Raw genomic sequence first — 136,033 nt, forward strand, 5'->3', positions numbered from 1 at the left:
ATAAGTTCATTTCTGCCATATTTTAGACTCTACATATAAGTGATTATCATATTTGTCTTTCTTACTTTGTTCAGTATGATAATTTATGGGTCCATTCATGTTGCTACAAATGGCATTATTTCATTCTTTTTATGGCTGAGTAGTATTCCACTCTATATATGTACCACATCTTCTGTATCCATTCCTCTGTTTAACTTTTTAAGAAACTGTCAAGCTGTCTTCCAAAGTGGGGGTAGCAATTTCCACCCTTATCTGTGTCTGAGAGTTCCAGTTGGTCCCCATCCTCACCAGCACTTAAATAGCAGCATCCCCTTTTACAAAGCCATTTTGATAGGAGTATAATAAATGTGATCTCATTGTGGCTTTAATTCACATTCCAAGATGTCTAATGATATTGAACATCTTTTCATGTGCTTCTTGGATGTTCATATATCTTTGTTGAATTGTCTGTTCAAATCTTTGGCCCATTCTTTAAATTGGATTGTCTTCTTCTTACTGAGTTAGTGTTGAATAGTGTTTAATTAACACAGATCAGAACCAGGTCATCCTCTATTCTAATCTTCTCCTGACCACCTCCCAGAGAATTTGGAGTAAAATCTAAACCCCAAGGCCTGGTCTTCTACAGTCTGGCTCCTCCTCTTGTCTGATTAGCTCTTAGCTCAGTCCTTTCTTCCACACAGGCTGCTTGGCTGCTCTTTGAACCAGCCACTCACTTATTACCAGGAATCATCTTACTCAGGGTTCTCTGGACACCTTTAGTGTTCACCCACCCACCCTGCCCCCTCAAACAAACCTGGGGTTTCCCTGCCTCTTGGGTTTCTAGCACTGGTGTGGAATGAAGAAATAAATGACTCAATGACTCTTACCTAGCTGGGAAGGTCTGGAAGTCTCCTTTGAGACAGTGACAATGTGGTTATGATCACAGAAGAATAAAGAGGAGTTAATCAGGTAACATATCTCTTCCTTGTTATATGATTCCAGGCAGAGGGGTCAGCATTTACAAAGATCTCTTTGCAAGAAGCAGCATGAAGGAGATAATCAGCTCTACAGGTAGGAGAGACAGAGGAAAGGGTAGCAAGGGGCTGTTTTTACTCTATACCAAGACCCTAAGCAAGATGGGAAGCATTCAAGGTCTTTGCAGGTGAGGAGAATGGAAGCAACTGTGATGGATGACTTAAGCATCCCTCTGTCTGCCAAGAGAGGAAGCAGAGAGGCCCCCTAAAGGCAACCTCACAGGACTTCCCTGGTGGTCCAGTGGTTGAGACTGCTTTCCAGTGCAAGGGGTGCGGGTTTAATCCCTGGGTGTGGAACTAAGATCCCGCATGCCAAAAAAGTCAAAAAGAAAAAGACACCCTCACAACAGTCCAGGAAGGAGAGAGGAGTTGTCTGAAGTCTAGTGGAGGCTGTGGTGGTTAAGACGTGGACGTAGATAGAAGAAAGCTTAAGGAGGTGAAGACGGGCGGGTCACTGGCTCTTAGGGGTAGGACAATTGGCACTGCCCATTGCAGAGGCTCAGGCGTATTAAAAATGTCTTGGGCGGGATCTTGGTCACACTGAACTCCATGGAGACATGTGTGTGTGCTGTGGCGGGGGGTGGGGGGCGCTGCCGAATCCAGGGCTGGGGCAGCCAAAGAAGAAACTCCAGGAGGCTGGGCAGGCCAAAGAGGGGTGGGGTGGCCAGCGGAGAGAGAGAGGGAGTGGGGCAGGGAGCTGACCGCGGGGGTCAAAGCCACAGGAAGACAAGAGAGTTATCTCGCTCTTTGAAGGCCTAAGTTCCTGGGTCCCCAGCACGCATGGGCAGAAGTTAGACGGAAGACAACGAAAGCCAACAATCTTCTGGGCAAGGAGGGGTGGTTTGAGAACTCCGACGGAGTGTTGGGTGGCGGCAATAAGGTCTCCGGCCGCCAGGACAGGGGTGAGGGGAGAAGGCGGGGGTCTGAGGAAGCCCCGGGCCAGCGCGGGCTGCAGGAATGCGGGCAGCCGAGGTTCGAGGGGTAGGAGGGGCGGAGGAGGAGGAAGGCGGGCGGAAGAGGGGAGAGAGGAGAGGAGGGGGCAGGAGTCAGGGAGGAGGGCTGCAGGCGAGGAGGCGAGAAAAGCACAGCAAGGGAGGAGGGGCGGGGCGGGGCGGGGCGGGGCGGGGCGGGGGTGGGGGCGGAGCGGCAGGGATGCGCCCCCGCGCCCTGCGAGTCTAGCCCGGCTCTCCTTCCGCACAGTCGGGGTTTCCGCTTCCCTCCCGGGCACAGGGTGAGAGGGAGCGAGGCCGAGCCTCAGCATCGGCCGCCGCCGCCGCCATGTGGCCCCCAGACCCGGAGCCCGACCCGGACCCCGAGCCCGCCGGCCGGACCCAGCCCAGCGCGGCCCTTCCCGGGCTCCGTGCCCTCCTGCCGGCGCGCGCCTTCCTCTGCTCGCTCAAAGGCCGCCTCCTGCTGGCGGAGACGGTGAGTGCGGCGCCCACGGCCGGCTCCAGGCGGAGCCCAGCCCCCAGCGGCCGCCCCCGCCTGCAGCCCCCGGGCGTGGGGCTGGGGCGCCGCTGTCTGCACGCCTGGCGCCTCGCCCGCCGGCCTCGCTCGCAGCCCCGCAGAGTTGGGCTGAGTTGGGCAAACTTCCTCCGTTTGGGATGGGCTCGTTGAAGCTGAACCGCGCACGGGTCGCAGGCGATGCGGGGGCCTCAGGGGAGCCCGGGGAGGGGGCTCACAGACGCAGTGGCCGGACCCCGGGGAGCGCAGCCCGGCGCTGTGTGACCTCCGGGCCCTCCGCCCTCTCTGGACCCCTGGGACGGGCTGCGTTCCCGCATCTTCAGGCCTCCCTCACGGGCACCCCGCTCCGCAAAACCTCCCGCCACGCCCCTGCCGGACCCGGGAGGCATCGGCCCTTTGCGACCCGGGGTGGGCCCACGGCTCCTTGGCTCGCTTCCTCGGGCGCAGGGAGGACCGACCCGGCCTCGAGCTGCTGGGCGTAAACCAGAGTGGAGTCCCGCCAGCCGTGGGGAGGGCGCGACCCCCCGGGATTGAGTGAGGCCCGGCCCACAAGGTTGGGGGGCGCGCAGGAGCCTACCCCCACCCAGACTGCGGAGGGGCGGCTGGGGGTGATGACTTCATCCCCCTCTTCCCCGCCCTCGCTGGGATCCAGCCCCAGCCGTCCCACCCCCTCTGAGCTCCTTCCTTCCCGCACCCCCACCCACGCCCATCAGCCCTTTGTCTTCGGGACACTGAAAATCCCTCGCACTGTCGGCCTGTGGGGTTGGGGGTTGGAGCTGGGCCTCCGTGGAGGGGAGGGAAGGGAGGGAAGACGCCTAGTGGGGAGGCGGGATGAGACAGAAGCACTTGTTACTTGAATCTCCAGCAATTTGATAACCCTTGTCATTATTCCCACTTTGCAGACGGGAAAGCTGAGGCCCCAGCGTCTAGGGGATTTGACCCGGATCAGTTGCAGGTCAGGTGACAGCATGGTTGAGAACAGCAGGGATCAGAGGGAGGACTCTGTCCCCACCTCTCTTTTGGGCTCCCAGGGGGCAGATTGCAGGCGTCGGTCCTATCACCTCCTCCTGCCTCTGGGGTCAGCTCAGAGGTCACAAGGCCAGCACCTGTCCAACTCCCCACATGAGGCACCCGGATCCCGGACTCAGCTCACACTGCTCGGAGTCACCTCCTGGTTGGCCACTTTGCAGACTGATAGGAGCCACATTTGTGGAGAGAAGCCTTGAGTCCAAGGCCCACTGAGGGGACCCCAAACACACCCAACTCAAGCCCTCCTCATGGGTGGAGGAGGGGTGGGCAGAGCATAGAGGAGGCCCTTGGCAAAACTGGGCACCAAGATCCTAGGTCCAGGTGGATGAAGAGGGGAGGAAGGGTGGATGAGGGATGGGCACTGAAGAGGCAAGGGGAGCCAGTTGAGATCACTCCTGCGTCCTCAGGTCACCTCTGGCTGCCCCCAGGCCCAAGCAAGTGGGAGGCTGACATGGGCAGGAAGAGGGAGGAAGTTGCCACCAGGGATCCGGGGAATGAGGAACAGAATCAAAAGGGGGATCCCCAGGATCAGGCTCTGCGGGTAGGGGAAAGGAAAATGAGGGCCACAGATAACAGCCTTTGGCACAGGAAGTAGAGGATAGGGTTGGGCCAGAGTCCCATGGCCTTGTCTTCTTGGGAGGCTCCAGCAGCCTCTCAGCACATCTCTGTGCCTTAGTTTCCCATCTGTTCAAGCTGGGCTCAGCTACCTCCGTTGTCATGTTCAGAGCAGACACCTGTGCTCTGCAGCTCATTCGTCTGAAGTCACCATGGTGCGCCCTGTGGGGCATCTGGGTGTCATCCCTCCCGAGCCTGGGTGGGTGCACTGGGAAGGGCAGATGGGGTTGATGGGCTGTTCACAGGCCAGGGTCTGACGAGGTTTGTGAGAGCTCCTCACCACCACCCATGCACCCAGTGATGTTCACAGCCCACTTTGCAGATGAGAAGAGTGAGGTTAAGAGAGATGAAGTGGCTTGCTCAGTGTCATACAGCTAATAAAAGGGCATCAGCATTTGAACTCTGGTCTGGCTGACTCCACATGTGTTCTTAAGCAATCCTGCTCCATGGTTGCTGGCCCTTTTCCGTTCTGGTTTCGGTCACTCTGGCTGGGTTTGAGCACGTCCATAGCTGAGTAGCTCAGAGCGGGGCTGGGGGGCTCGGGAGGGATGACACCCAGATGCCCCACGGGGCGCACCATGGTGACTTCAGACGAATGAGCTGCAGAGCACAGGTGTCTGCTCTGAACATGACAACGGAGGTAGCTGAGCCCAGCTTGAACAGATGGGAAACTAAGGCACAGAGATGTGCTGAGAGGCTGCTGGAGCCTCCCAAGAAGACAAGGCCACGGGACTCTGGCACCTATGCAGAACTAACCGGGCGTTGGCATCCTCCCACATCAGTTGCCAAGTTGCAGAAAACATTTCATTCTCAATCAGTTCCTCATGACACCTTGCGCCTCCTTTCACAAAGGCTGGACCAGTGACGCAGCAGGGCATGCAGCGGCAGTGTCACCACGCCCTCTCCCTCTGGATGTTTTTCCCTTATTATGAAAATTTGAAAATATACAGCAAAAACATATGCCCACCAATTATACAGTTGCCTTACTTGCTACTTACTTTCTCTCAAATCTCTTGGCAACCTGGCTGACTCTTTGTGACCCCGTGACTATATATAGTCCATGGCATTCTCTAGGCCAGAATACTGGAGTGGGTAGCCGTTACCTTCTCCAGGGGATCTTCCCAAAGTAGAGATCAAATCCAGATCTCCCACATTGCAGGCAAATTCTTTACCAGCTGAACCACAAGGGAAGCCCAAGAATACTCTAATGGGTAGCCTATCCATCCCTTCTCCAGCAGATCCTCCTGACCCAGGAATCGAACTGGGGTCTCCTGCATTTCAGGTGGATTCTTTACCAACTGAGCTATCAGGGAAGCCCCTCTCACATATCTCTCTGTCCATCAATTCATTTTCTTAACTTTTTTATAATTTATTTTTGGTTGCACTGGGTGGGCTTTCTCTAGTTGTGGCAAGCAGAGGCTACTCTTCATTGCGGTGCATGGGCTTCTTATTGTAGTTTTGCTTGTTGCTGGAGCACAGGCTCTTGGTGTATGAGCACACACAGGCTCAGTTGCTCCTTGACATGTGGAGTGTTCCTGGACCAGGGATCGAACCAGTGTCCCCTGCATTGGCAGGCAGATTCTTATCCACTGTACCACCAGGGGAGTCCAATCCGTTTTATTTTTGGTGCATCCAAAGTAAATTGCAGACATTGGTACATTTCAACTCTTGAATACTTCAGCAGGCATATTATTTACTAAAGTGCCAGATTTGTGTCCTGTTTTTCATGTAAATTCTTCATTCATTGAAAAGCACAGATCTTGGGTTTGGGGTGTAATTTTCTGAAACTGGCTCTTGCTTAGTTGACTGCCTTTGAGAGGGCGTAGGTTTGATTCTCCCTTGTGGAGCACCATCTGGGTTGGATGGATTCTGCCAGAGAGCCTCAGGGGTGGGTGGTGGGGAGGTAGCCTTCTGGGGGACTGGATGCTGTGAGAGGCTGGGGCTTCCTCATTGGGTCCTGGCAGGGAGCTAGCCTGAGCCTGGGTGCAGGGCCATGCCCAGAGGCACTGGGGGCAGCACCGTGTGAGTTCTAATCCTGCGACTGGAGAACTGGGTAGGTCACTCCATGCTGGAGCCACCTCTCTTCCTGCCTGCAGGGTGGGGCTGTGCACAGGCCCTGACCTCTCCCTCCCTCACCTCCCAGGGTCTCTCGTTCATCATCTTCGTCTGCTATGTGGCGTCCTCAGCATCTGCCTTCCTCACGGCGCCCCTGCTGGAGTTCCTGCTGGCCCTCTGCTTCCTCTTTGCTGATGCCATGCAGCTGAATGACAAGTGGCAGGGCCTGTGCTGGCCCATGATGGTGAGGGCTGGGGCCCCAGGAGGAAGAGGTTGGCTGGCCCTCACCCTCCCTTCAAGTCACTGGAGGCTGTTTGCAGCTAGTTGGAACCTGGTGGGAAGGCCTGGCCTCGGGTGATCCAGGCCTCACTCTGCAGCAGCCAGGGGACCCAGAGCAGGTTGCCCACCTCCTGGGCCTCCAGGGTCCCTCTGTGAGGCTGTGAACCCAGATGGCATTCTCACCCTTGGCCATCAGGTGGCGCTGGTGCTCCCAGCTGGGCCTTTTGGAATGAGCCTCAGCCGCAGGAATTCTAGCCATTTCCATATAGGGCAGGGCGGGTTAACTGAGGACTTGAAGGGCTCTCCCAGATCTCAGCCATCTGGCAACTCATTTTATCACCTGGGAAGGCCCAGAAACCCACCCTGGACTTTGCTGTGTGAAATGAGTCAGAAGGGACAGCAAAGGTACACTTGAAACACTTGAACCCTGGTCTCCAGCTTTCTGCCCTGTCCCCATTTTAGGGATCAGTAGGTGCAAACCGTGGTACATAAATGGATCTGCCACAAGCATGTGGCAAAGCAAGACCAGTGACCAGATCTCGCTGTTGGAGAGCCAGAGGGAGCCGGTGACAAGGTTTCCACCAGATGGGCCTGGCCACAGGGTGGGCTGCAGCCTGGTCCGTACCCTGTTGTCCACCTGTCAGAGAATGGCAGGCAGGAGGCACCTGGACAGGGCAGGAGTAGAGATTGGAGGAGGACCAGGGCGTGCAGGTGGGGCCTGGAAGGGGGAGTGCGTGGAGGCTGGTCTGGAGGCCCCGCCTATGTCCCGGATCTGACAGTGGGATTCCGGCCCTGTCCTTGGCACACACTGCCCTTCTGAGCCCCTCTCCCCTGCCTCAGCTCCCTGTGGGCACCTTCCCATGCTGTGTGCCCCACACCAGGGCGCTCACAGCCATGTGACTGCACCCCTGTCTCCCCAGGACTTCCTCCGCTGTGTCACAGCAGCCCTCATCTACTTTGCCATCTCCATCACAGCCGTGGCCAAATACCCAGATGGGGCTTCCAAAGCAGCCGGGGTGAGTTGCTCCCCAACCTCTGGGAAGGAGGGGTGCCCCACTCACGTTCACCTCACTCCTAAGTGGGTACCCCTCCTAGCTCCTTGGGCACAGTCTGCTTCTGCTGAGGTACCTTGGCCTTTCATCGTGGATCTCAGCAACGCCACAGTCCTCTGGTTGAAGACTGACTCTGCCCAGAATTTGGAAAGGCTGTTGGCCAAACCAAATGAACAGCTCGATTGCCTATCTGTCATTAATGGGAGAGGGTCTGTGCCTGCCATTCTGAGCTGCTTATCCAAGCAAATGAAGACAAGCTATGGGGACGGGTCGGCAGCTGCCCTGGGTGGCCTTCCCGTTCTCAGGCTCCCTGTTCCTGCTGACATGTGCCATCCGCCCTGCCCCTGTCTCCACAGGTGTTTGGCTTCTTTGCCACCATCGTGTTTGCCATTGACTTCTACCTGATCTTTAACGATGTAGCCAAATTCCTCAAACAAGAGGACTCCGCACAGGAGACCACAGCTGACAAGGCAGAAGGTGGGTGGCCACCTGTGGGCTCCACCAGAGAACCGGGCCCGTCACCTGGGATGGTCACTGCGGGGACCCTGCCCTCCCTTGCGGGCTCTTGGCTGGTTTAAGGCTGGAGTAAGAGCATTTCCTCTCTCCCCACGGGCAGGAAGTGTGTTCACAGCCTGGTTCTAGTATCTCTTCGTGTGGCACTGATGATAAAACTGCTCCCCTCCGGGGAACACACGGTTCTCTGGGGCTTCAGCCTTTCCAGGAAGGGCACGCTTAGGGCATGCCTGGCACCTCCTCGCCTCACGAGACCACTCCTGGGCGCTGTCCACTGGGCTGCAGAGCAGCCACTGGTCCCAGAGTAGCCTCCCGTCTCCAGTCGTGCCTGCCCCCCAGCTTAAAGACCAGCAAGCCAAGCTCTTATCCACAGTCCCAGGCAAATACAGGGCAGCTCGGGCTTGTTTTATCCAAGGATGGATATTTTTTATATCCAGGGAAAAGTGCCACAGACTTTCTGGCCTCCTCCAGCCATCCTTCAGCTCAGAATGGCTGTTGTGCCATTACCTGACTGAAAAAGAAAGGAAAAGCCTGCAAGCTGGATGGCTGGTTTTTCCATCCATGACAGCAGCCATATCAACATGTCACATCCTTGGGGTGCATATGTGCAGCACAGGGGGGCCCTTGAGGGACATGCCCAGAGGGACCAAGCCAATTTGGAGCTTGTGATCTCTCAGAGCTTCCTCAGCCAAAGCCTGGGGCTTTCCTGCCCAGGGAGGCCATCAGAGGAGACAGAGGTCCCTGCCCAGAGGGGCGGGACCTGGAGGGGCAGTGGAGGCTCCAACACAGAAATGCAGGGAAGCCCAGGAGCTGACCTGGGTTGGAGGGCCCAAGCTGTTTACCTGCCTGTCCCTCTCCAAACCCCCAAGCAGGCTTTAAATGGACAGACAGATGTCAGCTCCCTGCAAGTGAGTAAATCAGATGTTTGGCTCAGCACAACTCCTCCCCCCAAATCCGGTGTCCCCGATCCCTCCCAGGCCTTCTGTCAGCATCTGTTGACCCAAACACCTGCTGAGGCTGCCGTGTGCTGGGCCCTAGGGGTGTGCAGATGGGCAGGCTAACTACCTGCCCTCAGGGAGTTGAGGGGGCAGGAATCAGGCCCAGAGACAGTGGTGGTGTACACGCACGGCATCAACAGGGAGCGGGAGGAACCCGAGTTGACGTCAACTACAACAGCAAAACGAGGGCTCACAGAGGTGGAGATGAAGCAGCTGAGGGAGGGCCCATCCTACAGGCCAGCTCGGAGGCTGTGGAGGCGACCCTAGAGCTGGGTTTTGATAGATTTGTAGGAGTGTGCAGGCAAAATAAACGGGGCAGGGGGAGTGAGGACAACAGATTGTAAAGAGCAGGCGCCCCCGTCCAGGTGAGGTGTTTCTGGAACAGGTGGCCATGCCCTGTGAGGATCAGCAGTGACCCAGGGCTGGATAGAGACAAGGGGGGCTTTTGCGGGGCTTCTTTACACTGAGGGCCTGCTGTCCCCAGGCAGGTGACATTGAAACTCCTGGGGCAGGGGAGACTGAAATGGCTAAAAACAAGCTCCCTGCTTTTCCAGTATGTTTTAGTTTCTCAGACTACAGCCAGCCCCACTGCAGGCTGGGGGGCGGGGCAGATAGACAAGCCTGCCACCTGCAGGGAGAACAGCCAGGCAGATTTGGGAGGGCCTGGGGCCCCAGAGGAAGGGGCATCTGGGTTCCCCGCTTCCCCTCTGCTGCAGCCGAGAGGGTATCAGGCACTCGTAGTCCCCGCACCAAGCGGACACCACCATCAGCTGTTGTGGCCTGAGCCCGGGGCTGACAGCGCCTCCCCGGAGTCGGCTCTCAGGTACCACTGGCCCCAGAGCTCTTGCCAAGCGTCCTCTCTGCTTTCCTTTCAGAAGAGGATTCCGACTCTGACTCCGACTGAAGACCTGCCCTGCCTTGGCACCTGAGCCACGCAGGCCTCCGCTCCCGCACTTGACCAGGCCGGCCAGAGTGTGGCCAGGGAAGCCTGTGGGGAGGGAGGCTGTGATTTCTCGGGCAGCAGTGGGAGCTGCTGACAGAGCAGGCCTCCTTACAGCCCCAAGCAACATTCCTGAGCCCCCGCATACACAATGGCAGCCCTTGGCTTAGCACTGTCCAGCCTCTCTGCTGTGACGGCATTGTGAATATTCCGCCCCTTCTCATTTCTGCCCCAGGACCTTAAGCCCTTTAACCTCTCTGCCAAAAATAAGCACGGGGACAGAGCAGATGGAGCCTTGTTACCCCATCACGGGGGGCCCTTCATGCCTTGGCGAGTGTCGGGGAAAGAAGCAAGATAAAGACTGCCACAGGGCCAAGCCCTGGGCCCCGGTGGTTTCCTTCTGTGGCTGGGGCCCCTGCTCATGCCAGGCACTTTGTCAATAATGATCCTTCCAAAAATTCTTTTGTTCAAGGAGCACCAGTTCCCTCTTCATTCTTGAAGCAGGGAGAAAACTAGCCTTTACCCTGTGACCTAGGAGAGAGTAGGTCCCATTGCCCACCTCACACTTTTGGAGAGCAGGACCATGACTTCAGGTGACCTGCCTATTCTGGGTGTACGACTGTTTCAAAGCAAAGCTCGTAGACTAGCTTACCAGGTCCAAAAGATTGAGGGCTCCAAGTAACAAGTGGCAGCGACAGCGTGCGGGGCAGCTGGGCAGGCCCAGCCCAACCCTCTCTTTCCTGGGGCCGTCCGCAGGTGAGCGGCTCCCAGGCCCTCAGGACAATACTTCTGGACACCTGACCCACATGAGGGGTGAGACGTGCCTTCTGTGTTCACCTAAGGACCTTATGCTGTGCATATATCTTCAATAGGATTTTGTTACTTTATGTTTTTGTTTTTTTTTTTTAACACAAAAGCAGCTTTTTCAATGGCATTTCCTGTGACCCAAGAGACCTTGTGAATGAGCCAGAGTTCTGGACCCATGATTTGGGCATTTGTAGTCTTTTCTTCTTCTCTTGCATGTGAATCTCCTATCCTGAAAAAAGCCATCATGGATTAAACCAGACTGACTTCCTGCTTGGAGTGTGTGTGTTTGATAAAAACCTTACACACCAGAGCAACGCTGTCAGGTGAGAGGCATCAGCACGGAGTGGTCCCACGCCCCACGTGGATCCTGCATCTGCAGGTTACAGCAGCGATGCCCGTGCACTTGCTCCCCGCCAGGCATCTTCGTGTGGGCTCTTTACTCCTCACATGATCCTCTTGTAGTCAGGAATCTGACGGAAGGTTCGGTGACTTGCTCAGGTCTCCACGAGAGGCCTGGGGGTCTCAGCTTCTCACATCAAGCTAACAATCCCGCAGTGAGTCAGTGTCTTGGCCCAGGTGATGGGAAAGATCAAGGCACTCTGCCCCAGCTTTTCGCACAGTATGTAACGTGTTCTAAAAACACGTATGAAAGTAGAACCTGCAAGAGCCGATGGGCTGCTGGGAGTGGCTCCACCTTGCCAACCCTGGCCAAGCCACCGGTCAACAGCAATACCGAAGTGTCCTCACCCCCACTATGGCTGTTTGGCCCCCAGCTCACAAGCCTGTTTTAGGATCCGGGCCACAGCCTTTAAGGGGTGGGAGCAAGGCAGAGTGAAGAAAGAGATGATAACTGTTTTTACACGTCCGTTTATTAAACAAGAACTCCTTCATGACAATTCAATATTTATTAGCGATTAGTGTTGAGAAAATTATTTCCCTCTACATACAAAAATACAGATTTGAACACTATGAAAACAATCAGGACAAGTACCGTGAAAAAATTGGTCCTTCAAAAGAAATAAAGGGGGAAAACTGAGGGCAGTGTGAGGCTTTGTAGGCTGTCAGGAATAAACAGGAGCGAAGGCTCTGGGGCCCCCAAACCACTCTGAATGGATGGTCACATCTGGGCTGGTGGGAGCTGAGTGGTGCCCACACCAGCCTCAGAAGCCAGGACGGGAGCTCAGACTGCCCAATAGCATAACAAGTTCGCTGAACACACATCACCCCAGCTCGCCCCACAGCTGCAACTACACTGTTAAAGGAAGTAGACTTTTAAGAAGCAAGTGTAGTAGTTATTAAATTAACATTGCCCCTCCCCCAAGCGCCACTGGGCCAAGTACCAGAGTAGTCACATGGGAATTATCAGCCATCTTACTCGTCTTCCTTTGTTAGAAAATAACTGCCTGACCCTTCAAAGTGGAAAAAAAATTTTTTTTTTAATGTTTCAATAAATCCATGCCTTCATTTTAAATGGACTCAGCTAGTTTCCTCAAGATTTCTCTTGACCAGACATAACTCAGTCCTGCAGGGGCGGGAAAGTGAAAGGTCATCTGTGTCTTCACCAAGCTCATCACAGCACAGAATCTAGTATGTTTGGGCCGGAAACCAGAAAGGGCCGTCCAACCTATCCAGGGCATCCATGAACCAGAGATCCGAGTGGAAGATGAACCTGAGACCAGCAGAGTCCCCACTCCCACTCCTGCCGCAGGACGTCTTACACGGGCAGAGGCAAGCTGGTGGCCACAGAGGAGGATGGCCTGAGCGAATCTGGAAGACAGGCAGCAACCGGGAAAGGGCTTGTCACCGTTTCAGACCCAAAGAAGGGAACTCAGAGCACCGAGAATGTTCTGTTCTTATGGAACCACTTTCCTCTTACCATCTGAGGTGAGCAGTGGCTGTTCAGAAGTAGCAAGTGGGTAAAAAAAATGCCAAATACAGTTATACTGATTAATAACTATTTCACAGAAATATACTCTTACTCTCAGACTGTTTAGGTAAGCGGAAACAAGGTGTTGGGGAGAAAGCAGCAGAGAAGAGACAAGGGAAAGCTGAGGGGTTGGATTTCTTTTTTTCTTTTTAAAAATACATAGTGAAGTTTTAAAGGGAAAACGACCAAACCTCAAAACTAGCATTGCTGAAAGCAATATTAAAAGGACACAATCTAAAATCATGCTACAAAAATAGTGTTATCTTGTTGAACCAAATGTGCATCTTTTTCAATTCCATGATTGACGGGAGTGTTTATGTGACTGACACGGAAGGCACCAAGGTGAAGTGATTATTATTTGTCTTAGAATATCCAAAGACACAACTACCTACTTTGGGAAAAGGAAAAAGTATAGTCATACTTGTAATAAATAGCTAACTGTCTTTGCCATGGGTTCCTAAACCCTTACAAATTTCAACATATACAAATAGTTTCGCCCCCTAGCGTTCTCTTATTGCTTAGGAGAAGCACTGGTTTTATCCCCGTACGTCAGTTTCATCATGAGGCAGGGTTTGAAAACTCATTTTTAAACAGGTTACGGAGTGACAGAGCTGGGAGCAGGTGAGGCCTTGGGCCTGGGCCAGTACTGGGGGGATGAGGGCGGTGCACAGGCGTCCCACCCTTGAGCTCCCCCAGGAGACCAGTCAGTTTTCCCTCCAAGCCCGGAGTAGCTGCCTTCCTCACATCTGCAGAGAGGAGAGCAAAGTCCTGAAACTTGGGAAATCAATTCTGGAAAAGGCAGGAAAGCAAAATGGGCCGCAGAGGGAAGCAGCCAGACGCAGCCCTGCCTGCCTGGGCATGAGGCCCCCATGCTGTCCTCGCTTCCTGACCATTCCTTCGGGTGGCTGTCTTGATACAAGGGGCGCTTCCAACCGGGTTTCAGCAGCATCCTCCCAAGATGACTCAAATTGGATAGTTTCAGATTATTACTGAATCCCGTACAAACCCTCCTCAAATCAGTTGTGTCACGCGTTCTCTCTTCTGAGGCGCAGTGGTGAAAAGAAGCTTCGGGCCTCACCCTAATCCTGCCAGCAAAGCTGATTAAGGTCATTTGAGACAAGGTCCTACTCTAAATCAAAGTTCTGATGTAGCTCACTAGAGTCCAGGTTATTAACCCCTTCTTGAAGGCTCTCGGCCCTGTGTAGAATGCATTCCAAAGGAGACACGACACACCAGGGTGTCCAGATAGCAAGTCACCCAGACTGAAGTCTTGGAATAAAAACTAGACAACAAATTAACCCTGTGAAAAAGACACATGATTCAAGGATCCATAAATGAAACTTTAGGCAAATTGCCACTGATTTAGACTCAGCGGGCTGGCGGGTAATTTTTTTTAATGTTTATAGAATAATAAAAACAAGAAAGGAAAAAATAAATCCCTAAGGCTGAGAAATTACATCCAAATGAAATGAGAATATAATCTAAACCAAAGAAGGGAGTTTCAAGCCTATAAGTATATAAATGCCATTTACTGGTATGAAGAAAAGCTAAACAAACATTAAACTTTGAGAAAAAAAATTCTTCTAGATCTAACAGATATTGAGGGCAGAAATGGTTTCTAAATAAAAGAAATGTAAAGAGCCACAAAGATTTCCAATTACCTTCTCAACCAGACAGTTACGATTTCAGCTATATCTGCTGAGGGGAGAAGAAATGAAGATTTTACAAAGAGCCAGGAAGGTTTACACGGCTGGAGGCAGGCGGTGTCGGGTCTGCGTCCTCTCTGAGGGGCCCCCAGATCAGAATCTGAGTCACCTGTCCACACCTGTGAGTTCCCAAACTCACACAAAGAGCCCAGCAGCGCCCAGGCACACTGGTCCCCACATTCGGCTCCCACTCTCAAGTGGGTTCTGGAATACAAGACTTTGCTTTTCCAAAGAGGACAGGAGGTAGTTAACCAAGCACAGCCGGGGTGGGTAACCATGCCCAGTGCTCTCGACAGGCCCTCAGCAGATGGTCTGGGCCTGCTCCCCACTCCTCTCACCTCCCAGACCCGCCCCCGCTCCCTCATCAGCTGTCACTGAGCTGGTCCTGGGAGTGGGTGCTAATGAAGAGAGCCCCTGGGTTCTGCACACTTCACCAGGAGCTAGAAACGTGTCTGGAGACCTCACTCGCTAATGGCAGTCACTAGAGCAGGAAGCCATTTTTTACGTGGTTGGGACAGTCAATTTAGAAGCAGCCCTCAGCTGAGTTGTTTTCGCCTTTTGCTATCTGCTTAGTGTCATGTTTTCCTGTAAAACACATGTGCAGAAAATGACTATCAGGCCTTGGCACAAAGACTTCATGGCTGCTTTGTCTGGAACATGGGTGGCACACCGGGACCCACTTACATTGCCACTGCCTCCCAGAATCCCTAAAGTGGCCACGTGTTGTCTCCACACTCTGTCAGGGCAGATTCTAAGAACAGCCCACTGAAAATCCTGCAGAGCCCGAGATTAGGGACTTGGTCCACCTCTTAAACACATGGAGAAGTGAGGGGTTCCTTCCCAAACAGCACAGGTGAGTCTATGAGAAAAGGTGAGCTTGGGCCACACACACATGACATATGGAGGGGGTATTAAGGGTCATTTGCTGCAAGCAGGAATTCACATACATGTGCAGACCAGAGTTAGTGCTTTATCTCCTCAGAGACCGCCTGTGGCTCAACCCAAGACTGAGTCACTCAGAAAGCCTCAAAGAAAGGCGAATGAAACTGCAAACTTTAAAAGACTAGGAATGTTTTCAACTGAGTCACAAAGCTCTCTCAAGAAGCCTCTGACATGGGGTGGGGTCAGACGCACTCCATGGCTGCCCACAGGAAGGAGCCTTTAGCCAAGGGACAGTGATGGTGCCCAAAGGGTAGGGGGTAACATCCACCTCCCAGAGCCGAGCCCCAGAACCAGACTGGGTCCCCGCTTCCCTGCGGCCAGCCTGGGCTCCGTCCACGTTGGCACTTTGGTTCAAGCTGCCAAGGAAGACATGGATATTGGGACTGGGCAGGCGTCAACATTCTTGCCTTTCTGTGGGCAAAGGTTGTCTCTCTTGAATGACTTGCTGCAGAGTGAGAATCTGTTTCCTTTACTTCAAATAGAACTTCTGCTGTGAGGTTTTAATCTGTAACTGCCTGTGCCTTCCCCGGCTTTATATAGAGCTGACGAGTATCTTTAGGCTCTCGTGACCGGAATCTCTCTGTATGAAAGGGGTAAGGCACCCCACCCCCCTGCCATGTCTTCGGCAACGTGAAGGGAGGGTAAAGGAGAATCAGAGAAAAGAAAAAATACCACATCAACTGGATCGATGCCAGGATAAACTTTCTCTGAAGACGTCAGTGTTTGCATCCATCTAAAACCACCAGAGGTTCCACCAAATGCTTGAGGGTTTCAACCATCCAGTATCCAGGAACAAATTCAAACGTATACAAGTTGGGCATCAACTGTGAATGCCAATATCATCCCACCAGAAAATTTAAAAACACTAAGGTTGCCTCAGTCTTAAAAATTCCCCAAACCAAACTGACACTGGTCCATATTACAACTATTAAATGCAAAAATAAGCTTATTTCAATTTGCAAAAAAAAAAAAGCCCTTTTAAGCCTCCCCAAATCTAGATTGTCTTGTTCGTACACAGAAACAACATAAAGAAAATGCGAGTGTCTTTCCATTCACACTAGACAACCATATTCCTTCCTTCCTTCCTTCTCACCATGTGACAAGACTTATGACTCTACAGTCCACCAGTCAGCATATCTGGTCACTTTCGGCTATACTGGGAGCTAATTAAATATAAAGAAATATATTTACAAAAACCATGGGAGAGCCTCATGGCACAAAGGACATTAAATAGTTACAGGGACATAAATAATTCCAAGATTCTAACACTAAGATGTAAATTAATTCCTAAGTGGCCTATGGCACAAGGTGTCATCACCTTTTATCATGTCAGCGTGTACAACTTCAGTGGGCTTCAGAACCGTTCCTTGCAGCTGACAGCACATCCTCAGGATACCAACAGACTCCTTTCAGCCAGATGATAACCGGTTTTATTGAAGTGACTTGGAAAAACTTGGGCAACAACCCTCGCCTGAAGAGTCTTCTTTTTTCCAATCTCACTTCAAAGGCAGCTTTTTATTGAGGCCCAGTAACATGAATCCCAGAAGGAGATTTCTGATAAAGTTCAGGGTGGTCCTTCCAAGTGGGCCCCATTTGATGCAAGGCTGAGTCTTTGTAACCCTGTTTTTAAATGGAATTCTCAGAGGGCAATAAGCCCCATTTTGACAAAGCATATACACTCTACAAATGCAAAATAAATATATAAAATGAACAGATAAAATCCAGATGTCATAATCTCCTCAAAAGTCACTAGACATAATAGGTACGAGGTTTGTGAAGCCTGGTTTGTACTGCCTCACAACATCCATGGGAAGAGGGCTCAGTCAGACCGCCGTGACCAGGCCTGGCTGCCCTAGGTGGGGACAGTGGGAGGTCAGTTACCCCCAGACAAGCTGGGTCTCTGACCAGACCAGGGGCTTGAACAGGTGGCCTGGGTCACGGCCCCAGAAAGGAACTTCAGCAGAACTTGAGTTGTATAGGATGTTCGGTTCAGGGAGCCCTAACCCCGACCCTTCAGAGATGGCCAGTACCATTTCCTGCGGGGTCCCCAGCCAAGCAGTGCTACCTGACGAAGCCACCCGTGCAGGAAATTGCACACCGCTCTGCTCTGCAGAAGGCAATGCCAGCCTGTGCAGGGCTGGACATTTCTCACACAGGCTCTGCTCCCCGAGACCCCCTCTCTCATGACACTGCCCGCTGCTGAAGCTGTAAGCACTCACTAGCACAAGATCTGGGACTCTCCTCATTAATGCAAAATCTTCCCACCAGCAGTGAGCATTCTTTTCCTTGGTGAGGGTGAAACACAAAATATTGGAGCTAGAGTGAGGTTTGTAAACATTAAGGACAGTTCAAAGAGTGAAAACCCGACATGTAAAAACAAATTTTCCGTAAGAGAAACAATTAGTCTCCAACAGAAAAAAACAAAAAACTACAGCATCGCAGGGGCCTGTGTAACTTAGTTACCACAATAATCTTCACTTTACCGAGAATTCATACAAAACCTTACGGAACTAGAATGTTCCCCAACAGCCTCCAAGATCGACGTTCATAGTTATGACCCTGAGGTACAGGGTCGTCACCCTCCGAAACATCAGTGAAAGGGGGTGTCATGGTGCAGATTCAAGTAGTTTTCAAATCCTAGACGGAGCCACTCAGAATTCACTCTAGAACTCTTCTCAGGCGTTTGAAAATCAGCACATACCCTCGAGACAGAGGCGTGTCCCCACCTGTGGTCCGTGAGGCCAGCAAATGGGCAAGGGTCTGGACTGGTGGGACAGACTGTGTTTCTCCTGTGGCTTTTATCTGGGAAGGTAAGATGACAGAAAATCTGCAGTCCAGCCTCGGCGTATTCAGGGAAGGTAGGAAACTGGAAAACAAGATGGTCCTCGTATTCTTGGAGGAGCCTCTGGGATTCAGGAAGATGATTCCAGGGACGTCTCAGCAGGGTAGGAAACAGATGGTGACCTCCTGATGCGCAGCAGTGCCCTGGAGCCCAGCCAAGAGGGTGCCAGCCTCCCCCAGAGCCAGCAAAGCACCCAGTGGGCACACCTGCCGCCGAGACCCTTGGTGTCACAGCTGGCTGTCCATGCTCGTGCTGGGGTCCCGGTGCCCCCAGGCATGGAAAACAATGGGGAGAGGGGCATCCTGGCAGCGAGACTAAAGCGCATTCAGGGCCTCTATGGGGGTTGCCCAGAAAGCACTGCTGACCCATCACTCCAACCATAAAGTTTCACTCCTTGATACTTGTTTTTTCCCCTCCAACAGCCCCCATTTAATCCAGAGTCCTGACTCATCACGAATACATATGAGGGGGTGGCTCAGAGTCAGCCGCGAAGCCTGTGCTCAGGAACAGTGAAGTGGACACGGCGGCCGGCGAGGACAGTGGCTCCCATGGCCACCAAGCCAGAGGATGGGGGAGGCAGGCCCCTCCCACCGCCTCTGTGTGAAAGGCTGGGCACGGGGTCCCCCACCTCCTGCACCCACCATCAGGGCTGCCATGAAAACCCTTGCCCAGAATGAACTGTTACCAAGGAGGACAAAATTCAACTTAGTCACATGATAATCTGATGTGATGAGGGAAAGAAAAACTTGATTGAAAGTACGGGCAGGAGGACCAGAGGGGAGAAGACTCAGCGCGCCCTCACGTGTCCAGGCGCTGGATCTCAGGCCGACTGTCCACATCTCTGGACTCAGTACGGGCGCGGATGTAGTCATTGGCGCTCTGCTGCCGGAGGCTGACCCTCCACTTCTGCACGGCCAGGAATGTGTTCACCGCATAGGCCGCTGTTGCCAAGAAGCCGAATATCTACAAGACACAAGCCGGGTTAGTCCGCAGGGCCCCTGGGCACTTACAGTGAGCGAGGTGCATTAGCCTCTCCTGGCTATAACCCCAACACCCAGACCCCACTACATGTCCAGCTGTCAGACCCTAGCCAAGTTCATAGTCATGTGACCCACAAAAAGGCAGCCTCAGGACTCTTTCGAAGTATTCTGGATCTACAAGGAAAAAGAGATCACAGAAGGGCCTCTCTTACAGACCTTCATGACACTGGTCCCTGGGAGAAATACCATGTAGACAAAACACCATATAGATGAAAAATCAGGGTCTCAAGTGTGACCCCAAATCAAGCCACAAGGCCCAGCATTCCATATCTTAGCCCCCAGCCCCACTGCCTCTCATGTGGGCAGCTCTGGTGGGCAGCTTGAGAGTGAGAAGTGGTGGTGTTTTAATGATTAGCTAACGACCGATGAACCTATTGAGTGATACCTTGGAGAGCTCATAGTTTAGTATTCTCAATAAACCTTAAATCCTCTCAGTTATAAAAGTGCTGCATATTCTTTGTAAATACCGAACAATAAAGAAACGCAGAGCACAGAGAGAGACAGTCTTACCTTACCTGGTCCCATCCTCTGCCCCCACCCCCCACTGTGCTGACTGCCATGTGGTGTCCAGACTGCATCTTCTTCATGAACACCCCACACTGGCAGGCAAGGCCCTTAAAAGCAATAGCCCTTTCAGACATCCAGGGCTCCGCTGGGCAGAGACTGAAGCAGAGGTGCTCAAGACAGAGTGTGCATCTGAGAGCTAGTTAAAACACACTGCCAAGTTGGCAGCTCTGGGGAAGGCTGAGAACGCCATCTCCAACAAACTCCGGGATGATGCTGCCGTTCCAGGGACCACACTTTAAGAACCACAGCACTGAAGGGACCGGGGCCTCCGCTGGCCCAGTGACTTCATTAGCAAAGGAGAAGCTGAAGGAGAAGCAATAGGACACAAGCCCAGGGGACAGAGCAGCAAGGCACAGAAAGTGTATGAACCAGCCTTGTTTTGACCTTTTGAGTTCACTTACCACGGCAGCAATTTCTGCTCCGGTTTTGTGATTTAAAGCAGCCAGTACGATTGAAGCAATAAAGAAAAAGAAAGTGCTGAGTCCAGTGTTGACCAAATCCTAAAGAATAAGATAAAGTCACTTGAAAAGGATCATTGCAGGTTTTATCTGAAAAAACCACTGAAGAACTTTTGACATAAAAAGCACAATCCCCAGCCTCTCTGATGGCTCCTTGTTTTTGTTTCGGTGGCCCAGGGGTATTGATCACACAGATGAAGGCAAAGCGGATGCTATTAATCCTATTTAATTAAATAGTTAATCATGTTGCTTGATAAACCACCACAGAAAAATCCACATTTTAACCAAACACATCATGTTACCATTTCTTTCTTTCTTCTTTTTTGACCTTGCCTGAAGGCATGTGGGATCATTTTCCCTGACAAGGTATTGAACCCAGGCCCCCTGCAGAGGAAGCTCAGAGCCTTAACCACCGGACCACCAAGGAAGTCACCATGTTAAATGACCATTTCTTAATGACCTATTATAGAAACGAAACCGCTAACCCACAAGGACACACATTATAATTACCAGGTAGAGTTCTAGTGTCTTCTTTTCAAAACACGTTCAAATCCTCTTATGGACAAGAATAGACTTAAACTAGTGAGACCCCTTCATGCATTTGTGACATATAAAGAATGAGAACACTCTTTATGGAGAACACACTTGGCCAGGCCGCGCACACTTCTCTTCCTCGTGCATGGTCTTTCAAGTCTCCATGATGCTAAAGCCTAGAGGATTTTCCCCTAAGCTCCTTGCAAAGCAAATCAGGTTACAAATACAACGCTTCAAAGATTTAGCTCCTGTCTTACTTGTCTAGGGGAATACAGCACAGTGATTCATATAAACACCCAGACGAGGGTCCTAACCACTCACAACTGTGGACGGGTCCCTTTGCCTCTCGTGTCATATGTGGGCACAGCCCCCCACCCCTCCGGAGTGGTTTCAAGGACTGGGTGGAACAGCGTACATGAAAAGCCACGCATGTGCCTAGCCCACACGTAGGGTTCCCTGCGCGTTTATTGTTACTGCTGGTATTTCCACTTGTGCATTAGGCCCCCACAGCCTGGGTCATACCAAAGCACCTCTATGCTCTCTACAGGGAAAGAGAAACCAGGCAAAACCCTACACTGCTTAGGTGCCAGCTCGACTGTATCATCAACACCAGGTGGGTCCTGCCGGCTGGCCTGGCTCTGGGGGCCATCTCCTCCTTAAACATGGCAACATTCACCTCCTAACAGCTGAGCCCTGCAGCAGCTCCTGCCTCACTCCTGGCCAGCGCCTCCGCCCCTGCTCATGGACAGCAGCAAAGTACAACTACAAACTCTACCCAAAGAGGTCTACCAGCAGGGCAGCTTTCAGTGGTGACCAGCGTGAAGCCAGGACAAATGTTTCACAAAGTTAAACCTGGACGTGTTCAGTTACACCCAACTCTGGGTAAGGAGCTGCAGGAATAAAGACAACTATAGTTTCTAAACCAAAGGCTACTCAGAAATAGGAGGAAATATTTTATGATAAAATGCTGAGATTTGAAGAGGTTCATGTGTCTACAGCTATACCACCCTGAACATGCCCAGTCTCCTCTGAAGACGTGCATGTTATTTGTCTATGAATTCCACATTTGGAAATCCTCTTAAATAGCATACTTTTAAAATCATCTTAAATAGCATACTAGTTGCAAAAAGGCCTAAGCATAAGGATGTTCATCATGTTATTTAAAATAGCAAAAAACTGAAGATAAAATACTTAAGAATCAAAGACTTGTTAAGTAAAATGGTATTTCCAATTGGAACAGTATGCAGTCATTAAAACTAATGATACAGTTATATTTAACATGGAAGACACTCAAGATAGTTCAAATGGGAAAGCTTGACTTTAATGGTTCCATTTTTTGGCGTTCACATATCACAACATACATCTACCTGTGAAAGACCAGTCTAGGGAATTCTAGAGTATTACACCCCTGTATTAAGTGGTTACCCCTGCACAGCTGCTATCACATATGATTTTAATAACAGCTTTATTGAGATATAATTCACCACAATTTAATTTTAGAACATTTTTAGCACTTCCAAAACAAACCTCATACTCATTAGCAGTTAATTCTTCATCCCTTCCCTTAATCCTAGACAACTACCAATTAGTTTTCTGTCTTTAAGGATTTGCCTATCCTGGACATTTCATATAAATAAGAAACTTCTTTAAAAGAAAAAAGTCCAGGGACTTCCCTGGTGGTCCAGTGGTTAACAAGCCATCTCCCAATGCAGGGGATTTGGGTTCAATCCTTGGTGTAGGAACTAACATCCCATATGCTGTGGGGCAACTAAGCTCCATGCACCACAACTGCTGAGCCTGTACCACAACTAGAGAAAGTCCTCACACTGCCACAAAGACTCAGTGCAACCAAAAATTAAAAAAAAAAAAAAAAAAAATCCAACTTTCAGCTGCTCCTGAAAAGTTGTTCTTGAAAGTCCCGTGAAGTAACACAACTGGCTGGGACTCAGTAGGAGAGCAACCTCTGGGTCTCACGGACCGCCGGCCCCTCTCCTCACTTGCCCATTTCCATCACGTACCCAGCCCCACAGGGCCCTGAGTCCCAGAGAGTGGGCCACCCTACAATGCGCCCCACCCCTCCATACTCTGCCCAGCAAGCGCCTATTCATCCCTTGAGGCTCAACTGGAATCTGGCATTTCCTCTGAACTTCCCCAATTGACCTGCTCCAGGCCCCCTCCCCTGAGGAATCCACTGTGTTCTCCCAGACCTCACACAAAACTGCATCCCACACAGCACATAGAAGAGCAGCTAGCATCTACCCTGTGCTTGCTTTCAGTTCCCAAAGCCTGGCCCCAGACAGGTGTTCACCACCACTGCTTAATAACCATAGGGCTCTGTGACTGGCTGAAGTCAGATCTACACAGGAATGAGAGAGGAGGTTTACAGCCATTCAGCCCATACTGTGCCTTGACGGCCCCAGTACCATGAGATTGACCATAGTGCTGATGACAGAGTGATAGAGACAGAGGAAAGGGACAGGGTAGGTCATTAAACAGCTGATCCCACTAAGGGATTGTAAGTAAAAAAAAATATGGGAGACCCCTGTAAGTTATGGAAAGGTGACATTTCAAAGTAAAGACCCTCATTGTACTGAGACCTGAAATAACATTTCCACAGTGCCATGACCATCTTGGCTTAATTAGGTAGGGACAAAAAAACTCCCTCACTCAACCTGGAGGAGGAGCTGATGATGGAGGCATGACATCTACTAAAAAAAAAAAAAAAAAAATGAGGAAAAAGAAGTGGTCTTTTTCCCCTCTCCTTTTTCTTTGATTATAAAACTGTAGCCCTCTCACTCAGCTGCTTATAAGCCTCACAAGCATCCTGTTCTAATAAATCACTTCTTATCTATCACTTTGGACATAAAGGACGGGAACTCCTCTGTGGAATGGTTTAGTCACTAAGTTGTGTCCAACTCCTGCGATCCCATGGACTGTAGCCCACCAGTCTCCTCTGTCCATGGGATTCTCCAGCCAATAATACTGGAGTGGGTTGCCATTTCCTTCTCCAGGGGATCTTCTCAACCCAGGGATCGAACCCACGTCTCCTGCACTGCAGGCAGATTCTTTACCTTCTGAGCTACCAGTGAACCCCCTTTGGAGCCCCATGAATTATGGTTTCAGGGGCAGCTACCATCTATAGAGAGCCTACTGTGCCAACCATACAACTCCCAGTGTCTCACTGAGTCCTAACCTAATTAGGATCCAAGACACCTCTAATAAAGGGCCTTGAGGAAGTTGAGTTCTAGAAAAGATGAGTTTGCCATAATGAAAAATATATATTTGGTCTTTGTCCCAGATTCCTCAACATTTCCTGAGTGCCCTCAGTTGCCCTTTAACCTGTGCGGTCTGCATGAACTCCAGGAGTTAGTGTCAGAACTAAACTGAATTGCTGAATACCCAAGAGAACCCCCATGGACAGAGGAGCCTGGTGGGCTACTGTCCATGGGGTCGAAAGAGTCAGACACAACTGAGCGACTAAGCACAGCACAGTTGGTCTTACAGAATCACTCAGTGTGGAAAAACTACACAGATTTGGTGTAGGGGGGAAAAAAAACAACTATATATTTGGTGTCAAAAGTGGTGTCCGAAAACACCACACAATGAGTCACAGCAAAGCCTCAGGACTCTGCAGGTGGCTCCTCTGGGTGACTCCAGACTGCTCTCAACTCACCACAGCACCCAGCCTGGGTTCTCAGGTCAGGAAACACCTGTCCTGACCTGAGGACAGCAGAGGCCACAAAGGCCATCGAAGAAGGAACACAAAGAGGAAGAAGAAAAAGAGACCGTGGTATCATCAGAGGCAAGAGGAGAGAGTAGGCCACGAGAGAGACTGAGGGCGTACTCCAGGGCTGAAACCATTGCTGGGGGCGGCGGGACTGGGAAGTAAGCAGAGGATCCAGGAGCACAGTGATCCCCCAGTGATCCCGACCAGAGGATTTTCAAGGACGGAGCGTCGGGGGAGTGGATGGTGGAGGGAAAAAGTAGTCCCCATGTTTGGAAGAGACACGTGGGAGGCTTGTAGGGTGTTGACACTGTCCGAACTCTTGACCCAGGGGTCTGGCTATGTAGTCTTTATCATTCTTCACTAAACTGTACTTTGACTTCTACAGATTTCTCTGAATATGCTGTATTTGACAATAAAAGCTGAGAAAAGAGAGATCAGGAAGTAGGAAAGTAGAGCAGACATGTGCAGACCTCCCTCCTCTACAAAGTTTGACTGAGCTTCCAGGGCTGGAGGGCTCTGACTGCCAGCTAAGGGGAGTGGGAGACCCTGGTGGTCAGTGGTAGGAAAAGGATGAAAGGATGGAGGGACAGGGTGGGAGAGGAGGCCAGGGGCACCACCTAGTCATCTGCCCTAGCCAACACCATCCTAAAGAAAAGAGGGATGTTAACTTTCCAGCAAAAAAGATACATTTTGATACAACCCCAAACACGTGGTCACCAACCAGTGGAAAGACTCACCATTAAAATAGAAAAACTAAGTATTTAAGAAAGCTTGCCAAATAGGTATTTCTGGAGATAAAGGCCTGAACGAATTAATTAGAACCTGAAGTCTTTTTTGTTGTTATGGTGATCTGGGGTCAGGGGTCCTTTTAAAATTAACTGTTTATTTTTTTATTTATTATTTTGGCCACACCACACAGCTTATGGGATCTTAGTTCCTCAACCAGGGATTGAATCCGGGCCCACAGCAGTGAAAGTGCAGAGTCCTACCCAGTGGACTGCCAAGGAATTCCTGGCGATTCTTTCTTAAAAAAAAAAAAAATGGAAGTATGATTGATTTACAATATTAGTTTCAGGTGTACAGCAGAGTGATTCAGTATTTTTGCAGATTCTACTCCCTTAGAAGTTACTGTCGGAGAAGGCAATGGCACCCCACTCCACTACTCTTGCCTGGAAAATCCCATGGACAGAGGAGCCTGGTAGGCTGCAGTCCATGGGGTCGCTAAGAGTCGGACACGACTGAGTGACTTCACTTGCACTTTTCACTTTCATGCATTGGAGAAGGAAATGGCAACCCACTCCAGTGTTCTTGCCTGGAGAATCCCAGGGACGGGGGAGCCTGGTGGGCTGCCGTCTATGGGGTCGCACAGAGTTAGACACAACTGAAGCGACTTAGCAGTAGCAGCAGCAGAAGTTATTGTAGGAAAATGGCTATAACTGCCTATATTATACAATACAGTGAGGTATGAAGTCTTCTAACAAATTTATGGCTGTCAAATAAGTAGGTAAGACAGAATTCAGGGTGTGAAGTCAAAGCTGGTGAAGTCTACAGGGGAATGACGTGGCTGACAGACACCAATGGCCTCTGACTCACAGTAAAGTTACTATTTCTCATACTGGCAGCAGCGCCCACGGGTTTGGAGCCTTTGTACACACTTGTCTCATTTCATTCTTAAAACAACCCTGCAAGAAAAACGCTATCATCTCCACTTGGGGGCTCTAAGTGACTTGCCCAGAGTCATATACAGCTCTTAAGAGCCACCTTGGACTTGAATACAGATAGGGTGGCCTGACTCAAAGCCCCTGGGTCTTAACCATCTTAGTAGCTGCTTCTTTGTCAAACAGGATCTCTGGCGTGGTTTTATTCACAGCCCAGCCCAGCGCCTCCCTCAAAGGTATTTATTTTGGCCTTAGACACTCTAGCGGAGTGTCTAAGAAGGCAATGGCAACCTACTCCGGTACTCTTGCCTGGAAAATGCCATGGGCAGAGGAACCTGGTAGGCTGCAGTCCATGGGGTCGCTAAGAGTCGGACACGACTGAGTGACTTCACTTTCACTTTTCACTTGCACGCATTGGAGAAGGAAATGGCAACCCACTCCAGTGTTCCTTGCCTGGAGAATCCCAGGGACGGGGGAGCCTGGTGGGCTGCTGTCTATGGGGTAGCACAGAGTCAGACATGACTGAAGCGACTTAGCAGCAGCAGCAGCAGTAGACACTCTAGGGGTCTGGGTTTCCAATGTACCTTGCCCCATGACGATGACCTTGCCCCCACGGAGCCTGCATGCTGTTTGGGGGAGGTCTGCGAGGTACTCTTGCACTGCCTGTTCATTACAGTCAATTTAGATCACAACACTGGAAGCATTTTCTTTAACATAGACTTTATCTTAAAAAGAGCTGAGACACTAAAACCTGTCACCACAAACTGTGATGAAATGCCTCCAGTAAATCTTGAGGTTTTAGAGCTTATTTCTTCCTTTTCAATGTCAGGATGAAACCAACTTTTCAATGGACAACTTTTCTAGCCCAGTTCTCCTTTTATTTTTCTTCCTAAAAGGGTCTGAACGACGCAGACGGCACTCTGTCAGGAAGAAGGTCACCTCTTGGCTCCCCACTGGAACACCATGGGAGTGGCCCGACCAGGCAAGGTGGCCAGCCAGGCTGCCGCCTCCTGGTTCCAGCGCTCCAGGCCACGCTCTCCAGTGCTGCGCGCACCAGCGCTGGCCAGCAGCAGAGGAGCCCATGTGAGCGCAAGCGGGCTCAGAGCCCCTCCCCCGAAACCCAAGGCCCTGATAGGGCCTGCCCGTGTCTCCCGAACTGGCTCTCTTTGAGTTCCTGCACGTGCTTATTTGCAAAGAAATATCAAGAAAACAAAGTGTTGTTAAGTTCACTCTTCCGCTTGGCAAAGCAGGGACAAGTAACACAAGTCCAGGAAAGGGGGCCTGGGAGTGACCAGCCTTGAGCTTCCCGTGCGGATCAGAGAGTAAGGCTGTCAGAGTTAAGAGCCCCAAACCATGGAAAGCAAAGGACACATTTCCTTAAGACTCGCTGATCAACCCAGCAAACCCTCTGGGACCGCCCAGCTGCTTTGAATTTAATAGTAATAATATTCCTAGGTTTCACAAGTTAATGGCAATTTCATTCATATTTTCAGCTCTTCCTGAATCAGTACTTTTGCAAATGGCTTTCAGGTCCAGTGTGAAAATATGCAAATGTATTCATTCCATGCTCTCTTTCCCATTTTCTATAAGTATTAACATTACCAATCATCTCAAAGGATCCCCAAATTGAAATGACATCTTTAAAGAAGTCAGAATAATCATTATGTTTCTGTCATTAGTGAAGGTCCCATTAATTCTGCAGTCATGTTATTCAACCCAGGATGGAAATTTAAAATTTCACAGTTGCGTTACAAGGGAATACTTATGTATCAAAATGAACCAGAACCAAACATGCCATGGAATGATTCTGATTTTCCTGGGTGCCGTGGAGCACTCGATCCTTTCCTAGTCAGAGAACGTGACTTTTACTCACCGTCAGGTTCCAGTTGATCTGGGGAATTCTCATGTGAAGGTTGAGACTGAACAGAATCAGCAAGACTCCGGTCACCACAAACGCACTGCAGCTCACAAACTCAAAAAAGTAGAGGCCTTCACACGGGGAGCATTCCATGATGGTCTCTATGCAGATGAATGCGATCAGGGCCAAGATCTGGGAAGAAAATTGCAAACACACATGTACGTGTATGGTTAGCACACATCTGTGGACACACGTGCCTGCCGCCTTCTAATAAAACTCACCCGCCACCACCACACAACAACCACGGGGCTTTCCCCTGGGGATGGCAGTATCACGGAGAGGAATGTGACCTGATCCAGTTCGTAAGTAAGAATAGGTACAGGGGCCTTGATGAAAGGATCAAATTCCACATGTGAACAACCACGGCCCCACAGGAGGCCAACACCAGGCTGGTGCGTGCAGCCCCCCGTGAGGAAGCAGAAAGGGGCAGGCTCACAGTGTTTTTAGTCCTGCCTCTGCCACCAGTAAGTGGACACCACCTATGCGCATTTCTCACTTACAGTCTCTATCAGGGTGATGTCAAACATTAACAGGGCAGGATGCTGGTGGTGTCCGTGTTAAGATATTTGCAACTACCCTTCTGGTTCAGCTGATGTCACACAGGCTGACTGAGACTTGTGTGAGGTCTGACTATGAGGCTGACTGAGACAGCTTTAGAAGGACTTGTATAACCCCTCCATGTAGAAGTCCTACCCAAAAATAAGGCCCACCTAATTAAATCATTAGGTATGAAAGGAGAATTCGGCGGCAGAGGATGAGATGGTTGTATAGCATCACCAACTCAATGGACATGAGTTTGAGCAAACTCTGGGAGATAGTGAGGGACAGGGAGGACTGGAATGCTGTAGTCCACGGGGTCACAAAAAGTTGGACATGACCTGGCGCCCGAACAACAACTACAATTAATTTATGGGCCATGCTTTATAAAATGTTTATCATTGGAGGGACTTCCCTGGTGGTCCAGCGGTTAAGAATCCACCTTGCAATGCTGGGGACGAGGGTTCAATCCTTGGTTGGGGAACTAAGATGCCATTTGCTGCAGAGCAATTAAGCCTGAGCAGCACAACTAGAGAGTCGAGGTGCCTGAATGAGAATCCACATGATGCAACTAAGACCGTCTGTGCCACAACTAAGACTCACACCACTACATGAATGAATGATTCTACCTTGCAATGTGGGGGATGCAAGCTCATCCCCTGGTCGGGGAACTAAGATCCCACGTACCTTGCAGCAACTAAGCCCGAGCGCCACAACTTGAGAGCCCAAATGCTGCAACGAAAGATCTTGTATGTTGCCACAAAGATCCTGCATGCCCCAGCTAAGACCTGATGCAGCCAAATAAATAATTTTTTTTTTAAGTTTATCATTGGATTTGATCATGAAGAGACAGCCTGGGAAGCTTATAAAAACATTTAAAATCTACCAACGTTAGAAACACTTTCTTTCTGAAGGACCAAAGTAACACTAGCAATATGTCCTAAGAGATCAGAGATCGTGAAGGCAAATAGGTGTCAATGAAAATCACAGGTCAACTTTTAAAGCAAGATTTTGGGAACAGGAGGGGGCCCAGAGACTGAGTTTAATGGCCCTGTGATCAAGGAAAAGTCAGGTGGTCTTACACCTAAAACCAGACCAGTCTTGGGCTCCTGGCCTGTACCCTACTTCTGTAACCCAGCTCCTCACCACCTAGCACCTGTCAAACCTATGCCAGAGCTTCCAGGCTGACATCCACCTCCGAGGTAGAGGAAGAATGGGCCAGCAGCTCTGTGGTCCCAGGTCTGTCCTCAAGACGAGCAACATCAGCATCACCAGGGAGCTTGTTATAGATGAAAATGCAGAATCTCTGCCTCCCCTCCTTGACCCCCGGAGTCAGAATCTGCTTTTTGACAAGATCCCCAGATGACTGAAGTGTGGGGAGAACACAAGGCCCAGGCTACTCTGGGGGCCTTCTTTTCCTCCAGGGGTCCCACTCATGCTTTGATCAGCTTACCTCCTCCCCCTGCCCTCCCTGATGTCACTTCTTCTCCCCGCCAGACATGACTGATCCCACCCTCCCCAGGAAAGCTTGGTCTGCGGTTGCATCCCATCTTTTATACCTGCCACTACGCATCTCTCTGCCTCCTGAGCTCTCGGATGGCAGGGGCCAGTCCACCTCCCTTCACTCCCAAGGCACCAAGCACACGAATCTGCACAAAGCAGGTAAATGGGGGCTCAGGGAGCCTCTACAAACCCACCCCAACAATTCCTGACAGACTCATCAGTCTCCACAAGAAAGGAAGGGAGACTCTCTTTTTTTCCATGCCTTTTTAAAAATACGTAGCCTTTCCATATTTCCACGTCAGTTCAGTTCATTTCAGTTCAAGTCACTCAGTCGTGTCCGACTCCTTGCGACCCCATGAATTGCAGCACACCAGGCCTCCGTACTCCCGGTGTTCACCCAAACTCATGTCCATCAAGTTGGTGATGCCATCCAGCCATCTTATCCTCTGTCGTCCCCTTCTCCTCCTGCCCCTAATCCCTTCCAGCATCAGAGTCTTTTCCAATGAGTCAAATCTTCGCATGAGGTGGCCAAAGTATTGGAGTTTCAGCTTTAGATTCAGTCCTTCCAAAGAACACCCAGGACTGATCTCCTTTAGGATGGACTGGTTGGATCTCCTTGCAGTCCAAGGGACTCTCAAGAGTCTTCTCCAACACCACAGTTCAAAAGCATCAATTCTTTGGCACTCAGCTTTCTTCATAGTCAACACATTACAATTACGGGCCTTTTAAGCACACACTTTCTGCTTCTCCTAATGGCTCTCCTAACTCTCTACAGAACCAGACACTTTAATTCTCCATCTGAATTACATGCCTGACTTGCAATCAATTCACAAAGAAATAGTTTATATAAGGGAAACTCCAGAAAAAAAATTTTTTTTTAACCCCTGTAATTGGATCTAGTAATCTTAGGCAAGAAATAATACACTCTACTGATGAGTTACAAATGTTTCTGGTATGCTAACTTCAACCATATTTGTGTGGGAAGGTAACACCTACATTCTTACATATTAAAATAAAAATGGTTTCAAGAATATGCAAATCAGATAGGCCATTCAACACAGGAGTGCACAGAACAGACAAAATTCCCTGTTCTTTAGCTCATATGCTAATGAAGAGTTTTAATTAAATTTTAAAATGTAGCATATTAGACAGTGATAAGTACAAAGGAGAAAAATCAAAGCAGGGAAGGAAGATGAAATGTAACTAGGACAAGGATGTTGGAAATTTTAGGCAGAGTGACCATGGAAGGCCTCTATGAGAAGGTTCTAGATTTACTACAAAGTTCACTTTAGTTTATTATAAAGTTATTAAAGGATACAATTGAAGAGTCAGATAAAGAGATACACAAGGCAAAGTCCAGAAGGGTCTCAATTACAGGAACCTCTGTCTCCCTGGAATTTGAAGTGCACCCACCCCCAGCACTTGGATGTGCTTTGGCTCACCAACGTGGAAGATCAATCCTGTTCAAGAGTTTTTATAGAGTTTAATCTGGAGTTCCCTTCCCTTTCCAGAAGTCGGCAGGTAAGGTTAAAAGTTCCAACTCTCTTATCCCTTGGCAATCAGCCCCCATCCTTAGGAGCTTTCCAAAAATCATCTCATTTAACACAAACCCAGGTGTGGCTGAGATTTGTTGTAAATATAAAAAATATAGATACCAAACACCTCTTATCACTTAGGAAATACCATGAGTTTTAAGCTCTGTGCCAGAAATGGAATGAAGACCAAATACATATTTCATTATTCCAAATCACAGTATCACAAGAGTTAGACATAAATACACACATATACACAACTATAGACATACATTAATACCCACTGATAGGTGTTTAGGTGGTTTGTAATACTCTAACATAAACTGTACACTGTTTTAAAAAATTTGGCTGTGTTGGGTCTCAGTTGCGACTTGTCAATCTTTTCTTGCGGTGCTGGGGCTTAGTTGCTCCTTGGCATGTTGGGGCTTCTCTGGTGGCTCAGATGGTAAAGACTCCGCCTGCAATGCAGAAGACTGGGGTTTGATCCCTGAGTTGGGAAGATGCCCTGGAAGAGGGCATGGCAACCCATTCGAGTACTCTTGCCTGGAGAATCCCCACGGACAAAGGAGCAGGGCGGGCTACAGTCCACAGGGTCGACAGAGCCGGACTGAAGGGACTAAGCAGTGGCAGTAGCAGGCATGTGGGACCTTATCGTTTATCCATTCTATATATAATAGTTTGTATCTGCTAATCCCACACTCCCAATCCATACCTCTCCCATCCCCTCTCCCCCTTGGCAGCCACAAGCCTATTCTCTATGTCTATAAGTCTGTTCCTGTCTTATACATTGATAAGTTCATTTGTGTTATATTTTTAGATCCCACATGTGTCAAAGAGTGTTCTGCCTATGTTTTCTTCTAGGAGTTTTATTGTCTTACACTCAGGTCTTCAATCCAATTTTAAAATTTTTGTATATGGTGTTAGAGAATGTTCTATTTTCATTCTTTTACACAAAGCTGTCCAGTTTTCCCAGCACCACTTATTGAAGAGACTGTCTTTTCTCTATTGTATATTCTTGCCCCCTTTCTCATAAATGAACTGACCATAAATTTTAGTAAGGAGAATACTTTTTTTTTTGCCTGCCTTTTGGTACAACAAATGTCAAATTTCCTCCAGCACAGTCAAATCTAACAATCATTGTTGAAGTAAAACCTATCTAATAGCCAATAAGAAAACAGAGACTCAGGTAGTCCAGTGATTAGGACTCCACACTTCCACTGCAAGAGGCATGGGTTCGATTCCTGGTTGGGGAACTAAGATCCCATATGCTGTGTGGCATGGCTAAAAAGAAAGAAAACAGGGGCTCAAAGTTATACTGGAAGCCAACAACTGCGAAGCACCTACAGAATCAAAAGTAATTCAACTTATAACAATTCTGCAGTAGACAAAGATACATGTAAAACTGTACAGAGATGTTCAGAAAGATGTAAATAAGGAAGAGCCATTGCAGTTGCTCACCGGGAGACCACAGGTGCACCCTTGAAGAGAGTCCGTTCTGTGTAGCACCTACCAACTGCTCAGGAGTAAATATTTGCATGCTTGAAAGGTACTGATATTAAAAGCTTGTCAGTGCTCTGTAACAACCTGAAGGGATGGGATGGGGACGGGGTTCAGGTTCAGGAGGGAGGGGCACATATATGGCAATGGCCAATTCATGTTGATGTATGGCAAAAAACCATCAATATATTGTAAAGTAATTGGCCTCCAATTAAAATAAATTAAAAAACAAAAAAGGCTGTCAAATTTCCTCAACTATGGCTAATTATGACTGGCAACATCAAAAACCATGGATGGGGGGCAAACAGCTGGCTGATCAAGATGACACAAAACTTTTTAAAAATTCATAACCCCCTGTTACTACTGGTGGGAGTGAAAACCATCAGGACCCTTCTGGAGCACTGCGCTAACAACAGTATGGTTCATAGTACAGCCCGTTCTCTGACTTCCGGGCTCACGGAAGGGTTGGAGACTGGGGCTGAGTCTCCCAGGGCGAATTTATCTTCAGGATGATGAACCTTGCGCCTCAACTTCCTATCCATTACAATGCCTTTTGCCAGTGGTGATGGAGTAACAGTGGGCATTCTGGGGAGTCGGTTAATTGGAAGCTGAGTGAAAGAGACTGAATTTGCGTCTAGCGGTTGCTTCCACGTACAGCCACTGTAGTCTTCCCTCTGTAGGAATGGCTTCCAGATATGCGCTGATCTGACATCATGATGAAGAAACAGGCCTTAAAATTCACAAGATCAACTTCTAGTTTGGCCCTTCCATGCCAAACTAGAAGTGTCTGAGTGGTGAAGGAAGAAAGGGTTTGAATCATAAGGGGCCAGAAGCTAGAATTTTTTAGCAGGAGAATTCTTCAGATCATCAAATGCGTGAAACAGTTGTCAGTGGACAATTCTCTTTTCATTGGTGCCTAAATGGAAGTTATTTCCCAACAGGGATATACCCCATAATACACAGCATCCAATTATAAACACACTGTACCTTTCCTCCCATTTTGGTGGGAATCACATGAAATAGAACTTATGAGAATTCCAGGATTCATAGGGCAGAAACCTGCAGCAGTACTATAAAGGGAAAATAGCTATGTGTGGGAGATTAATATAATTTATGTAGCCAGTGTATCAGATCACATCATAAAGTATCTGACAAATCTTGAATTGACAAAGTCTGACTGCTGCTGCTGCTAAGTCATTTCAGTGGTGTCCGACTGTGTGACCCCATAGACGGCAGCCCACCAGGCTCCTCCGTCCCTGAGATTCTCCAGGCAAGAACACTGGAGTGGGTTGCCATTTCCTTCTCCAATGCATGAAAGTGAAAAGTGAAAGGGAAGTCGCTCAGTCGCATCTGACTCTTCCAGACCCCATGGACTGCAGCCCACCAGGCTCCTCCGTCAATGGGATTTTCCAGGCAAGAGTACTGGAGTGGGGTGCCATCGCCTTCTCCAACAAAGTCTGACAGTCCCAAATAAAATGGCACACAAAGTTGCCTCCAACGCACAGCAACAGCCTGAAGAGACAAATGTTCCGATGACAGCCTCCTACACACACCCATCAATAAGTTGATGTATGCAGGATAAGAGCATATTGATTGTGTAATGACATCACCCGACACAAGGGAGTGGGCAAACTAAAACCTGAACTGGCCGGTGTGTGCTATGTCCCTCAGTCGTATCCAACTCTTTGCCACCCCATGGGCTATAACATGCCAGGCTCTCTGTCCATGGGATCCTCCAGGCAAGAATACTGAAGTGGGTTCTCCAGGGGATCTTCCCAACCCAGGGATCGAACCCGTGTCTCTTGCATCTCCTGCATTGGCAGGTGAATTCTTTACCACTAGTGCCACCTGGGAAGCCCCAGGTTGCTCTGATGTCCTCCTAAACTTCAGGTCAATTTTTGTGAACTTTTTCAAAATTAACTGATCATACTAACATTTAAATACCATCTATCTTAGTGGCTGCTGAGTCACTTCAGTCGTGTCCGACTCTGTGTGACCCCATAGACGGCAGCCCACCAGGCTCCCCCGTCCCTGGGATTCTCCCGGCAAGAACACTGGAGTGGGTTGCCATCTCCTTCTCCAATGCATGAAAGTGAAAAGTGCAAGTGAAGTCGCTCAGTTGTGCCCGAATCTTAGCGACCCCATGGACTGCAGCCTACCAGGCTCCTCCATCCATGGGATTTCCCAGGCAAGAGTACTGGAGTGGGGTGCCATTGCCTTCTCCATATCTTAGTGGAGGCCAAAATAAAAACAGAAGGAAAATACTTCTAAAACTTGTAAATTTGTGTGCTTCTCATTCTTAAATACTATTGTATCTAGTTTTATATTGTTAATTCTAAATCTTTTTCCTTAAGAGTGGGTCTCCAAAATCATGAGTCTCAAGCCTCTCAAAACCTGGCTCTGCTTCGAGTTTGGGCAAAGAAAGGTGGGTGGACGAGATACTTGTCTCTGGCTCCTTCAGGAACTGAGAGCAACTTCATGGTGCTCCTCCTCCAGCTGGCCAGCAGTGTTTCTGGTGGGGGTGGGCTCTGAGTGAGGCTGATGGGCAGCCAGCTTCCCACTGACCTGAGATGAGCGCATGACGCGGGGGAGAAGGAAACCTCCCTTGTCCTAAGCCATGGAGATTTTAGGTTTGTTTGTTACTATGGCATATTCGAGCTCATAATGACTAAAAAGGGCACCTTGGCATAGAGTTAAATCTGCACAACAGGTCTTGGGTATTTACTACAATGAAAATTTTTGCAGGATAGATATATTACTACACCACTCACTCTTGAAGATACCAGATTCAAATGGTTTTACAGATTTTTTTTTTTTTTTTTTTTGGCTGTACAGCTTTAGGATCTTAGTTCCCTGACCAGGGATAGCACCCAGGCCCCTGAACTGGAAGCTCAGAGTCCTAATCCCTGAACCTCCAAGGAATTCCCTACAAATTAATTCATAACAGACTGTTAAGGTAAAGATATTGACTATATTACTTAAATTTTTTCAAAACAAAGAAAAGTATAAAACATTTGGAATTTCAGAGATCCATCTATGTGGCAGGATTGTGGATTTTTTTTTAAATTTAGGCTTCTGTTACTTTCCAAAATTTCTACAATGAGTATGTGTGGTTTTATTTTAAAAATCAAATAATTTTATGTGTAAACACATTGGGGAAACATCCATATTTATTATGAGTTACGTTTTAGTGACTTCTAAGAATGATTTATTTGTTTTGAAACTAGTCATGAATATTTTAAAATTATATTATACACTTGAATGGAAAATGAAAGTCATCCTCCAAAATCCACATCAGTCCCATTTCTTTATCAGAAAAGTTCATCATTTCCAAGGCCTAACATATGCTTATGTATATATATGTGTACATGTATGTATATATACATATATATATATATACATCTGAATCTTATACTTTGTTCACCTGAAACCAACATAATATTGCTCATTTCATTAAAAAAAAAAAAAAAAGGAAAAAGGCAGCCTGGGCTACCCAGGTGGCGCTAGTGGTAAAGAACCCGCCTGCCAATGCTGGAGACAAAAGAGATGCAGGTATGATCCCTGGGTCAGGAAGATCCACTGGAGGAGGGCATAGCAACCCACTCCAGTGTTCTTGCCTGGAGAATCTTCATGACAGAGGAGCCTGACGGGCTACCGTCTACAGGGTCGCAAAGAGTCAGACACGACTGAAGCAACTTAGCATGCACACACATACGCTCTCACCAATGGGATGGCAAGGACCCTCCCCCCAGCACCTAAGCGAACAGTACCTGTGCATCTATGAAAGCATCTTAGAAGATTAGACAAAATCCTAACCTTCCATGATCACCAGTTTATCAAAGGATTTCATGGAGCTCATTTAAAAATACACCTATAAGCGAAAGTCACAGCTTTTAAAAACAATTTTCAGGAGTCTTAAAAACCACCAGGTGTAAAAATGACTTTCCATTCGAAGATGTCTAGAACAACGTTAATCTGCGTGGCTCCTATGCAGTCACACGGCTTCTTCACTGACTCTGATAGCTCAGTGGCACCTGGGGGCTTGCCATGCTCAGAGTCTCTGTTCCAACCCAGCCACCACACCCCAAAATACACAGACAGGTAACTAACCAGGTACCAGGGGCTTGGGGAAGGGTTGGGGGTGTGGGTTGAGGTTTGGAAGGCAGAGGATCACCGAGAGTTTGGGGACCAGCAGAAGGCTCTAGAAGGTTTCCTGGAGAGCAGCAGAGTCAGTGAATGCTTGTGTCTGGTGGTGCCTCGCTTCCACACTGGATTCCTTAGCTGGGGGTGAGGTAGAGTGTGGGCACAGAACCTAGCCCCTCACCCAAGTACCTTTGTTTTAGTGGTTCCTAAACTCTTCTGTTCAAAGAACAGAACACCTGTTTTTATTTTTATTTTTTGGCCACGCTGTGTAGTTTGTGGGATCTTAGTTCCAGGGTATCTTAGTTCTTTGACCAGGAATGGAACCCGTGCCCTCAACAGTGGAAATGTGGAGTCCTAACCACACTGCCAGGGAATTCCCCAGAACACCTGTTAATAGTCTCCTGGCCCAACGCTCCAGGAAGCATAGTTTGCAAATCATCAGTCTGGTTTATGCATTGGGAACATATTTCTGTTGTGCTTTTAAAAAAAAAAAATTATTTTAAATTTGAAAACAACTCCTGCAGGCTGACTCTTCCAGTTACAGAGCAGCAGTCCTGAATTCACACAGGGTGCTTGGCTGCGGCCCCCACAGCCACCCAGCCTTGGGTTTTCTCAGCTAAGCTCCATGCTGTTTCCATCATAATGACATCCCTCCTGGTCTTGGGGTCCTCAGAACACATGGGCATGTTAACCTTTCTAAAAAGCCTCACAGTCAAAAACCTGTTTAACTTCATCTGACACGTGGACTGCATGACCTGAACAAAAAATGTTTTTATTTCTCAGGATGCCTATTAACACTACAGAGCAGTGTTTAGAGGGAAATGAATTGGGGAAACACAAAAAGGGAGTGCTGGTCAGTATCCAGCTTTGTCAGGTCACACACAATTTAAATGCACAGAGTACTCTACCTAGAGGGACAGGGTGGTGAGGGTGGTGCGAGGGGGCTTCAGAATGAAGGGGGCACATGCATGCCTGTCACTGATTCATGTTGATGTATGGCAAAAATCATCACAATATTGTAAAGTAATTATCCTCCAATTATATTAATTAAATGCACAGAGTAAAACACAGAAGCTCATTTACTCATCAGGGTAGCAACAACCAAGGACCTGTTAACTGATACACACACACACACACACACACACACACACACACACACGAGCAGGGTTCAAAGTACCTTCAGAATCAGACCAAGCTCTAATCAACTCTGGCACGTTCAAAATTAAAATATCTCTCTTCCCACCCGTGGGGCTACCCAGGTGGCTCAGTGGTAAAGAATCAGCCTGCAGTGCAGATGTGGGTTCAATCCCTGGATTGGGAAGATCCCCTGGAGAAGGGAATGGCAACCCACTCCAGTATTCTTGCCTGGAAAATCCCATGGACAGAGAAGCCTGATGGGTTACAGTCCATGGGGTAGCAAAAGTGTCAGACATAACTTCATGACTAAATAACAACAACAACTTCCCACCAGTACTGAAAAAAATATCTGAAAGATGAGCACGTTTGGCATTTAGTCACAGAGATCCAACAGGTAAGTTGTTAAAATGCCACCGCACTTCAAGAAGCAGTTCCATTCTAACCACTCTCAGCGGATGCTCAGATGGGGTCCCTGAGACCAGAACTGCAGAAAGGGCACAGCAGGTCTTTCCCTTCCATCTTTCTGAGTCTGGAGACCAGGGAATTTAAGCTGCTCCATAGCAGGCCAAACGACAGATCACCCTAAAGCATAAGCAAGCTCTCAGGTCAGGAGCCATGCGGCACGGTATGCAAAGGGTCTCAACAAGCTAGCTGTGCAGTAGCAGTGCTTCAGAAAGCAATGGCTTGCATTTAGGCAGCATCAATACTGTAATGAGGATGTTCTCAGGCCTCATGCTGGGCGCGGTCCGTTTGTCATCTCTCTCTCTTTTTTAAATATTTATTTGGCTGTGCCAGGCTTTAGTTTCGGCATACAGGCGGTAGTTGTTCCCTGCCCAGGGACTGAACCTGCACCCCCTGCGTGGGAGTTCAGAGTCTTAGCCACTGGACCACCAGGGAAGCCCCGTTTGTCATCTCTGATACTCATGCCTCCCCATGAAGCCAGCAGTACCCAGAAGCTCTGTCCCAGGGCCCAGAGCTGGTTTCTCCACATACCTCATTCTTCTCCCCCAGAGGCCTAATGGTGGACATATCCAGGGTCCAGAACCTCCCTACACCCTAGGCCACGGGAAAAGGCATCTGTGCATAGTTTCTCTTCAAGGAACACAGTAGGAGACACCAAGAGCCAGAGTCATGAGAGTCTCTGACAAAACACACAGCTCGATTACTCAAACGGATCTAATGACAGCAACATCTCAATTTTTCTAAGAAAAATAATCCCTGAGTTGCTCCACTCAAGGGAGGTCATCCATCCCATGAGTTAAAAGATAACCCTCCTTCCCCTGAGACAATAGAGCCACAAGCAAACACATTTTGGTTCCGAAAGAAAGGAGCTCATTACAGGTGTAAATTATTTAACCTGCAATCAATGCTTTTTTCCCATGATCTCTGGTTCCATTATTTTTCTCCAGCTAAACAATGTCCAAGCTACAGACCTGAGAGATGCAGAAATTAAAAGGAAACTACCTGCTTGGGAAAGGCAGGGACGCCCCCAGGAGCTAAAGGCACCCAGCCTGACAGGGAACACGAATTGGGCAGTAGTTAAGCAAGGGAGCCAAGGGGGCCAAGGCAAATAAGTTTCTGACTGTTGAGAAGAAAGGGAGAGACGAAGACAAAAGTGGGGAGGCTGCTGAGGGCTCAAGGCAGTCAGAAGAAAAGCAGGGACTGGGAGGCCAGCTCTACCAGGGGCGCTGCAGGCTGTGCTTGCTTCGAACCTCCGAGGGCTTTGTTTTCAGAGGACAGAAGGGTTCAGGCTGCTGCTGCTCCAGAAAGCTGTCTGTTGGTTGGCCTGAGGCTGGCCCATGTCACAAGGCCGACTCCAGCCAGTACTCTGACCTGTTGTTCAAGCTGGGTTCTACTGTGTAAATAAGTTTGCTATTTTGGAATCCTAAACCCATATGTAAGTTAAGAGCCAAACTCAGCAGACTGCATTTCCATTTCTTTTTCTGGCAAGGCTCTTACCTTTACCATAAATTATTATACTTAAAACAGTGTGAGCTCTAGGGCACACATACTAAACCCACACGTTATTTGTTGGCAATGGCTGGCCACAGTTTATCAGTTTCAGACCAATTAAAACAGGCTTCTGGGGCTTCCCTGGTGGTCCAGTGGCTAAGACTCCGTGCTCCCAATGCAGGGGGCCCAGGTTCAATCCCTGGTCAGGGAACTAGATCCTACATGCCACAACTAAGACTCCACATGCCAAAACTAAAGATCTCACATGTTGCAACTAAGACCCAGTACAGCCAAATAAACAGATACATTAAAAAAATAAAAATAAAACAGGCTTCTATGGGGACATTCAGTGACTGAGAGCATGCAAACAATATTATCCGATGAAGTGCAAAAACATTTCCTTGATTTAAAAAAAAAAAAAAGTCTAGAAAACCTTATGTGGTTGATGATATAATTGCACATGATTTCAGAAAACCACAGGACGGTCAGCATCTTTCCTGCCAAAAGAATGCCCACAACATTTTACTGCAAAAGCCACCCTGCCCCCAAAGCTGCGTTTTCAGACCATGTAAATCAGTAATGGAGCGAAAACGATGTGCATGTAGAGAACACAGGAAACAAGCCCTTCAAACCATACACATCTGAAGATGTTTAGATGCTGCTGGCGTCTGGGCTTTCTCTGCCCCCTTCCTTTCTGGTGTCCTAGCTTCATGGGTGAAGCTGAAATCCCGGGAAGCAGTGTCACATCACCAACGTGATTCAAAAAAGCAAAACCTTCCCCCCCACTTTTCCTTCCTCTCCTTGCTTTAATTCCTGGGCACCTCCTACCCCAACATCTCTGACAAACCACCTCAACAGATGTGAAGAACAGGACAGCTTTTCTCAGTGAATGAGAAAGCAGGAGGCCATGAACAATTTTTTGCTAAAGATTAATTGAGGCCAAAACAGAGATGTAAATGGTGTGCCTGAAGAACTATGGACAGAGGTCCATAATATTGTACATGAGATTTTGAACAAAACCATCCCCCCAAAACAGAAAAGCAAGAAGGCAAAGTGGTTATCTGAGGAGGCTTTACAAATAGCTGAAGAAAGAAGGGAAGCAAAAGGCGAGGGAGAAAGGGAAAGGTCCACCCAACTAAGCGCAGTTCCAAAGAACAGCAAGGAGGGACAAGAAGGCCTTCAGTGAGCAATGCATAAAAACAGGAAAACCACCAAAGGGAAAGACCAGAGACGGCTTCAGGAAAACTGGAAATGTCAAGGAAACACTTGACCCAAAGCTGAGCACAATAAAAGACAGAAACGAAAGAGACCAGTAGATGTTGAAGAGATCAAGAAAAGATGGAAAGAATACATGCAAGAACTGTACAAAAAAGATCTTAATGAACCAGATAACCATGATGGTGTGGTCAGTCACCCAGAACCAGACCTTCTGGAGTATGAAGTCAAGTGGGCCTTAGGAAGCACTGCTGCCAATAAAGCCAGTGGATGCAGTGAAATTCCAGTAGAGCTGTTCAAAACCCTAAAAGATGATGCTATCAAAGTGTTGCACTCAATATGTCAGCAAATCTGGAAGACCCAGCAGTGGCCACAGGACTGGAAAAGGTCAACCCGCATCCCAGTTCCCAAGAAGGGTAGTATTGAAGAATGTGCTAACCATTGGACATTCACTCATTTCCCATGCTAGTAAGGTCATGCTTAAAATCTTGCATGCTAGGCTTCAGCATGGGCTTCCCTGGTGGCTCAGACGATAAAGAATCTGCCTTCAATGTGGGAGACCTGGGTTCGATTCCTGGGTTGGGAAGATCCCCTGGAGGAAGACATGGCAACCCATTCCAGTATTCTTGTATGGTGAATCCCCATAGACCGCGAAGCCTGCAGACCGAGAACTGCAGGCTGCAGTTCATGGGGATCACAAAGAGTCGGACATAACTGAGCAACTGAACAACAGAGAATTGCATATTCTAAGAGGCCAGGAAGAAGTCCACCTGGAAAAGCCCAGCAGAGTCCTAACAGCCCCCAGCACTGCAGCAGCAGCATCCAGCTGAGGAAGGGTCCCAAAGGAGAGAAGCCTCCTTAAGTGGCCACACCCCATGGCCTTGTGCATATATTCAGGGACTTACATTCGGGTACCCACCCCCTGCACCTTAGCACACAAATCCAGGCACTGGATTACAAATTCAGCACTGGTGTCCCCAACACCGGCAGTACCCTCCAGAATGTGTGACCCTGTGGCCCTCCTAAAAATCCAACATTTGCTGGGTCTTCCCTGATGGTCCAGTGGTTAAGAATCTGCCTGCCAGAAACCCACACAAAATTGAAAAGCAATTTTCCACCAATTAAAAAATAAATAAATTTAAAAAAATAAATAAAAAGGTTTAAAAAATGAAGAAGAAGAATCTGCCTGCCAATGCAGGAGACACCACCAATTCGATCATTGTCCAGGAAGATCCCACATGCCGCAGGGCGACTAAGTCTGTGTGCCACAACTGCTGAAGCCCACGAACTCTAGAGTCCTCAGTCTGCAACTGCTGAGCCCATGTGCCTATAGCCTGCGTTCTGCAACAAGAGAAACCACTGCAAAAAAAGAAAAAGAGAGAAAGGAGTCACCGCAGTGAGAAGACCAAGCACCGCAACTAAGAGAGTAGCCCCTGCTCGCTGCAACTAGACCAGGAATTCGTGCAGCAACAGGGACTAGCGCAGACAAAAATAAATAAATAATAAACACATAAAATTTTTAAAAGATTCAAGATTTGCTGAGTCTTTCTACCACAGGTCAAATGCTATGCTGGGCGGTGTCACAAGATTCTCTCCCTTTACTTAACCTGCACCTGATCATGGGAGGAACATGGTTGGTTTGTTTGTTTTTCATTGGGATGTAATTCACTCGCATCATAAAAATCATCCACTTCAAGTGTACCTAGAATTCAGTGGTTTTTAGCACATTCAGTGTCATGCACCCATCACCATTATGTAATTGCAGGATGTCTTCATCACGCCAAGAGGAACATCATTTCTAAGCCCCACCCTATTGATAAGGAAACTGCTGCTAAGCTGCTGCTGCTAAGTCGTGTCCGACTCTGTGCGACCCCATAGACGGCAGCCCACCAGGCTCCCCCGCCCCTGGGATTCTCCAGGCAAGAACACTGGAGTGGGTTGCTATTTCCTTCTCCAATGCATGAAAGTGAAAAGTGAAGTAAAGTCGCTCAGTTGTGTCCGACTCCTACCGACCCCATGGACTGCAGCCTTCCAGGCCCCTCCATCCATGGGATTTTCCAGGCAAGAGTACTGGAGTGGGTTGCCATTGCCTTCTCCGAAGGAAAATGAGGGAGCAATATTAAACAACCCAACCAGGATCAGCAAGTCTCTGGCAGAGCTGTGGTAAAACCCAGTCCCTGAACCCCTCACAGCACTTGCCGCCGCTGATCACCCTCCCATCCGCCCTTGGCTTCTGCTCCTTCCTTCCCATCGCTCCCCGGGGCAGTTCCCTCTGCTGCTTTCTCACCAGACGTGTGAACCCAACAGATTTTCCTGACCCTGACTCCCTCTCCCACATCTGCTTCTCTAGTCTGAGCTCCCATCTAAGCCCCGGATGCAGGCTGCACCTAAATGTCCCCAGTCACCCACAAATGTGAACATGAAACTCCCTCCCTGATGCAACTAATGGCATCGCCAGCCGTAGGCAACAGTCACTCAGCATAGTAATTACAGAGTTGGGGCTCTGGGGTCTCATGATCCTGAGTTCTAACTTCAGCTCTGCCACTTACTAAAAATAGCTCTGTGCCCTGGGCATCCTGCTTCTCTTCTCTGGGCCTCTGTGAGGATTAAACACTGTAAGACACTAGCCACACACCCAGCACATAGTGAGCGTAAAGTACAATAAACAGTAGCCCTTGTCACGACTATGCGGAAGGTCCAGCAGAACTCACACGTGATCCAGTCTTCATCAAGCTGACTCCGGTGGGGAAATGTGTCCAGGTTGCAACATTTGTCAGAATTTCCTTGTGAAGGACAAACAATATTCCATCATATGTGTATACCACACTCTGTTTATCCATTCCTCTGTTGATGGACACTTGAGTTGCTTTTATCTTTTGGCTATTGTGAATAACACTGCTATGAATGCGGCTGTAGAAACATCCTGTTTGAGTCCCTGCTTTCAATTCTTTTGAGTTCTACTCAGGAGTAGAACTGCCGGCTGTTGTTCAGTTGCTCAGTCGTGTCCAACTCTTTGCAACCCCATGGACTGCAGCACATCAGGCTTCCCTGTCCTTCGCTACCTCCAGGAGTTTGCTCAAACTCATGTCTATTGAGTTAGCGATGCCATCTGACCATCTCATCTTCGGTTGCCTCCTTCTCCTCCTGCCCTCAAGGCAAGAATACTGAAGTGGTTTGCCATTCCCTTCTCCAGGGGAACTGCTGGATCATATGGTAATTCTACTTGTAATTTTTAGGAGTTAAAAACTTAAGCATAAGAGAAAAAGAAATGAAAGTATAAAAATCAAAGTAGTTAAGTAAACCCCTTAAATCGCAATAGAAAATATTAATATGAAATTATTTCTTTTAAAAAATAGCTGTATCCATTGAAAAGGGCTAGAAACAATAACTCAATAATGATAAGCACCTCAAGTGTCCAGAACGAGGTTCTGAATATTATTTCCCACTAACAGGAATGGAAACTTCTTGGAGAAATGACTGATTCCAGGCCTGCAACAGGACTTACACAAGATGAGCATGTCAGAAAGCAAGGACTAAAGACTACTGGGACTAAGGATACAAGTCAACTTGAAGGGGCTCCCAACGGCCAAGAGGACGATATAAGCATCAAAATATTTATTCATTAATTTATTTATTTCATTAAAATAACACCTAAATCTTGGTTTCTAAATACCATTCTTTTTCACTGAAAGGAACCAGGGTTCCTTGGAGCTGAGGTAGAAGAGTTTGAGATGAGTCTTTAAACCTTGTATAAGAGAGTGAAGTGAACATGTCTAAAGGGCACTAGAGCCAGTTCAGAGGGGCTTTCATTGGCCAAACCCAGGACAATCTGATCAAAATAAATAATGATAGCTAAGTATTAAAACCCACCGATAACATATGAACTCATGAGTCTACACTGATGTAAACAAACAGGGAAGACGGGAAAACTCTTCCTTAAGATTGAAAATGCCGCTAAAAAATACAGAAGGAATGATGGATTCATAAAATTTCCATCACTGGCAATTGTCATAAATAATACTTGGTTCAAGCAAGAATCATCAGTGGACATTAAAAATACTGAGTGAAAGCTGGAGAAGTTATAGGATATTTACAGTCTAAAAGTATCTCCCCTACAAAAATAGTTACTAATGACATAGAAGAAAAACAACTTCACAGCAGAGAAGTGTGGCACACACCACTTTAACAAAGTTAAGATCATTGGGAATGGAACAAATCGGTATCATTTGCCTCTGAGGTGATGCGCTGAAAAGAATGCATCATCATTTCTGTGGTATTTCTGACAATACCACAAAACAACCCAAATCGAAACAGCAGACAACATCAGACAAACCCAAACTGAGGGACCTTCTACAAAACAACTAGCCTGTATTCTGGCAAAATGTCAATGTCATGAAACGCAAAGGCTGATACCCCACACTCAAGGAGATGGAAGAGACGTGATGAGTGAACACAACATCAATCCAGGACATTCTTGTACCATAAAGATCAGTTTTGAGACAATCAGGGAACACAACTCAGGTGTACAGGTTAGCAATTGTATCAGGGTTAACTCCCTGACTTCCATTGTTGTACTGAGGTTACATAAAAAGTGATCTTGTCTTTGAGGATTCTGAAGTATTTAAGGACAAAGAGGCATCAAGTCTGCAACATATCCTCAAAAGATTTAAAATATTATAAAAATACACAGATACACACGTGTATATATATACATATAAACAGAGGGAAATAGAAAGAATAAAGCAAAAATGTGGTAAAAATTTAACATTTGGAGAATCTAGGTGAGAGTATGTATGATTTTATACTCTTGCAATCCTTATGTAATACTGAAATTATTTCAAAATTTATTTCAAAATAAAGTCTTTTTAGATGACCACAAAATATTGAAATATATTAAATACATAAAAATTCACAAGTTCCCTGGTGGCTCAGACAGTAGAGAATCTGCCTGCAATGCAGGAGACCCAGGTTAGATCCCTGGGTGAGGAAGATCCCCTGGAAGAGGGAACAGCAAACCCACTCCAGTATTCTTGCCTGGAGAATACCAAGGACAGAGGAGCCTGGCAGGCTACAGCCCATGGGGCTGCAAAGAGTCAGACATGACTGAAAAACTAACACCATATCACAAGTTTGTATGGACATTACAAGGAGAAAGAACCCACTGTTCAACTGTGGAAGTTGCTAAAGCATCAGCTTGTTATTAGGAATACCGGTAAGTAAAGGGAAAAAAATCAAGCATGTACCCTGCCTTTCCTATATAAACTGTATTTCAGGGTAATCAAATGGATGACGAGGGCAAGTTCCTTACAGAATCCCAGCTAACAAAGGCAGAAGGACTGATGGACTTAGAGAATCACCACTGTGTAATGGACCAAGGCCAGAGTTTCTCACTCCACCTAAAAACGAGATGGTTTTAACTTTGCTGGACTCAACCAAAAACATTCTTTTTCTGTACTTTCACTTATCAAAGTCATTCTTCTAACTCTAATTTGAGTCAGTCTCCACTAAAGCTTTCTCTGGCTCTTTCTTCTGCCAAACCAGTCTTATCTCTCCCTCTGACTTCCTGTAGCTTTTGGTCTCTGCTAGTGGTTCACATCCTTGGTTCATCGTTTCAAAATTCTGACGCCCACACTATGCCTACCCTGCACTCAAGGTTTTCATGAACTCAGCAGTACTGACACTGTGGGCTAGATCGCTTGCTGCAGGGATGGTCCTGTGCACTGCAGACGTCTAGCAGCATTGCAGGCCTCTACCCTCTAGATACCAACACTTACTCCAACTGTCGCAGGAAGGGAGACCCCAGGGGTGACAACCAAAAACTGTCTCCAGATACTGTCAAATGTTCAAATGGTTCTCATGGAACAATGGACTGGTTCAAAATTGGGAAAGGAGTATGAAAAGGCTGTATACTGTCACCCTGCTTATTTAACCTATATGCAGAATGCTGCTAAGTCGCTTCAGTTGTGTCCAACTCTGTGCGACCCCATAGACGGCAGCCTACCAGGCTCCTCCGTCCCTGGGATTCTCCAGGCAAGAATACTGGAGTGGGTTGCCATTTCCTTCTCCAATGCATGAAAGTGAAAAGTGAAAGTGAAGTCGCTCAGTCATGCCCGACTCTTAGCGACCCCATGGACTGCAGCCTACCAGGCTCCTCCATCCATGGGATTTTCCAGGCAAGAGTACTGGAGTGGGTTGCCATTGCCTTCTCCGATATACAGAATACATCATGTGAAATGCCGGGCTGGATGAACCACAAACTGGAATCCAGATTGCAGGGAGAAATAGCAATAACCTCAGATATGCAGGTGACACCACCCTAATGGCAGAAAAGGAAGAGGAACTAAATAGCCTCTTGATGATGGTGAAAGAGGAGAGTGAAAAAGCTGGCTTAAAATTCAACATTCAAAAAACTAAGATCATGGCATCTGGTCCCATCACTTCATGGCAAATAGATGTGGAAACAATGGAAACAGTAACAGACTTTATTTTCTTGGGCTCTAAAATCACTGTGGGCAGTGACTGCAGCCATGAATTAAAAGATACTTGCTCCTTGAAAGAAAAGCTATGACCAACCTAGATAGCATATTAAAAAGCAGAGACATCACTTTGCCGACACAGGTCCGTGTACTCAAAGCTATGGTTTCTCCAGTACTCATGTATGGCTATGAGAGTTGGGCCATAAAGAAAGCTGAGAGCCAAAGAATTGATGCTTTGAAATGTGGTGCTGGAGAAAACTCTTGAAAGTCCCTTAGACAGCAAGGAGATCAAACCAGTCAATCTTAAGGGGAATCAACCCTGAATATTCATTTCATTGGACGGACAGATGCTGAAGCTGAAGCTCCAATACTTCAGCCACCTGATGGGAAGAGCCGACTCACTGGAAAAGACCCTGATGCTGGGAAAGATTGAAGGCAGGAGGAGAAGAGAACGACAGAGGATGAGATGGTTGGATGGCACAACGATTCAATGGGCATGAGTCTGAGCAAACTCCGGGTAACAGTGAAGGACAGGGAATCCTGGCTGCAGCCCATGGGATTGCAAAGAGTTGGACACAAATGAGCAAACTACAACAACAAATTGTCAAATGTCCGCTGGGGGATGGGGGCAAAACCTCTTCCCACCTCCAGTGGGAACCAGTGATGTAGTTCATGATCATTAAAGGCTGTTAAGCCACTAGGTAAGAGGTTGATGAGGAATTTTAAACAGATGGATCAAATTCAGAACACTTATATCTGAAACTGAGTCCTAAAACTGAGTTTCCCTGCAGTTTATGATTAACTTCTGTATCCAAAACTGTATTCCCTTTCTTGTCTCCCTCCTGTTCCCCCTAAGCACTGAGGAGTATCAAAAAAAGAAGGGGACTGAAACCGAGAAGGATCACGAAGGACCTTGCTGGGTACAAAAACCCCTCTCTGCCCCTGGTCCTCGTTTGTAAAAAAGCTTTAGCCTCCCAAGGCTCCTAAACAGCAGACTCAGTAGTTACTAATTAGAGAAGGAACACAGAAACAAAGGAAAAGCAGTTCAGCAAGAAAAGTAATGATGGCTTAAACAATAGTTCAGTGATAAGGCAGAGCCCTGATCCTCCACAAAGCACATACAAAATTATCTGACCCACATTTCTGAGTCAAACTGCAGAAACTGTGACCCATACCCAGGTGGAGGATGGTGACTATCTGCTGCCCACAAGTATGGAGCCCCTAGGCTGGTTAAAGCCAGAAGGCTGATGAATAAGATTACAAAATCATCATCCTGTTACCTCACCATCAACCAATCAGAAGGAAGTCCACGAGCTGATCCCCAACCCTGCTACTCTCACCAGGATGTAAGCAGGAGAAAGAGCATCTTTCTTTACAAAAGAGAAGTCATTTTTTTACCTAAGCTATTCTATTTTTTATCTAAGCCTGGGCACAATGCTTGTCCTTGAATGGAGCTTGGTAATTAGTGATCTTAAGGGAATAAAAGAATTTAGGAACACATAACTGTTATCAAGCAGGAAAAGTAATAGTAGCAAGATAATCTATCAGTTGTAAACACTCCTAGTTAGGTTTCAACAGTAAAGACTAGCCTGAAGTGCTCAAGCACCATATTAACAGGAACCTAAGGGAAGATGAAAAGATCTCTAGTCTTTCCCATTCTGTTGTTTTCCTCTATTTCTTTGCATTGATCCCTGAGGAAGGCTTTCTTATCTCTCCTTGCTATTCTTTGGAACTCTGCATTCAGATGCTTATATCTTTTCTTTTCTCCTTTGCTTTTCGCTTCTCTTCTTTTTACAGCTATTTGTAAGGCCTTCCAGACAGCCATTTTGCTTTTTTGCCTTTCTTTTCCATGGGGATGGGCTTGATCCCTATCTCCTGCACAGTGTCGAGAACCTCCGTCCACAGTTCATCAGGCACTCTATCTATCAGATCTAGGCCCTTAAATCTATTTCTCACTTCCACTGTATAATCATAAGGAATTTGATTTAGGTCATACCTGAATGTGACTGGTGATAGAAGCAAGGTCCGATGCTGTAAAGAGCAATATTGCATAGGAACCTGGAATGTCAGGTCCATGAATCAAGGCAAATTGGAAGTGGTCAAACAGGAGATGGCAAGAGTGAATGTAGACATTCTAGGAATCAGTGAACTAAAATGGACTGGAATGGGTGAATTTAACTCAGATGACCATTATATCTACTACTGCAGGCAGGAATCCCTCAGAAGAAATGGAGTAGCCATCATGGTCAACACAAGAGTCCGAAATGCAGTACTTGGATGCAATTTCAAAAATGACAGAATGATCTCTGTTTGTTTCCAAGGCAAACCATTCAATATCACAGTAATCCAAGTCTATGCCCCAACCAGTAACGCTGAAGAAGCTTAAGTTGAATGGTTCTATGAAGACCTACAAGACCTTTTAGAACGAACACCCAAAAAAGATGCCCTTTTCATTATAGGGGACTGGAATGCAAAAGTAGGAAGTCAAAAAACACCTGGAGTAACAGGCAAATTTGGCCTTGGAATACGGAATGAAGCAGGGCAAAGACTAATAGAGTTTTGCCAAGAAAATGCACTGGTCAGAGCAAACACCCTCTTCCAACAACACAAGAGAAGACTCTACACATGGACATCACCAGATGGTCAACACCGAAATCAGACTGATTATGTTCTTTGAAGCCAAAGATGGAGAAGCTCTATACAGTCAACCAAAACAAGACCAGGAGCTGACTGTGGCTCAGATCATGAACTCCTTATTGCCAAATTCAGACTGAAATTGAAGAAAGTAGGGAAAACCACTAGACCATTCAGGTATGACCTAAATCAAATCCCTTATGATTATACAGTGGAAGTGAGAAATAGATTTAAGGGCCTAGATCTGATAGAGTGCCTGATGAACTATGGATGGAGGTTTGTGACACTGTACAGGAGACAGGGATCAAGACCATCCCCATGGAAAAGAAATGCAAAAAAGCAAAATGGCTGTCTGGGGACGCCTTACAAATAGCTGTGAAAAGAAGAGAAGCGAAAAACAAAGGAGAAAAGAAAAGATATAAGCATCTGAATGCAGAGTTCCAAAGAATAGCAAGGAGAGATAAGAAAGCCTTCCTCAGGGATCAATGCAAAGAAATAGAGGAAAACAACAGAATGGGAAAGACTAGAGATCTCCTCAAGAAAATTAGAGATACCAAGGGGACATTTCATGCAAAGATGGGCTCGATAAAGGACAGAAATGGTATGGACCTAACAGAAGCAGAAGATATTAAGAAGAGGTGGCAAGAATACACAGAACAACTCTACAAAAAAGATCTTCATGACCAAGATAATCACGATGGTGTGATCACTCACCTAGAGCTAGACATCCTGGAATGTGAAGTCAAGTGGGCCTTAGAAAGCATCACTATGAACAAAGCTAGTGGAGGTGATGGAATTCCAGTTGAGCTATTCCAAATCCTGAAAGATGATGCTGTGAAAGTGCTTCACTCAATATGCCAGCAAATCTGGAAAACTCAGCAGTGGCCACAGGACTGGAAAAGCTCAGTTTTCATTCCAACCCCAAAGAAAGGCAATGCCAAAGAATGCTCAAACTACCACACAATTGTACTCATCTCACATGCTAGTAAAGTAATGCTCAAAATTCTCCAAGCCAGGCTTCAGCGATACGTGAACCATGAACTTCCTGATGTTCATGCTGGTTTTCGAAAAGGCAGAAAAACCAGAGACCAAATTGCCAACATCCGCTGGATCATGGAAAAAGCAAGAGAGTTCCAGAAAAACATCTATTTCTGCTATATTGACTATGCCAAAGCCTTTGACTGTGTGGATCACAATAAACTGTGGAAAATTCTGAAAGACATGGGAATACCAGACCACCTGACCTGCCTCTTGAGAAATCTGTATGCAGGTCAGGAAGCAACAGTTAGAACTGGACATGGAACAACAGACTGGTTCCAAATAGGAAAAGGAGTACGTCAAGGCTGTATATTGTCACCCTGCTTATTTAACTTATATGCAGAGTACATCATGAGAAACGCTGGACTGGAAGAAACACAAGCTGGAATCAAGATTGCTGGGAGAAATACCAATAACCTCAGATATGCAGATGACACCACCTTTATGGCAGAAAGTAAAGTGGAACTAAAATGCCTCTTGATGAAAGTGAAAGAGGAGAGAGAAAAAGTTGGCTTAAAGCTCAACATTCAGAAAACGAAGATCATGGCATCTGGTCCCATCACTTCATGGGAAATAGATGGAGAAACAGTGGAAACAGTGTCAGACTTTATTGTTTGGGGCTCCAAAATCACTGCAGATGGTGACTGCAGCCATGAAATTAAAAGACGTTTACTCCTTGGAAGGAAAGTTATGACCAACCTAGATAGCATATTGAAAAGCAGAGACATTACTTTGCCAATAAAGGTCTAGTCAAGGCCGTGGCTTTTCCAGTGGTCATGTATGGATGTGAGAGTTGGACTGTGAAGAAAGCTGAGCGCCGAAGAATTGATGCTTTTGAACTGTGGTGTTGGCGAAGACTCTTGAGAGTCCCTTGGACTGCAAGGAGATTCAACCAGTCCATTCCAAAGGAGATCAGTCCTGGGTGTTCTTTGGAAGGACTATGCTAAAGCTGAAACTCCAGTACTTTGGCCACCTGATGCGAAGAGTTGACTCTTTGGAAAAGACCCTGATGCTGGGAGGGATTGAGGACAGGAGGAGAAGGGGACAACAGAGGATGAGATGGCTGGATGGCATCACCGACTTGATGAACAAGAGTTTGGGTGAACTCCGGGAGTTGGTGATGGACAGGGAGGCCTGGTGTGCTGCAATTCATGGGGTCGCAAAGAGTCGGACATGACTGAGCGACTGAACTGTCCTGAAGGGAAGATGAGGAAATCAAACCAGTCAATTATTAAGGAAATCAGTCCTGAATATTCATTGGAAGGACTGATGCCGAAGCTGAATCTCCAGTTGACCACCTGAAGCAAAGAACTGACTCACTGGAAAAGACCCTAATGCTAGGAAAGACTGAAGGCAGGAGAAGAAGGGGATGACAGAGGATGAGACAGTTGGATGGCATCACTGACTCGATGGACATGAGTTTGAGGAAGCTCCAGGAGTTGGTGATAGACAGGGAAGCTTGGCGTGCTGCAGTCCATGGAGTCGCAAAGAATAGGACATGACTGAGTGACTGGACCAAACTGAAGGGGAAGATGGTGTTGATCTTTTCTGACACATGAGATTTCAATCAACTAATGTTTGGACTCTGCCCACCATCCAAGCCCCTTCATGAATTTGCATGAACTCTTAGCTTAAAACTTCCCCAATTATGCTATTGAAGAGAAACACTGCTTTGGAAAGGATCCTTTGCTGCATGTAACAATAAACCCTTCCTTCCTCCAATCTTTGGCTTGGTTGTGTCTTTTGGCTTGACACCCAGCAAGAGGTGAACCCAATTTTCCAGGTAACACTAATGTTGCCTTTTAAAACTCTTCCCTGAAAGCCACTGGGGAGTTCGGATATTTTGAGCACAAACTGCCCATTCTTCTAGCTTGGCATCCTGCAACAAACTCTGTGTGTTCCTTCACCTCAACCTAATGTCAGTAGACTGGCTTTGCTTGGTGTTGGTTCTGGCTGTGAAGCATGTGGGATATTAGCTCCCTGACCAGGGATTGAACCCCCTAAATTGGAAGGGTGGAGTCTTAGCCACTGGACCACCAGGGAAGTCCTTTGGTGTTGGTTCAGATGCCAAGCAGGACCCTGTGAGGCTCCTGGGCATGGAGGCCTTACTGTCCCCCATTTCTACTCCAGCCTCCATGACCTTTCCCCAAAGGGCAGCTGCTAATCAAGGGAGGAACAGCCAAGAAACCACCTGAAGCAAGATAAAAGAGACCAGAGAAGCTCATCAAGATTAGGGGACTTGACCACCTGAGACCCTGCACACACCCTAATCTTGTCAGCACCCCCAACCTTTTGAAGCTCTGCAGAAGAAAGAAGAATGCAAGACTATTTATTGCCTTGATCCTTATCCCATATCTGCCTGCCTGACTATATAACCTCTCCCTGTTCTCCAGGGAGGGGAACATAGTTCCTGAGGCACTAGCCTACTCTGTTCCCTCTTTGCCTGGCAAAGAAATAAAGCCACTCCTTCCTTCTCCATAGCTCTGTCTCCATATTTCTGTTCGGCATTGGTGCACAGAGAGCCAAGATTTTGGCAGCAGTTCTGCAACACACTCACCAATCCATGTCTTATGTCTACAAAGTATGGCAATGAGACTACTACTGCCTTCTGATGTGGATGCAATAAGATGCAACAGCAGCATCTATAAAGCTTCTTTCAGGACCCCTCTCCCAAAAATCAAATCTGTAAATTTAACCAGCTTCCAGGAAATAGAAGAGTTAGAGGAACCTGTTAAAATTACACTACAAGGCGGCCATCAGCCAAATCTAAAATGTGGGAAATTCTACACAACAAATTAGCATATCACATCAACAAATACATGGCATAAAAGGAGAGGGGAGCTGTTACAGAAGAACAGAGACTTAAAAACCACAGCAAACCGAAGCAATGTGTGGATCTTGTTTAGATTCTAATTCATTCAAATCAAAAAGGCATTTTTGAGATCACTGGAGAAAAATGAACACATACTGGATATTAAATGATAGTTGAGGAATTATTAATTATTTAGATGTGATCACTGTGAACGTATCATTTGGGGGAAAATGTCTTTAATTGCTGTTGTTCAGTCGCTAAGCCATGTCTGACTTTGTGTGACCCCATGGACTGCATGCAGCACACCAGGCTTCCCTGTCCTTCACTATCTCCTGGAGTTTGCTCAAACTTCTGTCCATTGAATTGGTGATGCCATCCAACCATCTCATCCTCTACTGCCCTCTTCTTTTGCCTTCGATTTTTTCCAGCGTCAGGGTGTTTTCCAGTGAGTTGGCTCTTCATATCAGGTGGCCAAAGTATTAAAGGTTCAGCATCAGTCCTTCCAGTGAATATTCAGGGTTGACTTCCTTTAGGATTGACTGGTTTGGTCTCCTTTAACTGTTAGGGTTGCATACTAATAAGCATTTATAGTAGAAATGCTATGGTACCTGAGACTTGTTTTAAAATAATGCTAACGTGCTGTGTTCAGTTGTGTCTGACTCTCTGTGACCCCACAGACTGTAGCCCACCAGCTCCTCTGTCCATGAGATTTTTTCCCTGCAAGAATACTGGAATGTGTTGCTATTTCCTCCTCTAGGGAATCTTCACAACCCAGGGATAAAACCCGTCTCCTGCATTGGCAGGCGAATTCTTTACCACTGAGCCACCAGGGAAGCCCTGAAAGGTATACTAGCTAATGGTTAATTTTATGTGTCAACTTGAGTGAGTCACAGGTGCCCAGATTAAACACTGTTTCTAGGCATGTCTGTGAGGATGATTCCAGGTGAGATTAGCATTTGAATTGTAAACTCAGTAAAGCAGACTGCTTCCCCTCAAGTGGCTGAGCTTTGTCCAATCTCTTGAGGGTCTATATAGAATAAAAGGCAAAGGGGGGATCTGTCTCTTTTTCCAGCCTCTCTGTTGAGCTGGCATGTCTCATAACATCTTTTCCTGTCTTTGAATTCGTTATCAGCTCCCCTGGTTCTCAGGCCTTCAGCTTCAGAGTAAATTACACCACTGACTTTCTTGGGCCTTACGCTTGCAGATGATCAAGGGACTTTCTCAGCCTCCATAATCTCATGAACCAACTCCTCAATAATAAATCTTTCATACCCTATTGTTCTGTTTCTCTGGAGAACCCTGATTAACACAATTAGTAAACATTTGAAAGCTTCCATAATAAAAAGCTAAATTTAAAAAGAATATTGAAGGACTATATCCAGAATATACAGATGACTCTCAAATCCTTATAAGAAAACAATCCATGGGAGTTCCCTGGTGGTCTAGTGGTTAGCATTTGGTGCTTTCGTTTCATGGCCCGGGTTCAATCCCTGGTTGGGGAACTGAGATCTCACAAGTCACACAGCATGGCCAAAAAATAAATAAAATTAAAATGGGAGGAAGAAGGGAAGAAAAAAAAACAAACCCAATTAAAAAGTAGGAAGAAGATATGAACAGACACTTCATGAAAGAAGATAACATTATGGCAAAAAAGCACAAGAAAAGATCCTTAACATCATCAGCCATTAAGGAAATACAAATTAAAATCACAATGATATGCCACTTCACACTCACTACCATGGCTATAATTTTAAGTTTTCAGACACTAAAAAGAGTGATGGCAAGTATGCAAAGCAACTGGAACTCTCATACATTACTGGTGAGAATGCAAAATGGTATGGCCATTCTGAAAACAGCTTGGCAGTTTTTTATAAAGTTAAACATACACTTGTCATATGGCCCAGTAATCCCACTCCTAGGTATTTGCCCTAGAGAAATGGAAATTATAATCCTATACCTCAGTGTAAATGCTTATGTGCTTAGTTGCTCAGTTGGGCCCAACTCTTTGTCACCCCATGGACTGTAGCCTGCCAGGCTCCTCCGTCCATGGGGATTCTCCAGGTAAGAATACTGGAGTAGGTTGCCATGCCACCCTCTATGGGATCTTCCCAACCTAGGGCTCAAACCCAGGTCTCCCGCATTGAAGGCAGATTCTTTAGTGTCTGAGCCACCAGGGATGGCACCTCCATTTATAATTACCCACAAATTGGATACAATCCAAAATGTCCTCCAATGGGCAAATGGATATGCAAACAGTGGTATGTCCATAAAATGGAATACTACTCAGCAGTAAAAAGCATCAAACCACAGATACACATAGCAACATGGAAGAATATCTCAAATACATGGTGCTAAGGGAAAAAAGCCAGGCTCAAAAAGCCACGCACTGAAAAAGGCAAAACTTACATGGATGGAAGCACCATCACTGGTTGCCAAGGGCTGGATGGAAGAAGAGAGGGACTGACAACAAAACTGCAGCATGAGGCAATTCCGAAGGGTGATAAAAGCATTCTGAACTATGCGGTGATGGACACATGACCATATGTTTGTCAGACTCACAGAACTGTACACTATGTGAGTTTATTGTATGTAAACTAAAGATAAAGAAAAACAGAAAAAAGAAAATGCTGTTAAGGCTGTTGGTAAACAGAGGCATGTATAAAATAGTCGTGTTATAAAGCCATTTATAGTTAGTGTGGGTGTGTTTATGCATGCGTGTGTACACACCCATATTTACCCGTTAGTAAATACACAGGCAAAAGTATCACATGTGCAACATAAATAATGCTCATCTCTGATTAGCAAAATTCCAGGAAACTTGCTTTTTTCTTTTAACTTACTGCTGTTTCCTGATTTTTTTCCCCTAAAATAAATTAGTACTATTTGTATGCTTTCTTTTAAAAGTAATTTTAAAATCAACAGATAAAAAGAAAAATGCAAGCTCCTTTGGGAAGCTTTCCCCGGATCCCTCCACAAATTAACCTTTCACCTCTCAGACTTCCCCTCCACCTCCTCCAAGCACTTGACCACAGGCTGCCCTGCAGCCTCAGTTTCTCTGAGAATGAGGAGCCTTAGTCTCCTCTGCTGAACTAAGTGAGGAAGTGCCTCCTCACCCACCTTACTCCTGTCTTCACTCCACTTTACCCCACGAGGCGCCTGCCTCAGGACTCATGTGTATCTGGTTCCCTGCTTTATTCCACAAGTGGCCCTCAACAGGCACTCACTAAAGTGACTCACCAAGCAACTGGGAGTGCACAGGCATCTAATAAACGACCAGTAAAGCACATCTACAGGTAACTGGATACTATCCACAGGATGATGATAATTAATGTTTCACATCAACTCACAATATGGGCTCAGGTGAAGGGCCTTTGAAATGACCCATGCCCACTTCAGTTTCTAGAAATTATTTGGGAGAGAACGTACAAAGCTGGCTTATCACTTACCATATTTGTGGATAAGACTTGGGCTTGTTAATACTTAAAATTACGTTTCAAAATCATTGCAACAGGTGATAAAGTGGATGCTACCTGGAATATACTGAAAGTTCAAAGAGCCAACTGAGAGAGACTTGATAAAACAACAGCAGAGAGCAGACTTGGTAAAAACAGACCTGGTGATCTGAGGTGACATCAGTCATGCTGAAGCTAAATGTCTGTCAGTAAAGGAGGAAGTTACAAGACAAAATTTTGGTGGTAGGGTTGAGCTGAGTGATCATAATTCTTTCTCATCTAGGACCCTCAATTTTCACATCCACAGGCTGAAGTCTGTGTATTAGTTTGAAAAGACATTAAGTCCAAATCTTATTAAAATGGTCATTTTAATGATTCCATTCATGTCAGGAATATTCAGAGTGATGTTTTAAATATTTCCTTACTTCAAAAACAAAAAAAACAATACAAACAAACCAAAATATGACAGCATTCTAACTTCTCTCTAGCCTAAGCAGACCAAGGTCCCAGCAGCCTGCAAGCCAATAATCTCTCTGCTGAATAAAAACATAACAGAAAGCTTCCAAATGTCACAACTTCAGAATTTCAGTTCCAGTTAATGGAGTAAGTACACTCTCCCCTGAATGCTGCTATCATGTCTGCACACATTGCATGGAGCAGCTATTTCAGGACTCTGAAAAATAAACAGTAGCAGATAAATGGGAGGAAGAAGACCAGAACGCAAAAGTTCCACTGGGCGAGCTGGCAGTTTCCTATTTTTCCTCCAAGATTCCCCAGCTGAGACTCAAAGTAGCCTCAAATTCAGGAAAGGGAACCAGGTGTGGACGAAGAGCGCTCCAGGACAATCCCTCCTACTATGGTTGGGGACATGGGCAAGCAGATTCTTAATACTATAAACACTGGGAGAAATCCTGGTTTTCTTTTGTTTTTTATTGAAGGATAATTGCTTAACAATATTGTGTTGGTTTCTGCTGTATGTCAACATGAATCAGCCACAGGTACACATATGTTCTCTCCTTCCTGACCCCCCTCATCATCTCCCTCCCCATCTCACCCCTCTCGGGTGTCAGAGAACGCTGGGCTGAGCTCCCTGTGCCACACAGAAAATCCCCGCTTGGTATCTATTTTCATACGATAATGTACACGTCTCCATGCCACTCTCTCAATGCGTCCCAGCCTCTCCTTCCCCCACTGTGTCCACAGTCTGTTCTCTACATCTGCGTCTCCATGCCGCCCTGCAAATAGATTCATCAGTACCATCTTTCTAGATTCCATACGCATGTGCTAATATACAATATTTTGGGTTTACTTCAATTTTTTCCCCTTCATTCTCTCCTATTGCAGATCCGAGGCAGTCCTGAAGTGGCAGAAGCAGCTGCAGCAGCAGGAGCCTGCAGATGCCCGAACCTCTGAGGGAGGGCACTCTTCCTGCATGATCAGAGGAATGAGAATTCCAAGAGAGTAGGTGAACCCCACTGCTTTTTCCTATCCCTGTCCTCCCAGACAAACAGTTTGGCCCCAGACAAACAGTTGTGACGGCAGTTACACTAGTAACTAAAGGGCCAGCTTTCTGGACACAGACCTGAAACGGGAGTTACAGAGAAATGGACAGAGACCACAGAAAGGGACACAAATCCATAAAACTGCTGCTGCTCATACATACAGGGCTCACTCCAAGCTGTACATGCATATCCTACTTGAAACAGCACAGTAAAGACTAAAACCTATGGGACAGGTCACCACACAGGTAAAAGACTGGCCACTGGGTGGTACACACAAAGGAGAGATCCAAAGAGCACTGCAAAGGCCTTGAAACAATGGACACTGAATCCTTAATCCACAGAAGACTGGCCACAACTTGCCACCTAAACCCAATCAGATTGACTGCCTAATAAAATAAAACAAAACTCAGCATTCTTCCTAGGATTTAAATAAGACCAGAATCTCAAAACACAATAATCAAATGTTTATGATATAATCTAAAATTACTTGAAATACAGAAACTAGGAAAATCCCACCTCACAGAAAAAAACAACTGACAGATGCCAATGGTCAGATGACAGAGTTGTTGGAATTATCAGATTATAAAGCAGCTATAATAAGAATAATCCAAGAAAAAAGGATGGACATTCTTCAAAAGAATGGAAAGATAGAAAGTCTCAGCAAAGAAACTGAGATAAGAACAAAGTGAAAATTTCAAAACTATAAAATCACAATATCCAAAATAAACTCAATGTATGGGCAAAAAAAACGGAGGTGATGAAGGAAAATAATCAGTGAACCTGAAGATAAATCAATATAAATCACCAGATCTAAACAACAAAGAGAGAAAAAAAATGAACAAAGCTCAACATGCTGCTGCTGCTGCTGCTGCTAAGTCACTTCAGTCGTGTCCAACTCTGTGCGACCCCATAGACGGCAGCCCACAGGCTCCCCCGTCCCTGGGATTCTCCGGGCAAGAACACTGGAGTGGGTTGCCGTTTCCTTCTCCAATGCATGAAAGTGAAAAGTGAAAGTAAAGTCACTCAGTCGTGTCCGACTCTTCGTGATCCCATGGACTGCAGCCTACCAGGCTCCTCCATCCATGGGATTTTCCAGGCAAGAGTATTGGAGTTGGGTGCCATTGCCTTCTCCAAAAGCTCAACAGAGCCTTGAGATAATACCAAAATGTCTACCATTGGTGTCACTGAAGTCCCAAAAGTAGAAGAGAATGCGGAATGGAAAAAAAGTGTTTGAGGAAATAATGGCAGACAACCTCCCATATTTGGCAAAAAAAACACACATAAATTTAAAGATTCAAGAAGCTCAGCAAACTCTAAATAGAAAAAAAAAAAAAAAAAAGCAAAACCTCAAAGAAATTTATGACCAGATGCATCACAATCAAACTGTCTAAAACTGAGAAAGACAAAGTCCTAAAAATAGCCAGAGAAAAATGGTGTACTGTACACAGCAAAACAATGATTCAAATGATGCAGATTTATCATCAGAAACCACAGAGGCCAGAAATAAGTGGAATAACATTTTTAAAGTGCTAAGAAACAAACTGACAACCCAGAATTCTACAGCCAGCAAAACCGTCCTACAGGAATAATGGTGAAGAGACTTCCTTGATGGTCCAGTGGTTAAGACTATGCACTTCCAATGCAGGGGGCATGGGTTCGACCCTTGGTTGGGAGCTAAGATCCCACATGCCTGGTGGCCAAAAAATTTTTTTAAATAATAAAGGTGAAATAAAGACAGTCTTAAACAAAAGAAAATTGAAAGAATTCATAGCCAGCAGAGAGGCTCTTTTTAAATGAAATGACAAAATTTCATATATTCAGATAGAATGAAAATGATACCAGAAAGAAACCTGGAACATCTGAAAGGAATAACAAAAATGGTAAAAATCTGGGTAAATAAATAGACACTATTTCTCCTTTTGAGTTTTTTAAAATATATATGATGGTTGAGGGCATCAAATAGATAAACAACAAGGATTTACTGTATAGCATGGGGAACTATATTCATTACAAGATATTCAATATCTTGTAATAAACTATAATGGAAAATACTATCTGAAAAAGAATATATGTATTAATATAAGTGAATCACTTTGTTGTACACCCAAAACTAATACAATATTGTAAATCAACTTCAAATGGATAAAAATAAATAAAATATGTAGAGAGAAAATACGTTTTTCAGGTTTTGCATAGTTTATCACAATTTCAAAAATATAAACATATTGAACAATATCATCTACCACCTGAATCTCATGTTTATAAAACACTTCACCTATCTAGAGGAGAGAACACATTCTTCATAAATACATATGGAACATCACCGAAATAGTTTCTTTTATCAGAAAACATACTTGAATAAATTTTAAAGACTCAAAATCACATAAAGTATCTGACCATAATGAAACTAAACTAGAATAATAGAAAGAAAATTGGAAAAATCTCCAATCACTTGGCAATTAAACAACATATTCTTAAATAATTGATGTATTAAACAGGAAGTTTCAAGAGAAATTAGAAAATATTTTGAACTGAATGAAAATGAAAACATTATACAACTTATGAAAAGCTTGTGATATAGTTAAACTAGTGCTGAGGGAAATTGATCACACTGAATGCTCACATTAGAAAAGAGCAAAGATCTCAAATCAACAATCTAACTTTCTATCTTAAGAAACTAGAAAGTAATCTTAAAGTAAGTAGGAGAAAGGAAATAATAAAGAGCTAAAATCAATAAAGTGGAACAAAATTGACAAATGTCAGTGCAACAAAAAATTTACCAGTTATCAGAAATTAAAAAAACACATACCAACAAATCCCCACAAACATTAAAAGGATAATACAGAAATACTACAAACAACTCTATACACATAAATTAATAATGATTGGGACCAATTTCTTGAAAGCCATGAACTACCAAAACCCACCCAAGAAGTAAAAGATGACTATACTCCTCATGAACACAGACACAAAAATCTTCAGCAAAATACGAGGAAATCAAATCCAACAATATTACGTAAAAAGAATAGTTCCCCCAATCATTGTGATTTATTCCAGGAACTTAAAAAAATTGGTTCAGTTTTCCAAATCAACAGAAGTAATCCAGCATAGAACACTTGATTATTTCAATGGATGGAGACCAAAACAAAAAACAAAAAAAAACATATTTGACAAAGTTCAACATTCATTCACAATAAATGTTGCCAGCAAACTAGGAAGATAAGCGAACTTCCTCAACCCACGAAGCATCTACCAAAAATCTACAGCTAACATCATACTTTGTCAAGAAAATGAATGTTTTCCCCTTAAGATGGGGAGCAAGGCAATGCAGTCTGTTCTCACCACTGCAATTCGACATCCTACTGAAGTGCTAGCCAGTGCAAGGAAAACAGAAGGCATACAGGTTGGAAAGAAAGAACAATTGCCCCTATTCACTGACGGCATGATTATCTACACAGACAATTCCATGGGAATCTATTTAAAAAAACTCCAAGGACTAATGTGTGAGTTAGCAAGGTTACATGATATCAGGTTTACACATGTAAATCTACTGTATTTCTATATCCTGAAGGCAATGGCACCCCACTCCAGTACTCTTGCCTGGAAAATCCCATGGACGGAGGAGCCTGGTAGGCTGCAGTCCACGGGTTTGCTAAGAGTCCGACATGACTGAGCGACTTCACTTTCACTTTTCACTTTCCTGCATTGGAGAAGGAAATGGCAACCCACTCCAGTGTTCTTGCCTGGAGAATCCCAGGGACGGAGGAGCCTGGTGGGCTGCCGTCTATGGGGTCGCACAGAGTCGGACACGACTGAAGTGACTTAGCAGCAGCAGCAGCAGCAGTAAATCATCAAAAACTGAAATTTTAAAAATATATATTAATTACAGTAGATCTGAAAAGAATAAAACACTTTCATATAAATCTAACAAAACATGTACAGGATCTGCACAATGAAAACTATGAAACACTGAAAGAAGAAATTAAAACAACCTAAACAGGTAGATAGACATACAGTGTTCCTGAATTGGAAAGCTCAATACCGTTGTAATATCAGTTCTCTACAAACTGATCTGTAGGTTTAACACAATCCCAAAATCCTAGCAAGATTTTTTTGTAGATAGAAACAAGGTGATTATAAAATTTATATGGAAAATCAAAGGAATGGTCAAAATAATTCTGAAGAAGAACTAAGGTGAAGGATTCACACTACCTGATTTAAGAATTACTATAAAGCTACAGTCATCAAGACAGTGTAATAGTAATAAAGGGATGGACACATAGATCAATGGAGCAGAGTCCAGAAACACGCACACACACTGTGGCCAGTCGATTCTTGACAAAGGTGGAAAGGCAACAATAAAGAAAGGATGACCTTTTCGACAGTGTTGGAACTAGACATCCGCAAGTATATGAACCTCAAGCTAAATTTTTCACCTGTATAAAAACTTACCAAATCTAGATCTACATAAATGTAAAACATGAAACTATAATTCTTAGAAGAAAACATGGGAAACATTTTTTGTGACCTGAGATTAGTTCTTAGATATGACCTAAACAGCAGAATCCATGAGGAAAAAAAAAATCTGATAAACTGATTTTCGTCAAAACAAAACTCATTCTGCAAGACAGGGTTAAGAGAATGCAAAGAACAGACACAGGATGAGTTTAAAATATTTTCAAGTCATGTATTTGACAAAGTTCTTATATCCAAAGTATATAAAGAATTCTTTTTTTCACATTTAATTTAATTAATTAATCTGCTGGGTCTTCATGCTGTGTGTGGGTTTTCTCTACTTGGGGCAAGCAGGGGCTACTCTTCATTGCAGAGTGCGCAAGCTCCGTAGTTGCGGTCCACAAGCTTAGCTGTTCCGCAGCATGTGGAATCTTCCGAGGCCAGGGCTCGAATCCACGTCTCCTGCACTGGCAGGTGGATTTTCCAACCACTGGACCACCAGGGAAGCCCTACAAAGAATTCTTAAAAGTGTCGGGATTTTCCTGGTGGTCCAATGGTTAAAAATTCGCCTGCAACACAGGGGACACAGATTCAATCCCTGATCGGAGAACGAAGATCCTACATGCCACGGGGCAACTAAGCCCGAGCACTGTAACTAGAGAAAACCCAAGTACTGCAGTGACAAGCCCATGTGCCACAGTGAAGACCCAGCGCAGCCAAAATAAAAAATTTTTTAAAGCAAACTAATAAGAAAAACAGTCAAAAGACTCAAATTCTTCTCCAAAGAGAATATACAGATAGCAAATAATTGTAAGATGCTTAAATCATTAGCTATTTACGGAAATGCAAATTAAAACTGCTGTGAGATACCACCTATTACACTGATTTAAGAAAAAAGATGGTAAGACCAAGCGTTAGCCAGGACGCAGGGCAACTGGAACTCTCATACACTGATCATAAAAAGCAACATGGTACAGACTCTCTGGGAAACCACTGAGCAGTTTCTTATACATGTAAGGCTTCCCTGTGGCTCAGATGGTAAAGATTCTGTCTGCAGTGTAGGAGACCTGGGTTCAATCCTTGGGTTAGGAAGACTCCCCTGGAGACAGGAATGGCTACTCACTCCAGTATTTCTTGCCTGAAGAATTCCAGGGACAAGAGGAGCCTGGTGGGCTACAGTCTAGGGTCACAGAGTCAGACACAACTGAACGACTAACACTTTTACTACATGTGTAAACATACACATACCGTATGATCCAGCAATTTCACTTCTAGATATTAACCCCAGTGAAATAAAACCTATGTTCACACAAAAACTGTATATGAATATTTATAGCAGCTCTATTAATAATCACCAAAACCTGGAACTCAAATGTCCTCCAACAATAAATGATTATAAACAAACTGTAGTACATACCTACAGTGTGAAACTACTTAGCAATAAAAAGGAATGAACTACAGATAAAACACAACATAAATGAATCTCAAATGCATCACACTGAAACACAAAATCAAAAGGTTGTATACTCTATGATGCTCTAGAAAAGATATAGCTATAATGATGGGGAAGAGATGAGTGGTTGTCAAGTGGGAGGGTGTGACCACAAAGGGAAAGAATGAGGAAGTTTTGTGGGTTGATGTAATTGTTCTGTATCTTGATTGTGGTAGTGGTTACATGAATGTATATATATATCTTTGTTGTAACTCACAGACCTGAACATCAAAAAAAAAGTCTATTTTATTGTATTTGAATTTTAAAAAATGAACATGTGGAGATCACCAACATCCTTAGCATGTTTGCAAACCTCTAGAGCTCAAACTTCCATCAGTTTTCTTACAGTCTCAGAAAGAAAATAGTGTGAATTCCCTCACTAAACTTTTTTTCTTGTTTGTTGGTTTATTTCTCAAAACCACAATGTGACAAATTTCAAATTAGCTTTTAAATGCTGTTTTTCCAGAATTCAAGATACAGAATAAAAGCCTTCAATTTTGCCACTCAGTCATGAAACAAAAATAATCTAAAGAAACAGATCCATTTCCAAAATGGTAACCAAAACAAAGCAAGACTGAGTCGACTGGATGGGGCTGACCAGCTAAAGTCTAAAGTATAATGAAGCATAACGTTCAGACATTAGCTATGTACTTAAGATCTGTGCACTTTGGGGGCTTCCCTTGTGGTTCAGTGGTAAAGAATGCGCCTGTCAGTGTAAGAGACACAGGTTTGATTCCTGGTCTGGGAAGACCCCACGTGCCATGGAGCAACTAAGCCTGTGTGCCACAATTATTGAGCCTGTGCTCTAGAGTCTGGGAACTACAACTTTGGAGCCCGTGTGCCGCAACTACGGAAGCCCACATGCCCCAGAAGCTCTGCTCCACAACAAGAAGCCACTGCCACGAGAAGCCCAAGCACTGTAGCAAAGAGGAGCCCCTGCTCGCGCAACTAGAGAAAAGCCTGCACAGCAAGGAAGACCCAGCACAGTCAAAAATAATCTAAAAACAAAATTTGCGGGGTTTTCTGAATATATACAATTCCATAAAAAGTCCTTAAAAGCAGTAACATAAATCTATAGTTGTAACTCAAAAAAAAAAAAAAGAAAGAAGGAAAGAAAACACTGCTCTCTGCTATACCTGAAAGCAAGTTACTGAATGATATTCCATTTTTACAAATATGCACACAAAGGAATAATAATAGGTACCCGATCATGGAAGTGGGCTTCCCAGGTGGCTCAGTGGTAAAGAATCTGCCTTCCAATGCAGGAGAAATGGGTTCCATCCCTGGGTTGGAAAGATCCCCTGGAGAAGTAAATGACAACCCACTCCAGTACTTTTCCCTGAAGAATCTCATGGACAGAGGAGCCTGGAGGGCCACAGTCGATACTGTTGCAGAGTTGGACACAACTGAGCAACTAAGCAACAATGGAAGTTCTCTCTAGCTAATGAGAATACTACTGATGTTTACTCTTTTCTTCATTGTTCCATAGTGGTTTGGTTTTTTTTTAATAACCACAGACACATATACTTTTATAATCAGAAAAGATGTGGGCTTTTTTTCCCCCCCATTTTGGAAAACAGCATTCAAGTTGAAAATGTGATATTTATACTATGGTTCCATCTATGTATGACTTAGGCTGTGGACTCCTTGACATAATGGAGCCTTGTAAGCCTCACACAATACCAGATTCCCAAAAGACACTTAACCAGATGCATGACTGGAGAAGGGAGAACAGAAATATGGAAAGTTTGTCATGAGAAGTGGTAACTTCTCTAGCGCCTCTGAATAAACAGAGGGGAAGAAATCAGGCAAGCGGCAAAAGTCCCCAGATGGGGGAAGGCCCGAAAGTGATAGCAAAGAGGCAGATTAGGTCCTGACGTGGAACACAGGCAGGGGAGTAGACCAAGGAGGGGGCCAGGAAATCGAGAATAGGTGAGAAGGAAGAGACCACTGTGCCCACTAAAGATCAGAGCTAACTAGTCCATCCCTCTTCCCTCCCCTGCCTCCCCACCCTTACGAGAAGGGACCTCAGGCTGTTCCTTGCACAGGGCTGTCATGCTCAGGACCCCAGTGCACAAGAGGCATGCGCCCTTGACCCTAGGACAGCCAACCCGCAGGCCGGCGAGGCTGTCTCATCTGGCCTGGCTGGGAGGGCTCCACGCACACAGAGGCAGTGGTAAGCAGGCCAATCCAATGCTTTCTGGAATTCAACTGCAGTGAGCAAGTGAGCAATGGAAAGGGCAGATAGATAGACCTGGGAGGGGCATTTTAAATAATCTATCAGAATCTGTTTATAATATGTACATCAGAAACCATAACACCTGCAACTTTACCTAACTGTTCTTTTATGATTCTTCTGAATTGCTTTTGGTGTTATGCCATCATTTACAGAAAATACCCAAGGGCACACACTGCAGAGCCTGAAGGCTGTCCTGCACTTTGGTGCCGCTACTCAACAGTGAGATGTGTTTGTTCCATAGGCGATTCCTAACAGCAGGAGATTGTGTTCCCCACAGCTAACAAGTCAGGCAGCAATGTTTTTAACATGCTCCTCCTTGCAGTCTTTCGCTCAGCCAGTTTTCTCTTCTTGGAAGCAAGCAAGCGGACGGTTCACGTTTTATTAAGAAAACTGTCTCCCTGTGCATAGTTTTCAGCCTCCACTCGGATCCCTGAGCAGACTCACTGCTAGGATTCTTTCGGGTTGACAGCATCCAGCCCTTGGTGACCTGAGACAGACCCCCGACCACAGGCTGCACTCCACAGTGGGGCAGGACCCTGTCCGTGCCCCAACCAGCCAGTTCGTGCCCCCAACTTCTCAGACCGAGGCAGTCAATGCTCAGAATCCCCTGCTGCCAGACCAGCCCAACAGACAGATGCCCACCCCTAAGCAAGCCCAGCTGTCAGAGCAGGAGGCGCTTGGCTGGCCTCGGGCTAGAATGGGGCCAGCTCGGAGCTGGGCAGAGCCCAGTCCATTTCAGATGTGATGAGGTCACGGGCCAGAACACGGGCCCGGATACAGGCCCTGTGGACATGGGAAGAGAAGGCACAGGCCCTTTGTGGCCCAGGAGCTATGGGCTGCCCTCAACCCAGCAGCTAGAAAGAGAAACGGTCCTGCTAAATGAGGCACTGATTCAAGTAAAACCCCCGAGATTCATGAGGGCCCACTGCTTGGCCCTGCCAGGGCTCCCTCCAAGGTTTATCTGGTCTTGCAGTCCACCCAAAGGAACCTGTGTGTCCCTCTGTTCCGGGCAACTCGGAGCGCACCCACACCGCACGGATGGGCTCAGCCATGCGGGCAGCCCACCCAGTCAGTCCTGGAGGCCCCTCAGTGCCCAGATCCAGAGCTCCTGGGGCAGAGGCGTGTCAGGGGATTGGTACAGCCTTGATGACCCAGCACACACCATCAGTTGCTGGACAGATGTTCCAACAATAATTTAGGTTCAGAGTGGGATTGCAAGTTTAATTTCAACAACATGGGAGCTCCCGTTGAAATGAGTCAGAAGGTTACCTTTTGATCTGTATTCACCTATTCAGCACTGAATACATCATCATCTACACACCTCACAGAGGACCACACAAAAGGCTAGAAGGCCCTGCATACGCTTACTAATCTAAATAAATTTATTTACTGAATCTGGAAAATTAAACTCAAGTTCACAGTTTGGTTTTATCTAGTCTTATTTAAAAATGTACTCGCACGACTTCCCTGGTGGTCCAGTTAAGAACCCACCTGCCAGTGCAGGGGACAAGGGTCTGATCCCTGGTCCGGGAAGACTCCACATGCCGCGGGGCACCTAGGCCCATGCACCACAACTACTGAAAGCCATGCACCTTAAACCTGTGCTCCACAACAAGAGAAACCAGTGAGGAGCCCACGCACTGCAAGTAGAGAGTAGCCCCTGCACAGCAACACAGACCAGCGTAGCCAAAAATAAATTTTAAAAGTTTTTAAATAAAAATGCACTCATATCCTTAATATCACCGCTAAGCCATATCTCTAAAATAAGTTTCCCAGTTAAATAATCAAGACATAAGCTGCTTCACATAGCACCTTTGTGCCAGTCAGCGATATTCCAGTCTGGGTAGCAACTTGGCTTGGCAAGAGGATAGCAAATTAAAAATGGCACCTGCTCTGGGCTGATGAATTGGGACGCTGCCCAGTACCAGGGCATGTGCCTTGGCAACAGAGCATGCAGGCTGGATCTCAGCCTCCTTCACCCTCTTGGCTAGACTCACTGCGCAGTACACAACTTGCCCAACTGTACAAAGTAGCCACGGACAATATGGATTCAGAGCAGGATCTCGGGGACTTTCTTTGTTCCTCTATGACAATAATAATACTGAACCAATCTTGCTAAATCCTGTATCTGGCAGGTCTTGATGATCTGTTTGTTAAGTATTAAGAAGCTTACTAATAGGTAGAATTTTAAAATATTGTTTTGTTTTCATTTATATGGATCTGGCCTGAGATTCAACGATAGAGGTCACTGTCCATTAAAACAAAAAGACAAAACAAAGGGGCTTTCCTGGTGGCTCAGTGGTAAAGAAACTGCCTGTCAATGCAGGAGACACAGGTTCGAGTCCTGATCTGGGAAGATCCCCCATGCTTCAGAGCCCGTGCATGCAACTGACCCCATGTGCCACAACTACTGAGGCTGTGCTCTAGAGCCTGGAAGCTGAAACTGCTGAAGCCCATGTGCCCTAGAGCCAGGGCTCTGCTACAAGGGAAGTCACTGCGATGACGAGCTCGTGCTCCAGGACGCCCCCATTCATTGCTAGAAAAATGCCCGAGCAGCAACAAAAACTCAGCATAGCCAAAAACAAATAAATAAATTAAATGATTAAATAAAAATAAGAACAGCAGGTCTCCTACAGAACTCCACGGAGCTAAACACAGAGGAGAGACCTCATAAACTATTGCCCCCGATGAGTTCCCCCAGGTTTCCCTCAACCTAGTAATTTATCATTCTCTGTGGGCTTCCCTTATCTAATAAGCTTGGCAGTCCCAGGTCCAAAAAATCCCAAACTAAGAGCTGAAATTCTTCCAAAGCATCTAGTGAAGGTGAGACACATGCAGCATCTCCCCAGCTACCTCACCAAAACTAACTCTGAGCACCCACACCACCAGTAACACCCTCATCACCAGCTCCACACCATCACACATTTTGGGACCATGCACAGAGCCATGTGGATGAGCCCACCTGTGACAAGTGGGGGTCTGTCTCCCTAGTTTCGGCTCTAAAACCAAACTCTAAAGGAACATACATCAATTTTTCAGCAGAAAAACTATCTGGATCTCAACTTTTTAAATAACTGTATTTATTATTTTTGGCCGTGGAATAACTATTTATTATTTTTGGCTGTGGTGGGTCTTTGTTGCTGCATGGGCTTTTCTCTAGTCTTGGAGAGCGGGGTCTACTCTATGCCTTGGTGCGCAGGTTTCTCACTGTGATGGCTTCTCTTGTTACAGAGCACAGACTCTAGGGCACTTGGGCTCAGTAGCTGTGGCTCATGGGCTTAGTTCCTCCATGGCATATGGGATCCTCTTGGACCAGGGATTGAATCCATGTCTCCTGCACTGGCAGAATTCTTTATCACCGAGCCACCAGAGAAGCCCCCTGATCTCAATTTTTTAAAAATTATTTTTTGACCTCTCTGTGCAGCTTGCAGGATCTTAATTCCCTGACCAGGGATCAAACCCAGGTTCCTGGAATGAAAGCACCAAGTCTTAACCACTGGATGGCCAGCAAATTCCCCTTGATGTCAATTTATTAACAAATTAAGGAACTAAAAGGCAAATTCTATCTACCAACATCAGGCTTTACTACAATCCAAGTTTGGGCGTTCCCAAGTCCACTGCCCACCCCAGTGCATTCACTTGAGCCATGTGCCTGGGCTGGGCAAATGCCTGCACTTTAAACTGATATCACAGGCAAAGACTTGATTTGTCATATACAGCTGTTCCTAAAACTACTATCCTAGAATGTGCCTGAGGCTATTAACCATTCATCTGTCTTCCCCATAATCCCATAAGGGATAAGAAAGATGATTAGAATGCAGAGCTATCCCACATCTGGCTTCACAGAAAGGAATCAAACTGTCACCAAGAGCAGCAGCTAGTTACAGGGGCGAGCACACCAGTCTGAGACCCAGGTTCCAGCACCATCAACAAACTGGGTAGCCGTAGGTTAAGTTACAGCTTCTCCAGGGTCAGATTTCTCACCTAGGAAACAAAGGAGAGGCACACATGGATGGCTTCCAATTCCTTCTGGTCTAAAATTATAAGTTGCAGTAGGAAACAGCAACCCACTCCAGTATTCTCACCTGGAGAATCCCATGAACAGAGGAACCTGGCAGGCTACAGTCCATAGGGTCGCAAAGAGTCAGACACACCTGAGCACGTGTGCAAAATTATAGTGTAAGTTGGAGTTGCCAGATGTTTTGAGCCATCTTAAACCTCTATTACTGATGTATACCATGCTCTCACCTTGCTATGGACTGAACTGTATCCCCCTAGCTCCCAAAATCACTCTTCTCACGGCCAGGCTCTATGCTTGGCACTTTCAGTTCAACTTCACATCAACTCTATGGTGGCAGGTAACCTTAGCTGTGCGTGTATGCTAAGTCACTTCAGTAGCGTCTGATTCTTTGCGATCCCATGGACTGTAGCTTGCCAGGCTCCTCTGTCCATGGGATTCTCTAGGCAATAATACTGGAGTGAGTTCCCATGCCCTCCTCCAGGGGATCTTCCTGACCCAGGGATCGAACCTGTGTCTCTTGCGTCTCCTGCCTTGACGGGCAGGTCCTTTATCACTAGCATCATCTGGGAAGTCCTGGAAGGGCCAGGATGAGGCCTAAAATGTATAGTTCTACAGATAGGTGATCAAGATCTATTTTTGTGAAGAAAAGTAACCAGGGAGAAATAAGAAAAACAAAAGAGAAATCTACAGTAAGGTGCAGGAGGCCATAAAGAATGTTCCTCCAGCCACCTGACAATGTGGAAATCAACCGTCAGGATGGAGGAACACAGGAAAGAGAGTAAGGAATAAATAAAATCAGGAGGTTCTAACATATACAAGTGAAGTCGCTTAGTCGTGTCCAACTCTTTGCGACCCCATGGACTGTAGCCCACCAAGCTCCTCCCTCCATGGGATGTGTCCAACTCTTTGCGACCCCGTGGACTGTAGCCCACCAGGCTCCTCCATCCATGGGATTCTCCAGGCAAGAATACTGGAGTGGGTTGCCATTTCCTTCTCCAGGGGATCTTCCAGACCCAGGGATCGAACCCAGGACTCCTGCATTGCAGGCAGATGCTTTAAACTCTGAGCTGGATTAAAAACCCTACCCACCTAGACCCCTCCCATTTATTTCCCTTCTCAGGATAAACTGTGGATGATTTTGAAAATAGACCAAAAAGACATACTCAATGGATGAATAGGCCTTGTTAGGACATAACTTTGCAAGTTACTTTATCCTATGGTTTTTATACTTTTCAGTCTTCTGAGATATTTTGCAACTCTGTTAATTGTACATAAGTGATAGCAGTGCAAATAATTCTTGCCTAAAGACAGGTACATGGATTGTTTGGCAGAGAGACAACAGACTCCCCCCTTCAAAGATGCATCTACTGAAATTCATTTCCTGGTATGTGCATGTGTGCCTACTCTGAATTTTCCTTTGAACAGGCTATGACATCTTACTGGCTCCTTCATTATTTACTCCTTCATATTTGTATGTGAGTCATGATATTATCTTTTAAAAATTATCCTCTAATACCCATAAACATGGTTTCCCAAGTGGCGCTAGTGGTAAAGAACTGGCCTGCCAATTCAGAAAATATAAAGAGACGTGGGTTCAATCCCTGGGTCAGGAAGATCCCCTGGAGGAGGGGATGGCAACCCATTCCAGTTTTCTTGCCTGAAGAATCCCATGGAGAGAGGAGCCTGGCAGGCTACAGTCCAGTGGGTGGCAGAATTGGACATGACTGAAGCGACTTAGCATGCATGCACCCATAAACAAACTAAGTCCAAAAAGGTGCCCAAGGGTGTATTAGCTGCTCTAGGAGGGGGAAAAAAAGGTTCCAGAAATCAATAATCCTTCCAACCCCACATACTTTGAAGGCCACTGGCTCAAGCAAACAGGACAATAAAGCTTCAATCTTTATCCCTCTACCCTTCCTCTACCAGCAATTCTTAAATTTCACTGATAATCCAAGGAGTTAGAAGAGAAGGACTAAGGGGCCTCACTCTGTAATACCACCCACCCCTCCCAACTATGACAGACGTGATTCATGTATTGTGCAAGAACTGAGAGCCAGGTCTCTTAAAGCTGCCTGGCCCACCAAGAGCAATACCGGCAGACGAGGGAAAACAGAAATGGGCTAAGTCCCTGTACAACAGGACAGACAAGTGATGGTGGAACAAATCTCATAACCCGTCTAATGGTTGTATTATAGACTCACACACATGTAGGGGGTCCAGCTGTGGTCTCCAAAGGCAGACTAGTGAGCTCCCCACTCACTAGCTGTGGGGACTCTGAGGGAGTGAGTGAACTCAGTAAGCCTCTGTTTCCTCAGCAGTAAAGAATCTGCCTCGTAGGACTGCTAAGAGCATTACATGAGATAACACATGTAGAACACTAGCAGTCTGGACGTAGTAGAAGTGCAAGAAATGTTAGCTTCAATATCTCTTTGTTTGAGAAACAATGAAAAGTAAAAACAAGGGTTATAATAAAACATGATTACCACCTCTTCTCTCCCACTTGTCACATCTTTTCCGCCTCTGATCCTCACCTGAGTTGCTCAAAGTCTCTTAGCAGGTCTTGGATCATCTCATCCTTCTCAAAGCCATTCCTCATACTCTCTAACCCAGCGAGGGCCAATAGAAACACACGAGCCACATGAGTAATTTCAAATTTTCCAACAGTCACACTTTAAAAAGTAAAAAGAAATAGGTGGAGTGGACTTCCACAGTGGTACAGTGGATAGGAATCCATCTGCCAATACAGGGGACATGGGTTCAATCCCTTGTCTGGGAAGATTTCACACGCTGCAGAGCAACCAAGCCTGAGTGCCACAACCACTGAGCCTGCGCTCTACAGCCCACAAGCTGCAGCTGCTAAGCCCTGCGCCTAGAGCCTGTGCTCTGCAATGAGACAAGCCACAGCAATGAGAAGCCAGCTCACCGCAACAAGGAGTAGCCCCCTTATCCACAGCTAGAGAAAGCCCTCGCACAGCGACGAAGACCCACCACAACAAAAACATAAACAAATAATTTTAAAAATAAGACTCCAAAATGGAGACCTTTCCTTGATCCATGGTTTCACGTTTTAAAAAAAGAAACAGGTGGAGAAAATTTTAATAGTAAATTTAATTTATCCCAATGTAGCCAAAGTATCACCATTTCGACACATAATTTTACATTCTGGTTTTCTCCTATTACATCTTTCAACTCTAGCATGTATTTTATACTTATGCACACCTCAAGTTCAATATGTCAGCAAATCTGGAAGACTCAGCAGGGGCCACGGGACTGGAAAAGGCCAATCCTCATCCCAATTCCCAAGAAGGGTAGTACTAAAGAATGTGCTAGCCACCAGACAATTGCACTCATCTCCTATGCTAGTAACGTCATGCTTAAAATCTTGCATGCCAGGCTTCAGCATTATGCAAACCAAGAACTTCCAGATGTCCAAGCTGGGTTTAGAAAAGGAAGAGGAACAAGAGATCAAATTGCCAACATTTACTGGATCATAGAGAAACCAAGGGAATTTCAGAAAAATATCTACCTCTGTTTCATCAATTACACCAAAGCCTTTGACTGTGTTCAGTTCAGTTGCTCAGTCATGTCCGACTCTTTGCGACCCCATGCACTGCAGCATGCTAGACTTCCCTGTCCACCACCAACTCCCGGAGCTTGCTCAAACTCAGGTCCATAGAGTCGGTGATGCCATCCAACCATCTCATCCTCTGTCATCCCCTTCTCCTCCTGCCTTCAATCTTTCCCAGCACCAGGGTCTTTTCCAATGAGCCAGTTCTTCACATCAGGTGGCCAAAGTATTGGAGCTTCAGCATCAGTCCTTTCAATGAATATTTGACTGTGTGGATCATAATGAACTGTGGAAAGCTCTTAAAGAGATGAGAATACCAGACCATCTTACCTGTCTCCCAAGAAACGTGTATGCAGGTCAAGAAGCAACAATTAGAACCCTGTATGGAACAACTGATTGGTTCAGGATTGAAAAAGGAATATGACAGGACTGTCTGCTGTAACCCTGCTTGTTTAACCTATATGCTGAGCACATCATGAGAAATGCCAGGCTGGATGAGTTACAAGCTGGAATTAAGACAGGCAGGAGGAACATCAACAATCTCAGCTATGTGGATGATACCACTCTAACGGCAGAAATCGAAGAGGAACTAAAGAGCTTCATGATGAGGGTGAAGGAGTAGAGTGAAAGAATTGGCTTAAAACGAAACATTAAAAAAACTAAGATCATGGCATCTGGCCCCATTACTGCAAGGCAAATAGAAGGGGAAAATGCAGAAGTAGTGACAGAATTCCTCTTCTTGGATTCCAAACTCACTGCAGACAGTGACTGCAGCCATGAAATCAGAAGACTATTGCTTCTTGGCAGGAAAGCTATGACAAACCTAGACAGTGTGTTGAAAAGCAGAGCCATTACTCTGCTGACAAAGATCCATATAGTCAAGGCTATGGTTCCCCCAGGGGTCACATATGGTTGTGAGAGTTGAACCGTAATTACAGAAGGCCAAGTGCTGAAGAACTGACGCCTTCAAACTGCAATGCTGGAGAAGACTCCTGAGAGTCCCTCAAACAACAAGGAGATCAAAACAGTCAAATCTTGAGGGAAATCAACCCTGAGTACTTGTTGGAAGGCCTGATGCTGAAGCTGAAACTCCAGTACTTTGGTCATCTGATGCGAACAGCCAACTCATTGGAAAAGTCCCTGATGCTGGGAAAGACTGAGGGCAGAAGGAGAAAAGGGCATCAGAGGATGAGTTAGCTGGAGGGCATCACCGATTCAACGGACATGAGCTTGGGCAAACTTTGGGAAACTATGAGGGACAGAGAGGCTGCCTGCTGCAGTCCATGGGGTCGCAAAGAGTCAGACACCACTGGGAGACTGAACTACAACAGCACCTCAAATTCATCCTAGCCACACTGCAAGTGCTCAACAGCCACCGCTCTGCTGCTCATCTCTTTCAGAAGATTCAAATTCATTAGCCTAACAAGTTGGGCCCCATTTCGGTGCCCCCTCCTCCCCTCCCCCATCCCTACCCATCCATACCTTTGCCTGGTGAACCATACCTGTACCTCCTTCTCACCCCTTTCCTGGGCTCACACATGACTCCCAGGAGCTGGTATACTACTTCTCCACAGGACACACCATACCTGGTTCCAGGCTCTAGCCATTCAACGTCCAAATATGTCCATTTCCCACAAGGGCTTCCTAGCAAGCCCACTGTCCTGGGCCACTAGTAGAGCACTTGGCTCCAGTGGTCAGGACGGATGGTGCACCTTTTCTGCCTCACATCAAACCCTCCAAGCCCCTCAGAGGCAGGGCTTTGTGTCCTACTGATGGATGTACATTAGTACCTGGCCCAGCCTAGGTGTTCAACACATATATAAAGCACAGATTTTTTTTTTTTTCAAATGGAAAGAATATGTTAGAATTTTTACCAAAATCTAGTCACTGACCTTGATCTAACTCTAAAGTTATTTAGCCAACTCTTAATATGAAATTATACACAATGTGTAGGGCTTGGACCAAAAATGGTTGAAAGTAGACCAGCTATAAAGAAGCAACTACTGCTGGAAGAGCCATTGTTCCTGAGGTTTGTTTTTTTTCCACTGGCACAAAAAACTTTTAGCCTTAAACTGTTTTTCATCGCTGTGCTGGAATAAACGGGAAACCACAAAAATGAAGGCTTCCCCTGCACCAGTCATCAAATCGTAGTGGCAAGAAAGAAAGCATCCAAAATGATCCACGTTTGATTAAACCCAACATTTTAAGTGTTTATTAACCCACTGAATTCCCAAACTGAACCAATCGTTTGAAATGTTCAGAGACATCGTTCTGGACACCAGCATTTCCTACGGGCCTCTGCAGTCTTCAGTCAAAATCAAGGCCTCCCTTTCTCAGGCCTCACAGAACTGCTATTCTTCTGTTTTCATCAGAGAATGCCATAAAAACAAGCACAAGGACCCTCAGTTGCGACTTCTTTGCACGTGTTAAGTGTCTGCTCTAAGGATTTTCAAAACACTGACTTGGCAGATCCTGAGTGACCCTCTCGCCCAGCAAGTCAATCAGAAAGCAGACAACTTTAATAATAATTACAGAACCCCTGGTTTTCATTTTATACTTTCCTAAGCAGAAAGTTTGGCAAAGCCTCTTATGGTTTCCTCTTCTTTTACAAAAATCTGTCTCCTAAGCAAAAGCTTCTGTTTCCTAGTAGCACTCTACACACTTTTAAAACTCACAGTTTAAAAAAGAAAAAAGAATTACAAAGGCATTTTGTTTCTATACTTTCTCCCCAATATTTTCCGTTTACAACAGAGTCCAGTTTATCTGCTTAGAAATAGATGTTATTGTTCTCTGATAGATTCCATGTTTTCAAACAATTGGACCTTTTAGGAACTATGTTAAATACTACATAAACTGCGACTTTTTTCTTTCTTCTATGAAACAAATATGTATATTCACCTGTTTATTCAGGGCCTCCCTATGGGCAGGTACTGTTTTAGACACTGGGGATATAGCAGGGAACTCAAAACACAAAGCTTCAGCTCTGGTGGAGTTGAAATTCTAGTTGGGTAGTAAATGCTGCAAAGCAAAGTAAAGCAGGGTGAAGGGGATAAAAAGCGGGACTGGGGGAATGTCCTACTTTTGACAGGGTGATCAGGGAAGGTCTCCTGGACAGAGCAGAAGAACAGCAGTTCTGAAGAACAGAGCCAAGTGGGCATTTTGGGGAAGGGATGGATGGCGGAGAGGGGTCGGCGGCAGGGGTTGGTGGGGGTCTATGGAAGACTGAACTTCAAATGCAAAGACTCTGAGACAGGAATATGTTAATCAACGAGTTAATCAAAGTTTCTGGTCAAGTGAAATAATCAGTACCTTAAAACCCTAGTCAAAAAAGAAACTGGGGAGGAGTGGGAGGGAGGCTCATGAGGGAGAAGATATACATATATACACACACACACACACACACACACACACACACACACACATACTTATGGCTGATTCACACTGTTGAATAGCAGAATTATCCTCCAATTTAAAAGAAGTATCCTCCAATTTAAAATAAGAAGAAAGAAAAAAAAAAAAAGAAATTGATGCTGGGCTCTCTTATGAGATTTTCTGAAATACAGTTGGTACACAGTCCCTCAGTCTGACTCTCCATCTCCCATTTCTATGTTGATAACCTTAGGGCTCCCAGGGGACACCCCACTCTGAAAACGAGTAACAGACCCGACCATCTCATGTGAGCACACAAGGCCACGCACGGGAGGAGCTGAGATGAGGTCTGGGCCTCCTTTTAAGTGAGAATTTTTCACACAAAAGTCCTCCCCCTCAAGAAGTTAAACTGGGCCGTTCTTACATTTTGAGATAGACTACACTCTATCTGTGAAGTGTTCTCTCTCTAAATAATCCACTTCTTACCTATCACTTTCTCTCTCACTGAATTCTTTCTGCGATGAGCTTCATTAAGTTCTGAAATCAGGTGTGTGGTCTCAACTGGAAGACTGTGGGGTCTGGCCAGGTTCCAGTCCCCGTGCATGGGTTCAAGTTCTAGTTCTGAGGTGAACAGTTTCAAAGGTTACCCGGTGTGTGATTGGCAGAGCCTGAAGTTGAATCTTGGCTATCCCACTTTAGTGTGATCGCTTGTAACCTCCACGCTGTAATGTTCCTAGTCTAACGTGCCCACAGCAATCTGTACATATATCACCCCTGCGGTATACTGCAACTATCTGTTTACATCTTTCTCCCAGCCTCGAGGTGCCCTTAAGAAAGAGCAATTCATGGAGAAGGAAAGGGCAACCCACTTCAGTATTCTTGCCTGGGAAATCCCATGGACAGAGGAGCCTGGTGGGCTACCGTCCTTGGGGTTGCAAAAGAGTTGGACATGAGTTAGCAACTAAACATGACTATGCTAAAAATATTTTCAATAGTAAGGGATATTTTCTTACCTCCATTATAGCTTTAAAAATAGCATTAAAAAAAAAAGAAGTTAAACTGTTTCACAATAAGATGATTTCCAAATGCTAAAAAGGCAAGCTCTTCTCCCAAAAGAGGTGTCACTTTCTGACTTCTGTACTACTCATCTGTCCCCTCTTCAGTCAGCTACAGGCCTGGTCCCAGCTCTGGACCACTTTAAACTGAGCCTCTGAAAGTTTAAATTGGCTCCTGGCCACCACATGAGATGCTGAGGCCATGCCCTCAGCCAGAGGTGTCTTGTTCTCTCATTCTTTGCCTTTCCCGGTCTATTCTCCTCATTCTAGACTCACTGAAGGCTCACTCCGCTAACGAATCCAAATCCCAGCTTGTCTCACCCACTTTTATCTCTTCTGCACGTACAGCCTGTCCCCCAGGAATATTCTTACATTCCAAGGAAAAACCTCAGAACACACTGTCAATACATGAGCCCTTGCTGCTCTGATTTCAATGATTGGACTATTTCATAATTTAAAGTAAAATAATTTTTTTTTAATTTAGGATGTACTTACATAGAGTCTGAGACAGCACAGGAAATCAGGACTGTCTGGGAAAATGTAGGATCTATGATCAGGCCTTTGACTGTTGCTCTATACTCTAATAAACAACTTTATTTTCTAAAGACACATGACATCGTTCTACAAAAGGATCTGGAGCTACTTCTGGGAGTAAGGATAAAGAGTCAGCGAGTGATAGCTGTGGGTTGAAGGCCGGAATGCTGGTATTTTCAGTCATTTCAACAGCTCAGGAAGCTAAATGGACCATAATGGAAAATAAACAGCTCTGGCCACCACACAGACCTCAGCCCTTAATGGGGTGAATCACAGACCCCATTACCTGTGCTGGAGCTCAGGTAAATACAGCACTAATTCCAGAGGCTGGAATATGCCTCTCTCCAGCATGCAGGAAAGCACCCATTCATTCTACCAGGAGAAGCCTCATGGATCTGACAGGGCATGTACACCTGACCCCTTGACCCCTCTAAGCATCCTCTGAGGTTCCATGACCTGGGAAAGGCTCTTGCTGCTGCTACTGCTGCTAAGTCGCTTCAGTCGTGTCCAACTCTGTGCGACCCATAGACGGCAGTCCACCAGGCTCCCCCGTCCCTGGGATTCTCCAGGCAAGAACACTGGAGTGGGTTGCCATTTCCTTCTCCAACGCGTGAAAGTGAAAAATGAAAGTGAAGTCGCTCAGTTGTGTCCGACTCTTTGCGACCCCGTGGACTGCAGCCTACCAGGCTCCTCCGTCCATGGGATTTTCCAGGCAAGAGTACTGGAGTGGGGTGCTATCGCCTTTTCCGAGGGAAAGGCTCTTAGAACTTTCTAATTAAGAAAAAAAGTCATCATAGTGATAATTTTGAAATGTATAGAAATATCAAACTCTATCTTGTAGATAACAAGAACTAACAGTGTGTACGTGCTAAGTCACTTCAATCATGTCCAGCTCTTTTCGATCCCATGGACTGTAGCCCCCCAGACTCCTCTGTCCATGGGATTCTTCAGACAAGAATACTAGAGTGGGTTGCCATGCCCTCCTCCAGGGGGTCTTCCTGACCCAGGGATTAAACCCTCGTCTCTTATGTCTCCTACACTGGCAGGCAGATTTTTTACCAAGTACTGCCACCTGGGAAGCCCCAGCACAGTGTTGTAGGTCACTTATACTTAAACTCATAGAAAAAGAGATCAGAATTGTGGCTACCAGAGATGGAAGGGGAGGAATGAAGGCAATCAAAAGATACAAACTTCTAGTTACAAGATAAATAAGTACTAGGAATGTTATGTATAATATGGTAAATATAATTAACATTGCTATTGTTATATATGAAAGTTATCAAGAATTTATTCAAGTTATCAAGAAATCTTCTGGTCACAAGGCAAAAAAGTTTTTTTCTATTTCTTTTTGTTTTTGGCTGTGCCACATGCCGTGTGGGGTCTTAGTTCCCAGATCAGGGATTGAACCTGCACTCACTGCGGTGGAAGCACCGAGTCTTAACTACTGGATCACCAGGCAAGTCCTCTGTTTCTTTAATTTTTATCTATGTGAGATGGCTGTTCATTAAAGTTAACTGTGGTAATCATTTCATGATGTATGTAAATTAAATCATTATGCTGTATACCTTAAACTTACAATGTTTATGTTAAGTATATCTCAGTAAACAAACCCACTCCGGTATTTTCTTGCCTGAAAAATCATATGGGCAGAGGAGACTGGCAGACTACAGTCCATAGGGTCACAAAGAGTCAGGACACGACTGAGTGACAGAGCACTCACACACATATGTCAATAAAAGTGAAAGGAAATTGTTTTTTAAAGAAAGAAAGAACAAAGGTCTTCCAGAGCTGTCAATTGAGAATTAATTTGGTCCTGGGACCCAGGAGGAGTCCTAAAGGTCTTACCAAGCTCACCATTTCCCACTGGAGGTTCTTGTGGGTATGCACATTGGTAACTTGGAATAAACTGAGACCTTTAGGTATGTTGTAGGACAAAGTTCATAATTTTTTAAAAAAATGTTCAGAAATGTAATGATATTGCCCTTTGATCTAGTATAAGTACTCCTTGAAATTTAACAACAACAACAACAAAATAGTAACAATTCAAAAGAAGAATGCAGGACATTTACCGAAGGATCCTTCCTTTTAGCAAAAATTGGAAATCATGATCAGGGGAAACCATGATCAGGGGAAACCATGATCAGGGGATCTAATGCAGTCTTTGGAAGGGAAAAATTCCAAAACTCTTTTCATTGCCTAAGATTTTTTTCCCTAATTTCCTTCTAAGTTACAATGTTTTTTTTTTTTTTAAATTGAGATTTACCTGGCATATAACATTATAATAGGGTGTGCAACAAAATGATTCAATATCTCTATATACAAATATGTGTATCAATAATGATGTAGACATTACCACCACATGATCAGCACAGTAGGTCTTATTTAACACGCATCATTATACATAGTTAAAAAATTTTTTTCCTGTGATGAGTGCCTATCAGATCTATTCTCTTAGCAACTTTCAATTGCAATACAATTGCAATACAGTATTATTAACTATAGTCACCATGCTATAGGGTAAATTCCTTTCAAATGGAAGAAGTTTTCCCATTAGCATCAACAAATTTATTAAGCACCTGCTATTATGCAGAAGGCTTTTTTTTTTTTTACAGGAAGATAGACTGAAAAACTCCTTAAACGTCAAGTTTCTTCAAGATGTCTGTATTATTGAAATCATTCTCCCCAAGGGCCTCCAAATTACAAAGTAAGGAAAGTAATAAGAGGTTAACTAAAGATTATGGTTGGTATAACAGCTTTAAGGCTAATCTATCCTGAGGTAGAACTAGTGACAGCTGACGCCCTGGGAATATTTGAAAAGAAGATATTTGCATGTGATATACAAAAGGATGAAGAGTCATACAGTGAAAAATAAGTCTCCCTTCCACCCTGACCCTTGGTCACCCAGTTCCCCAACTGGGACATTTCAGAGGTATGTGGCAGGGCCACAGGTTCACGTGACTTCTGTGTGAGCCACACTCTGCTAAGGACTTTGTACAGAAGGCTCACAGGTGCCCTGCCAGTAGCGCTCTGATCAGCTTCGATTTACAAACAAGGAGACCTGCTTGTGGCCTGAAGTGAACAAGCAACGGCCCAAAGTCTCGAGGTGATAAGAGACAGAAGTCCGCACTCTCAGAACCCCTCCTCGTCCCCCTTCCCCTTCACACACCCCTGACCTCCACATTCTCTCTCCACGTTGCTGTTTCCTCTGCCCTGGAAATCAATCCTCCACCACTCCTCGGTCTGGTTAACTTGACTTTCCATATCAATTTTAGAATCATCTTGTCTCTTAAAAAAACAAACAAAAAAAACACCTTGCTGGGATTCTGGGATTATGTTAAACCTACAGATCAATTTGTGGAGAAAAGATATTTTAATAACTATATTGAGTCTTCCAATTCATGAACACGTCTGCCCACTTATATCGGTACTCTTTGATTTCCTCCTTCAGTGTTTCATAGTTTTCAGATCCCGTACAGGTTTTATTAGATTTAGACCTATTTCATTCGTTTCAGGGCTATCGTAACTGACATGGGCTGCTCCCCACCGCCCCCCACCCCATTTCAGCTTCCAGTGGTTTATTGCTAGGATATAAAAATATGATTGATTTTTGTGTGTTGACCTTGCTAACTCACACATTAGTCCTTGGAGCTTTTCTTTTTATAAATTCCCATGGGATTGTCTACACAGACAATCACGCCATCTGCAAATAGGACAGTTGTTCTTTCTTTCCAATCTGAATGCCTTCTATTTACTTTTCCTGCACTGGCTATTCCAGTAGGATGTGGAATAGCAGTGGTGAGAACAGACTTCATTGCCTTGCTCCCCATCTTAAGGGGAAAGTATTCTCTCACCACCAAGTATGTTAGTTGTAGATTTCTGGCAGATGCCCTTTTCCAGGTTTGCTTGGCAACGTTGATCATGAATGAATGCTGAATTTTGTCAAAAGTTTTTTTTTCTGCATGCACTAACATAATCAAGTGTTTTTTGCCCTTTAAACTGTTAGCATGGTGGATTCTATCTCCTGATTTTGGAAAACTGAACAAGCCTTTTGTTCCTGGGACAAACCACAATGATTGTGAGGTACTATTCCTTCTACATAACATTGCTGGATTTGATTTCCTCGCATTTTATTGAGGATTTTTGTGCCCGTGTTCATGAGGATGACTGGTCTGGAGTGTTCTTTTCTTTTTTTTTTTTTTTTAAAGGCTTAAAATGTATTTTAATAAGTTCATGTTGCATTATTCATTTCTCAGAAAAACTTCAAAGGTATTAGGGACAAATCAAACATGGTACACCAATAAAAAATGCACAGCATAACTACCTAAGATAGGCAAAGCTAAGAGCTACTGTCTGACATTCAGCATACAGCAACCCTGTTCTCAAGATTGTACTAGGCCTATCAAGAAAGCTGTGAATGGCAACATCACAGACACAAAAGGGCCATTTCTGGGTTGTCCTTACCCAAGAAAAAGATGGAGGCAAGTTTAACACAAGATTTTTTTAAAGATACACTAAATGAAAATCTCTAAGAGAAAATGTCTTCCTTGGGACATGAAAGGGTAATATATGGGACATAACAGAACCGTATGTATGTTGTCTGTGACCTCTGTGGACATGTGCCTGAATTCCCACCTGGGAGTGATTGGAACAGTGGGGCCAAGGTCACTGGGGGATGTTTGGTTTTTGTGGTATATGTGGCAGGATCTCTGGGGTGAGACAGTGCACTAAGTCGTGTCCGACTCTTGCGACCCCATGGACTGTAGCCTGCCATGCTCCTCTGTCTATGGGATTCTCCAGGCAAGAATACTGGAGTGGGTTGCCATTTCCTTCTCCAAGGAGTGTTCTTTTCTTGAACTGTCTTTGTCTGGTTTTATAAAATAGATGTGTACTAGACATTTTTCTGAGGCCTTGAATGATAATTTTACTATTTTAAGCATCATAAAAACTTATGAATGGTTTTAATCTTCGATTTTCTGCTAGAATTTCTTTGACTCCAAGTTTTTGAGCAGGAACACAACTTTCAAAGATAACAAAATTCCCAAGGGAAAATAAAACTATTCTAACTAGTCTCACCTTAAGGTACATGTGAGAATCTCATGCAGTGAAACTATTTCACCTGTCATTCTCTGCACACCCCCGCCCTGCTTCAGTATAGTCAAGGAAGCAGGAACTGTGCTCCCCAGCCTGGGATGAAAAACTGACACAGTTTCCATCAAATAAAAGATACATTATTACCCAACCCTGAAATGCAAATACTCACAGTGGTCACTGAGTTACCTAAGAAAGCACCTGCCAAACATTAACCCCTTTAGTTCTTATAATTCCCCAAACGTTCAGTCATTACCACTCACATTTTACTATGGGAGAAGCCAAAACACAATGGGATTAAGAGATTTCAAGGCGATCAGCAGAACTAAAGTCTGAATTTAAACATCACCTACTACCCAACTTTGTTTTAAAAAACAGTCCTAGACAAATGCAATGCAAGGTCAGAAGGTCAATCAGGCACGGGAGGGACTTCAGAAAGGGATTCAGGGACTTCCCAGATGGTCCAGTGGTTAAGACTCCGCACTTCCACTGCAGATGGCACGGGTTCCAACTCTGGTTGGGGAAGTAATATCCCTCAAGCTGGGCAGCACAGCCCAAAAACATTAATATAAGTGATGCAAGGAAGGAAGGAAGAGAGAGAAAAGAGAGAAAGAAGGAAAGAAAAGAAGAAAGAAAGGAATCTGATGCAAAAGAGCTCACTGAGGGGAGTTTTAGGAACTTAAATGCTGATTCTGGTCTTGGATTTTTTGATAAGGCCCGTTCCCTCACTGCAGAAACTGAGCAAGACTAATGGCTGAGGAACAGGATGCTACACAGGAACTGCTCACCTAGAGACAATGGCCACAGAGAATCAAAACCCTTGTACAGTGTATCATTTCAGCGTGTAAAAGTCAGCCAAAAGGTCACCCAAAAGTCACCCGAAAGGGTGGACCAAAGACCACAGAAATGTCCCTAGACTCAAGGTCTGTCCTGTTCAGTGGAACAACTCAAAGTGATGTGTTCAGGAGGCAGTAAAGGGTCCACGTGCGTGCATGCTAAGTCACTTCAGTCATGTTTGACTCTGTGCAACACTATGGACTGTAACCTGCCAGACTCCTCTGTCCACGGGATTCTCCAGGCAAGAATACTGGACTGGGTTGCCATGCCCTCCTCCAGGGGATCTTCCTGACCCAGGGATTGAACCCGCATCTCTTATATCTCCTGCATTGGCAGGCAGGTTCTTTACCACTAGCGCCACCTGGGAAGCCTAAAGAGCATGCTGCCTGGGTTCAAATCCCAGTTCAAACCACGAGACCTTAAAGGAGTCACAACCTCTGTGCCTCTAATGTTCTCATCCGTAAGAGTAAGCACTCATTACCGATGTCCGCTGTTGTTATTTCTCAGAAAGTTGTCCCACCGAGGGCCTGTGCGTTTCTGACACTGTCCTAACATCAAGGTATAATTGATAGTGTGCCCCTCCCCATCACAAGAGCACAATTCTGCTTTCAACCAAGTGTGCCTGAGAAAACAACAAAATCAAAATACAACAACAAACAATAAACAAACATTAACTGTTTCATTAAATGATGTCTGGGAGCTAAAAACAGCTAAAAACCAATAAGCACTCACAGAATACACATTCAAAAGGAAGAAGAAGGTATTTAAATCTATACCTTAAACCAACTGTTTTCCTACAAAAAGTACATTCACATTGTTTGAGATATTCTCCCCAGCGAAGAAACAGGTATGAGTTTCATTTTTAAAAGATATAAACTATGAAAATGCACTGATTAATTTCCATGCTATTTCAGATTAGTTTTATGATCAAATAAGGTTCCACTTAAAAGATCAATTTAACTTTTAAATCACTAGGAAGTAAGCTATCTTTAGTTCAAATATGTAATTTTAGGACTTCCCCGGCGGCGCAGTGGATGTGAATCTGCCTGCCAATTTGGGGAACACAAGCTGGATCTCTGGTCAGGGAAGTTTCATGTGCTACGGAGAAACTAAGCCCATGTGCTCTAGAGCCCATGTTCCCCAACAAATGAAGAGTAGCCCCCTCTCTGGCAACCAGAGAAAGACCTTGCATAGCAACGAAGACGCAGCGCAACCAAAAACAATTAAATAAAACTTTTTTAAAAACAGGGACCAGAGAGCTGGTGAAAGTTTATTTTTTTTTTAATTTAATTATAATTTTGTGGTGGCATTTTCATCAAGTTTCTTTAATTTAATTAATTAGCAACAGTGACAGCTAACATTTTATTACACACTAACTAAGCACCTAATAAGCTAGGTGCTAATTTATACCTATTACCTCATCCTCTTAATCCTCTGAGGGAGGAATAGGCTCATTTTATAGAAGAACCCCAGCCTTGATGCTGACTATTTACGGTTCTGACAGAGAACTGATTGCCAATACCTGTATATAAAGTTTTAACGCTAAAATGATAGAGTTTCCCTGGTGGCTCAGCTGATAAAGAACCCGCCTGCCAATGTAGGAGATACAAGAAATGTCTGATCCCTGGGTCAGGAAGACCCCCTGGAGAAGGAAATGGCAACTCGCTCCAGTACTCTTGCCTGGAAAATTCCACGGACAGAGGAGCCTGGCGGGCTACAGTCCATGGGGTCATGAAGAGTCAGACACAACTGAGCACGCATACACAGGTATAAAGTTTTAACACTAAAAATGATTACAGAACGGTAAGTCTCAAACTCTAACGTGCAGGAGAACTCCTGGCGAATCTTGCTAAACTGTAGATTATGATTCATAAGGTCTGAGGTGAAGCCTATGATTCTGCAATTCTAACAAGCTCTTAGGTGCTAGAAGTACTGCCAACCACACTTGGAGCAAGGACTTACAGGTGGCAATAGGCCACAGACCACAAAAAAATGTCTCTAAAGCCTAAAACAAAATTTTAAAAAATCAAACTTTGCACAAAAGCCACAGAATTAGAACTTATATTAAACATATTTCTTGATGGGATGTTGCAACATCTTAGAAATATCTTCAGGGACTTCTCTGGTGGTCCAGTGAATAGGACTCCAAGCTTCCAGTGCTTCCAAGGCAGGAGAGATGGGTTTGATTCCTGGTCAGGGATCTAAGATCCCACATGCTATATGGGGCAGCCAAAAAAAAAAAAAAAAAAAATCTTCATAACGACTCTTATTTTCTTTTCCAGTTTAAGTCAAGAGTCCAATTTCTTGGAGTTTTGTGGAAGGGTTTTTCCCCTAAAAACCCTGAGTTTTTAATCAAGGCTGAAAAGCTAAATGCATGGGAGACTATTTCATGTTCCCATACCCTTCAAGCAGATACCTGTCCTTCACTCATCCACATATAACACAACCTCTCACTGTTTAAATTCTAGAGGCAAGAGTTAGGGGAGATTTTAGGAGCTGGACACCAAAGTTCTTCCAAATGAAAAGTAAAGTTCTACCAAAAATAGCACCTTACAAAAAGGCAATGATAAATACGATTTATCACTGGCTTCCATTTATGGCCTTAGGTGACAAAATTCCAGCAATGAGGTAATAGCTAACATGTTATACAAACTACTGGATTTCATTCTTTTACCAGATCCCTTAAGTGGCAGGTCTATTTACTTTCAAAAGTCCAGAGTGAACAAAGCAAGGTACTTAACAAGATCCCTAAATTCCACCTGGGTCCAAGTTCCCTTTTCTGCCAGCTCTCTTATTCACTTGTGATTATCTGTGCTGTACTCAAACATCAGCTAGCTGCCTCTTTTAAATGGCACCTCCCCCACCTTCTCCATTCTCTTTACTAACAGCAATGCCTAACCTAAGTCCAGAACCAATATATCTCTGAGAACATTCCAGTTTAACAGATAAGGTCAGTTTAAAATTCTAGAGAGGAATAACCTGCTCTGTTTGTCTTTCCTGAGAGCCCTTCAAAAACTACCATCCCACAATCAGCAGAACAAGCCTTTCACCCAAAAGAAAGATAAAACAGGCTATGATTCTGCAATTTACAAACACTGAGATCTTTATTGAAAGGATATTCACGTTAAATAAAAAAGATTCCCAAGGAACCTTTACCGAGGTACTCAAGTAAGCACAAGGAGACCAATGCTTGGAAGAAACAAAATGCATATACCGTGCAGGTCCGTGCAAATGGCTTCTCTGGCTGAGAAGTCAATGAAGTTCTGTAAGGGGCCTCAGAGGAAGGCCTACCTGTGTCAGGGAATACCGGGACACAGTTTTGTCCCAACAAGAGCATGCTCTATCCACAACAGAGCTAAGCAACTAACCAAACAGGCTCGTTAGAAACCCACAAAAGAGGGGCAGAGGGGACACTGTCCTGAACGCCCTGGAAGCTAAAAATAAGTATTCTGAGGAACGAGCTCTACCATAGACAAGCCCAACAGAAAGTTCTCTGTTTCTATTACCTCCAAAACTGGCTGCCCTCCCGCAGTGATTTAACTCTGGGTACCAATTGGGCAATGCCAGCCACCGTGCTGGGGCGGAGGATTCAGAGATGCCGGTTCTATCTTCTGGGCTAATTAGAAGGAATCAAAGCCTCTGCAATATAAACTGGAGACTCTGCGGGCAGAGTTGGGCTCCCTCAATGCATCTAGACTACATGCCTCCATTCAACCAACATTTATTTGAGCGTCTACCATATGCTCAGCACTCTGCTGGGCACCGGGGGAAGAAACCTTCCCCAGTAGCGGAAGCAGAGACAAACGAGGACGATTCGGAGGAGTGGAGGACGCGCGGCCCCCGAAAACCTAATACAAGTTGTTGCTATGACCAGCAGCACCCAGGGGAAGGCGTGACCCCCGCCGGGTTCCGCGCACCACCAAGTCCAACAGTGAAAGAGGCTCGCGATAGCGAAGACTGGCGTGGACAGGTAGGCCCGGGGGCAGGTGTTCAGGTAGAAGGCGCACACCTGAGGCAGCAGGGCTGGGGAAGACGGGATCCCCAGGGGAGGCGGGACGGAGGCCCAGGGATCCGGCTAGAAGAGGGGGCGCAAGGAGCTGGACGATGGGAAGCCCGGGGCGCGGTGGAGGCCGGCCGGGCCTGCGCCCCCTGAAGCGGGAGCAGCGAGGGAAAGCGCGCGGCTAGGCCGCCCGCCCGCACCTGGGGCCCCGCCCGGCACCTACCACTTGGGCGACCTTGAGGCAGCCGAGCGCGCCGCGCAGGTAGTCGGGGTCGCAGCGCAGGCCGGCCAGCCCGCGGCGCTGGCTCACCGGCTCGGTGGTGGGCTGGTACGGGCTGCTGGCGCCCGAGATCATGGAGGTGCTCGAGGCCTCGCCCTCGAAGCCGTCCAGCTCCTCGCCGCTCCGCATGCTGCCGCCCGGCCCGAGCCGCCTCGCGCGGCTGGCTCCCGGCGCCCGGAGCTGGCGGGCTCAGCAGGGCCGCCGCATTGCCGCCGCCGCCGCTGCCGACGGAGACGACGACAGACTTCCCGCACCAGCGCCGCCGCCGCCTCTGCACCCGCCGCCCCGCTGCGGCCACGGTTCGGTCCGCTCGGGCTCGGCTCCCGCCGCCTCAGCAGCGGAAAGGGAGGGAGGCGGGAGCCAGTGGAGAGAGAAGGAGGCGGGAGCCGGCGAGGCGGGCCGGGAGGGGGCGGAGCGAGCGCCCGCCCGCTGACCGCTCGGCGGCGCTCTGCACGGCGGCTCCCGCTTGGGGAGGCGGCGGCCCGCGCCGCGGGGCCTCGGAGAGGCGAGGCCTCTAGCCAGGCGGGGCTGGGGGCGGGGCGCCGGCAACTCCGGCCCCGCCCTCACCTGCCCGTGCTGGGGCCCCGGCGGCTGCTGCGAGTCATGCCATCACGGCGTGGGAGGGCAGGGGTCCAGGAGACCGGGGATTGTGGGGACCCGAGAGAGTGGAGGCTGACGGAGGGTTGAGCTGGACCTAGGGGGGCACGGTGCTGCTTTCTCAGGGCGCTGCCTCAGTTTCTCCTCTGAAGGAAGTAGGCCGGAGGACTTTCTGGTGAAGGCCAAGATGCGCGACCTCAGTGCTGAGAACAGTAAGAAGTCCGGTGTGGACCTGACTTGGACTGTTTGACTGACAAGAAGGGGCTAAGTGTCTGGGCTCCCACACCGGGCAACAAACAGGTTCTGAGGTCAGGGACACAAGTGAGGAGAAATCAGGGTGAGTGAGTGAGTGGGGTCATTTAGTACCAGGTCTGCAAGACAGACACACAGTTAAGATTTGTGAATAACTCCCAGTGTACGTTTTGGGTCCACCTGCCTGACCGAGGAGTGGCCGCTTGCCCATAGGAGACCCTTGGTGACGAACATTAGTTTCCTCTCTTAGATGCAAAGTTTTTTGCCATCTCTGTCTAATCATCAAGGCAAGTAAAACACAGATTTTTTACACTGAAGGGCACTCATTAGGGGCCAATTTGCAATTCAAGTGTGAAGGCTAATTTTAAGCTTAAGTAAAACACTGACTTTCTAAGAATTGTCGCTTTGGTATTGAACCCTTCCACACCTCAAATAGTTAGAGCTTATCATGCTCTGGGCACTGAGGAAGACACTTGAAAGTGTCATTCCCATTTTACAGAAGACTCGACTAAGGTTTCAGACTGGTAGTCCCAGGCCACACAGTTGGTGGACAGAGCAAGCTCACGTCCAATTTTTTTTCACTACACGCTGTTCAGTTCAGTTCAGTTGCTCAGTCGTGTCCGACTCTTTGCGACCCCATGAACCGCAGCACGCCAGGCCTCCCTGTCCATCACCAACCCCTGGAGCCTACCCAAATTCACATCCATTGCCTAGTATATATTTCAGATGAGGTTGTGAAGTGAGAAGCAGTAAATGCGATAACTAAGGTGATCTCAATTTAAACGGCTCTCACCTTTTGGTTACCAAAGATTGGAAAGACAAGGACTCTAACACTCTATCCAACCAACAAATATTTACTGGGCACTTCTATGCTAAAGGATATGTTAAGACCTGGAAATTGCCAGTGAAAGATAAGTTGAATGACTGGATGCAGGCTCTGGCCTCTGCTTTCTTCCCAAATCCCAGTGAAATGACAGTTACACGGATTTATGTTTTAAAGGCATAAAACCACAGGGACAAAGAATGAGAGAGGAGACAATGGCAACAAAATGTTGGAAGCAGAAGAGCAAAGGGGCAAGTGGTAAATGACTCAGTAGATCCAAGAAAGCTAAACCCTAAGCTGGTACAGGGGAAGGCTGAAATGCATCCTAGGTCATATCACAGGAAAAAAGGCTTGGGAATCATGACATCACCAAGCACATCGAGAAGTGGGGGTGAAAGCAGAAATCTAAAAAACAAACTAAAAAAAACCCAACTGAAAATCTTTTAAGTAGCAAATGGATTCCTGGATCCCCTCCCTTGCCCATCCCCCACAACTAGAACTTTTTTCTCTAGAGAAGGTAAGACAGAAAGTCCCTTAGCTAGGGAACACTAGGCACAGTTGAGGGTAGGGGGTACCATATTAAAAATTATATGTGTTTGTGTCCTTGGATATTAAATAATATGAAACCAAAACAAATTTTAATTCATTATGAGTTAAAGAAAATCTCACAGGAAAAAGAATCAAAAGACAAAGAGGTAGAAAATGAGAGAAAAGAAAATTAGAGGAATAGTCCAAGAGATTAATAGAATAATAAGACTCTCATAAAGTTAGAACAGAGAATATGGAGGGAAGAAAACAAAAAATAATAATTCAGGAACATGTTTACAGAACCAAAGGATATGAGTTTTGGATTTAAAGGACCCATCAGTGCCCAGCACAATGAATCAACATGGACCAGCATCAGATATATCAGATCACTGGGGCAAACAGAAGAGCTTCAAGATTCCAGAGAACTGAGCAGGTTTCATTATAAAGGATCAGGAATCAGAAAGGCATCATGAAAGAAAGAAAGAAAGGCATCAGACCTTTCAAAAGCAACTTAGGGAGGTTCAAGGGAATGGAGTAAATCATTCCATATCCTGAGGAAAAATGATGCCCACTTAGAAGTATGATTCCAACTGGAGTATCAACTGGGTATGATGACTTATGAAAGACTCTTTGGACATGAAAGACTCCTTCTGTCTCTTCTCAGGAGGCTGCTGGAGGAGAACACCATGAGTACAAGGATTTAAACCAAAGCAGCAGAGGATATGGGATCCAGGAAAGGGTGGATGCAGCCTCAAGAGAGGTGATAAGAGTCCTTATGGTGAAGGGGACATAGGCCCCTGTGCAGCAGGCCTGGGGGTTGACCAGACCAGATTAGAGAAGCTAGAGGCTTCAGGAGACATCTTCAAGATGAAATTATTCGGTTCGCCAAAAAGTTCATTCAGGTTTTTCACCGTCTTACCCAAAGAACTTTTTGGCTAACACAGTAAGAATGTGTCTGAATATACAGAAAAAAAAAAGATTCATAGTTTCAATAAAGTTTTCAGACAAATTAGTGATAAATGTGGGCTTCCCAGGTGGCTCGATGATAAAGAATCTGCCTGCCAATGCAGTAGACGTGGGTTTGATCCCTGGGTTGGGAAGACCCTCTGGAGGAGAAAATGGCAACCCACTCCATTATCCTTGTTGGGAAAATCCTATGGACAGGAGAGCTTCATGGGCTATAGTCCATGGGGTCGCAAAGAGTCAGGCACGACTGAGTAACTGAGCACGCACACACATATAGGGATAAATGCACAGAAAATTAAGGAAATAGTCATAGATGAACTGTGGGGAAATAAAATAATACATAGAAAAGAAGTATGGTAAATCACAGGTGAATAATACCTGCATAATTATAACAATGTGAACAATGAGTGCTGATCTAACCACAGTACCTGGTCATATTAGGAAGAAAGGACATATTAGGAGAGATAGAATGTGTCAATGTGTGATAGGGAGAAGGGGAAGATGGGCAAGAGACCTAAATACTCATCAGACATGCTTAAAACTCAAGAGGTAGCAGACATATGCATGTCAATTAAAAAGATAATGGTAAAGGGACTTCCCATATAATGTTGAATACGATTGGTTAAAAGTTTAAAAATGTCAATTCTGGGAAGCAGGAAATGTAATGGGGGTTATAGGCCTTGTAGAACTATTTGATTCTCTCAATGATATGTTCATGTAATTTTTATGTGTTCATATAATTTTAATAAATGCTAGATTTTAAATGATTTTTAAAAAAGAAACTTGAGTGTTTGATATCATCCCTGCCAGCACAGACGTGGGGAGCAAGCATTAAAACCAGTAAAATGTGCTGTGTATTGTTCATGGTGGTAAGGGAATTTCCAGGAAGGATTTCACTGAGTCTGTGGGTCAGAATTTCAGCTGAAGTGTGAAATAGGAAGAGCAGCTAGCAAGGCAAAGAGATGACAAGGATTGGTGGAAAAGTGTTTCAGAAAGAGGGAACAACATGCACAAAGACCCAGAGATAAGTGAGAAAGCAAAGCACAATGAAGAGGGTGAAAGGTGGCTTTGGGCGTCCCCTGCAGGGCCTCAGGGGCCATGTGAGAGGATAGATTCAGTTCAGTTCAGTTCAGTTCAGTTCAGTCGCTCAGTCGTGTCTGACTCTGTGACCCCATGAATCGCAGCACACCAGGCCTCCCTGTCCATCACCAACTCCTGGAGTTCACTCAGACTCATGTCCATCGAGTCAGTGATGCCATCCAGCCATCTCATCCTCTGTCATCCCCTTTTCCTCCTGCCCCCAATCCCTCCCAGCATCAGAGTCTTTTCCAATGAGTCAACTCTTTGCATGAGGTGGCCAAAGTACTGGAATTTCAGCTTCAGCATCATTCCTTCCAAAGAACACCCAGGGCTAATCTCCTTTAGAATGGACTGGTTGGATCTCCTTGCAGTCCAAGTGACTCTCAAGAGTCTTCTCCAACACCACAGTTCAAAAGCATCAATTCTTTAGCGCTCAGCTTTCTTCACAGTCCAACTCTCACATCCATACATGACCGCAGGAAAAACCATAGCCTTGACTAGACGGACCTTTGTTGGCAAAGGAATGTCTCTGCTTTTGAATATGCCATCTAGGTTGGTCATAACTTTCCTTCCAAGGAGTAAGCGTCTTTTAATTTCATGGTTGTAGTCACCATCTACAGTGATTTTGGAGCCCAGAAAAATAAAGTCTGACACTGTTTCCACTGTTTCCCCATCTATTTCCCATGAAGTGATGGGACCGGATGCCATGATCTTTGTTTTCTGAATGTTGAGCTTTAAGCCAACTTTTTCACTCTCCTCTTTCACCTTCCTCTTCACTTTCTGCCATAAGTGTGGTGTCATCTGCATATCTGAGGTTATTGATATTTCTCCCAGCAATCTTGATTCCAGCTTGAGGATAGATTAAGCAGTGTTAAACAGAAGAGTGACACCTCCCTCTAGAATGTTGTCTTGGCTTCATCAAAAGAGATAGACTGAGCGGAAGCAAGACTGAAGGCTCCTCTCCAGTCCTCATTAACTGTTCCCTGTTCCTGGACACTAGCCTACACTTATTTTTAGTTCCAGGGACAGATTTGAAATTTTTCCTTCTGGTTTTTAACAAAAGTTCACAGACTTTCAATGGGCGTTATTGGGAATCCCACATAGTACATAAAACTTGGCTCCGTTGCCTTCCTCAAGTGGTAATAGAGCATGAGCTTATGGCTAGAGCTGTGCCTCCAGGTATCTGCAAATGTTGAAGACAAAATGAAGATAAGAAATGACAGAGAGGTGGGCAGCCCTCAGGTCCCTGGGTTCCAGCATCTGGTCCACCTATCCAGGGCTTACTCAAGGAAACCAGACTCAGAAGAGATTGATGAAGGAACCAGATGCTACTTCACTCATTGCTGCCAGTGGATAGCCTCTGCCAGCAAATATAATGCTGATTCTTAGCTCAGTCCATGAACTCATTGTGAAAGAGCTGCTCAAAGCACAGCATCCTTTGTTGTTCAGTTGCTCAGTTGTGTCTGACTCTTTGTGACCCCATGGACTGCAGCACTCCAGGCTTCCCTGTCCTTCACTATCTCTTGGAGTTTGATTGAACTCATATCCATTGAGCCGTTGATGCCATCCAACCCTCTCGTACTCTGATGTCCCCTTCTCCCCCTGCCCTCAAGCTTTCCCAGCATCAGGGGCTTTTCCAAAGAAAAGGTACTGGAATAAACTCTTTAACGTCTGAAGGTGCACGCTATGCCCCAGTATCCACTGCTTTACCTGCATCAGGCCTGACCTCTTGCCAAGCTTCTCATTCAGCCCAAAGGCAACCACCTCCAGATCTGGGGGACTCTACTCTAGCTGTCCTCCCCAAGCACATGGATTCCTTGGAGAGTATTAACCTCAAAAGCATTGGTACTACAAGGGCTTTAGATTCTAAATTCCATGAAAGGCTGGGAGCAAAACACCTTCCCCAACTGGGGTCCCTGTCCCTGAAGGCATTGCCTGATGATGGTGAGGAGAGAAGGGCTTCCAATTTCCCTTTGTTTCTTACTGAGGCCCCTCCCCAGGGCAACCCCCTGAGTGCTGGGGGCTGGGGTAGCTTTTCCTGTGACTTCAATTAAGCAGTAGATCTAATCTACCACTTTTAATAAGCTCAGTAATTAGCAGGATCCCAAGAGAATTCTACCTCAAACAGAAAAACATAAGACAGTGGTAGTTAAGTAGAACACTGCAAGCATAAAGCAGGTAGTGCGAAGACTAAGTTGATCATGAACAATTATTAAGCATGATGCGAACACCCAAGAAAATCATGTTTAATGTTTCCAGACTATGAGCTTGGCCTGAAATGATTCTCTACTTTTAAAGAAAGGTTCTGGTATAAACTCCTAACGTCTGAAGGATTTGACTCAAAGATGTCAAAATAAACAACCTCTTTCCATGTTTGAAAGGAGTCGATAATCCCCTCCCCCATTAAACACCCCACCCCCAACCCTGACCTCAAGTGTTCCCATGAGCCTGGAGGGCCTGGGCCGATTCCAAGCGGGAGCGGTTCAGGGGTTAGAGTTAACTGCTGCTTCTGAAAGAACTTGTCCCTTCAGCCGGAAAAATGCTCTCCAAGTCTCCTCTAAAAATAGTGCTCACTGGGATTTTCCAGTTTGACATTCCTTCAGTTCCTATGACCAAGGACAACCCGGGCCAAACCATCTGCACCCCTCATGGGGGCCTCCAGTGGAATCCCACCCTCGGTGGGACCCCAGTTTGTGGTACCTGCCACCTCCACACCCTGCTGGCACCTGATGATTCAGGGGAAGATTGGCCCACTCAGCAGCTGCTTGGCTTCTCCCTGGCTGCCTTCCCCCCTCCCCTTCTCTTCCCAGGGCAGGCGCAGGGGAAAGGTTTTCTGGGGAAGAAAGAGGAAAGTGTGGCTACAAGGGAACGGGGACACTGCCTACACTTACCTCCAATACCTGTGGCCCCCACCAGCCTGGGCTGGCTAAACTAGCCTGTGAGCCTCCAGGAGCTGCCCAGTTTAGCCAGGAGTCGAGACACATAAAGTAAATCTTTGCTGATGGCCCACCCCCCACCCACCCACGCCTGGTGCCCAAACCACATGCTGGAGCTTGGAGGCTCTCTGAAAAGAACTGTGGAAGCATAGAGGACTTGTCTGTCCACCACGATCCCTGCTCCTAGTAACAGCAGCTCTCATATTCCGGGGCCATTCCTCTTCAACTCCAGCATCCACCTCCCACCTTCCAGGTGATCCAGGTGATCTTCACCTGGGAAGAGTCGGCACCTGACCCAAGAATGACCAATCAGGGTTCCCTTTTACCCAGACGGGCTCAGGGTGGGCCTGGGACCTAGGTTGAGCCAATGAGAATCCTACCCTGGGATTTTTGTCTCTAGAAAGCAGGCATCTGCAGACTTTAATGTGCACAGGATTCACTCAAGGGGTAGATTTTCAGGACGTCCCCCAAGAGTCTGATACTTAGGCCCTAAGATGGGGAACAGGAATCTGCTGCTACCATATATACAGGACTACAAGGCCAGTACAGTCGCCCAGGGTGAGAGAGGAAGAGAAAGCTTCGCGGAGTCACACTGCCTCTCGAAAGCTGAGGAGGCGTTCCCCAAGCAGCATGTGATCCTGCCAAGTGCTTCTGCCTTCTTGTGACAATCTCCCTGCATGGCACAGACAGCCCCGGGCTCTCTTGATTTTCCTCCCATCTCTCTGGTGGCTCTCGTCAGTCATCTTTATGGCCTTAGCTCCTAGCGTTCGGCGTTCCTCAGGGTGCTAGCTTCATCCTCTTTCCTATGACCTTTCTCCCACTAGAAGTCACCCTTGGGTGTCCTGAATTCCATTAGGCCAGAATGTAATTTATAATCTCACCTGCTGCGCCCCCTTCCACATTAAAAACATCCATTCCCTTATAAGGCCAAGAGGAAGAGGAAGAAGAGGATGGGAAGAGGAAGTGGCACTCTTACCATGCTTTCTACATGCCAGATACTGCTCTACTTGTTCTCACATATTAAAGCATTTAAACCTCAAAACAGCAGAGGGTTATGTCCCGCATATCAGGAACACCTTCCTGCATTCCCAGGCTGTGTCAGGTGCTCCGGCCCTGGCTTCCATGGCTCCTTGCATCACAGTGTTTACAATACTGTGTTATGACTCACTGTTTACCCATCGGTCTCTGACCATGAGCTCCGAGAGGGCAAAGGCCTCTCTGTTGTATCCTCTGCTGGCTCAGGGCCAGACGTGGGGTGGATGTGCAAAGAAGCATTTGTGGAACACAGGATTGTATTCACTGGCTGCATGACCTCAGACAAGTTGTGAACATCTGTGAGCCTCAGTCTCCTCATCTGTACCTTGTAAAGGCTCTAGCATCGTGTCTGAGACAAAGGAGGCACTCAGCAAATGTTTACTCTTTATTGTTGTCACCATCCTGAACAAGCAAGGCATTCTGGAAAGAGGACCCAGCCTGAGAAAAGGCCCTGATGGAAAGGCTGTAGAGGTTCAGAAAGAGGGGAGCGGTTTGGGCTCTTGTTCAGACAGAAAGGGGTTAAAAGGTACGTGAAGGGCGGGGGCAAGGGCAGATACTGCAGGCCCCTGCAGTCAAGGGAGCCATCGGAGCCGCACTGTGCTCTTTAAGCAGGGAGCTGACGTGATTGGGTATGGGTGAAAATGAAGTACCAATGAATAATTCAAAGTCCTATCTCTGCTGTATCAAATGGGTACTAGAGCTTGTTATCCTGAAAAATGTACAGAGCTCTTTGAAAGAAGAAAGGTCTCAGAGACCCCTAAGAATACTTCTCTGGATGCCTAGAGGGTCCCCAGACCTACTCAGGGAAAGCCAGGGGGCAGCCAGAAATGCTCCAGTTCTTTGACCTGGTTCTTAGAAGGGGCATGGAGGCCTCTGGATCCATGGGCAGGAAAACAGATGGGACTTAGGTAAACGACCAGAGTGGGCAGGAAAGCATGATGGTAGGACATGCCAAGGGCAAAGTGTGGAAAGCCAGGAGACTTGGGGAGGAAGAATGAAATGTGAGCTGAGAAAAACAGAAAGAAGTGGAAAGGTTCTAGGAGTTACTATAAATGGCCTGAGGAGAAGGCAATGGCACCCCACTCCAGTACTCTTGCCTGGAAAATCCCATGGATGGAGGAGCCTGATAGGCTGTAGTCCATGGGGTCGCTGAGGGTCAGACATGACTGAGCGACTTCCCTTTCACTTTTCACTTTCATGCATTGGAGAAGGAAATGGCAACCCACTCCAGTGTTCTTGCCTGGAGAATCCCAGGGACGGGGGAGCCAGGTGGGCTGCTGTCTATGGGGTCGCACAGAGTCGGACACGACTGAAGCAATTTAGCAGCAGCAGCAGCAGCATGAATGGCCTAAATGTCATACCACCTGACTCTTCAGTCCACATACATGGGCAGACTCAAAGGTGGTTTGTTTGAATTAAATGTATTTGAAAACAGCCTCCAGAAAAGTTGTAGGTACAGTACAAAGAACTCCCCCCACCCCCAACTATTTGAGAGTAAGTTGCCAACCTAACACCACATCACCTCAAATACTACAAACAGATGTTTTCTTGCTTTACCAAAATACAACCATCAAAACCTGAAAGTTACTCAAGATACATTACTACCATCCAACTGTCAATGACATTACTTTGCTTACAAAGGTCTGTATAGTCAAAGCTATGGTTTTTCCAGTAGTCATGTAGGGACATGAGAGCCGGACAATAAAAAAGGCTGAGGCCAAAGAATTGATGACTTTTAACTGTGGCGCTGGAGAAGACTTTTGAGAGTCCCTTGGACTGCAAGATCAAACCAGTCAATCCTAAAGGATATCAGTCCTGAATATTCATTGGAAAGACTGATGCTGAAGCTGAAGCTCCAATATTTCGGCCACCTGATGTGAAAAACTGACTCATGAGAAAAAACCCTGATGCTGGGAAAGATTGAAGGCAGGAGGAGAAGGGGACGAGAGAAGATGAGATGGCTGGATGGCATCACTGATTCAGTGGGCATGAGTTTGAGCAGGCTCCAGGAGATGATGATGGACAGAGAAGCCTGGCATGCTGCAATCCATGGGGTCGCAGAGTCGGACATGATGGAGCAACTGAACTGATACTGACACTTATATTACTAATGGCATTTACTTCTAGGGATTAGGCTTGGGTCTCCCAGGCTTGTTCTCCACTGTTACTCTTCCCCACCCGCCTCTTGTAATGAACAAATAAATCTGTGAGCAATGAAATTAAGTACTGACTGTAATGAATTATAACCCACCAAAGAAATCACATCCATTGAAATTTTGAGGAGGCGGGGAATGCTGTTGCTTCTTAAACTTTGAATTAATTTATATAAATATAGGCTCACGACTTTTTTTTAAAATGGGTTGCAATCCATTACAAATTTTGTTTTTTAATGCTCAAATTGCCCCTCAAACCTGGCCACTGGACTGCTGTTTTTTTTCTTTTGGGACACGTCTCCATTGCTCTGAGCCCTTTCTGTCTGGCATACATGTCCAAGCTCACTTATACTTTTCTTATTTCAGCCCTGACTTTTTTGGAAAAAGGTACCTCGAAAATGAATCTGGACCTGAGGTATGTTCAGTGGGCTGTTGCTGCTCCCAGGCCTGAGCTATCAGTGCAACCAGCTAGGGAATGTGTATGTATATAAACACACACACATACACGCACATACTTACATCTATATTTGTTCTCTCTCAGCATGAAAATGAGTTCATAACACTATGTCCAACTCCAATTCAACATTCTAGTTTCCTCTTTTCATTCTTTGTAACTCCCTTCTCCGGCGGTGAGGACCCTGGCTACTCTTTCATCTGGTAATTTGCTTGATCCATGCCTCTGCGTTTATCCATCCCCACATCACTCCCTCCCCTACCCAGATGCACCCCTACCATGCAGCCCCATGCCAGGCCACCTTCTCCTGTGGAGGCTCCCTTCACCTGCCTCAGTTTCTGACACCTCCTGTGGATGCTCTCCTCACCCCACCTGCACTGACAGCCTGAGCCAGGTCAGCTCCACGCCACCCTCTCTCTAGTAGGCTTGCTCTCCTCACCTGACTTGAGCTCTGACATCGGTGTCCCGCCCAAGCCCTGCTCTGGGCAGGTAGCTGCCCTCCTCAGCCTGCTCAGGTTAATGCTCCATACCAGGCCATTCCCTCATTCTCACCCACGGGGACACTCTCACATTCCAAACCCAGCCTGGGGGTCACCACCCCACCCCACCCTGACCTACCAAGTTCTGCCCACCTAAAGGCTGTAGGGGCAAGTCAGTGGGGAACAGGAAGACCACAAAGACCTCAGTGTTTATTTGGAGCAGAGAGCTGACTGTGGTGGTAGAGACGGCAGGTGTCTGTTGCTCCCAGCAGACTGTAAGCCCTGCGGGGAAGGCTCACCTTGTTCCCCTCCATCACCAGCATCTTGAGTCACCCTCTCTTGCCCACGGTTCCCTGGGAAAGGGCAGTGGTAGCTGAGGAGGAGCAAGGAGGAGGCCCCAGGAAACCCCATACCTCACCATGTATTCAGGTGCCCACGCACGCAGATGGTGGAGTGCTGCCTTGCCCAAGAAATCAGGCAGTTGCCCAGGTGATGGAATTTATAGTGTGCTGAAAGTGTGCCTGCCCTAAAATAGCTCTCTTGCTCACAGTCTAAACTAGCAATTTCTTTCTTTGGATTTAAGACCTGGTGTTTAGCTCGGCTGGGTGGAGAAGAGGCAGACAATTGTGTAGAGGAAGCAGGGACAGGGCAGCAATGACTCTTGGATTCTCAGTCACAACTTTGCTCTCTTCTGTGTGACCTGGACAAGTCATTTCCCTCCCTGGTCTTATTTACCCACCTTGAAAGTTGCGATTTCTAAGACCTTTTCAAAAACTAAGGTGTGTCTCTCACACAGCTGGTACAGGGTTGGCTGTTTCAAGATGGTCTGCACACCAGGCGCTGTGCTGCATGTCCATTTCAATGCATCTAGCCTCCTTGTGAGGCAGGTGAGAATCTGCTCACCGCTTTCCAGATGAAGATGCTAAGACTCAGAGGGGTTAAGTGACTTGTCACCCAAGTCCTCCTGTCTCAGGGTTCACAGCTGAGACCGCCCAGGTGTCCAGACTGGAACTGTGGGCCATGGTTCCTTGTATGTCAGAGCAGCTCCAGTTCAGCTCAATGCCAGAAACACTTCTGGTTCCAAGCGTGGGCCAAACGGCTGGTCTGAGGCTGTGCTGGTGATGCTCCCCCTGAAGGACCCACAGCCAACTGTGTCTGCTGTACTCCTTTTGTACCTAGGACCACGATGGCTGTGAGAGCTACTGGAGAAACCTACTCCCAGGGGGAAAACCTCCCAGCAGTTGTCCTAGTTATGACAAACTCACCAGTCTACAGAAGCTGATCCCCCCTGGGGCAGTGAGAGGGAAGAGAAGGGGGGGCAGGAAAGGGGATATCGAGAAGCCACATGCAAAGATCACCAGCATCCAAATTCCACGAGTCATGATAACATGGACCTTGACCCAGCCTTACAAACCCTGCATGTGGATGTTCTCAAAGGGCGTTCTGTGGAACCCGGAGGTTGTCCACAGTCATGGTCAGCCGGGAACGCCCACATTTGAGCCTTCTGAAGAGTCACACCTACCCAGTCCCCTGTGAAACAAATCAAGACTGAAAACCTGTTTCCACTGAGTTAAACCTGAGTCCTCCAATCCTTCTTGACTGCCTATACTATGACATGGCCAGAGAACACTCGGGGAAACCTAGATTTAGGCCTTCACAGATGCAAAGAGCAACGTCAAGAGCAAGGCTGCCCGAGAGGGGCAGGGCCTGTACCCCAACTTGGGGCCGTACCAGCAGTCGCTTTACTATAGAGCAAAGCCTTGCCGCCTGCTGGCCTCCCACAGCTCTGCTGGAACAGAGAATGGATCTGCTCAGATGGGCCTGCAGGGCGCAAAGCCACCTGGTGCTAATTGGAACCTTGGAAATACCTCCTCACCGCACACATATCGTCTGTATACATAAACAGTGACACTGTTTCGTTTCCCATGGACTCCAAGGATTCATTCCAGGCCAGCATTTGTTAGATGATTCTGAGTAGGTCAGAAATGGATTCACAGTAAAATGCTGCCAAATATTTTAAGTATCAAGGACAGATGTAACATGCCACAGGCTGCTGACAGATGTGCCAAAGCACCCCCCACTCTTTAAAATAAATTACTGCCTTCAACAGGGACATAGTTTAAATTGTTAAATTCTTCCCCACACGAAACTTAAGATGCTTAAAATCTGAGGTTCACATCGTGTTTACCTTTCAAGGACTTTAGAATAGTCCCACAGAGAAGCTGATGGGGTTGGTGGGTTTGTGCAGAGGCAGGCTGAGGAAGACGGTGAAAGCTGACAGTCATTTAGGAATGTTGACTCAGTCCTACACCCAAAGAGGAAGCTCAGTTAAATGTTCCAGGAAAACATCTTTGACATAAATGAATAAATCATAAATGAAAAACATAAATGAAAACATCTTGTATTGCTCCTGTGATTTATCTTGAGTTGCTTGATGAGAACAATCAAGATGGAACACAAAAGTTGATTTTAACTTTACCCACATAGAAATTTCTTCACAAGATTAGAAACACTTTAAAGGTTAGGTTCTTCTTGTCTGAAATGCTGGCCAAGGTTGGGGAAAGGACCTCGTGACTTCTCAACCCTCCCACACAGCCATCCTGGTTCCCAGTTATCTGGTGGCCACCCCTGCCCCATTCCTGGCCTCTAAACCCCCTGCTGCCTCAGCAGTGTCTCCTCTCCCATCAAGCTGCGAGTCCCTCAGTCAGAGCCCAGGGAGAGACTTCTGGGCTATGCCTCAACCGGAGTCTGGCTCTGTGTACCAGCAGGAAGCAATGTCCACCCACAGTGGGAGTTTTGGCTTCTTCCTCCTGCTCCCAACAACCCTGCCACAGGCCTGTCATCTCTGTCTCCTCCTAGTCAGAACTCACCATCTGTGCCTCCCCCAGCAAGTCAGAAAGAGCATCGAGACAGCACTCCGCATCCTGGTGCTTATCTGCAGGCCTTCACAGGGGAAGGCACACAGCACCAAGTACCAAGTAGTGTCCTTGCCTTCAGAACCCAAGGCTCTGCTGTGGGATCCCATGGGAACAGGACCAGACAAGTGGCTACAGGATATCCATCCCTCCAACCTCTATTTTCTTCAGATATGAGACGATCTTTAGACTGCTGCTGCTGCTAAGTCGCTGCAGTCATGTCCGACTGTGTGTGACCCCATAGACGGTAGCCCACCAGGCTCTCCCATCCCTAGTATTCTCCACGCAGTAACACTGGAGTGGGTTGCCATTTCCTTCTCCAATGCATGAAAGTGAAAAGTGAAAGTGAAGTCGCTCAGTCGTGTCCGACCCTCAGCCTTCCAGGCTCCTCCATCCATGGGATTTTCCAGGCAAGAGTACTGGAGTGGGGTGCCATTGCCTTTTCCGATCTTTAGACTACTAACCGTGAAATCCCACAAATGGATAGGGTAGATTCTACAGGGATACAAAGGGGTTGCTGGAACAACACTCACTGGAGTTTCCTAGAGGTATTTTCAGGGCCAACCATCACACTGAGGACCTACCACATTCCAGGCACTTGTGTGCCTCCTCTAATGCTCACAACGACTAGGAAGAAATTTTATCCCCACTTTACTATGAAGGCCTAAGAGGGGTGAAGTTCCCCAAGCCTCACTGTTTTCTTGTTCTACTTCTTGATCTGCCTAGCCTGTTACTTGCCTGATTCAAAAGTGATGAGACTTCCATAAAGTCAGAGGAAACACCAGGATTGGAACCTACTCCCCAGCATTCTAGCTGCCTCACTGCACGTGCTGTCCCCAGTCCACAGGTGGCCGGAGAGGGAACGGGGGTGGTGGCAGCAGCACGCAGTGTGTGTGAAGGCCACCAGGCAGGCAGACAGGCAGGCTGGCCTCTCCCATACATTCCAGAGTATCTGCACTGATGAAGGTCTACATCTCAGGGCCTGCCAGGAGCCCTTACCACTCATGACCCACCAAATCACTCATACCTAAGAGGCAGAGATCCTTCCAAGGGGAGTGGCAGGCATTCCAACCTGACTTTCTCAGCGCAGTAGCTGACTGCAGCCCCGCCCGCTCTGCATAGGTGTGCTGTGTGCTTTTCCTTTGGGTGCATTCTCTGCCATGCTTTTCCCCGACTAACAAGGACTCCTTCATCCCCGACAGAAAACGGGAAGGGCCGTAGAGGAGCGCCATGCATGTTTACGATGATGGATGAAAACACTTTCAATCGCTTTTATTTTCCCCATTTGCTTTAAAAATAAGCACAATGAATTCAAGCATAGCTCCACTGACTGGGTTCAAATTCTGGCTCTGACCCTGGTAGCTGCCTAACCTATCCATGTTTAGTTTGATTCTAGAGGGTTTTTGTAAAGATTAAATCAATTTACATAAAACATCTAGAGGAATTACTGGCATCATCACATAAAGTAAACTCTATTTACAAACTCTACTCACAAAACTTCCTAAATTTTAGGCCAAAATATAACAAGTTAATAATTTCCACAACTGCTGACAGGTGTACAGAATGATGTGATCTTTATGAAAAGGAGGACGCTGAAACATTTAACAAAAACTACATTTACTTGGGGATTTCCTGGCAGCCTAGTGGTTAGGACTCTGAGCTCTCACCGGCAAGGGCCTGGGTTCGATCCCTGGCTGGGGAACTAGGATCCCACAGCACGGTCGGCCAAAACAAAAAGAAACAAGAAAAGGAAAAAAAAAAACAAAACAAAAACGAGTAATGCAGTAAAGGAAGTCACATAAAATTTAAAAACAAAACAAACTACATTTACCTTTTAACGAGAAGAGCCACAACTAGGAATTTACCCTGAAGATGCATCTCCAGAGATAAAAGCAACACATGCACAAGGTTACTAGCTGCAGCGTTATCTAAAAACAAAAAGACTGGCAATGTCCCAAATGCCTGTCTACAAGAGACTGGTTCAATAAACTACGGTACATCCGCATAACCAAGTACTGTGTAGCCATAAACAACAATCATGAACTTAGCTGATATATATAAACAACTTTTAGGTGAAAAAGTACACATTCTATGTCCACTGAAAGGGCCTAGAGGCAACAGCATCCAGCGTGAACACGCCCAAGGTCTAGATCTTGGTTTCTAAATACCAACCCTCCCTAAAGGCACCAGGACTCCCTGGGAAAATGGCTGATGCCAGGTCAGGGGAAATACAAGGTGAGCCTGGAATACCTTTTTGTGGCAGAAAGTAGAGAAATGCTCAAAGAACAATGATGGGGTCAAAAGGACACAGCTCTATCTTTGAGAGTTTACTATCCAGAATATATAAAGAACTCTTACCATTCAATAGTAAGACAAATAGTTTTAAAGTGGGCAAAGGATTTGAACAGACACCTCTCCTAAGAGGCTATGTAAATGGCCAACAAGCAGATGAAAAGATGCTCAACATCATTAGTCATTGAGATACCATTTCACTCACTAGGAGAGCTATAGTCAAAGCAAACAAAAAACTCCCAGAAAACAAGTCTTGGCCAAGATATGGAGAAAGAACATTATACACTGATAGCAGGAATAGAAAGTGGTTCAGTTGCTATGGAAAAGTTTGGTGATTCTCTGCTAAAACAGAAATTACCAATTTAGCCCTTCCACTTGTAAGTATCTGCTTAAAGAACATATGCTTACATAAAAACTCACATGTGAATCTTCAAGTAGCCTTATTCATAATAACCAACAACTTGAAATAACCCGAATATGCATCAACTTGTGAATGGATAAAATATGGTCTTCCACGCAACGGCACATCATTCAGTCATAAAAAGGAACGATACAATGTTACAACATGGATGACCTTAGAAAACATGCTAGAATGAAAGAAACCAGATACACAAAGGCCACATGTTGGATGAGCCCGCCTATGTAGACTATACAGGACAGGCCAATCCGCAGTCAGAACTGCGGTTGCTAGGAATGCGGAGAAGGAAATGGGACTAACAGGTGTGGAGTTCCTTTCTGGGGTACTGTATATGTTCTGGAGTTTGATGATGGCAATAGGTGCACAATATAATGAATATACATACTAAAAATCCCTGAATATTCTAAAATGATGAATTGTATCTCAATAAAAGGGAAAAAAGGACACAGCTGGTTGAAGAAGCTCCCACTCATCAAATCTGGAACAATCTGAGCATCAAAAAGAACGAGCTATTAGATTACAACAATTCGAATTAAAAAAACAAAACTGTAAATTCATAGTGAAAACAAGAAGGGTAGAGGGACAAAAACTTTTTTATAGATGAATGCCAGCTGATACAGGCAGGGGATGATGGGATAAGAAAATTACCATTTAAGAACTTCTAGTGTGGTAACTGATTTAGGAAACGATCATCAGTGGATGCTACAAATGATGTGTAAAAGGCGGCTGAGAGCCAAGATCTTCAAGGGCATCACCCCAGTTTGACAGACGTGGAGGACACACCTTCATCAAAGTGTCACCAACACAGCAGTAACCCGCTGTGCCACACCAGGGTACAGACAGCTTCACTCAGGTAGCGTTCTCACAAAAACTGTTTACCCTAAATGAAATCACGAGGAGACACTAAGGCAAATCCAGACTGTGGGATATTCTCACAAGACAACTGGCCTGGACTCAGCTAATACATATAGGGGTGAAATACCCTGGTGTTTAAAACTGATTTTAAATGGCTCGGGGGAAAAAAGTGAGACAGATATAAGGAAGGAGGGAGAGAGGGAGAGGAAAAGAGAAAAAAATATGGCAAAAGTCAATTACTGGTGAATCTATGTAAAAGAACACAGGTATTTAATATATTCCTCTTTCAACTTCTCTGTTGAAAATTTTTTTCAAAATAAAAACTTGGGGAGAAAATTTCTGTAAACAATCAGCTTAAAAAGAACAGAAAATTCAACATGCTTAAAAGTGTAATAATTAGAAACACAATTCATCTCTAATATAAAGTATCCAATTTTCTTTTCTTTTTTTTATTTTTTTTTATTTTTAACCCCATCTGTGCCTCAGAGGAGGAGTTCCCTCCACCGTGACACTTTGATCCCCAAAGTATCCAATTTTCTTAAACATACTTTACTGTTGCCCATTTCAGTAAGTGAGAAACATTATGGCTCTGAAATTCCTCTATGAATCCTCAAGGTTTCTAAATAAGTTAAGCAAAAATTTCTTAGCTCAATTCTGACAATCAAAAATTTACCTATGAGGCAAGAAACTATGCTGGACAACTCACAACCCGTGCCCTTTACCCACAGCCTGGAATTCCACATACCTCAGAATATGGCTTTAAAATGTTCTTTAATAGAATTTCTGATATTTTCAAGTGACAGAGGTATACATTTTTAGCTACATGGTAGACACCCCCTATATGACTAGCGGACAACTCAATGTATCTCCAGCGGGATGATTTATCGTAAAGAAAGTCACCAAAAATTGTAAGCAGTCTGGATTCGTGTTTATTGAAGCCAGTAATTAGAGACATCTTCTTTTCAGCACTAGAAAGCAAGGTTCCACATGACTGCATACTGCATCCAGATAGAGTCACACCCCTGGACTAAGGCTGGTGGGGGAATATATCTGCAGTCCTAATTTTTAAGTTAAAAACACCAATAAACTTAGTATAGAGACAACAGTGAACTTTCACTTACAGCATCAACATTGTTAAGGTCATGATGTACAGAGCAGTCACTTTCAATTAACTAATAAAACACATCTTCAGTTTAAATACTGGTTTAAAAATGCCAATCCAAAAAAAAAAAAAGTGCAAACAAAATTAAATAATTCTAGCAGCATACCCGTTGCATTTTTAGCAAAGACCAATTCATGGCCTTTATCATGGCCATATCTTTAAGGTTGGGCTTGTTTCTTTGATTTTTCCGTTTTGAAGACAAACAGCAGATGTAGCCACTACAATGTATATAAATAGTCATAAAATTATCTTTAACAGTCTACCATACAAGTGTATTCTGCAAATAAAATGAATTTTACTTTAAAAAGTAAAGGCTGTTTATTGTTTGGCCTTTGGTTCCAATGCTTGAAAACCCCCAAAATAACAAAAAATATGCCCCCTCCTCCCACCCCCACTAAAAAGAACCCTGCAGCTCCCCAAAGTTGGTAGACTTTGGCAACCACTGAGCACATGACACTATACATCAGCTTCTTCTGATCCTAGGAGTAGCCACTTGTCCCGAGAAACTAAAAGTGATTGCCAAGAAATCCTCCTTCACAAGACAGATGTCTTGGCATTTCTTCGGTTCTAGTACATTTTATACTGACACAAAAAGTGCTTATCAGTTTAAGTGATAAAAGTAAAGTCTTGCGTTAAAATTTAAAATCACACTGTCTCCCTCCTGGATATGTGGCCTTTCAAAGAATTTTGTTTTATTTCTGAGGTCACTTATTTTGTGCCCCCAGCCCGCCCCTGCCAGATGCTAGAGAGGGATAAAGTGACCCCATCATTCGTGTGGCCGCAAGCTGTTTGGCATCTATTGGTCATTATACCACAACTATCATTCCAAGTCAGTTTACTGTCATCACCTGGACAATCTGGTAACTGGAAGCCACAATACATTAAAAAATAAAAAATAAAAAAGGGGGGGGGAGTGTATTTTCAACAATAAAACTGGCACGAGAAACGTATTTTTGTTTGTCAGAAAGGTAAGTAAATACTCAGCTTTCTCCTTAACAGTGTTCAGACCTTTACAAAAAAGCAATTCAAGACAGTCTTAGAGTCTTGTTATATAACACAGGATATTAAGTTACACCCAGTACAGTTAGTGGTCAGTCAAATCTGGTATGTAAAAGTAATGATATTAGGGAAGTTATGCTCAGAAACAGTACAACAAACATTCATATAAAAAAAGTAAACTCCACAGAAGTGAACTGTGGTTTTTCCCTTGGTTTGACAACAAAGGTTCTATACATTAAATTAATGGTAGTGTTTGCATTTCAACGTTTTGTGTCATGTATAAAATTAAAAGTGCTGTTTTAAATCCACAGAAGTCACTTCCAGGATGATGGTATGACACGACAATGTGCATGTATCTGCCCTAAATGGAAACACCTGAAACACTTATTTCCATAAGAAAAAAAATGCTAGTTTATGAAAGACATAAAACAAGAGAAATGCATCATTTCCATCCTCAATACAAAACATTCATACTAATCTGTTTATCTGATAGCATTGATCAGACCAGGGAGCTAGGACAAAACCCTTTTGCATCACTGGAACTCCATGAAGGTTTCCAATGACCTTAAGGCAGGGACAGTGTGAGCCAATTAATCAGAGTGCAATTACATTAAAACCTCCTTCATACTTTCTGTAGCACACTGCATTATGGTAAAATGAGACGTTGGTCACCCATTCTCTACTAATAGGCCAGCCTGTGGTAGTAAAAAAAAAAAAAAAAAGAAATAAAAAATGACAAAGCAGAAGCTATTCAGAAAACACAATTCAAGGTAAACTAATGTGGTAACTGCTGACTTTAAACACACCCCACAGTGACTGACTGCCCCACGATACACATGTGTGGAGCCCAACACCTCCCACGAGGACACGGCCTGGGCCATGCACGTGAGCCCTGGGCAGCTGCCATCTTTCCCACCCCCACATCAGCTCCACCTGACTCAGGCATCCCCACACTTAACACATCTTCCACAAGGTAAAGATGCATTCAGAACAAGTCCAATTCTTATTTTGCTTAGTGTTTAGTTTGGAAACACTTCTGATTTTTAAGTTTTAAAAATGATTTGACTTCTACTGAACACACAGTATTTACTAACATTGCTCATCTCCTCCTCCGCCTCCTGCAACGTTCAGCTTCCCCAACACTTTTCTCATTCTTCCTTCCAGTCTTTCTCTTCCCTGGACTTTCTGCTACTTAATGTGCTTCCCATGAAGAAGTGAATCTGTTAACATGCAACTGGTTGGACTAGCCACCATCTGATCAATGACTTCCCGGTCTCACTGGCTCCACCCTAAAAGAAAGTGGGCCCTCTTTCTCTCCATCTATCTTCCCTTCCACAAGAGGCCCAGCTGCACTTGCTGCCCACAAGAGAGCCACACGCCTGAGAGTCCAAGGGTTATCCATCACAGAGGGGTCTGACACACAACCTTCCTAAAGGTGCATTTCACACTCGGACAGCCACTGAAGTTTTTTTTTTTTTAAGTTCATCTCCCCTGCCCCAAAAAACTGATAGCATGTGCCATATCAGAAAAATCCTGGTCTTAGAGAAGATCAATATACATAGTTATTTGGTCATTTTACATATGCACTTTTTAAGGAGGATCAGGCTTCATTTTCTGTTGAAGAGTTTGTTACCATGGAGTCTGGCTTTCGAGTCATTCTATCCAGTTCTTCCTGAACATTTGTCAACACAGTCTTTTGTCCTTAAAAAAAAAAAAACAAAACAGCAGTGATGAGAGACCAGAAAAAAAAACTTTTTTTAAGGAACATTTAAAATAATACAGATTTCTATAATCATTTTTGGTGATAATCCCAGTAAGAACAAGAAAAGTCTTTTTTTCACTGTATTGACTATAAGGAGACAGACCGTATTTCAGCCCTTCTTTATTCCAAATGCCACAGTTCTGGGCTCCCGGACTACATTACTGCCCCCTGCCTGGGGATGCCTTTGTGCCAAACACAAAGGCCTTTCTGAAAACCCTCTGAGCCCTATGCAGTCTCATCACCATTTTCCGAGAGGTGGTATTTGAGTTTCTGGCATGCAGCAAACTACTCTCTGTGCCTCAGACAGATGTCTATGTTTTGTTTCTAATACAACGGACTCATATGGAGTCCTGGAATCACCATATTTCAGTAAGAATATTAGACTAAGGCTGACAATTTCAACCTTGCACGAAGTTGGTGCACACAGTATTGAACACTAACTGGGGCCTAAAAGTGACCCCTCTTTCCTCCCAGGGAATACCAGCTTATAGCCTGGGCCACCAGACCAGCCTCCTGAGTCTCCAAGAACACAAGAGCCCCTGAAGGCCCAGGCTGACTTGAGGATACAGTGATTTCCCGAGGGCTTTGATCAGAAAATACCAATTAAGGAAAACACTGTATTAATTAATATTCCTTATAGCCAATGGAAAAGTAAAACCCTTCTGAAATGGCCTCAAGCTTCCTGAGAAAATGCATCATTTTTGAGGAAGCTGGTTCCTTTGTTTCAGAGACCTCCAAGTCATAGACTTGCCCCACCTGCCCATGTGGAAGAAGATGAGTGGGCGGTCACAGAGATGTGTATGTGTGACAAGACAGGGAGCTTCATGGAGGAGAAATGCCTGCAGAGTTCACAGGCAGCTGATGACAAGATGGGGGCAGCAGAGTGAACAAAATCCTTATAAAGCAACATAAAAATTAAAAAGTAAATAAAATGTCAACAGTACACTCTAGACCATGCTTTCAATGGACAGAGCTTCTACACCTGGGCCATACGTTTAGGATCTACCTCAATCCACCCAGGACTCGGTTCCTGAGAACCAAATATACATAAATCCCACCTCAAATGTGCCAAGAAATTTGCATGGTAATATGGTAATTCTGTTGTAAAGTATACCGCTCAGTATAAACCAAACACCTGTCCAGAACATCAAGGGTCTGCAGGTCAGTGGAAGCAGACACTCCTGTCTACCACCTCAACTTCCAGCACCCCTCCATCCCAAGGGTCATAAATCTCCCAGTACCTGACTTCTTGGATGTGCTCTGCACCCCACCAGCACCAGGACTTCCAGGAGAGCCTGTTTTTTTACTCAATAGACTATTGAAGAAGCTGGCCAACACCCCTTCACTTGCTGCATTATCTAAGGAAACATTAAGGAAAAAAGCATCACACAAACTGGATGACTCAATTAAACAACAAACTATTTTTCAGCTTAGAATTATCCACTTGTGGTTATGATCTTTGATACTGAGCACATTCCTTCACTGTGATGCCTTATATACTGCTACTGCTAAGGCTGATTACATGTTAGCATAATTAATTAAGTGAAACTTGTTTATATTTCTCACCTGAACCTGTACTCCAAATCATCTCCCTGTCCATGAGGCAGAAGTTTTATAAGCCCATGACATTCCAAAGGTGCTGTGAAAAACTCTCATTCAGAATACAGGCATCAAACATGCAAGAACTAAATACAATTTGAGCATTTTACTAAAGCCAGTATCTTGGGGTATTATTAAGTCACTGGGATGAGGGCCAGTAAGGCATCGAGCTTGACAAAGGAAGTGACAATTCATAATTGGTAAAAATATATACCTATTAAGAAACAAAACCAAGGATTCAAAATATACATTTTAAAATGACTTATGCTGTATTCTTCCCTGAATACAGAGAGGCCTAACCAAGGCCTTTACAAAGCCAGGCGTGAGGGCACCAATTCCAGCGAAGGAACAGGCCTTGGTCTCTGCCAACCCATGAACTCCCTCTCTCTAAGACAGAAGTGGAAAACAGCCCTTGTGGGGAAGAAAACAGCTCAGCTGCCTTAAGATTCCACCTACCAAACCCACCGACTCAGCCCCTAAAGCAGGAAAGAGGCCAAGGACCCTCCACGGAGACAGGGTACATACTTTTGATATTCGGGTCCGGCTTCTTTACTGACGTGCCTGGGGAGGCACTGGGCACGCTGGCTGGCCCTCCCCGGCCCTGGGTTCTCGGAGAGCCAGAGGGTCCTCTTGCAGGGGATTCCTAAGTCCAAAACCAAGTCGAGTCACACAGGCGTCAAAATAACAGAAAATACATATTCCCAAAACAAAGACATGCCTCTGTGGGGTATTTTTCATAGTCTAGGGAGATAGGTGGCAGGAATGAGAGTTTGTACTCAGCTCAGTTTCTTTTTAGATCCCAGTTTCTCCTGAGAGAAGAAATATCAAGATAACAAAGCCTGTTCACTCTAATGCCCAGAACTCTGTATTCCTTCATCAGACATTTTCTGATTTTCTACCATGTTTCTGGCCCTGGGCTTTAAGGGGGACAACATTCCCTCTGAAAACATAAAAGCCCACACAAATAAAAGCTCTCACAAATAATGGTATAAAGCTTGGCCACCCATGACGCTGGCCCTTGACCCTCAGCTTAATTTAAGGTACTTACGGAGGCTCTGGTGGGCGTGGCTGGCTGCTTGGCAAGGAGTGACTGCAAAGAGAGGGACACACCGGCCATTAACACATGCCTGCAGAGTGCACGGGTCTGGAGAAACACTTCTGAGTACTCCACTAGAGGGCACCATTAACAACAGCCAAATCATAGGGTCTACACTATAAATGCAAACATTTTAATTGAGCAATTTGATCGATGGTGGGAAAAAAATACTTCCAGGAACCAGTTTTTAAGCTAAAGAAGTAAAGAGAGCACAGAAGGGAGGAAAAGCTGGCAGAGGAACTATCAACTCCCTCTGCTGACCTGTCTGCACCATGGGGTCTAACAACTGTCTCAGTGAAACGGAGAGGTGGGGCAGGGTCTGCAATCTGAACCACCAGCTTGGCTTTACTCCCCTCACCTACAAAGTGTGTGTACTGGCTCACCTCCTTCATGCACAGGGCTGTGGGGGGGCTAGGTGACATATTGGAAGTGAGGTCAGGGCATTTGGTAAACTGTCAACATGGAAAACGCTATGTTAGAAAATGTACATTTACAGACAGAACAGGTACTTAAGGACTTCCCTGGTGGTCCAGTGGTTAAGACTCTGAGCTCCCAATGCAGGATGCATAGGTTCAAATCCTGGTGAGAGAGCTAAGATCCCGCATGCCACTCAGCATGGCCAAAAAAAACCCCAGAAAGGAACAGGCACTTAATAAGGTTGTAAGCCTATCGCTGCAGGAGAATCTGCAAGGCAGGTACTTTGTACTAATCTGACAAACGAGAGGGAATGACAAGAACTGGTAACAACCCCTTTGTCGCCGCAAGCTCTTTGTGGTATCCCCTAATCTTGCCCCAGGGAGCTGGCCTTCCACTCACAAAAAGCCTCTGCTCCAGCCTCACTGGTCTTCTTACCTGTTGCTTCATTAGAAACACCTGCTCATCCTCCGCTGCCAACTCTTTGTCATGGACCAGCTGTGAAGTGAAGCAACACACTCATTTGCAGTCACAGGCCAAGAACACCCCAACTACTTGTCAAAATTCACGCCGAAAGGAGACTCTTGGGTTCATGTCTCAACGTGGGTTTCGGGAGTCTTTGCAGAGGTAGGTTTTTCTAGCCTAGCAAAGACCCTGTTTCAAGGCCAGCCCTGGCATATGGGCAAATGATATTTTAAGTCTGGCAGGTTCTAAACAATACCTCCCAGCTCAGGGTCTGCAGGTGATCTCAGGAGCAAAGGGCATCTACGAAGAGTAACCCAGAGGCAACGGAGGCACTCCGTCCCTCATGCCGCACCACCCAGAACCACTTACATAACACCAGATTTCATTTAAAGACTTTTTAAAGGCCCTTGGATTATTATCTATTTTTTACCCCCTAAGTGGTTCAATGTGTAAGATGTCTATCTTTATACATTAAAAAAAAACAAAAACAAAAAAAACCACCTACAACTCTTAAAAAATGATTGATTAGGGTACCTTTCTCACAGGAGGTTTCACAATAAAGTCTTCATATGCATCTTCTGGCTTAACAGTTGTGAAATTTTCATGTAAAATAGCTATTTTCTTTTCATTGTCCCAGCCTGCGGGTCTAAAGGCAAAGAGACAGAAACCAACTTGCTTCTCCTTAGATGCATTAGAGAACACTCCGCACACTCCGGGTTAGAGGACCTCCGGCTGACACCCTTTTCCCCCAAGTTCTGATACGCAGTTGCTGGGCTGGCTGGTAGTCTCTGGCAGACAAGCCAATATTCACTGCAGGTCCAGTTCCATACTGAGGTCACAGGGCCAAGGCCTGAGGAGCCAGCAAAAGATCTCTCTGACTGTACATGCTGACTGACCCACAGCAAGTGTTCAGAGCTTTTCCACAGCTTCACCCAGAAGGACAAGGACACCATGGGGCCCTATTCTGACAGAGGGGAGAATACAGAGCAACACGGAGCCCAGGGTGAGACTGTATCTCTTGGAATCTGGCACGGAGACCCACCCATGAGTAGTCTGAAACCTCTTCTTTCTGACAATGGTCCTCTTATGGCTTGGCTAATTTTACTGATGTGTGAATATGTACCCTGGAGCAACGGAGAGCGGTAGGACCTGCACTACCCCAGGCCCCAAACCAGAGGAACACAGGAGTTTTTGAGGATCCTAAATGGGTGCTGCCCAGATGGACATCGCAGGGCAGGATGGCACCCAGGCTCCATTAAGTTAAGCTGAAGCCTAAGGCAAGGAGCAACTGTAAAATGCCCTACACGACATACTTTTGTCTAGGCTTCCCATTCTCCATCCAACTCTAGCTCTATAACCAAGGAGGTGCTTAGTCAGGGCGCTCCCCATGAATGGCTTTGCTGACTTCACCAGCTCCTGTTGGGCAACAACCAACAGGACCTAAGGTGCCAAAGACACTGCCACGACCCATGTCACCCTCAGAAGCTCTGAGCTGCTTCTCCACTCCAGACCAGCCCTGAACACGACCAGTCTCCCTATGTCTCCTCCTCCTGAGATCTGAAGTGACTTGGGTACTGACTGACTCCAAAAGCAAACCACTCACTGAGAGCTTGTGGTTTTGGTGCTGGCCTGACTGCTCTGGACAACGGTTCTCTGAAATCAGTCCACATCTCTGAGTCTGCTGTCTGGGAATCTCCCAAATGAAGCTCTCCCTAAATGTCAAGGAGACAGCCTGTTCAGTCCCCCGAGAGCTCTGGGCTTCCTCACCTTCAGTCTTTTCCCACACCGTCCCTCCCACCCTTCCATTCCTTCTGGCCTGCACACTCCACTCCCCCGCCAGCATCTCTCCTCTGCTCTCCCTGTGGCACTGCCTCTACTACCTCACCAGCGACCTACCCCCTCAGCTGTGTCTCTTACAGGCCACACACAGGGACCACATCTCGTTCATTTCTGTGTCCTCAGCAAAGAACGTGGTCACCTAGGAGGTGCTCAGTGTTTGCTGGATGAACTGCCATTCTTTTTTAAGTCAAGAGGACATCTAAGCCTAAAAACGCACAAGGCCTCTCAGAAACCACACCTTCAACATTTATTTATGCATCCACCATACTTCTCATTCTCCAGTGAGGGAATGACACAGGTTCCAAGTCTCTGCCCAGGACGGTCGGCCCCAGTGGCTCCCAAGTGTGAAATGTCAGAAACACAACAGACATTCAGTATAGCCTAAGCCCAAGCTGATGAGACGCCAGGGAGGGCACAGGCAGTCATCCTGCCAACAGATGCCATTACACCAGACATTGCAACAGAAAATGTCCAGGATCCCCGAAGCGCCAATTCCCTATGCTGCCACTCCTTTTCTCAGCCAGTATTTTGCCAGAGTCGACAGTAAGTGGCAAAAATGTTTTGACAACTTGCTTTTAATGAAAAGAGGCAGCACACCTGACCTCACTCCACCCACTTCCTTCAGACAGGAGGCAGAATGGCAAGTAATCTGGAAAGCAGCGGAGAGGTAAAGTTGGGTGTATCTACGCCCTAGGAGGTCCAACTCCAAGAACTTTGCCAAGCAAGCTGGCTGTATGAGAGAAACAGAAGCACCTCACTTGGAAGGATAAAATGTAAAGAGCAAATGCACCATAAAGAGAAGCGTTCAAAAGCATCACCCTCTGCCTTCTTCTGATGTCTATGTCAGAAGCTTCCTCTGTCCCTTTTTCACTGTAATAAAACTCTGCTACACACACACACACACACACACGCACACAGGCATCACCTGTAAAGAACTCACATAAAAACTGCTTCCTTTTCCACAACTAAGGCAGGAGTGGTAAAGTGGAAACCGTATGTTTTATGAACAATGTACTTATACAACAAGTCGAGGTTTTTCTCTTCTTTAACTGATGTGTATATCAAAGCCGCTCCATCTGATCAATCTGCTTAAGGAAAACCAATTCACTGCAGGAGGAGACAAAAACGAACACATACAAGCACAACCCTCAAAGTATTAGTCACAGGTTGCTCATTTTTGATCAATACACGATTAAGAGAAAGTGTTAAAATTTTAACAACGAAAAAGGGAATAGTAGCAGAGGAAGCAAGTCAAAAGCATAGAGCATGTCGATGATAGCGGGCCACGTAGGCCTTTTTTTTTTTTTAAACATGTAAACTGTCATCTTCTGACCGATTTAGTCTGTGTCCCAAGCAGTCAAGTTACTGGTTCTAAGGCTATAGCCTGGGAAAACCCTCAGCCCCGTCAAGGCACACAGGTTCTTTCCCAGACAGATGCCCACATGTGATCAAGTGTGCCATTAAGCATAAAAGAGACGGGCACCACCATGTTACTGGCCCTCACCACTGAGCTGGACAAGCTGAAGAGCCCGAAGGAAGCAGTGGAACCCACCTTTACCCTCCCCAGCCCAGGACGTGGGGCTACTAGATTTTCACAGAAGACTCAAAAGACTGTTGACAAAGCATCTCTCTCATTGACAGGACAAAACATAATAGAGGAAACCCTGAAGCATCTACAACACTGTCATTTGGGTAATTAACCTTTTCTAAAAACAAAAAAAAGTGAAGTTTAGAAAGATTTCCAAGATACAGTAAAGATAATTTGTAATAAAATTATCATGTATCAGCTTTCTTAATATGAAAGCCTAAAAAAAAAAATATGAAAGCCTATCATATGTGCACCATTAAAAATAGAAAGCAATAAAAAACAAGCAGAAATTAATAAGTCTCAAATACCAACACTGTAAAATTTTAAAAAGTAAAAACATGTATACAGTTTCATCCTGGCATGAGACTGTTTTGGGTTCAGGAAGCACTTCACCTCTTTGAAGATGCCCCATCCGGAGCAAGCCCGGATCAACACACAGAGGGAAGCCTGTGCCCTGGGCCCCATCTCAGCGCCCCAAGGATACACTGAAGGCAGAATCTCCGTAGGTGTGACTGGATGAAGTCAAAGTGCTCGTCCCTGTAATCGTGCTCCTTCTCCAGGACGCTCACCGCATCACACTGCAGGGAAGACAGAAAGAGAAGGGAGTCACCCTTCTGCCTCTCTGCCTGCTGAGGCTGGGACCACTGGCTGCTTCAGAAATAAAACCATCATAGCTTCAAAGAAGGAAGCTACAGCCCAGAGTCCACGCGTTAATTGACTAAACAGACAAGAGTGAAAAGCAACTGGAGATTTTCCCCTTCATCCTGGGCCTCAGCTTCCACATGTGTAAAGTGGGATAAAATAGCCCTGATCATCTCACAGTTGCTCTAGGAATCAAACAAGGGCACATCAGGAAACAGGCCCCCTGGACATGACTGTGCGCCGCACACTCCACAGGGCTGCATCCTCACAGAGTATGCTGTGAACAGCTCATGCTATACTTGGGCAGCCTACCAGCTCTGACTAAGATCACAGAACTTCTGAACCCGAAGTGTTTTTACAGCTATTTCCTTTTCATTTCTAAGAGACACAACTTTATGTCTCTATGACTACCCTTAATTTCTATTCCTACCTCATTATTTTACAAACCCTGAATCCACTTTCTTCTTTTTCCAGGGTTGCTATGTTCCTTTCTGAAAACAAGTCCAATAGACTTTAGAGACCAAAAGCCAAAAGAATTCTGCTCTTCTGTGTTCCTTTTTCACCACTAGTTTGAGCTAAATGAACTGGTTTACACAGCCTTAAGAAAACTACTTTCAGATCTGAGTCTGCATCCCTCAATAAAGTTGACAGTGCTCCATGAGATTAACTCAAGCTATAAGTAAATGTCACATTTCTAGCAGCAAGGTAAAATGACAATATTTTCTATACTGATATATTCAGTGTACCTTAATGAATCCTGAATTAGTCCAACATCCCCTTAGGAAGACACCTAATGAGAGCTTCTCCAAGTTTCTTACAGATGGTGAGTGTTCACTGACCAAACCCAGCCAACCTTACGGCTCCCACCTTTGTGCACACCACCAGCACCGGGATCCCGAGGTTATGAGTCAGCACATTGTCACCGAGAGGCAGGGCAACATTTTCTTCATCAGGACCTGAGGTCAGAGGCCCTCTTCTTTGTGGGGAACCTTGACAACCTTCCTCAGGCTCGACATAGTCTTGAAAATCTTTCACAACTACAGGTAAAGAAGGAAAAGAAAATTACACATGCATTCACACAATAAAAAATGCACAAGCCAGCTTTAGAAAACTGAAAGAGGGAGTAATAAGCACAAAACATTCAGAGTTGTGACAAACTTCCTAACTGCATCTGACTTAATTGCAGTATTAGGACATAGGGGTACTGATGCAAAACTCTCAATTCTGTCAGTCTGAGCAGTGTAACCTCAGAGCGGCAAAGATAGTGCCCTGGTCATCTTCAACTGTATCCAGCTCTTAACAATTAAACAGGTTTTTAAAAATCTCCTAAGGCTTCAACAGTTCCTACTATGAAAACAAAAAGCAAACACTTTTTTTTTTGGTCCACACAGGGAGGCTTGCAGGATCTTAGCTCCCCAATCAGGGATTGAACCCGGGTCACAGTAGTGAAAGTGCTGAGTCCCAGCTGTGGGACCACCAGGGAATTCCCAACGATTTTCTTATATGTTTTACACTTTCAAAATATTAGGGTAGTTGAACTGTGTTAATTCAACAGAGGCAACCACTAGAAATAGGTTATAACTTATAAAACTTCCCAGCTTTCTCATTAGAAATAGTTAAAACCACCTGATCTACACAAAAATACGCTGTTTCCACACAGAGGAGGTGTGTCCGTGGTAAAGAGTGAGGCTGCACTTGCCCAGCACCACCTGCACCTCCTCATCGTCCTCACTCTTGTGGACTTTCACCTGTAAGAGATCCTGAGGTATGTGTGTCATGGACCTGTCCCTACCTCACACAAGTAGGGGTCAGCGTTACCACATTCACTCCCTGGCACACACAGTCACTATTTTGGCCAAGGATGCAATCCCACAGGAGGGCCTTCAAGCTGAGAGCGGTCTATGGTCTTGGTTCAGGCAAAGCCCACAGACCTGCCCCTTTTTCTTGGTGCTTCAAAGTCACATGTGAGGCCAGAGAATAAGACATGGTGATTAAAGCTACTTCCAGCCAGAGGAATGGGCAGCTCTACTCTTCTACAAATAACACGAGTAAAGGACCTAAAGGGACCTCTGCTCGCATCCTCAACATGCTCACTGAGAAAACACAGAGGACTAGACGAACGCAAACCTGGAGAGAGGCGCGTGTTCTCTTCTTCACTCACAGAACAGGTTTCAAATATTTTCAAACGATGAGTTCTAATTTACAAAGAATTTAGGTTATCATTATCCAAGCTTCTGCAATTATCTGGGAACACACTGTCTTTCACATAAATTGAAAACCACTGATTAACCCCAAAAGTGGAGATGTAATGTTTCACCTCTACAATTTCTCTTTAATTAAACTCATTCATACAAAGTCATTGCCAATATAAACAAATGACTGAAGAGATCTTCACTGCATTGCATTTTGGACAAAAACAGAGAAGGGTTTTTTGATAACTGCTGAAGGATCTTGAAGGCATCAAAAGTTCCCACTTATTTTTTAGAAATCTGCTTTATTTTAGCTTTATGCAGCCAAGACCGACACACAACAAACTGCACGTTTAAAATGTAAATTTGGTTTTTGTGGGGGAAGACCTGACTCGTGTCTTGCGGAAACTCAGTTCCCTGACCAGGGACTGAATCTGGGCCACAGCAGTGAGAGCCTGAGATCCTAACTACCAGGCCACCACATAACTCCCTAAATTTGGTATTTCTGACATTATGAATACACCCCTGAGTCAGTACCACGATCAAGATTGTGCACGTATCTATCACCCCCAGAAGTTTCCTTATACCTTTTGGTAATCTGTTCTCTCCACCTCTCCTCAACACCATCCCTAACTCCATGCAATCACTGATCCACTTTCTTTCAATACAGATTAGTTTGCGTTTTCTAGAATTATATATAAATGTAACTGAGAATATGTTCTCTTTTTAGTCTTCCTACATTTTCTCTTTAAAAGCATTTTAATAGATCTTCAAGTCAATGAAAAATACAATGGCTTAACTGGGTAGTATCTGTAACTCCCCAAGGTCACATGCAGCAGTCAAACAGGCCGTGAGACAATGAGCATGGCAGAGCCTGGAACTGGTTACAGGTGAGCCAGGTGACTGCGGGAAGGCAGGCGGAGGTGGGGGTGGGGGGGGAAGCTCCAGCAGTCTGCTCCTTGAACCTCCACTCCCAGCATGCTGCATAAACTGTGTTGTGTTCTACACATGCCATGACATGAACATGGGTGGGAAACCCTGGGCTAGACTCCTTATTCTCTGAAGGACTGGCTTAAGTACTGCTATCCAAAAACAACAGGAAATGCACACGTTTTTAATAATCCAGCATTTTAAAAAAATAAGCTGGAAGGCAGAGCAGATATTCCTAACAGAGGTGATGAAAAGGAATGATAAAAATAAAGTGAGGACTGTGTAATCTGAATAATAATGTGTATATTTCACTTAGGGCACACAAATTTGTTGTTGTTTAGTCACTAGGTGGTGCTGACTCCGTGTGACACCATGGACTGCAGCCCGCCAGGCTCCTCTGTCCATGACATTCTCCAGGCAAGAATACTGTAGTGGCTTGCCATTTCCTCCTCCAGGGGATCTTCCTGACCCAGGGATCGAACCTGCGTCTCCTGCATTGGCATGCGGATTCTTTACCACTGAGCCACCAGGGAAGCCCAAGTGCACACATACTATAGTATTAACAGTTTCTCTCCAGCAGGTGGGGTGGCTGGGATTTCACAGCAGGAGCCATGCGCCCACCTGGGGCGTCAGATGGAGTTGGTACAGGAAGGAGCAGCGCTCTACCCTACTGCTGCCACCTCCTTCTGTTCTTTTCCCTCCTGCCTCACTGATCACCTGTTGGTTCCACAGTTCTGAGAAGACTTAAGAGACAGTACCTAACTGTTTTCCTCTACCTGATAAGCAAGGGAAGCCACCAACACAAAGCTGGAAAGAGAAGACCAACCTACACACAAGCACCACCTTCTGGCAGCTTCAGGGACTGCTCTATCCTCCCCCATCAATCCTGCTGCCAAACAGCTGCCATGGATTCAGGACCACTGGGGACCCTAATCCGGAAAAGAGCGGCTGGCCAGGGAGCATCGTTCCAAACTCAGCTGACTGGAGACTGAAAGCAGGATGGGTGACAGCCTTTTCTTACTCAATACAATACCTAGAGTGCAATTAAGCTGGAAAGTGGGAGTCCTTCAAGGAGAAGATGGGCAACCGCTTTACTAAAATGTAACCTAAAACCAGCACTAACAAAGGCAATCCTTCAACGGGTAACACAAAGGCGTGAATACCATTCCAAGCATCTCATAGGAAGGGCAGTGAAAACAAGAGAGGCCCTCAGAAGGTTAACCAGAGTCATGAGGCATGGATGCGGTTCCAGAATCTCTAGCTACCCTCCAGTGTCCCCTCCTCTTCTTCCTTACAACCAAACAGAACCGTGATACTTAGAACACACGGCCACATTGACTACATCTCCTAAGGAAATGTCTTCTTAGGAAGACCATGGGCACACGCCCTTCAGTCCTTTGCTTTTCCTCCATCCAGGTGCCTGCAACACAGATGTGAAGGCTGGAGCTCTAGGTGCCAAGAGGAAGTGAACCACACCCTAGAGATGACCAAGCAGTAAGCAAAAAGGAGCCTGGGTCCTTGACCTGTCTTCCTCGAGCTGCTTTCCAGGCCTGAACTAACTAACCACCTCTGGATTTCACTTGCAGGAGCAAGTAATAAAACCCAGTCTTGCTTAGGCCACTGTTATTTTGGGGCTTGTGTCACATGCAGCTCAATCTGATCCTAAGTGACACAGACATCAATGACTAAGACCACAAAATAAATTCAGTGTGTCATGGGAACACAAGCTCCAGGATTGGGCATCCTGTCTGCTGTATGTATCCCCAACACCTAGAACAGACGTGGCCCCAGACAGACACTTGCCTTCTCTGGGAAGCAAAAATATCCTTGGCCCAATGTCTTCCTTTTTTTTTTTTTTTTTTCTGTTTTAACAAACCTTTACAAGGTTTATAACTCTAAGAAAACAGGTTCAGAAACTGAAATCTCCTGTGTCATTAATCTGGGTACGATGGTAAATGTGCAGCGAAAGGAAAACAGCTCTTCAGCCTCAGAACTCTTCTCAGAAGTTGCCTTCAGGGTCTCTATTTTAGGGGAAAGATCGGCTTTATCTAAAAAAGTCAGTGTTTGAGGACAGATGCGCTGAGCTGCATAACAATCACTGCAGCACACAGGCGGGTGTCCCAGGAAACATATGCACACGACAAACTAAAGAATCACCCGTTAAATTCGTGTTAGGTAATCTGAGCCAGGGGCAAGCAGAAGTTATGACAGGAAGACACCCAGCAAGAAATCTGATTTGAAAAGCACATTGAGATTCCCGATGTGTCTCTGCCAGTAAGTATGAAGGTCCCGTGTGCCATGCCCCAGCAGCCCTCATTAATTCACTGAAGGGAATGATGTCATCCTGTGGAAATAAGCCAGGCGGAGCCAAGACTGCCCTGGCCAAGACAGCACTGCTGCCGCTGCCACAGCTCCAGCCCCTGCCCCTCCCATTTCCCTGGCAAGTGGACAGAAGCTGATGTAACTGCACAGAAGCAAAGAAAACGAAAAACAAGCTTCTGAATCACAAAAAGGAAAAACAAAACAAAAACGAACTTCCTTTGAAGTTTGTTCTCAAAAGGCCTTGGATGTCCTGAGTCTTAAAATATCCTTTCATTTTAATGACACACAAAAAAGAACTTCCTATTTCTTACTAAAATCGTATTTGCTGGATGGCAAAATGAACTAAGTTAAGAGCCGAAAGATTTATCTTTTGCGAGGCTTCCTTTAAATCTGCAAATGAAAGGACCTCAATGATATCCAGGGCAATGGACTTGCTACAGAAATCACAATAAATCTCCACACCCACAGATGTGAACTCAGCAGACAAGGGGTAAACAGAAGAGGAAAAAGACTTATAGAACCAATCACATTTTAGGGGATGAGGCAAGAACACTTATTATAAAAGAAAACCAATGACAATAAGGAATACTGATTCATGTATTTTCTTCAACTGTGACAGCGGAGACAAAGACTGCTGTGAAGACTTTTTTGGCCATACCACGCGGCTTGTGGGATCTTCCTGCCCAGACCAGGGATGGAACCAGTATCCCCTGCAGGGGAAGCACGGAGTCCCAGCCACTGGACAGCAAGGGAATTCCTGCTTTGAAGACTTTCTGACTACTGAATCGACAAAAGCAACTCTGAAATAAACGGTGCAAACAAAACAAAAACTCTATAAGGAGAGCTTTGCAGCCTCTTGATCCTGTGAAAAGGAAGGTGGTTGGAATCATCCAAAGAGACCAGGGAATTTTCCAATTAGGAAAACCCTACATTACTTACACTTCCGTTCCAGCTCCCTCATTTCTTCTGGTGGAATTTTCATTTTATCAATGTGCTCACGTAAAACACTAGCCCATTTCTGTAGTGATTCCATCACAGTCCAAGGCCTAGACATATCTGCAACAAAGATGACCAGGGTCTCCGGCAAGGATTCAGCAGAAACTGCAAATTTCAGCAGGCCTTTGTGGTATAGATCTCCATCCAGAATCCACACATTGCAGCGTGTGTGATCTAAGAAAAGAAGCGAAGTGAAGTTACTGATGATGACCATCAGCACAGCTGAAAAGGAGAGTCACAGCAGGAATAAATTTGAAGATGACAGCCACAGAATTCCACACAGAACACAAAAAAATCCTGACCAGAAAATACAACAACTCTTCATCAAGGTGCCCTGTGAACTGTCCAAACTATAAAACTTCTTTAACAAAGGACATTTTAGCTTTCAGTAAGAATCAGAAAACATGAATAAAAGCTACAAAAGTTCCCTGGACATCTGTGCCATAGTCTAAATAATCCATTCTAAGATATCAGCAATCTGTGAGGCGGCAAGCTGTGGCCAAGAGCCTGTGGTTAAACAAGCTCTTATTCTGTCAGTCACACTCAACAGTGAGCTCACATACCACAAAGGGTGCCACAGAAACAGGACCTTTGTATTTAAATGCTGAGATAAACTCATTACTTACATAACTAAGATATGGATTATGGGATGCCTGATGATATTAAGGAATTACACTTATTTCTGGTATAATATAATTACATTTTCAAAAATCCTCATCTTTTAGACATACATATGGAAGTAGTCACAGATAAAAAGAAATAACGTCTGAAATTTGCTTGAAAATAATCCAACTTGGAGTAAAAAGAGGGTGTAAAGTATAGCTGACATAACACTAACCAAGAATTGGTAACCTGAAGGCAGGGGATAGATACACTGGGGCTCATCAAACTCGTCTGTGTTTTAGGTAGTTTGGTTTTCCCCAGTAAAGTTAAAAACGCATATGCACAAATGTGCAAGTGCTGACAGTTAATGAAGCACATGATTCTAAAATTATACCTACGTAATCAAACCGTAGAATTCTCCGAATAACATACATAAAAATTTTTAAATATCTTTTTCAAGAAAAAAAATTTTTAAATATAAGCACGTCAAGGGAGCCATCCTACTATCAAAAATATAATTTTATTAACTTCTTCCCTAATAAATTCCAACTTACACTTTAAAAAACCTGTCTTCAAATTGGGTAAAGGTCAAAAGGAGATTCTAGGTGTCCTACTGACCTTCCAGAATCCTCCTTGTTGGAAACCATTTTGGCTGAGCAATGCGTGTGCTACCAGGAAGGACCCTGAGTCAGAGTGACTGGCCAGAGACAACCCAGAAACGAATCCTATCACCATAAAATCCGAGAATTCAAGCCATGAAATCCGAGAAGTGGCAGAGCATTTCTCCTGGGTTCCCTTACCCTCCTGTGCTCCGCCTGGGTGCCCCTTCCCAATGAAGTCTCTTGCTTTTTTTAAAAAAAAAAAACAACAACCTATCTTCAGTTAGCTACCTTTTTCTGGTATAATCAATTAATTTACAGGCTGTAAAAAATTTTATATTCATGACTTTATTTCAACAGTTTACAATAAAGATATCTACATCCAACTATGCTTTCAAAACTCTTAACACATTTCAGATAGCGGTTTTGATTTGGATTCTCTGAATGCCTTCAAAAATACTGCATTGTACCTGAAGTCTGCAGATTTTAATGCCTGCCCCTCACAAGACATAGCTCCTTTCTTCCCACTGCCCACTACATATAACCCAACCCCTGTGCATGGAGATCACACACACCACAAGTGGTGTTAAATGGATACCCCAAATCCTGAAGGCAGAGGTCCTTTGACATGTCAAGTTCTACCACAAATGAAGGACAAACCAGATCCTATATTCTCTACCTAGGTGATTGCCTGCAAAATGTATATTTATAACCCAGTCATAACACACAATTAAAAAAAGGGAGGCTGAAAAATGTATAATTAACCACAGGTAAGGACAACTCTTTCATCAAAGAGGAACCTCCAAGTAGGAGGCCTAAAAAAATCCCATAAATGCAGAGGTCAAGAAGCTTTTAAGGCAACCTAAGGAATCTGAAATAAAACTTAACATGTACTTCAACTCAAAGGCAAGTGAACATGGTTACTTTGAGGCTGGGATGAGATATGTTTATGCCCTTTGAAATAAGCATCTGTAGAAATGTACGGAGTATGTACATGATGTTTCATATACTTTCAAAAAGTTACTAGATCCCTTTGCTGTTCCCCTGAAACTACCACAACACTTAATCAGTTATATCCCAATTCAAAATTAAAAGTTTAAAGTTTTTTTGGGGAAAAAAAATGAGTACTAGACCTACCACTGTGTTTCAAGCACTCAGCGACACTTAACACACGCCACCTCTCATTTTGTCAACTTACACACTAGTTTCATTGCCCAATATTACTAATGAGGAAACCGAGGAACAGAGTGAAGTCAGTTACAACTAGTGACTACAGGAGTGGGATTCTAAACCAGTCCTGCCCGGCTACAGTGCCCAAGTTATTTCCACAATAATCATCAAAGACAGGAAGCAAAAGACTCGGACATGTAAGGCCCCCTAGTCTAGCTCAGGGACCCGAGTCCCAACCCTATTACCTACACAAACTCCAGTGGGCCTAGACGGGCACTGGAAAGCCTCTGCTCGCCTCAGACAAGGAGAGTCCTCAGCGCCTTCTACCTCTCTTTCACACTGAACACAGGGAATGTTCAGCAAGGAAAAGTAAGCCAAGGAAGGAGGAGCAGGAAAAAAATCCCTGGAGTGCTAAGATGACCATAACGTTAAGATTAAAGATATTTCCCCCTTTATTTAAATAATTCTTGGAGCTCGAAGAATTAAGGTAGAAGGAACCACCTGTGATCAGCTTCTTCATTTCAGCAATAAAGAATGAGGAACTAGAGGTGACGGAATTTGTCCTCCTGTAAAATCACTGTTACATGGTGATTCTTACTGTTTAAATGGGTAAAGGCAATTTTAAATAAAGTAATTTAATGAAGATATTTCATCCTTAGGCTACACAGATAACTTTCCTACAAATTTAAAGACCTAGGCACTAATAATTATTTATTTTAGAGTCATTCAAGATCTAACATAAAACCTGAAAGTTTAGAAAGGAGGCAATACTAACTAATGGTAACCAAAAACCATTATTCCAACTGGACTCATAAGAAAAAAACTTTTAAATGATATCTAATCCTTATAAGAAAGCTTACCATGCACTTTTAATCATCTCAAATACCCAGAAGGTAGAAAACAATTACTATCCACATTCTACAAATGTGAATTAAAAGAGAACATTATTGCCTCTGAGTCTCTATTCTCTCCACTTGGGGAAAACAAACAGAAAACACTAAACAAATATCCCCCAGGAAATCAGCATTTCTACACTGTCACCAAAAAAACTCCAAAATTCTCTTGTGAATATCTGTTAAGCTGTTACATTTTGAACTACACCAATTTCAGATTTTCCACTAGAACCAGCCAGAGTAACAATGGTGCCCAGATCAGCCAGCCAAGCATTTCTCTCAAAGAAAAGTGCAAGGCACTTAAAAATTTCTTAGTTTCTTATGTTTATGTGCATCTGAAACTTTACCCTCAGTATCTCCTTTTAAGTGGGGCCACCCAGCTAACAGGCCCATTCCCCACTTTGCTGCCATACTCTATACAAAGAGAAGAAGGTAAAGTCCTACAAAGACACACACTTCATCTAGTCCCCTGTGACTAATTCTCTTAGAACTAAACAGAAAATTGAGAATGCATGGCCATTTTGCAGGAATGGTAACCAAGGACTCAGATACCTGCATGGGTATCAATGCTTCACTCACCATCTCGGTCCTCATCGTGGACGCTGAGGTAGAGATACTCTAGGCCTCTTCCTTTTTTGCCATGCTCAGCTCCTTGAAGTTTAGTCATGAGGGTTGTTTTACCAGAACCATCTTCACCTACAAGTGACGCACGTAAGAAGACAAAGTGTACTGTTTACTCTAGGCAAGGATGGGGAGTCTGCACAGTCACACAAGGCACTTTCATACGGAGCTTGCTACAGAGGTCTCATCTGCATTCATAAACAAAGCAGGCCCTGCTGCAAGAGTAGTCAGGGTGGGGAAGAGTGAGAAAGGTGGTAATTTCCAAGATCTCAAATGACAATCTACTGCAGCCATCCTTACCTCCCAAGGAAAGGAAGAAGGCAGGTCCACAGACCCTATCTACAATTTATAAGACACGCATATGGAAAAGTGAAAGTAAAAGGTCGGGCTAGTGTCTCACAAAATAAACTTCTGCCCCAAGAAAAGCAAATCTTCAAAATATAATCAACCTTAATGAAAAAAACTCTAACCCTGCCTCATAACCATGAGTGATGGGCTGCTTTCCACTTTCAGTTTTCGTGCGTTTCTTTCGTAAGCACCCTGAAGGCTAGGAAACCAATGAAAATAATCACAGACCTAAGCAAAACTCTTAAAGCGCAGCCTTAGTAACCACCAAGCCTCCCCTCGTCCCCCTCCACCAGCAAACAATTCCCCTCCCCCAGCCTCAAAAGAAACCTTAAACATCAGAAGGAGCCACCACCAAGAAACACTGCTGGCACTCCTTGGATTTAATAATACAGAATTATGGACCAGGAAAACCGAAAGGCAATCCACAGATCCAAGTTCTCCTCTCCACCCCCAATGCCACTCTCACTCAGGCCCTCCACATCCCATCTGGACGTGGTGAGCACTCAGCCTGACTTCAGGCCACCTGCCACTCTCTGCCAGAGTCCCCTTTCTAAACAGAGATCTGGTGCCCTGGATCCCCCAATCTGTGAAGACCCCTAAGCATTTTCCGTTACCTGCTACAGTGGTCATCAACTAAACACCATCCATTCCCCTCAAAAATAGTGGGAAAACCACCCTCCAAGTGATTCCCATGAGAATCAGACTGTAGAGGTGAAATAAAAAGCCCCCAAGAATCAAGCGGCTTCAGGAAAAAGCAGCGACTCTTCAGCCTTCCACAGTGTACCTCCACCTTACCTCATCAGTCACCTTCCACAAGGAGGCTGTGCTAGCTTCCACCCTCCTCCATCCTCGTCACCTCTGTGTTCCTGAGAATACTAACCCTCTGCGGCCCTGCATGTTGACACTTAGCCTTCAAAACACCTAACTCCAAACAGCAGCAAGCCATGGCTGATGCTCCAGAATCATCTGCCTATGCCCAGGACATCTATCCCCATCTCACTAGACTGATTCTTGGGTAGTGTCTGCGGGATGTCTGTACAGTCCCCAGATCCAACCTGGGCAGTACAGGACTCACTCAACAAATGGGTATTGGCTGTATGAATGAACCCAGCCAAAGCCTCTCACTAGACAGAGATGCTGAGGGACCTAAGCCAGGTAACCCAGCAGTGAAGCCTGAAACAATGCAGGAAAAGTCCCTGGTGGGGACTCCGAAGCCTGCTGCCCTTTGCGGCGTTCCTCTCACCTTACACTGCTTCATCAAGATCGAGAAATGGCTCCTGTGGCATCTCCTCCCAATCCGACGACCCCCAGTTCACCGCATTCCTCCCTCCTCCTCCGCTAACCTCCTCATCCAGTCCCTCCCCTCTTTATGCCCAGTTTGGTGAACTTCGAGGCTAGGAGCGCAGGAAGTCAGGGTCATTTAAAGCAAAGCTAATATTGCGGCCAAGCGACTAAGGAATGTGCCGAGAGCACTTGCCAGCATCCCTGGGCTCTCGAAAAGGGGCAGCGTCCCGACCTCGGCCGTGGTGACTCGGCCACATAGGGCTATCCAGCCAGGGTCTACAGACCCTCCCGAGCAGGCAGGCGGCAGAGGAGAGGAAGGCAGGGACCAGGGAGAGGGCGCCCCGCCTAGCCCACCCCAGCTCCCCGGACAACGCCCCGCCGGCGGTGCTCACCGAAGACCAGAATGTTCTTGCCAGACGGTAGCTTGGATCTGGCGCGGGTGGACACCTCGCTCAGGATCGAGGACCTGTGGGAAAACGGCAGAGCTGTCGGCCCCGGGACCAGCCTGAAACTGACCGGTCCGCGACTGCCCGTCAGTCCGTCCGACGGTCCGCCCCGCCCGGTCGCACCCTCCCCGGACCGGCTGCCCTAGTCCGGCCGCCCCGCAGTCTCACCACAGACTCTGGCCCTCCTCCTCTTCACTGGTCAGGTCGCCGGCGGCCGCCACCGCGGGCCCGTTGGGGCCCAGCAGCAGCTTCTTCTCCACCCCCACCGGCGCCATCTTGCCAACTGCAGCCACAAAGAGGGCCCTCCCCCGGGCCCGCCGAGGACCCGCGAGGACCCCGCCGGGCCTCCCGCGCCCGCCGCCCGCCGCACCGCCCGCCCCGCACGGTCCGCGCCGCTCGCCGAGCTCCGCCGGGCTTGCGAAGTCCGCGGGCTCCTGCAGGGTCGTGAGGCCACCGCAGTGGTAGGAGGTGGGCGGTGGTCAGGCAGCCGCCTGGGCAGCCCTGCTTCGGGAGGCGGCGGTGCTAGCGGGAGCCGCCCGGGCGGAGTTCGCGCTGGCGGCCTCTGCCGGCCGAAGAGCGCAACAGCACCCCTGTTCCAGGTCCCGTCCAGTGGCCGCTCCGGCTGCGCTGTCCGGGGGCCGAGGCACCGGACGGAGGCGCTGAAGCGAAAAGCTTAGGCTTTGGAATGAGAACAATACAGGATAGCGCCGTTTATCGAGTGCTTATCGTGTGCCAAGTTATCTCACTAAATCTCGTCTAACTCTCTAAGGGTGAGGAACCTGAAGCTCAGAAATCTTGAGAACCCTGACCAAGGACTCAATGCTTTCCAGCTATCTTGTGATAGCATCCTGGTACTTGAGTCTTACTCATCAGTTTTAACCTATTATATATACCATGGACTTTGCCTAATCCTAATCGAGCCACGAGTTGAAAGATCGGCCTTAAACGAGACTCCCCAAATACAAATATCATGCTTTTCACCTCGTCCTTCCTTGACCCTATTAAGACCACAAGGCAGTGATTTTTACGGCAGTGAATAATACACTTTTTACGTTAATTACAGGGCTTTTTTTTTTTTTTTTCTGGGAGCCAGCGTTTGACACCAAAAATAGTAGGCTTTAATTTCCTTTCTTCAGGAAAAGAAAGAAAAAGGGATAGATGTGAAAGGAGAAGGGGCAGGGGAGGAAAGGGGAAGGAAGAGGGTAATGGGAAGAAAATGAAAGAAAAAATACATTTCACCTGTCCAGTTTCACTTTAGGTGTGACGGCTACCTGAGGGCTCTGTGGAAGCAGAGGCATTTTACAAGGCATTTCTAAATATCACAAGGAAGTAGGATATAGCAGAAAAGCAAGGAGTATGTGGGTTTCAGATGAGTAGGACTTTGATCCTGGCTCTGCCAAAAATTAAAGGATCCAACAAATCGGCATATCCTCTGCCAGCCTTAATGTAAGGTTCAAACAAGAGTGAAAACTTACTGAGAATTGTACCTCTGGAAGTCTAGGAAAAGCAGAGAAAGTGTTGTAAATCATAAGGCAAGTAGTATCAGAATTTTCACTGGACAAGACGGAGTTGAAAACTACAGGCCAGTGAAATTCATCAGCCCTAGGTGAAATTCTCTAATGTGACCAGTTGGAAAAGGAAAAGATAGCACCAGATTTAGTTTTTTTTTTTTTTTTTTTTTGCAGGAATACCAAGTAGGAGGATGCTGCAGACACAGCAAATTCAGATTTCAACAGGACATTTGCCAATGCATATCGTAGACAAGAAAGTGAAATGTAGGCTGGATGATGGTATCCAGGCTTGTTAAAGACCAGGCCCAGAGGGGGCTGATGAGCAAGCCCCCCTGCCCGGCCCAGAGGAGACTTCTAGGAGCCTGCTCCAATCTCCTGCCTTGGCCCAGGCAATTCAGGGTATACCATGCGCAACTTGGATGAGAATGCAGCCACACACTCATAGAAGTTGTGGATGACCTGAAGCAGGAAGGGAGGCCTAACACACTGGATGACAAACTGAGTACAGAATAAATCTAAAACTCAACAGGGGGGCTTCCCTGGTGGCTCAGATGGTAAATAATCTGCCTGCAATGCAGAAGACCCAGGTTTGATCCCTGGATTGCGAAGATTCCCTGGAGAAGGAAATAGCTACCTATTCCAATATTCTTGCCTGGAGAATTCCATGGACAGAGGAACCTGGCAGGCTATAATCCATGGGATTACAAAGAGTTGGACACAACTGATTAACACATACAAACACTGAAGTCTTGTAGTGGAGTTAAAATAAGAACAAGGTAAGAATTAATTTAAAAATGTCTTAACTATATCAATTATAATTGGAGAGTTGGTCATGTAGAATGCCAAGAAGCATCTTAGGTAAGGTCCATTAATCCTTTGGGGCTTCCCAGATGGCACTAGTAGTAAAGAATCCACCTGTCAATGCAGGAGAGGCAAGAGACACAGGTTCAATCCCTGGGTCGGGAAGATCCCTGGGTCAGAAAGATCTGGAGATAGAAATGGCAACCCACTCCAGTATCCTTGCCGGGAAAATCCTATGGACAGAGGAGCCTGGCGGGCTATAGTCTATGGGGCTGCAAAGAGTTGAACGTGACTGAGCACACAAGACTCACTGAATTGAGTCCACATTCACTTGCTCTTGTAAATCCTTTGGGCTAGCAAAAAAACTGGTCCCTATACTCTGCCAGTCAGTCCACATTTTGGGGGGGACAGTCTATAAACAAAAAGGTGCCCAGTGGTCAGTGACTAAGTTCATAAGGGGACATGACACTATTCGGCTGAAGCAGGAAGTAGCTAAGATTCAGCAGCATGGAAGATAAAGGATGTAGAGGGGAAATTGATGAACATTTATCATTAACTCTCTAAAGGGCTGGTATGTGGAAAAGAGATTCAACTTTGTGGTTCTGCAGGAGGTACTCCACAAAGGCATATTTCATTTTGGCATAAGCAAGAACTGACCATCAATTATCACCCTGTGAAACAGTGAATTCCAGGTTTCTGAGCATATAGGCAAAACAAAAGACAGCCACCAATGTCCAGATTGTTGTATAGCAGTTAGTTCATGCCTCTGGCAAGGAGCTATAACTGAGGTAATCTCCAACTCCAAGAGTCTGACTTTTTGTTCCCTGTGGAACTGGTCGGGTTTGGGTTCCTAAAACCAAACAGTCCTCTAATTATGTGATCATTCTTTGGCTTTCCTTTTGATGTGTATTTACTATCATATTCCATTTGAGGGAAAAAAAGCAGTTCATGTTAACCAAGTTACCCAAAGGTTAGGATAAAATTTAAAGGTTTCAGAAGGCAATGGAAGTTATTTTAAATAAAGTGTCAGTGACTGATACAAAATATTGTCCAAGTTACAGTGTGTCATACTCTTGGGGATGCTTCTTTAAGTACTATTTGATCTTCTGGTACATAGATAATTTCCAATTAAAAAAAAAACTATTGCCAGCAAGGTTGAGGCAACAAAATGTTTTCCCCATTGACCTAAAACAACATTCACACATCTTGAGAATTACACATCAAAATAGCCCAGCAGACCATTTAAATCATCTCCATAGAGCTTAGGAAATACGGACAGATAATGGACTAAATTCACTCACACTTTAAATGATGCAAAGAATTTTCCTAATTGTAAATTATTCTTAGGCCTAAAGGAAATTATGGATTTTAAACAGACTTTTCTGCTTATTGACCCTCTGGAATTTTCATTGTGGAACAGAAATTAATAAAAATTCTGCTTTGTCTAAGTAGACATACTCATGATCTGAAAGGGTCAAAGAACACATGCTTATAGGAAAATACCCTTCAGTATTTGTA

The 136,033-nt window shown here is 45.7% G+C and overlaps 3 protein-coding genes and 1 non-coding gene across 7 annotated transcripts; 2 read left to right on the forward strand and 2 right to left on the reverse strand.

Annotated features, from left to right (window-relative positions):
• Positions 1 to 1,967: 1,967 nt before the first annotated feature.
• Positions 1,968 to 11,035, forward strand: CMTM3 (CKLF like MARVEL transmembrane domain containing 3). Of its 2 annotated transcripts, none has more exons than XM_070770713.1 (5): positions 1,968 to 1,985; positions 2,214 to 2,438; positions 7,376 to 7,471; positions 7,864 to 7,984; positions 9,894 to 11,035. In XM_070770713.1, the coding sequence occupies exons 1-5, from the start codon at positions 1,971 to 1,973 to the stop codon at positions 9,920 to 9,922; spliced, it is 486 nt and encodes a 161-aa protein (XP_070626814.1). In that variant the 5' UTR covers positions 1,968 to 1,970; the 3' UTR covers positions 9,923 to 11,035. The 2 variants fall into 2 exon arrangements, with proteins under 2 accessions (XP_070626814.1, XP_070626812.1); XM_070770711.1 differs by lacking the exon at positions 1,968 to 1,985 and adding an exon at positions 6,265 to 6,420 and having other exon boundaries at positions 2,170 to 2,438.
• Positions 10,848 to 90,877, reverse strand: CMTM4 (CKLF like MARVEL transmembrane domain containing 4). Of its 3 annotated transcripts, XM_070770709.1 has the most exons (6): positions 90,397 to 90,530; positions 31,941 to 32,114; positions 28,040 to 28,216; positions 20,191 to 20,289; positions 18,985 to 19,145; positions 10,848 to 12,532 (listed from the first exon to the last, which is right to left on the reverse strand). In XM_070770709.1, the coding sequence occupies exons 2-6, from the start codon at positions 31,974 to 31,976 to the stop codon at positions 12,232 to 12,234; spliced, it is 774 nt and encodes a 257-aa protein (XP_070626810.1). In that variant the 5' UTR covers positions 31,977 to 32,114; positions 90,397 to 90,530; the 3' UTR covers positions 10,848 to 12,231. The 3 variants fall into 3 exon arrangements, with proteins under 3 accessions (XP_070626810.1, XP_019834969.2, XP_070626811.1); XM_019979410.2 differs by lacking the exon at positions 31,941 to 32,114 and having other exon boundaries at positions 90,397 to 90,874; XM_070770710.1 differs by lacking the exons at positions 10,848 to 12,532; positions 31,941 to 32,114 and having other exon boundaries at positions 18,563 to 19,145; positions 90,397 to 90,877.
• Positions 40,525 to 40,597, forward strand: TRNAG-CCC (transfer RNA glycine (anticodon CCC)). Its single transcript has one exon. It is a non-coding gene; the product is annotated as a tRNA-Gly (tRNA).
• An 18,265-nt stretch (positions 90,878 to 109,142) lies between the features above and the next one.
• Positions 109,143 to 132,529, reverse strand: DYNC1LI2 (dynein cytoplasmic 1 light intermediate chain 2). Its single transcript, XM_019979362.2, has 13 exons — positions 132,372 to 132,529; positions 132,150 to 132,223; positions 130,084 to 130,200; positions 126,183 to 126,413; positions 120,670 to 120,839; positions 119,645 to 119,738; positions 118,513 to 118,648; positions 116,268 to 116,379; positions 115,707 to 115,766; positions 114,807 to 114,848; positions 114,284 to 114,401; positions 113,401 to 113,517; positions 109,143 to 112,098 (listed from the first exon to the last, which is right to left on the reverse strand). Exons 1-13 carry the CDS (start codon positions 132,476 to 132,478, stop codon positions 111,998 to 112,000), a joined length of 1,479 nt encoding a protein of 492 aa, XP_019834921.1. The 5' UTR covers positions 132,479 to 132,529; the 3' UTR covers positions 109,143 to 111,997.
• Positions 132,530 to 136,033: the final 3,504 nt, after the last annotated feature.

Source organism: Bos indicus, chromosome 18 (genome assembly GCF_029378745.1).
Source record: "Bos indicus isolate NIAB-ARS_2022 breed Sahiwal x Tharparkar chromosome 18, NIAB-ARS_B.indTharparkar_mat_pri_1.0, whole genome shotgun sequence".
Taxonomy (NCBI): Eukaryota; Metazoa; Chordata; class Mammalia; order Artiodactyla; family Bovidae; genus Bos; species Bos indicus.

What these genes read in the sequence shown, in the direction of transcription:
- CMTM3 (XM_070770711.1), top strand. Translation starts at nt 2,292, where the DNA reads ATGTGGCCCCCAGACCCGGAGCCCGACCCGGACCCCGAGCCCGCCGGC. An exon ending in GGGCTTCCAAAGCAGCCGGG is followed by an intron (nt 7,472 to 7,863) that starts GTGAGTTGCTCC and finishes CTGTCTCCACAG; the next exon opens with GTGTTTGGCTTCTTTGCCAC. An exon ending in CACAGCTGACAAGGCAGAAG is followed by an intron (nt 7,985 to 9,893) that starts GTGGGTGGCCAC and finishes CTTTCCTTTCAG; the next exon opens with AAGAGGATTCCGACTCTGAC.
- CMTM4 (XM_019979410.2), bottom strand. Translation starts at nt 90,582, where the DNA reads ATGCGGAGCGGCGAGGAGCTGGACGGCTTCGAGGGCGAGGCCTCGAGC. An exon ending in GAGCAGAAATTGCTGCCGTG is followed by an intron (nt 19,146 to 20,190) that starts GTAAGTGAACTC and finishes TGTGTCTTGTAG; the next exon opens with ATATTCGGCTTCTTGGCAAC. An exon ending in GAGATCCAGCGCCTGGACAC is followed by an intron (nt 12,533 to 18,984) that starts GTGAGGGCGCGC and finishes CCTGTCTTCCAG; the next exon opens with ATTCGCTCAGGCCATCCTCC.
- DYNC1LI2 (XM_019979362.2), bottom strand. Translation starts at nt 132,478, where the DNA reads ATGGCGCCGGTGGGGGTGGAGAAGAAGCTGCTGCTGGGCCCCAACGGG. An exon ending in GCCGGACCCGAATATCAAAA is followed by an intron (nt 113,518 to 114,283) that starts GTATGTACCCTG and finishes ATGTTTCCTTAG; the next exon opens with ATAATGCAGCAAGTGAAGGG. An exon ending in GAGCACATCCAAGAAGTCAG is followed by an intron (nt 112,099 to 113,400) that starts GTACTGGGAGAT and finishes TTTTTTTTTAAG; the next exon opens with GACAAAAGACTGTGTTGACA.